Consider the following 144,179-nt stretch of genomic DNA (forward strand, 5'->3'; position numbering starts at 1 on the left):
CTTATTTCTGTCACGTGTGTCGATTTTGCTGTGTGTTTTCTATATTTGTATTTCCGGCTGTATCACTGTGAGTTTTTGTTAAGTGTTTCATGTTCGTGTTTATCTTCTTTCTCGTTGTTATTACTGCCACCTGTGTGTTTCTGTTTCGCTGCGTGTATTTATTTATTTCTATCTCACTTTGTACCTCTCCCTTACTTTAAACGCGTACTTATCCTTCTTTATCTCTGCCCCCTGCGTTTTTTGTTTCGCTGTGTTTTTCCTGTTTGTTCCACCCTGTCTTTCCCCTTCGTTCTCACTCTTTCTCTCCTTTTTTAATATTTCATGTTCTTTTTCACCCGTGTTTTCTGTTTACCTGTATTTTCCCTTTTGTCTCTCTGCTTTTCCTCTTCCTTCTCTCTGTGTCATGTTTCACCATTTTGTTTTCTTTGACACCTGTGCGTCTCTGTTTCGCTGTATTATTTCGCTTTCTGTGCATGTGTATATTTCCCCTTCTAGCTCTGTTTCTCTTGTGTTCACCTTGTTGTCTTTGTCATCTGTGTCACCGTTTGGCAAAGTCTCTGTTATAAATGGTTTAAGTCGACCTAGTATTTAAGAGGTTAGCTGCATTTCATAATGCTTGACTGTCTGACTGCTCTTTGAATATTGCTTAAAACAAGCATTTGCAATGCACTAGGTCTCGCATTTAAGCGAGTTTGAGCTATTGACATTGCACATAACAATCTTACATGTTTTTATTCGTTTTTAAAACATAAATAAAAGGCAGTCATTTACAATGCCAATAGCTTAAACTCATGGAAATGCGAGACCTATTGCATTGCAAATGCTTGTTGTTAATTGTATCCGTGTATAAGAGCTATAGTCGGGCTATGAAAGGCATGTAGTGGTTGGACAAGGAAAAGTGTGTATGTGTGGGTTGAATGATGCCAAAAAAGAGCAAGAGTGGCAGTTTGTCAGCCAACATTGAAAGCAGATGTGGTTTACTTGCAAGAGACCCACATTGAAGGCTCACGTAGAGATGTCCTAAATACCTTTGGCTATAGGTTGATTTTGGGGATCTCTCAAAGTGTTCGAATACGGGGGCTGGCGATTTTGGCCAAAGGTAATAAAATACAGTTCACGCAAGTTCCAGCTGACAAGGTAAATTGGTGATTGTTGGATGTCATATTAAAAACGGAGGCGTACTGTCATTATGATCTGTGTATGGGAGTATTTTGGACATCCCACATATTATTAACGACTTATCGAATGAATCAACTCATATAGAGGTATGTGGGGATCTGAATATCAATCTGCCCAGTGGTTGGGATAGTGGAAAATCTAAAAAGTATGTGGGTCAGAAAACAAAAGTTTCTCGTGCCATAGAAAGCATCTGTGAAGATCATGGGCTTATTGATGTCTGAAGTAGGAAGAGACCTCTAGAGCATGGGTTCACTTATTCTTCGGGCCCACATGGTGCGCTTGCGGGGCTAGACAATTTTTTTGATCTCAAATACATTGTTGACGAGCTGTAGAATTGAATGATACCCGTGTTTTTTGTCAGATCATAATACTTTAATGCTGGAAATTCAGGGTCGGGGAGACTGAAACTAAAACAAAGTGGAGTTTTGAGCGGGCCTTATTAACAAATGTGGATTATCGCAGCCATATGAGGAATTGATCCCAATATTTGTAAAGGGAAAAGTGGTAGTGCACCAATAGGGGTAGTTTGGGACACACTGAAGATGTGTTTACGTGGGGGGATGCTGGGGTTCTCGTTGGATAGAGAGAAGGAAGAAAAACAACTCATTCAGCGTAAACAAGATATGTTAGCTACTGCTGAGGAGGACCTGGTTGGAATAGTCAAGCAGGGAGGGGAGATAGGGGAGGCTCACCTAGGGGTCACCTTAGCTAGATCAGCACTTAATCAGATTTTTGCAGATAGAGCTGCAGAAAAAATGGCAGCCCGGAGGGAGGAAGTGTATGAATGTAGCGAGCAAGCCGGGCATCATCTGGCTGCAAGAGCTAGACAGAAATCTCAGCAAATGAAGTTAGAGGAATATGTGATCCCACTTTCGGGGCAGTTTCTGAGCACAGGAAGATCAGGGAGGCATTTAGGGCATATTATCAATAGCCAGCTCAGATCAGATAGCCGATACTTTGAGAGGAGTGCCGCTAAGGATATTGTCCCCGGAAGATAAAGAGTCCCTGGAAGGGGACATATGTTGGGAGGAGATTTATACGGCATTAGCTGGTATGGCTACAGGTAAGGCCGCAGGGCCTGATTCGATCCCAGTGGAATTTTATAAAACGTTTGCCCCCCCATTGAAAGTACATCTGACTGATTTATTAAATCAGATCTATAGAGGAACTCCCCCTCTAGGATCGTGGTCTACAGCAAATATGGTTGTTTTCTTAAAAAAGAATAAACCAGCCACAGTTCTTAGTTCATATCGACCAATAACTTTAATGAACGGGGATGCAAAGGTTTGTCCTAAGATTTTAGCTGCACGGTTGGCACAGGTTATGCCACAGATAGTGTCCAGCCGACAACATGGCTTTATAGCGGGCGGGACATGACAGATCAGATCAGAAGAGTGGTCACACTGCTCGATGCAGTACAAGTGTCATGGGACCCTAAGGCTCTGGTCTTATTGGATGCAGAGAAAGCCTTTGATGGGGTCTTCTGGCACTTTCTCTGGCAGATAATGCAGATTATGGGCATTGGACATTTTACAAGTGGTTAAGACCCTATATTACAAACCAGGAGCTAATATTTTTGTCTCAGGTGATTTGCCTGAAAATATAGAGATCACACAAGGGATACGGCAATGGTGTCCCTGCTCCCCCTAGCTGTTTGCACTATATATATAGTCCCTCTGAAACGTAAATTCAAGTTAAATTCAGCAATTACACCAGTGATAGTACAAGGGTGTAGGAGAGTAGGGTCTGCTATCCTATGGTCACCCCAAATTTTTGCTTTTTGCTTCACTGGTTTTTGACATATTGAGGCTGTGGGCCTGCCAATCAGACCCCCAGCCTGCTGTTCTCTCTACTAAATTTACACTATGCACCCTAGGTGCATAACCAATTGGAAGTGGATCACCCTGTGAACCCTGGTACCAGTGTACACTAGGTACCCAGGGCATTGGTGTATCTAAGGCCTGCCAGGGGCTGAAGCATGTATTATGCCACCCCAGGCTTGGCCTAACAAATTTGACACAACTGGCTGATCACTCAGCTGGGGTAAGTTGGTGTAACCACCTCTTACTTAGGTGTAGTATACCTATACCTAACCTTAAATGGGACACATGTTAACCTATTAGTCACTCCTATGGCAGGCCTTAACAATCCTGAAGGCAGAGTGCTTGGTTCCATGTGAGATGGTGCTCTGGCATGAGCTGAGCCTGTCTGCAGTGGTCGGAACAACTTCCTTCTACTGTTTCCAGATATCGTCATACCATATACTCTTAAGTGCATTATGAACCTCGCGGTTAAATGCTAACTTTGGTTTGGCTTTATCAAAACATGTCGAGTAAGGTGTCATACGAATTGGAATACTAACCCCTCGCCAATTCTGGCGACGGGGATAGCATTCCACCCTTCTAGAGGGACACGACAAGTACAGTACCTGAAACCCGGGTAAAATCAGACATAGCCTCAGCTCCACAAAATGGATGCTGCCACCACAGACACAAGTCTGCCCTCCTGCTGCTGAGAGTCCTTCCAGCTTGGGAGGTGTGGACAAAGGGTTTCCTGCCAGGGGAAGTGCGTGCACCACCCCAGACAGGATTTTGTGTATTGGTCAGGTAGGGCTTGAAAGAAACCAGACATGCCTGAGGCTCACAAGGAGCCTCGGTGCATATGCCAGTCCAAACCGGTCCTGGGGCACACCAGTCCCGGGCCTGGGGTGAGCTGGACAAAGGATTGGGGGTGTAACCACCCCCCCTTCCTGGTCCCACCCTTAGGGAGGGACCTAGCAGGTAGTCCGGCCCCTAGAATCCGCTTAAAGGTAGGAGCTGTGTCCTAAGACTTCAGACATCCTGGAATCAACTTGAAACTAAGAAGAAGACGGGAACTTCGACGCTCTGCCGCACAGAGGACTGAAGCCAATCTCCCCTGTGGTTAGGGAGTGACCACCTTGCTAACGCAAGCACCATCCAGCGAATCAACGTCTGCTTTGCCGCCGCCTCCCGCCGGAGTCCGAGCCCAGAGACTGACAAGACCTGGACCTCCAGACCTCTCACCGCCCGATCCACAGTCCCTGAGAAGAGGAGACCCGTGGAGGCACCGAGACACGTGGAGCCAGCCATCTTGAAAAGACCACAACAAGCTGCAAGTGCAACAACCGAGGCTCCCTCCAAGTTGTGCTTTGGGATCTGAGAAGCCCAACCCTCGAGCAGCATCTGCACCAAAGGTGAGCCCTCCAGCATCTCCACGATCTGCGTGGGGCCCTTCTGCATTTTGCCACTCGACGCGCCTAACCGGTTGCTGGCCCACTGGCTAGTGGCCATCTTGGCGACGAACTTCAAGAAATACACCGCTGGTCTGGTTGCTCCAGACTGGCCCTTGCTCCCCTCCAAAGGAGCAATCCCTCTGACCTTGCTGGTCAGAACCATCAGCTTATTTCATCTTCCACAACAATTGCTTTTGCCAAAGCTTGTTTGCTTTGATCAAGTCGCCGACACCGCCGACAGCGAGAGCCTGCGTGGGACAGCTCGTGACCCGACTCCTGGACGTCGTCGACCTTCAGGGACCACGTGGCTGCAGAGACAAGCTACACCTTTCTTCCTGTTTGCACCCGACATCGCCTGGTACCCACCTGGTGCCACACTGGTCACTGGCTAGTGACTGTGAACACTGTCCCCTCTGCTTACAGGTCTTCAACATCTCCGATCCACTTTTGGATCCACCGCATCTCTTCCGGGGCGACCGCCTGCAGCATCTTTATCTACAGGCTCCATTGAACAGATAGAAGAAACCCGACGCACTTCGACGCCTATGCACCCGCTTCCTGTGGGTGATGTAAAGCTGGCACTCTGGTGCCCAAGTGTAGAGTATCATCTCTAGTGTCTGTGTTTCGAATCTTGAGTTCATAGTCCATCCGGAAGATCCTCTTTGCAGTAACTTTGTACTTTTTACGCACCTATTGAAAACCTATGGGAGCTCGCGTGTGACTATTTGCTCTGCACACGCAACCCGTGGACCTCCTGGTCACTAACTGAAGTTAGCTCCTTGTAGGCCCAGCGATTCTAGAGGCCCTAGGCCTTTTCCCTTTTCTGTTCGTGGTACTTATACCACTATTTTAGTATATGGTTTGAGCGGCCACCAGGGCCTATCCATTTAAAGTGCAACTTCTGTGTATTCTACTGTAATCTTGTTTGACGATTTGTGCTCCTGTGCTCATAAAGAGACTAGGGGTTACTTTGAGAAATAAATACATATATATTTTGAATATATATCTGTGTGGTGTCCTTTCATTGGTATAAAAGGGGGTTACATTTGGTAAAACAGCCTGCTTAACACGTTTCACGAGTTTAGCCTCAAAGACTGCTTAGCCTACGCTACCACTAGTGCAGCTAGTCCGAAAAGGTTGACTTACAACCACACCATAAGGGTTGCTTGGCATGGTACAAGGTGGTCACTTTAACTAGTGAACATCATATACCAGGCCAACTTCTCACAAAGGGTATGAGAAGAAAATCTTAGCGTATGCAGACGATATAGCCGTGGTGACCCCTAAACGTGAAATGGCCCTTAAAACAATTGAAAGGGAGGCAATACTCTTTGGGGAGGTTTGCGGATACTCGTTGAATATGGATGAGACCCACATGGTGATAAATGATAAGATAACGATGGTGGATAAAAGAATGATAAAAAAGCTGTCTATATGGGTGTTAGCATCAACTCGGAGGTGGACTAAATCTGGACCCTCTCATAAGAAAGATGAAAAAATATCTAGGCAGATTAGACAATTTCCATCTTACAATTGTGGGGAGGTGTAATTTAATAAAAATGATTTTTTTTCCCTAAAATTCTTTATTTGTTTAGGTCAATCAATTGAGAATTCTCGAACCATTGGTTGAAGATGCTTGACACAGTGTTCTCAAGGTTTTTATGGGCCTACTCCAAACCAACAAAGGCATTGAAATACCTTTCACTTCCAAAAGAAAAAGGAGGGGAGGCATTACCAAACCTCAAATTGTATTATTGGCCTTTATGTTGCAATATAGCTCTACATTACTTGGACAACAGCACATTAATAAGCCTCAAGAGGCTATATCTTCAACATATGAGTTATTGATTGGCAATGACGCCTGGGGTTGCTTCTGGAGACAACTAGAGTTTAGCTATTACAAAAAAGTTAGATTCAAGTGCATTTTGGGTGCCTATAAAGTCTGGGCCGGGGTATGCAAACTGCTGAAAATAGGAAGAATGAACTTTTACAAACCGTTGCTGACTAATGAAAATCTTCCCTTAATTTTTGGGGTTTAGTGTATACAAAGATGGTCGCAATTAGGTATCAACAGTCTACGGGCTTTTTATTCCTCCACTGGGATTGTCTCATTTGAGGAGTTAAAACATAAGTTTGGTATTAACTATAGAGTCTTTTTTTAATATCTGCAAGTCAGGGACTATCTGCAGCATAAGGGGGGTGGCTCAGTGGGCTTTGGCATAATTGAGCTGGTCGAGAAATAACCGCACGATGCGAAAGCAGAATCGGGAATTTATATAATATTCTGAATTTAGAGATGAAAGGTGATCTCGTAAAGTTCTCGGCAAAATGGGAAGAGAATGTATTGATATCGGATTTGGATCTCTATAAAGCTCTTAATTTCTCGCAATCTGTTTTTACGTCAGCTAATTTGCAAGCTCACTTCTTTCAGACCTGCTTTATGTTATACCACACGCCCACTAGTATAGCAAAATGGGGCAGGGCTGAGGTGTGAACTGTCCTCGCATTTCCATGTGTGTGATGATGTAGTGCATATGTTTGCACCTTGTAGTGCCCTGAGCCCTGTAAAAGACTAAATCGCCTGTTTTCTTGAATATAAACTAGAGACAAAAGTCAGTCTGACCACACATCTTATTTTATTGGGAGTTCAAAAAGAGGGACGGTTATGAAGGCAAAACCTTTTTTGGCAGTGACAATGGCTTTTTTAAGACTCACTATAGCATCGGCCTGGCTAGATCCGAATACCCCAGTGTTCCAACACTGGTTGAGACAGCTATTGGTGAACCACAATCTGGAGAAGGCTATTTATGATAGGAAAGACAGACAAGCAAAGAAAAGGGGAAGTAAACTTTGGGCACCCCCAAGTGGTTGGGTAAACAACTAGATATGTAAAGGGCTCTTGGGGGATTTGTATTTAGTATATATGGCAGTGGGAGACCCAGGAGGTCGGGCTATAGCCTTTTTTATGTCTTTTTAAAATAGCCAAACTATCTTTAAAGGTTACATTGTGTGGCTAGCAAGACGGTTAGGAATTTGTATATGTATATAAGGATTGCTCAATTGTTTGTATATCCTGTGGGCAAATTGAATGCAAATGGGGTATGAGACCCTCAGGTTGAGGGGGGTCTGTCACTTTTATTGGTATTTTTGGAGGGATTTTATTTATTGTCAATGTTTATTCTTGCACAAAGCACTACAAAGTAGGACAGCTGACTTTGTTAGGGGTAAATCTGCCGCCCGGTTGGTCAGCTCCAACTCTATGTTGTGGTAAAATAGAAAAGATTGTATTTTTGGTTATATGGATGTTTTTTTTTATACTCTTTGTGTATAGTGATTAACTCTGAGTGTATGGGGCAGGGCATGGGGGGTGGGTATAGGGTGTTTATATTGATAGAAAATGTGCAATAAAAATATTTACAAAAAAAAACCAGACAAAAGCAAGTGGGTGGAGGGGCAAGCAGTAGAGGGGCCAGGGTGGGGCGAGGAAGCAAACAGATGTAATGAATGAAGGGAACAGGGACAGGACATGCAATAAGCGGATCTCCAGCATAAGTTTCACTGTGCAACCACGCAAAACATGCATCTGCTCGACCGATAAAGTATGCTTAACCCCCAACACATGTACACATGCACACATCTCCCTGTGAAACTGGAACACAATCAGCAAGGCTGCTATTACACTGTCCATCCACAGCTGACTCTAGAACACCTACTCTGCACTACACAATAGGATTGTATACCACATAGACGCACAAAGCAGAACTGCCCTGCAAAGCTGCGGATACACAAAACATGTAATTTGGCGAAATTATAAAGTAGCATAAAAACACTGAACCCCCTCCCCCCCATAAATGGATATCATGTCGTTTTCATCCAGATTTAGGAAAGGTTGAGCTGCTGCTGTCCATGTGGTATTGCGTTATGAAGCTTAGTATTATACTTTCCACTGCACAAAGGACAAAACTATTTATATTGCCTATGCTTGTTTTAATGCATGGTGTGAGTAAACCCTCACAAAATACATGGGCAGAATTTACTTTTGGTTTTATGTGTGAAACAAACTGATTTTAAGTTATCTAGATAAGGCCGTCATAACCTTTTGACTTCTGTGGACTCCCACTGAGTCATTACTGGAATGTGGTGGCCCGAACTGAGTCATTATTGGAAGATGGGGTCCCCCGAGCCTAAGCAATTTTCATAATTTGAATCTCAAAACAATGCACAAAAATACAAAAACAAACATATACCAAACGAATGCTCAAATATTGAAATATTTTGTTTAATTCACAATCAATATAAACTTTTACATTTTCAATTTTGCTTCCTTTTTTGTATACACTTTATGATGTTGAATGTATTTATTTTAATATTATCTCATTTTGTAACACAATCATGGACCCCTGAGTTTGACTCGCTGACCCCCAGGGGTCCTGGGACCACAGGTTAAGAACCACTGATGTAAATTGCTTTGATTTGATTTTTAAACATAGCTGACAAGTGTCTCATGGGGATGTATAAAACGCCAGGCCAATTCTGGCATTTTAGTCAGCAGCACTTTGAATGCTAGGATTATGAGCCCTTAATGAAAGTGTATAATGGAAAACTACATGGCCCGCAATGCTGTGGTCTTAAAAGCCAGGAATGGCTGATAGTATCAAATGTCATAGTGCTACTTGGCAGGCTTGTGAAATGCGAAAAGGAAAATTACATCCTAACTGACTTTTTTCTTGCAGGGCATCAACAGCCAAGTAGGTGAGAGGACAGAGATAGCCTTTCAAAGGCAAATACAAGCTACTCACTGCAAATGGGTTAACATAAACACTCATTGGAAATGAACATGCTAACAAAGGATGCTATTTATCAGAACAGTGCAGTAGTAGCGGAAGCTAGACATGTCTAAAGACACATTTGGAAAGAAAAAACAATATGCTGGCACCATTCTTCCCGAGGTTAATTTCGCGTGATTTAGATGGGGCAGCTGCATCTCCACTAGGATTGATGTAATCTGCCTTGAACAGGTGCGCCACTTGCTGCAGGTGTGCCATGACTATCTCTTGTGCTGATGACACCCCAGTGTTATACCCTCAACAGGGGTCATAGTTCACCATGGACGAGGGTGAGGCTGGTGGTCATTGGGACGCCTCTATTCTTCCTGTACAAGCACTGTCACTGTGCATGAGGCCCAGCCCATGCAGCCTTCTAGTTCAGTAGTAAAATTAGGACCAATTTAAAATGATGATTTTAGTTTTGTACTGCTCTGCTGTGCTGTCAATCATTAGGGGCCTGTGTGCCAGCTTGCATCATATCCACTCAACACCAACAGACCAGTCATCTCAATCGCCAGGTGCGGCACAGACATGCACTTGGGCTCAGCCTTGATTTGCTGAGTGAATGTTATGATGGATGGTGGCACTCGTTAGGGATGATGACAAGTGTCAATGAAGGTAAGTCACTTGTGCCTTCTGGGAAGGCTGAGGGAGCACACATTGGTGTCACATGTTATAGTGCTTGAGGAGGGTCAGCAGGAATACCTGTACTTTCCCGCCTATGTAAGCGACACCAGCAGTCATCACATGACCACCATGAATGGATGACTGTGGGTAGTGCAGTTCCAACTCTATCCAACCAGTCTGACAGCAAGGAATTGTGTATGGACAAAGCAGGTTCCACTCTTGTTGGCCAGTCAAGCAAAGTACTGAATTACTGAGTCTGAGCCCCTCTGCAAGCATGACAAATAGGACATATATCATTTTATTTAGTTATGGAAGCGCAACTAAAGTGCAGATGTGTTTATGCATTTAATAGTTTTAAAAAGCTCTTAGGTGTTGCCCTATGACTACTTTAGAGCACTGTGGAAGTAAAGAAGGTGAAAGGAATAGAATTATATGGTGATGAAAAGGAATTGAACCACCTGGATATGGTACACATAGGAGACACGTAAATGGTCATCCTACAAAAAGGTCTTGGAGGACATTTTTGCCTGGTTTTTATATTGACTATGTTTTAAAGTGTGAACATTAAATGCATCTCTGAAAAGGCAGGTTCTAAGGTGGTTTCTGAATTGAAGGCCCTTTACTAGGTTTCTCATAAAAAGGGTCCGGTTGTTACCAAAGTGAGGCCTCACACACATCAAGCACCTTCCTCATTTGTCAGTGTTCTGGGCTTTTGATGAATGAGCTGTGGAGCACTGTCCGATCATGAGGTTTTCATAGGTTGGTAAGGTGAGGCCAGATGCTTGACTGTATGATAAAGAGTGACTACTTTCATGTGAGTGCGGATGAGTGACTGAATGGATGAAAGCATAGAGATACTTTCAGTTGTAAGCCAGACTAATTGACTTAGACAATACCTTCTCATAGTGCAGACACCTCGATACAAGGTTCAGTAGTTACAACTTGATTCTAATTCATTTTTGTTTATTATACACAGGTTTCTTTTGCAGGTGCATTAGCCCACCATATCGGATTGCAACAGGTATCACTACCTTTGAATATCTAGTTTAATATAAAGCACCCAACTCGTTGGCTCTGCACATGCCCAAGGAAGTCCAGGTTCACACCTGCTCCCACCATTCTGAAATATGAGAAAGCTTTGTGCAGCATGAAAGGGTTTTCTCACTAATTCCTCTCGCATCTTGTAAATAGCTGGGCTTTGCTGCCCTGTGGACCTCTTCTATGGCCCACATGTGGAGGGGCACTTAAGATGTGACAGGAGCAAGGCTTTCCCATAGAGACTTAAGACAGAGGGGCCGATTCTGATTCCATCTGTAAAACATACCGACCGACACGGACCGGGAATGGAGACCGACCGACACGGACCGGCGCCGTACGACCCGCGCAGTACGATGCAACGCATATGAATTACAACCCACTCGCACGGAACACGAGCCGAACAACGGAAACGTACGAAAAATCAGTGATTCGCCCGTAAAATGATCGGGAATCCTACCGACCAACACGCACTAGGAATTGACAAGACCGAAACGTACCCACGATGCACGAGCCGCGCAGTATGATGCAAAACGTATGAATTGAGACCGACTCGCATGGAGCACGATCATGAAAACCGAGACGCACAGCAAATAGTGACTAGCAAACTACAGACCCCTCTGCGTCCAACGCATACGACAACATCAAAAACAGCAGAATGTCAGTGTGACAGACTCGGGTTACCCCGCGCGAGCCTCTGGCAGCGTCCGACACAGTCAAACGAACGTCTCCATCATGCACAACAAAAGCAAAGGAAAAGTCACAACAAAAAGCTCCAAAAAACAAATGACAAAGCCAATAAATAAAAAATTAAAAAGGAACCAAGACACACCCACAACTCCACCTGTATAATGGCATGATCCTTTGCAAACTACAGGCATAGGACAGCAGACACCAACACCACATTGCAGAGACACACCACAACGCACACAACAACTACACCATTTGCACCACTTAAAAACTAAATCACATATTCACTGACAAACTCACACCTACCACACTCACATACACCCCCATCAATCCCCACAACCACCCAGCACCATGCCCCCAAGAAGAATCCAAAGTTCACAGATAGTGAGTTGGAAGTCATGGTTGATGAAATACTCAGGGTAGAGCCACAGTTGTTTGGCACATTGGTCCAACAGACCCCCATGTCACAGAAAACCAAGATGTGGAAGAGGATTGTTGACAAGGTCAACGCACAAGCACCTTGTTTGCGCACAAAGGACAATATACAGAACAGGTATTATGATGTGCGCAGGAGGGACAAGAAGCTCATCGACAGGGAACACACCCTGAGCAGGCAGACTGGCGGTGGCCCTCCTGCCAAACCAATGCACTTCAGCTCCTGGGAGGAGAAGGTGCGGGCCATCCTACCACCGGAAAGCATACATGATTAACAGGAATACCAGAGCCTGGTGAGTACACATCCAATACACTCATAATTGTGTGGCAACACACATATAGCACTGTCAAGGGGACTGTGAAAAAAATTACCGCCAGCAAAGCCATAGCAACGGAAAGGCAAGTATCCTGTGTGGTGTATATCAGTTATACAAATACAATATCTGCCATCCCACAGTAAGATGGAACTACGTCCTAACATGTACAAACCTAATGACCAATACTGCAAGGCATGACCATAAATAACCAACAAACACTGTCATCCATTTTGCCACCACTGTCACACCACCTCACAGGAAAGCTGAGTCAAAATGAAGCAAGGTTGGGCTGCTGGGAATGTGCATGTAGCAGAAAGCATGATGGGAGTTGCAGTCACAGCCACCAGTCCCCCACCCACATGTCCCTGCAAGCTCACACTGAACCATGCTCACCTCACAAGGAGTGCAAAAGTACTGCCAAGATGGCTGACACTAGGCCCTGCTGTGGGGAGCACAAGGTCCTGCTGGGCCTTGGCCTCTAACTGACAACAGGACACCAATGCCAGACATCGTGAAAGGTGACCACTACTCCCTGCAATGGAAGCATGATGCATGGTGGGAGGTCTGGAGTGGGGGAGGAGGACTGCCAGCTCTGACTACAACTACCAGCAGGCACTTGCACATACACAAACACACACCCCTTAACACAAACTACACCCAAACCACCTGGTCTAATGCAATCCCTCAGAATCCCTTTGAATATCCCACAAATATTGACCACACTGGGATCTGCTGTGTGAAAGACATGGGCTTTTCAGGACCTGAGTGCAAACAAACACCAGGACACCACTGCCTGCCAAACTGTCAGCACAGGCCCACCACCACATAGGGAAAAAGATCCACAGGAAGGAAACTCAGGTATTGTGGGAAGGTGGGTGGAGCCAAACGCATGATGGGAGTTGCAGTCACAGCCACCAGTCCCCCACCCACATGTCCCTGCAGGCTCACACTGAACCATGCTCACCTCACAGGGAGTGCAAAAGTACTACCAAGATGGCTGACACTAGGCCCTGCTGTGGGGAGCACAAGACCATGCTGGGCCTTGACCTCTAACTGACAACACAACAGGACACTAAGACCAGACATCCTGAACATAAATTGTGACTCCCTGCAATGGAAGTAGGACACATGGGGGATTCGCTGGCCTCTGTGGGTGAAGGAGGTCCTGCAATACCATCAATGTCGCCTCAAAGCACACCTTCTCAGCCAGAACAAAGTGCACCCTTGGGACCAGTCACTCCAAAAGTAAATGTCTTGGCAGGATGGATGACACATGGTCATGATGTATGAATTGTCTGCAAGTCACACCTATGCACTGGCCAACTCAAACACATCTACACTCACACCCATTGGAACTGTAGGTATCCTCCCACTCTCTGGAGATACAGCGTCCCTGTGGAGTCCCCTGACCTGGCTGTGAAAATGTGTCTTGTAGATGACAATTGGGGAGATATAGACATAGTACATATCAACAAGCACACACAATGTCACCTATACATCATTGACAGTGGACACCTGACAGTGGCTAGAATGAACACACACATAGCTGACACTGTAGCATGGTGTCATTCAAAGAATGTGCAGTTGTGAGCTGCATTTCAATCCCACATCAGTCTGCATTGTACGCAATGTTCATGCAACACATTATTCACTGTCATGGAGACCCTAAACACAATGACTAACCTGGACTGTATCTGAGGAGGCATGCAACTCACAACAGCTGAACTGTAACACACACACCTCTGCCCATCACTGTCATGAGCATGGAAAAGCAAGAGAGTTTCTGTGCCCAATCCCTCTCACTATGGAGGAATTTGACAAGATAGAAGGCGTTAGCACATACAAAACTCAGCACCAACTTCATTAGCTATGCTAGCACCATGACTTGTATGAAAAGAGATGTGAACTAGGAACACAGACAACAAATTAGTGTCTCACATTGGATCTCAGGCATACCATACTGCAACCATGTTGCACAGACACACCAATGTGACACACAGAGGAAAGAGAAGAATCACACAATACATGCCCCAAGCTCGCCACATACCCCAAGTGTAATTGTACGTATGTCATTGTTAAAGCACAAATGTGGACAGTGATAATACAGCAGTGTCAGGTATGTAATGGAACCTGAGTGGCAATCTGCATCTACAGACAATTGGTCAATACATGAGCTGGTCATGCACACAGCTTGACGTGCACATCAAAATGCTCCAGGTTGCCATTACAAAGTGCTCCAACAATATCAACCTCTGTCTGTCACAACTTAGGAAAATGCAATGTACAGACTCTCATAATGATGTTCAGTGTCAAATGTCATGTGTGTGAAACATTGAGGTCTGTAAAAACATAACATACATTGTGTGTCTCCTTCAAACACAGGGGATGCTAGGGACACAGCAGGTCCTGAGGAACAGTCCCAGTCCCAGACTCTGCCGGACCCTGAGCTCCCCTGCGTGGATCACTCTCCGTCCTCTTCGGACGATGACCTTGACCGACCTGGCACCTCTGGCGTGAGTTATCGTGCAGCCCCAGCAGCAGTAACATCAGCACCCCCCTCAACCACTCCTGCCACATCGGACACCAGACAGAGTCCCCATGCCGACACGGACAGGCCCAGGCCCCAGAACAACAACCGGAACAGGTACACAGGGCCCCCCGGAAGCAAGGGACAACACAACCGGCGCTAACACTCAAGGGGGCCCAGTGTTGGTTGGGCCGGCCATGGCAGGTCCTACCCCTGTGGGTCGGGGTGGTGCGAGGGTGGCCAGGCAGAGGACACAGCCTGACGATGGAGCTGGACTGCATGATGAGCCACACCTGGAACGCATCATAGATGCGTACCAGGAAAGTACCGGAGAGTTTGGACAGGTCTTGGGGATCCTCAAGGAACTCAAAGAACAGCAGGCTGCCCATCATGCCCACTTGGACTCCCACATGGCCCGAGTGGAGTCCAAGTGGGACAAATTGGATGAACTAACAGCAGTGCATAGGGGCATACTGACATGCCTACACCAGATCAGCACCAACCTGACCACACCTCCATGTGCGCCCACAACATCTGTTGCCACAGCATCCGCAACAGTCACAGGGAGGGAGGAGGACTCTGGTGGAGAGTCCACGGCACCGCATCAGCCTACACATGAGGGTCCCCCGAGGAAGAAGAGGGGTCATACGAAGAAGGGCAATTAAGATGCTGATGGCCATGCATATCCCCCAAGCACCCAACACCTGCTCCTGTTAACATCCTTTGTGTGCAAACCAGTTGACCTTGTCGACCTACATCTAAATCACCCACTTGACATGGAGGGTTAAAGTTGTGACAATGCACCAAATGACTGTGGATTCTACTCTGGATATTTCAACTACCAAGACTACCAACTCACCTGTGAACTTTGGATTACCATCACATTGTACAACACTGCAAATTCCGTTCACCATCCTTACACATGTTTGTAAATAAATTCACAAACACAATACTTGCCTCTGTCGTGATTCCTACTTGCTTTGTGCCATGGCGATGATGAGCAGCTAAGGATCACTGTGCATGCAAACTAATACAGCAATGTGAACACAGTTATGTGAGTCATGTGAATGTGGCACATATGAGGGAGACACACCACTAGGACAACACAACACAATCTCACCAGGGCCCCTAACTCCTCGTCAACACTGATGTCAACAGGAAACACAGTGGAATGCACACACACAACACCCATCCGGGATCATTGGCAAGCAGCCCACAGGTACAGGATCCGAATTACTGTTAGATGTGTGGACACACATGGAGCACATCACAAAGTGAAGGGCAGGTTTATTAAATATTCACATTGTGAGAATTCCACAACTGATGCACGTTAACCTAACGTGACAGTGATCAGAAAATGAAACATGCGGTGAACGATGAAAGTCCAGGGGTGTGTAGCACATCATTGGTTGGGAGTTGCACTCTGGAACAAGGATCTGTGTCTTGGGGTTCAGACCGCACCACACAGCATCCAAAGTACCCTATGAAGGACAGACAGAAAACACAATCAAAAACACAGATTTACAGGAGACAACAACAATATACATGCCCAAAACAAAACACTAACTACCCAGACACATCCTAACAATCAGGTAAACACTGTTTGGGAGTACAGACTACCAGAATGGAGACATCACAGCAAGCATCCTGACAAGTAGCATACATCCACACTCAATCGGCACCAGTGCACCGCCAACATAGGTCATGCCGACACATTACTTTGACAACACATACCTGTATACTGACATTCATGAGAAGAGTTTCTGGATCAGCTGGCTTCGAACATCACCATCACCCTCATCATCACTGGCATCATGCCCCAGGCCAGGATCCTCAACGGCTGGCGGAGTTTGGTCATCGTCATCCTGGATGAGAGGCAACCGCTTGCGCACTGCCAGGTTATGTAGCATGCAGCACGCAATGATGATCCTGCACACCTTCGCAGGAGCATATGGGAGGGCCCCTCCTGTCTTGTCCAGGCAGCGGAATCTGCTTTTCAGGAGGCCAAATGACCGTTCAATCACTCTCCTGGTCCGACCATGTGCCTCATTGTAGCGCATCTCCGCTGGTGTCACAGGGTTCCTGAGGGGTGTCAGAAACCACGGCATGTTGGGGTATCCGGAGTCACCTACAGAGAGACAATTGCACATTAGTTGAGTGTGAAAATAGGGTGCGAATCTACTTTAGCAAACACACACAATGATAAGCAGTCAGTACACACCGACAAGCCAGGAACGCTGGTACTGTATCTGTGCCATTATCGTTGGGATGCGACTACTCCTCATCATGTAGGCGTCGTGCGCTGAGCCCGGGAACCTTGCACACACATGGGAAATGGTCATGTCCGCCAAACAAACGACAAGAGCATTTATAGAGTGGAAATGCTTCCTGTTCTGGTACGTCTGCTCATGTGCCTGCGGTGGTACCAAACCACATGTGTCCCATCGATAGAGCCAATGACATGTGGCATCCTGCCCAGAGCATAGAAGTCCCCCTTGATGTCAGCTAGTTGTTTTGCTTTGGGGAAATGGATGTACTGGTCGAGGAAATGCAACATTGCCTCCAACACATCCCGAAGCACACGGCTGAACATAGTCTGTGACATCCCACCAGCAGTAGCAACAGTGTGCTAGAAAGTACTGGTGGCAAAAAAGTGTAGGGCTGCCATCACCTTCACCTTGGGGGTCAGCGCTGTAGGGTATGTCCAGCCAGGTTGCAGATGTGGGGCCAACTGCTCCGCCAATTCTTCGATCAGTGGCCTGGTGAAGTGGTACCGTCGCATGCAGTCACGTTAACCCATTGTTTCCACGTCCGGGAACGGTCTGTGGACATTTGGTCTCCTGCAGTACAACAGAGAGCAAAGACAGTTTGTCATTCCCCCTATCTATGTGCCAATGTACATGACAAATAGCACATGAGACCACATTACAGGACGCAAGAACATGATGTGTGTGCTCTGGGTATGGACACACATATCAGATACATGCCCATCATCTGACATCTCAGCACTGCAGGGCCACACAACAAGGTCCCTGTTGTGCTGTGAGCAATCAATGGACTCCGTCACAGTACATCAGTACGAGTGTCACATACCAGACACACACCACAGAGACTAGTGAGGACAGATGTCTACCCCACATCACAGGATCCTGACAGACAGACACAGGGACCTTGTGTCGCAACATGGACACCATCATGATGTGGCTTCCCATATGCACAACACAAAGCACACATGACACACACATGTAGTGCCCCCTGATTTCATGCCAGCTTACACATGGATGTTTCTGACACACAGACGCAACATCAACTCACATTGACAATAGACAGGGATGTTGTGAACGTTTGACATTGAGCACATTAAATCATCTCTGCATGAAAATGCACACATACTGTGGATGAACATCACATATGTGGCACTGTGTCACCCTGTGAGGCACCTACCATTCCACTGAAGAGTCAGGGTGTGTGTCACATGACATACACAATGTACACCGGGAACTGTGTACATGCCTCATGCACTGAAATGTACTGTTGTCAAACACAGTGGTTATGTGTCCAGCCAACAATTGTATCTGTCCCCATGACAACCTGCCCTGCCTGGGAGTGGGTGCCACTAAGTTAAACATACAAAATCACATGTTTATCCACATACTCACACAGGTAATACAGCCTGACATGCACTTAGAGTTACTGTGTCACAGACTTTATTGTTGTTGTGCCCATGGGTCAATGGCAAGCTATGGTGTGTTGCACGCCTTAAACAGTTACTTCTATGGTGACTGACGCGGGTGACCAATGCGAAAGACGCGTTGGACACCTAGGGATGGAGCCACATGCACGCCTTGCACGCACGCGTTCCACAATGTCTTCAATGGGGACTGACGCAGGTGGACGGAGCCGCACGCACGCCTTGCACAATGTCTTCAATGGGGACTGACACGGGTGGACGGAGCCGCACGCACGACTTGCACGCACGCCTTGCACAATGTCTTCAATAGGAACAGATGCGGATTTGAGCCTGGTACAAATCGGTTTCTTGAAAATCCGTTGGCTGCCTGCAACAATGTTTCAGACTCGTCATTGCAATGCTTTTGAATATTTCAAATGATGCAGATGGCGTGTACGAGGCGTGCAATGCGATGGATTGGCCAGATTCATAGGATGCAAACGTGTTGGACCTATCGCTTTTGACACATGGGACTGAATCTGCCTCTGCAGCACAGATATAAGTCTGTCCGTTCACCTGGGAGCTCACTTGACTGCAGTACATGATCAAGATTGACATCTCTGCTACCACTGCTGCTGTCTCTGCATCCTCTGGCTCCAAGAATGGCACGTACTGCGGAGAGGGCCCCAGAGGAGGAGAACAAGGCCCTGCTGGACAGCCTCCTTCCACAGTACAGCAAGCTGTATGGGACACCAGGGGAGCAGGTGAGTGTGCACTCCACATCCCTTATTCATTGTGTATGTTGTCTGACTGTCACCAATGAAATTGTGTTTATACCCCCAGGGTGTGTAGGTTCCTGTAGTAGACAGGTACTGTGCATGAAAAGTGCCTTTTCACACGGTTGTAATACTCAGGCAATGTTTCCCTGTTGGAACTTCAGGACAACTGTCAATCACCATATCTGCACTACCTGTGTCCATCATATACCCTTGCGAGAGAGACATGTATATCCAACTGTGTGATGCACAAACATGTGGCATGTGTGGTAAAGGACTTTTTCTTTCCTTGTCATCCTCACAGGTTGATGCCCACCAGAATTAGGAGATCTGGCTGACCATTGCCCGGGCTGTTCGTTATGTGGGGGCCCACAGACGCCGCATCTGCTCCTGCCAGAAGAGGTGGCAGGACCTTCGTGGCTGGACCCGGAGGATTTCCAGAGTCCAGCTGAAGCTGTCGCCTCCTCGCAGAAGGGTCGGACGATGGACACTGACCCCCCCACATGCTCAAGATTCTGGCGGTGGTCTTCCCGGACCTGGATGGGCAGTTAAAGGCCACACAGCAGCAAGGAGGGGGTAAGTGCATGCATTCTCTGTGTCCAATGTCTCACATGCTCTTTGCACTCCCACATCCTGGTTTCACTTCCACAGATCTCCTGTCTGATTGTACAGGAGTCGTGTGGCAAAAATAGGTCATGTCTCATTCTCATCTGATACACAGGTGTGCCCCTTTCAGTCTGTGACTTGTGTAACTTGGGTTGTGTGTTCCTGCTGTTGTACAAATTTAACGTTGTGAACAGCATCTGCGACCGGTGGGGCTGTACCACTTGTGGGACAACCCCGCGCCGCACGGCCACCAGCTGCTGCGGGTGCCCCTCTGTCCTGCCTAGCTGCCTCGCTGCCTGTCGTGCTGCCGCTGACCGCGCCCCCTCCTCCGAGAGGCGCGGTCCGTGCCTGCCTGCCGGCTGCTCGTTCTGGTGTTGAGAGTTCCCTTGACTTTGTAACTTTGTGCTTCTCCGTTTTCCTTGTGATTGTGCCCGTGTTTTTGTGATAGTATTCTGGTAATTGTGCCCGTGTTTTGCTATCTCCTTCCTGTCTGCCTGCCTACCTCGCCGAGCCCCGCTCCCCCTCCCCGCTTCCCGCCACCGCTGCTTAGCCCCGCCCCTTTTGCCTTCTGTATCCCTCCCCGCTCCCTCCTCCCAGCTGCCCCGCCCACCCGCGCACTTCGCCTTATATGGCGACCGTGCGAACGCGCAGCGGTCACGCGCAGCGGGCGCGCCGATTGTGCGCCGAAGGCGCGCCAAAGGTAAGCCCGTCTGCGCCCGTCCGCGACCAGCGCCAGGACCCCTGGCCCACGAAGACCCCGACCTACCCGCCTGACGTACTCCGCCGCCACCCTAACCGCACTCAACACCGGCCGACCCCCAGAATGCCACCAAGCCACACCACGACTCACCCACGGACCTTTCAGCTGCCACGCCTGCAAGTTCTCCTGCATCCGGACCTGCCCCGCACCAGCAGCCGCCAAGTCGAACACCAGCAGCACCCACCTCAAGTGCATCCTGCTCAACACCCGCTCCGTCCACAGACACGCCGTGGAACTCTGGAACCTCCTAGACGCCACAGCCCCTGACGTTGCCTTCCTCACGGAGACCTGGATGAACGCCTCTTCAGCCCCCGACATCGCCATCGCTATCCCGGAGGGCTACAAGATCGTCCGGAGGGACCGCAACGCCAACCAGATGGGAGGAGGCATCGCCATCATCCACAGGAACACCATCCGTCTCACGACCAGCACCGACAACTCCCTGACCACCGCCGAACACCTGCATTTCCAGATCCACACCGACCCGAACACCACCCTCAGAGGCACCCTGATCTACCGACCCCCGGGACCACGCACACAATTCAGCGAGGACATCGCCGACTTCGTCAGCCCGCATGCTCTCCCCTCCGCCGACTACATCCTCCTGGGGGACCTCAACTTCCACCTGGAGAACAACAACGACCGCAACACCAGCACCCTGCTCGACAACCTCGCCAATCTTGGACTCAAGCAGCTGGTATCCACCCCCACCCACCTCGCCGGACACACACTCGACGCCGTCTTCTCATCCTGCAAAGACATCGACTTCAGCCACGCCACAGAGCTTCAATGGACGGACCACAGCTGCATCCACTTCACCTTCAAGAGAACGACGACCCACCACCACCAGCAACAGGCCGCCCGCAGAAGCTGGAACAAGATCACAGCAGACCAGCTCGCCACCTCCCTGAGCCAGCACCCTCCTGCCAGCTCAGCGAACCCCAGCCAGGCCGCCAACAACCTCACAAAGTGGATCAGCAACTGCGCGGACGAACTCGCCCCGCTGAGGACCCCGCCCAGCAGACCCGGCAGCAAGAAAGCCCCGTGGTTCACCGACGAACTCAAGAGCTCCAAGAAGAACTGCCGAGCCCTCGAGAAAGTCTGGAGAAGGGAACCAACACCGGACAACAGGACCACCTTCAAGCTGGCCACCCGGAAGCACCACCAGCTGATCCGCGCCGCCAAGAAAACTGCCTTCAAGGACCGGCTGGACAACAACGCACACAACTGCAAGGAACTCTTCAACATCGTGAAAGAGCTCTCCAACCCCAGCGCAGGAAACAACGACATCACCCCATCGCAAGACCTCTGCAACTCCCTCGCTTCATACTTCCACAACAAGATCGCGGACATACACAACAGCTTCAACAACCAACCAACGCACACCAAGACCGAACAACCACCCCTCACCACCACCCTCCACGCCTGGACTCCGATCAGCACCGAAGACACCATCCGCACGATGAACTCCATCCACTCCGGATCACCGACCGACCCCTGCCCTCACCACGTCTTCAACAAGGCTGACGCTGTCATCGCACCCCACCTGCGAGACATCATCAACACCTCCTTCGACACCGCCACCTTCCCTGAGAGCTGGAAGCACGCCGAACTCAGCGCTCTACTCAAGAAACCCACAGCGGACCCCACCGAACTCAAGAACTACCGCCCCATCTCGCTCCTCCCGTTTCCAGCCAAAGTCATCGAGAAGACCGTCAACAAGCAGATGGCCGCCTTCCTCGAGACGAATGGATCCCTCGACCCCTCACAGTCCGGCTTCCGAGCCAATCACAGCACCGAGACCGCCCTCATTGCCGCCACCGATGACATTCGAGCCCTGATGGACAACGGAGAAACAGCGGCCCTCATCCTCCTAGACCTCTCCGCAGCATTCGACACTGTCTGCCACCGCACCCTAGTACAGCGCCTCAGCAACGTCGGAATCCAGGACAAGGCGCTGGAATGGATCATCTCCTTCCTCGACGGAAGAACACAGAGAGTCCGTCTACCACCGTACAAGTCAGAGGCCACCGATGTCATCTGCGGCGTCCCTCAAGGATCCTCTCTGAGCCCCACCCTCTTCAACGTCTACATGAGCCCCCTCGCGGCCATCGCACGCCAACACAACCTCAACATAATCTCCTACGCCGACGACACCCAGCTGATCCTCTTCCTGACCAACGACCCCGCCGCCGCCAGAGCCAACCTACACGAAGGGATGAAAGAGGTAGCCGAGTGGATGACGACCAGCCGCCTGAAGCTGAACTCAGACAAGACGGAGGTCCTCATCCTGGGCTCCTCACCCTCCGCCTGGGACGACTCCTGGTGGCCTCCCGCCCTGGGCACCGCACCCAAACCGACAGACCATGCACGCAACCTGGGCTTCATCCTGGACTCCTCCCTCTCCATGACCAGGCAAGTCAACGCCGTCTCCTCGGCGTGCTTCAACATCCTACGCATGCTACGGAAGATCTTCTGGTGGATCCCCACCGAGACCAGGAAGACAGTCACCCAGGCCCTCGTCACCAGCCGACTGGACTACGGCAACGCCCTCTACGCCGGTACCACCGCCAAGCTCCAGAAGAGACTCCAGCGGATCCAGAACGCCTCAGCCAGACTCATCCTCGACATCCCACGAACCAGCCACATCTCCGGACATCTGAGAGACCTGCACTGGCTCCCCGTCAACAAAAGAATCACCTTCCGCCTCCTCACCCACGCACACAAAGCCCTACACGACCAAGGCCCGAGCTACCTCAACAGCCGAGTCAACTTCCACGCTCCCAAACGCCACCTCCGATCAGCCAACCTCGCCCTCGCCACCGTCCCCCGCATCCGAAGAGCGACTACAGGAGGAAGGTCCTTCTCCTACCTGGCCGCCAAGACCTGGAACTCCCTCCCGACCGACCTGCGCCTGACCCAAGACCACCTCTCCTTCAGGAAGAAGCTGAAGACATGGCTGTTCGAGCAGTAGCGGCACCCCCCCACCCCCAGCGCCTTGAGACCCTACGGGTATGTAGTGCGCTCTATAAATGTCATTGATTGATTGATTGATTGATTGTTTGGTTTTCATGAGTGAGGCACAAGATTTCCATGTGTCTGCACATTGCCAGAAAAAAAGACATGTACTCTGTGTGGGCAATTAATATGTGTTCCAGTTGATGTTTTGGCACACCATATGTGCCAGGGGTATTTGACACACAGCCATGTAGCAGCAACGCCAATTTATGGGCATCAGAAAAATGTACATCATGTGTTTCACACATGCATGGACACATGCCTGGTGTCCAGGGTAATCCCATGTTGCACATGTTCCTGGACAGGTATGCCTACTCCGGACATGAAGTACACTCTGTTCTTCTACTCCTGTGTGTCAGCCTAACATTAGTGCATTGTGAAGTGTGCTATATGGTGTCTGCATCGGTGTCATTGTGAGGTGGCCTAGCCTCTTAGACTCCTGTGGTGTTGGTCATTTTGGTTTGTGCAGCTAGCTGGGGTGTGGCCAATGGATCATCACAATGGGTTCATGCATAGGTGTGGAATCTCTTGACGGTGCATAATGTTGTATTGTACATCACAGTGCAGGCAGTCTCAATTCATTCTCATCATGCTGTGATGTCATCATGCTTACAGATTTGTGCTTGCAGTCAGTCATCTGTTGCATTTTTTATTACGTGTGATCATCAGATGCCTGAAGATGTGGCTAGCATTGGGTATACCTGTGCACTTGACATCTGCAGGGCTTAAATTCTCATACATGTTAATGGTTGTGACACAGTGCAGTGTGTTTAAATTTGGACGCACTGCCCCTGAGACAGAAGCCAGTGCTGGCTGCTTAGCCATAGTGGGCCGTAGCATGGTATCCCACTTGCTGATGTGTATCCCACAGTGATATCAGTTGTACAGCATGCACTCTATTGTGGCCTTGACCATCAAAACATGTGCACATCATGGTGTTTTGTGAGTGAAGCATATCCATTTTAGTGACAATGAATTTGGCCATCCCTTTGCATGACACATATACTGAGTCAGTGGCAGGAGAAGGCATGTGTTAGTCCTGGCAGATTAAAATCATGAGTCCTGCAGTTCTGAGATATGTCCATGTGGTGCTTGTGCACAAATATGAGAAGTGGCATACAACATGCCCCAGACAGATGGGTCCATGGAGGGGCAGGATATGAGGGGCATGGTTGACTGACAGGTGTCATTTCCCAAAAATGTCTCCACTTTTCGCAATATCTGGCACTTGATGCCAAGGCGTACTTTGTGATGTGCTGTACTGACTGTGATGTGTCAGGTGAAACAGGAGACGGATGTGGATCTGTTTATCCCGATTGACTGCGGATACATCTACGGCTACTGGAGGAGACAGTCTATTGCCCAAGGGGAGCCTCAGAGCCAGACTGGGTCAGCTTCAGAGGATTTTGAGGGACCCAGTGGCACTGAGGGTGAGGGGAGCCACACAGAGGAGACCTCAGCTACAAACACCTCTGCTGAGGAACACAGCATCTCCAGTGAGGATTCCCTTGTGGAGGCGGGTGTCAGCAGACCCCAGACAACACCTAGCGAGTCTGTCCCCACCACCACCACCACCATCTCCACCCTCCCAGATGTCCGTGGAGGCCCCCGTGTGAGTTAACATGTCTCCTTTGGTCCAGGCACCGCACTCCCTGCCCCTGTCTCCCCTGCTGCCCTGAGTGTGGAGTCTGTGGACTTACTGAAGCAGCTCCATTTAGGGCAGACTGCGATGCTGAGTGTTCTCCATTCCCACACCACTCTGTGGACTCAACTGGTGTCCTTCATGGAGGGCATCTCATCCAACATGTCTGCCCTACATCGGACCATTCAGTCCATGGCCTCCACACAGACAGCAGCAGTATCCCTCCTCCAACAGTCCCTCACCCCTCCTACCTCTGCCACACCCACAGCCCCCACTACCCTACCTGTCCAATGCACACACACACCAGCACCGGCACGCACCACAACAGACCCAGGCAGCACACAATCATGTAAGTCAAAATCAAAATCCGCAGGCACGCACACTCCAGGGACTGATGACACACACACAGGGGATGGGTCACAGACGCACAAACAGGCATCCACGAGCACTCTACAGACCTCAGATGCTTCTCCCTCCAAAAGCACTTCCTCTGAATCACCTGCACCCCCCGCTTCCAAGCAGCTCTTCCTCTGTGACCTTGGCCTCTTCCCCACCGATCCATCTGCTCAGCTGCACAAGGGGAAGAGGAAGTCACCACGCACAAGGGCGAGTTCCCCTGCCACACAGACACCCACCCCCAGGAGCCCGGACACTGAGGCCCCCATTCGCAAGTTCCCCCAGAGCAGGAAGAGCAAGACCCCCCCAATGCCGCAGCTCAAAGACACAGTCTACATCCTGCAGCCCCCAGGCCACCACTCCACAGGTCCCCCACAAAACCCTGCCCCTGGTTCCCCCACACACCGATACCGCATCCCCAAAATGCTTAGGCCATCCCCTCCTACCACATGCACTTCCACCCCCACCTCACATGCTTAGCCTGTTCCTGCCACTGATGTGGGGACCGTGTCCCCCCCTGTCCTGCCAATCTCACCTGAGCCCCATGACACTCCCTTGGAGTTTTGCACTGCAGTGGAGGCCCTGTCCCAACCATCTGACCTCCCCACTGCAGTGCTGCCAGTAACACCCCATCTGACTTGGGCCCTGCATTCGTGTCAGCACACACCCCATTGGACTTGGGCCCTGCCGTGGTGACGGCGCCAACTGTGTCAGACACCTCTGCTGCAGTTGCCAGTGACACTCCTGCACCCACCAACCTTCCCCTGCCTCATTCTGCTGTCCCCTGATCCTGTTACTGCGGGGCCTGGCCTGCCTTTGTGTATGCCCTTCCAAGGGAGATGTCCCCTGCCCGTAGCAGTACAGGCAAGCAATGGTTGACGACTTGTCACATCTCACCCTGTGAGGACTCCAGAAATGGACTGGCCATTGGCCTCTTGACATTGTGGCTAAACGGTTTCAAAGAGTTATGTTCCCAATAAAGTCAATTGTTGTTATCCAGTGTTGTTGCATCAAATGTACATGATGTTGATGATGAGTGTCATGGACTTGCTACTGTACAGGTGTTTTAAAGGTATAACAGAATATTTTTTGATGGGATGTACTCCATGTGGTCCCTGAAATCTGTGTACTTTTCAGATATGTATCCATGACATCCTCAGCTGCAATTTCAGGGTGTGATGTTGGCTACATGTTGTAGGCCAGATTTTCTCTTTGGGGTTGCAACTTCGCATCTTTAGCATACACTGTAGCACATAGGTTGTGCTTACATTTGGGCACATGGAAAGATTCCCTGACTTGGACAAGCTCCACTGGACAGGCATGTTTGTGCATCCATGTTACACAAGTCATCTGTGTCATCAGTCCAACTTGGTGTACATGTGTATTGCATATGTGCAGATGGCTGAGGGAGGACTCCCGTACACAAGCTTCTGTGACATAGCTTTTCTTGAGTTGTAATAGTTGGATCACTGTGCAAGTGTTGTGCTGGCATGACAGAAGCCTGCACAGACTACATTTGGCACAGCTGACCTTCCCCAGGAGTGCAGTACCCTCATGGCATTGTGTCATTCCATGACATTGCCTGGGCACATGGTGTGTGTTGTGTGAGCATGTCTGTATGTGTTCACTTCACGTTTTTGGATGCAGCCTGTGTTCCAGACAGATGTACCTGTTTTGTGGACTTGCAGACTTGGCCTGTGTTCATCTAACTTCTTTCCCCTGCCTTTTGTGGGATGTAGGTGCATGACAAACTACTGCTCATAAGTAAGCCTGGGCAAAGCACTACGCTATGCTCGCGTAGTTTGCGAAGTTCGCGCTACTTCGCACTACGCGAACTGCACGTAGCACAGTGCGAATACGCATAGCGTAGTGTTGCGTAGTGCTGCGGTAATTTTTTGCTTGCTCGCGGTCCTCAACGTCAAGTTGGCGACCGCGAGCAAGCAAAAGGACATCCCGATGAGACTTTTTCCTTGTTCGCGATCAGCAACCTTAAGTTGGCGATCGCGAGCATGGAAAATAAACCTCCTGGAGAGATTCCCAACGTGAGGAGGTCAGGTTTCTCATTGCAAAAGGTCGCGTATGCTCGCGACCGCTCGCGATGAGAAACTACCAGTTCGCGTTGAGAAAGCTGCCGCTCGAGTAAAAATCTACTCGAGCAGCAGGAAACTACAGCTCGCACTGTGCAAGATGCCATTTTCAATGATTGCACAGTGCCGGTTGCTTGTCCGCACTGTGCAATCATTGAAAACGACATCTGGCACAGTGCGAACAAGGTACTACGCAGTTCGCGAAGTGCTACCCGTAGCTCGCGTAGTGCGAACTGCACTTTGCGTAGCTTCGCGAAGTGCTACTTCGCGAACTACGCCCAGGGTTACTCATAAGGCTGGCATCCCTGGCTGTTTCAGTAGTAAATTCCAGGGATGTTGTCCAACGCACGTGGGACACATTCTGGATTACCATTGGCACTTATGTGTTACCAACATCATGTTGTTTTTCCTTTGTGATATCTGTCATTGACAAGCTCACTTGTGTGTGTGTGTGTGAGACTACTCCCTATCATCAGGGTCATTGCTGCTATGTTGTAAGGTGTCGACCTTTGTGTGTTGTGGCTCTCCTTTGGTTCAACATTGGTGTAGGTGTGTGGCAGGGTTACGAATTAATTGTGTAGTTTTCACGTAATGTTGATGTGCCGCATGCTGTGCAGTGTGGCAGACCTTCACAGGTGTTGTTGTCAGCCCATGTGTGAGGATTTGTGGGTACCTTGGATCCCCCCCCGGGATTGTCATGTGTGCACGAGCAATATCACTAGTCCCTGTGTGCCTAGCTGATGCACAATGGGAGTTGTTTCATGTCTAGTCAATCATGTCTAGGCCCATGACTACTTTTTGCCCATTGTTTGCAGGCCATGGCCAGTGATTTGTGTTTATGGAGGTGTGATGTGAGTTTGTGATCCCGGATACATGACGCAGGACACACATCTGACTGTTCTACACAGTATGGGGAAAAACTTGCTTTATCATAACAGTGGGATTGGCCTACAGGCTAATGTCACCACAAATTAGGGTACTAAAGGGTAGTGCTGTGTTGGGTCTGTCTCATGCTGTGTTGGTTGCTGTTCCACCCACCTTGTGTCACATGAATCCTTTGTGATCCCGCTCACCTGACAATGCCTGCTTGCCCCCCAAAGGTGTGCCCAGTCAAAGATTTACTTTTGTATGGCACTGTGTACAGATGTGTGTCATTGTAGTTCAGCTCACCGTCATGTGTTGTGCACTAGCCTGGGGACACTGTGACACACACATGTGTTGTGTATGATATGCAGTGTGTGGCTGCCTGTCTGTGTTTGTGCATCTGCGCCTCTGCATTGGTGTGGCTTTAGCGTTCCATTGGGGGGATGTTGTTTGGAGGTTTGTCCCTAGTGTCCAATGGTTCTTGTAGCTCATCATCCTGCACATTGATCATGTTTGGTATGTCCCATTGCTGCCATAGTATGTGACTTTGTCACCTAACATTGACAGTCTCCACAGGATTCCGCAGTTTGTGTGTCTGTTTGTAGAGATATGTGTGTATGCATCATGATGCTCACTTTTCACACAGTCTAATTGTACACTGTTGGTATTGTCAGGGGTCATGGCCAATGCATGTCTGCACATGAAAGTTCTTGTTATACACAGCATTCTTTGCCTCTCATATCTATGTTTGTAAGTGACACAACCACCACATTGCCACTACGTTGGTTGCAGTAGTCACAAGTGCTGGTCTGGTTATGCCGCTCTTGTTATGTCCACACTCACCTTTTGGTCACTTTAGTGATGGGGGGTTTGTACCCCATTACCACATTGATCTGACAATGCTGGTTTTCTGGACCCCACACTCACTTTTTGTGACTTTTGGGCAGGCATGTGATGTGAGTCACATTGTATGTTCACTGTCTGGATCTGGCTTGTGGCCATTTTGCACACACAAACATATGATCTTGCCAAGATGTTAAGGGGATGGTTTGCTTGATCAACCTATGAGTGGGGAGGGGAGTGGTGCAGGACATACAGCCCCCTATGTGTGGGGAGGAAAGTGGTGCAGGACATACAGCCCCCTATGAGTGGGGAGGGGAGTGGTGCAGTGCATAATCCCCCTATGAGTTGTGGGCAGTGGTGCAGGACATACAGCCCCCTATGAGTGGGGAGGGGAGTGGTGCAGGGCATAATCTCCCTATGAGTTGTGGGTAGTGGTGCAGGACATACAGCCCCCTTATGAGTGGGGAGGGGAGTGGTCCAGGATATACAGCCCCCTATGAGTGGGGAGGGGAGTGGTGCAGGACATAATCCCCCTATGAGTTGTGGGTAGTAGTGCAGGACATACAGCCCCCTAGGAGTGGGGAGGGGAGTGGTGCAGGACATACAGCCCCCTATGAGTTGTGGGTAGTGGTGCAGGACATACAGCCCCCTATGAGTGGGGAGGGGAGTGGTGCAGGACATACAGCCGCCTATGAGTGGGGAGGGGAGTGGTGCAGGACATACAGCCCCCTATGCGTGGGAAGTGGTGCAGGACATACAGCCCCCTATTAGTGGGGAGGGGAGTGGTGCAGGGCATAATCCCCCTATGAGTTGTGGGTAGTGGTACAGGACATACAGCCCCCTATGAGTGCGGAGGGAAGTGGTGCAGGGCATAATCCCCCTATGAGTTGTGGGTAGTGGTGCAGGACATACAGCCCCCTATGAGTGGGGAGGAGAGTGGTGCAGGACATACAACCCCCTATGAGTGGGGAGGGGAGTGGTGCAGGACATACAGCCCCCTATTAGTGGGGAGGGGAGTGGTGCAGGGCATAATCCCCCTATGAGTTGTGGGTAGTGGTACAGGACATACAGCCCCCTATGAGTGCGGAGGGAAGTGGTGCAGGGCATAATCCCCCTATGAGTTGTGGGTAGTGGTGCAGGACATACAGCCCCCTATGAGTGGGGAGGAGAGTGGTGCAGGACATACAGCCCTCTATGAGTTGGGAGGGGAGTGGTGCAGGACATACAGCCCCCTATGAGTGGGGAGGGGAGTGGTGCAGGACATACAGCCCCCTATGTGTGGGGAGGGGAGTGGTGATGGGCACCCCCTAGGTGTGGTGACTGCTGCTAGTGGGGACCATGCTACCCCTGTTGTTTTGCTGTTGCTGGTGGAAGGGATTTCACCCCCTATGTGTGTGTAGCATTTCGCGTGTTCGTGATGTTAATTTGTGGGGGTGTCTGACTGACCGTCTGCGTTTTGCGCGTCTGTTCCTGATCCAGTCATTGATGTACAGTACTGGGATGACCTGCGCGATGGGATTCATTGTTGGTTCAGCTCGTACTTGCTGCTCGTTGCTCCGTCTCGTACACGTTGTGAATTGGTCCGTCTCGTAGCCGTGGATCATTTTGAGACGCGAATTGGACCTGATATGCAGCTCTCCCGGATTCTGTGACGTGCTGCTAGTGACGACCCATCTGGCGCGTGGGATTTGCGCATCGTACTTGTCCGGCCGGAAACTGCTGTGGGAACTGCTTCCGGGCGTCTCGAATCAGCATTCGGAGGTACGGCTCGTACTGGAAATGCTGCTGGAATCGCAGCCTATGTGTCGGACGGAATTGTGTCAGTTATGCGCATCGTACTTCATTGCCCGGACGGACCGGCTCCCAGGACGAGTCGGTCGCAAGGTAAGGGTACGGACAGCTCTCGGAGGGCTGTCCGACCCGGATCGGAATCGACCCCAGAGAGTGAAAATCGGGGCAAACGAGTTTATCTGTGCTAGCAGGCTAGAAAGGCCCTCATTACAAGTTCATGGCTAAATGCCAATCACTTCACAAGAAACTCTGTGAGCACAACACCTAGAGCCACTAACATACTTGATAAAAAAGGAAGCTCTCTTTTTTTACTCTTTTCACACTAATCATCTAAATCATTTCCATATGATACATTTAATATGCACCTCATTTGGTTTTGTGCGGAACAGCACCTTTTCAGGAGAGCAGGAACCTGCTTGTCTCCATCCATTTCAAAACTTTAAATAAGACTCATACCGTTTAGACTGTTGTATTTGCTCTTATTTACCAGAAATTGACAGTACAGGATATAAGTTAGTATCTTATATCTTAACTTTGAAAGATACATTGCAGCAATCAAGTCTGTACACGAGGAATACATGCAATCACACATGCACTCACATTGCATGCCCACACAGATGCAAACACAAACATGAGCACAGAGAACTGCTTTGGAAGTTAAGGGCACACACACATACACTCACACAAACAAAACAAAAGCATACAGGTGCCCAAACACATGCACATCCACATAATGCATGCCCTCACAAATGCACCCACAAACATGCACACATGCAAACACACAAACTTGCCATGAAAGACAAAGCACACGCACCAAAGCTTACAGAAACAAGCAAAGGCAGGTGTTTGCAGCCCTGCCAAGTGCCACGCATCACGCGTGATCCTAATGCATTTGAAGGCAAGTCCCCGCATCACCGCATTATAAATAATCATCACGCATTATAGCGCTTCCTCAGTGTCAAGCAGGAGCACTGCAATATAGTAATTCGCAGTGTCTGTCTGAGCAAATCTCGAAGTGCTGGTTCGTGCTGCTCGCGGCTTGGGGCAGACTCAGCTGTGCTCCGCTCTGGATACATTTGACCTGGTCCCAACATTCTGATTCACGTGACCCAACGTCATGAGAATGACTGTAAGGATTTATCCAAAGACTGTGCAGCCACGAGGGGACACGTAAAGGCAGGCCATAAGCGGGCAAGCTGACGACACTGACCTGAGGAGTTCGAGGTACTCACTGTTTTATGCTCAGCCCTCTTTCCTTCAGGTCGGATGACTGTTCTGACTGAGAGCAGAGACGCAGCGGCAGCCGAGCCCGCACAACAACTAACTGTGCAGCAGGGACAGTGGTTCAGTGTAGCCCCTAAGGTAATCAATGTCAGGGACAGTTCAGTTTACATTTCACATTTAACTAAATATTGTATTACATTGAATGCGGACAGCAGCAGCTTTCACCATTCCACAAGTGTCCTGGGCTCCAGTCTGGCACTTAAATCCACATTACCTTTACACAAAAGGAGTATTCCCACCCATTCCCCAAAGCTCTAATAAATTACACTAAATTATAGAAAAGAGTAATGACAAACACCAGCAAGCATCAGTCGAGGGGAGGTGAGACGCGAGAGTTTAAATATGGGAACGAGGCTAGGGATCCTTAGTTCCTACAAGTTTATTATTTTATTTACCCCAACAAACACGAATAAAGGAACTATGAATGATGTCACTATTACACGTAAGATTGACATTTAACCAACGGGAGGGTTCTTGTTTAGGTTATCAAGGGATGCTTTGTGATAAAGTTACACCAGTGCAAAAACGACATAGCATCCATTTCCATCACTGGCAAAAAGCATGTGCACCAATGCCCTTCTGGCGCTGCCATACTGCCCTACCCAAAAGAAAAGCAAAGTATTATTCGAAGGCGGCCACAATCTTTAATATGTTACAAGTTCCGTTTGCATAACGCGCCTGCCTGTTGCAGCAAAAAATGTCTGCTTCGTGTGAGTGCATGTAAATCAGAGCCACTTCTCCCAGCTTTGGTCGTGCAGGCAGCATTTCCTCCTCCAATTATCTTCTCTCTGTAATAGAGCAGCCTCCTACAAGCAGCTCAGCTGTATAAGCTGTGAGTTCATTCTTGTCTATTTCGCATGTATCACTTGTGTTGCGCAAAATACTACTTTTGGTAAGTGGGCTGAATGTAACAATTGAGTTGACACTACTATACTGCAATATTTTTGATCGCTTACAAAGCGATGGAAACCCAATCTGAGCAAAAAATGGACTTCTTGAACTAGCGTCGGAATAGAATTTTTCATGAATTAGGTAAAAATTATTTAAAGGGCACAAAAACTGCGAGTTTGAGTAAGAATGTAAGTGAACACAGGCACAGTGAATGAGTAGAAGTGTTTAATTGTAATGCATTTAGGGTGACAGGCCATAGATCCTTTGCATAATAGCTTCCGCTCAACATTCCAAACTAAAGCTGGCATACAAATTGACCTTTTATACAACTGTGAATATTGTGTACGACTATGCTTATCACTCTGGTACTGTTTCTCATACTATACAAGTTTATAATTCCTTTTTGTTGTATGTAAGTTCTTCTTTGTGACTGTTATTTTAACCTATGCATTTTTGTGTGCATCACTATGCTACTATCCCTGAAATTGTGATAGTCGGGTATTCTCACTGGGTGTCATAATTTAATGTCTGTCAGGGGCCCGTAGAGGTTCTCGCTGCTCAAATGGGAGTAATTTCTGATATTTACATGTTTTTCATGTTTTCATTGATTGATTTTGCGTGCGAGAAAGTGCCCCTCATAGTCATTGAATTGTCACTCATAATTACAATAAAATTATGAAAATGTCACACATAGCAATCTGAAACCTTGCCAGCTATGTGCTTGAACTAAAGTAAGTAGATATACAAACATGTGTGCCCTCCACAGCTCACGATGAAAGTGGCACAAAGGCATACATGATGTTTCTCAGACACACAATACATATTAGCGCACATAAACTCGAATAACATTTCAATAAAGATTTTACTGTAAATCACTTTTTAATCGTGCTTCCTAAAAGAACTCTGCATCTGCGAACGTAATTGTTTAGCCAGCAGTTGGAAATGGCCCAGAAAAGAATTGTAATATGAGCTAATTTCAGAACCATGAATTATTTTCTCTCCTGTCTCCAAGACGTAAGGGAATCAATGGCTGTTTAAGAATCACCTAACTGCAATGCGTGCGTTTCTATCTGCAGCTCTGCTCGGCGCGCAGCTCCTTCTGCCTGCTGGAGCCGAGGTTCCTCTCTCCTGGGGTGGGCGGGGCTGCTGGGTGCTCGTCCGAGCTGCCCAATAGGCAGGACGTCCGGAGAATTCCGAAGAGCAGGGGATACCAGATCTCGAGGGGATACCAGATATTACACAAAACCGGCGGCATCAGCAGAACCGAACACGCATTGGGCGTGGCGTCGCGTACCTGACAGAGCTGCAATCATTCACAGGTCCCGGTGCTACCAGGAAGGAACAGGTGCCTTGCAAGGGGGCGGGACTTTGTGGCAGCTGAGCTCATCGCGTGCCCTCCCCAACAGCGGAAACAAGGGTAACCGCCTACCCTGTGGAGGTTGGGAAACCCTCCATGGCTTCCGCAGTGGGCAGAGCTCAAGCCGGAGATGCGCGCGTGCACTCAGTGGGACTCGGGGTTTCCCGCTCACCTTTGTTTTCGCGCAGGATGAACTCCGTTCACCAGGTTCTCATTGAGCCGCCCCGCCCAGAGGCTTGTGTCACGCCCCCTGCTTGTGAAAAGCGTGACACAATGCACTGAATGCAGCACTGTCAAGGTTTGTGTCTGGTGTTTGTTTGTTAAGGTAACAAGTACTGTTCTTGTGTTTTTTTTATAAGCTTCCACAATGTTCCTGTTTGATCTTTTAAAATTATTACAATTATCAATCTTTGCACGTATAGGCTACCTGGGATAGGAGGTTATTGTTAGAGGGCACCCCTGCAGGCAACAATATGTTCCTAACCATCTCCGGAGGAAGGGAGAGTGGGCCGGAAGCGCGGGCAAGAAGTCCTGCAGCAGCGGTTGTGTGGGCCACCATCCTCTCCTGCCCCTCCAATTGCAAATTTAGTAGTCCTCCGGGACATCGTTTGGTGCGCCCAACAATGGGGAGACCCTGCTGGTCTCCTCACCCTATGCTATTTAAGGGGTAGTTCCCCTCTACTCTCAAAGAACCAGCCCTGGCGGATGGAAGCAGTTATAGACTCAGAGGTTGGGTAACTGCATTCAGGGATGGGGCCTACAGGTCGGTCCCTGTGAATGACGTCCAGCGGCCTATGGCCAATGCAGCTCCTTTGTGTTAATTTTCTGTGTATTTGAAATGTTCCCAACACTATGCACACTGATTTTGCAAAAACGAATGTAACATGGGAGCAGTTAGTTGCACAAAGGGGACACATTTTGCGTTCACTTGCTGTGCATCTGTTGTTATGGGCACCATTACCTGATCACAAAGGTCTTTGTATATGTAAGCATGTCAATTGCATAATGAGGTTGGATGCTGCCAAGAGAGGACAGAGACAGTTCTGCTTCTTCATTCTCCCCTGTTTGCTTGGTTTCCATTACCCATCTGGTGGGGAATTCACTGCCAGAGTGCATGCCAGAGAAACCCTCTGAAGTGTGTACCTGTATGTAGATAATGGCATCATAATGCATTCAGGGAAGTGCGCAAGGTGCCCCTTCCCAAAACCCTTCTCAGTAGGGAAACCTTACTCCAGCCTGGTATTTTTTCAAGGAGATTTGTGTAGGAAAAGCAAAGATGGTCAGGAAATAACTCCAGGTAAGCAATGTGGTAATCCAAGGAAATCTTTATTCCAAGTTGTTAAGGGACAAAAGCACTTCGGTGATCGTGGCATTGAATGCTGGCAGGCACAATTCAAACCCCACAAGATGCCCCGGCCCCTGAGACAGCCGTTCACCCGCCAGTGCCATAAACAAACATGCCGCACGTAGCCCACCACCTGGCAATGCCGCTAACACAATGGGAGTGACAAGAGCAACAGAAGATTCCGCTCGTGTCACTCTCATGGCGAGAGTAAGTTGGAATGAAAAGTAAACACTATTTAAATTGTGCTCTTACATAAAATGCACACACACGCATGTAACACACCTTCCCCCTATTTTTCCTTTTTTTAACGTCAAAACAATCTTGAAACTGCACAAGAGGACGTCTCATTCTTAACTGTCTGGGTGCACACCTACCCTTAAACAAGGATATTCTATTAAGATTCCATACAGTCCCACCATTTACACGCACAGCATTAGTTTAAACTTGAATGATTCAAACAGGGTCAGACCAGATGCTGTATCCTTTTCCATCAATCCTGGGTTTTCTAATGCGGACCATTTCCCCAACTTCCACAACTTGCTTACTCGCTGTACCTCTCTTTACCTTCATGTCATACTTCATCTTGAGCTTGAATTCCTCAATTTTGCGTTGAATAACTACAAAGTCCAATTCAGTTGCCTTGTTACTCTTACCCTTTCTCTTCTTTAGCCACCAAGGAACTAACTTGGATCCTGTCTTGCGTCCCCTCAATAATTCAAACAGAGTAACTGAAGTAATAGCATTAGGAGATGTCCTATATGCCAACAGCATAGACTGTAAAGCATTTCTCCAATTGAGACCACCCCTAATAGATAATTGGACAGCTTCCTTAACAACACGGTTAAACCTTTCCACTTGACCATTGGCTTCTGGATGGAACACAGAAATCCTTCTATGTGTCACACCACACCTTATGAAGAAATCCTCCATACATTTACTAATGAATTGGGGACCATTATTGGTAATTATTTCTTGGAGAATGCCCTCTCTACGGGTTCGGGATCCGTGCACAAAGCTCTAGCTGATTTGTCACTGAGAGCACATTCACTACACTATCTCACGTGACGCTCAACACAACTGTCGGTACCAGGCCACCAGAAACCTTCCTTAATCTGTCTCCTGGTACTAGAAATACCCATGTAACCTTCATGAGCAAACTCGATAATTGCCTCTCTCAAGGCAAAAGGAGGTACACATTTGTCACCCCTAACAATAATCCAATTTTCAGTCTCCAATCTTTCTTGTTTGCTGTCTCATGTTCAGTACACGGTAAAGGGAATCTAGACATGCAGTCAGCATGAACATTGCTTTTGCCACTTACAAACTCCAACTGACACTGAAAGTTTTGTAATCTAGATGGGAATCTAGCTAACCTTGCAGACTTGGTCCGCCCACTTCCTGGTGCCATCGTGTGAATCAATGGCTTACGGTCCGTTTTAATGATAAACTTGGTGCTCCACAGGAACGTTCTAAAATGCTCAGCACCCCAAACACATGCCAGCAATTTCCTTTCAATTACTGAGTAATTCTTTTCTGCATCTTTTAAAGCCCTGGATGCTTATGCAACTATCCATTCTTTGCCATTGTCTCTCTACATAAATACACCTCACAGTCCACTATTGCAACAATTACCACACACTGTTTCCCAACAATAAAAGGTTTCAAACACGGAGCATGTACAACAAATTCTTTTAAGTGAATAAATGCAAGCGTCATCTGTTCAGTCCAACTACATTTTGCATTTTTCTTTAGTTAGCCCCTAACTACCTGCACCTTGGATGCACGATTGGGAATGAATTTAGCATAAAACTCAACTAGCCCTAAGCATGCTAACAGTTGCTCCTTAGAAATAGTACAGGAGCCTTGATGATATTATTCACTTGGGTTTTCTTTGGTTTAATACAATTTCCACTAATGTTGTGCCCCAAGTACTCTACTTCCAACCTCCTAAATGTACATTTGTCAACTTGTAAAGTGAGGCTCTTTAATGATGAAACTGAAAAGACTTTTCTCAGAATGCAGTCATGGTCTTGATGTTCCCTCCCGAAAACAAGGATATAATCTTGAAATGCCACTGCACCCGTTATGTTATGAGGATTTATAGAGCGCATGGCTACCCGAAGGCCTCCCAGCGTTACGCATGAGACATAGTGAAAGTTAGAAAGGAGGAGATTAGCCGCACTCATTAAACAGCCGTGTTTTCAGTTTTTTTCTGAAGATAGCTTTTGAAGCTATGAATCTAACCCCCGCAGAAGTGAATTCCATAGCTTGGGAGCCAGGTGGGAAAACGCTCTTCCACCCCATCTAGCCCTTTTAATTCTGGTAGTTTTTAACAGGCGCTCAGTGTATGACCTCAGGCATCTATTGGGAGGGTATAGGCCCACCACATTTCTGATCTTTTCTGAGCCTTTGTTGTTTATGGCTCTGTGGGTTAGGCACAGTGCTTTGAACTTGACTCTCGCTTCAATTGGTAGCCAATGTAAATTTCTACAATGCTTCCTTACTGATTCCTGCATTGGGATTTGACACAGAAGTCTGGCCGCTGCATTCTGGAGGACCTGTAACTTGTTAATGACATATTTGTGTCCCTCAGAAGGAGCGAGTTGCTGTAGTCCAGACGTGACGTTACCAAGGAGTGTATGACCGTTTTCCTTATCTGTATGGGAATTAGCTCGAGGATATTGCGGAGCATTCTTAAAAACTCAAAGCAAGTGCCTGCCACCTTCCTTGCTTGGGTCTCCATTTTCAGCTCCTTATCCATCCAGAAGCTGAGATTCTTGATGGCTGTGCTCGAGACTGGAGTGATCCCTAGGCAGCTTGGCCAACTGACTAGAGGCCGGGCTACCCCTGCGTTTCCAAGGACCATCAGTTCAGTTTTGTCTTCATTTAGTTTCAGACAGGTCCCTGTCATCCATTTAACCATTTATTCGCGACAAGGCGCCAACTGACCTGACTCACCATTGGTCCTGGAATCAAGTGATACTTCCAGCTGGGCGTCTTCAGCGTATGAGATCATGGAAATGCTGTATTCCTGAACTATGTCAGCCAATGGCCGCATATAAATATTAAACAACCTGGGAATTAACAACAAGTCCTGTGGCACACCGCAAGTCAGTGGCTTTATGTTTGAGAAGAGGTTGGCTTCCATAACTTGAAAGAGCCTCTCCTTCAGGAAGGACCCTAACCATTCTAGTGCTTTGCCCTGGATGCCAATTTACCGGAGTCAGTTAGCTAGCAAGCCAAAGTCGACCATATCAAATGCTGGCCTTAGATCTAGGAGTAGTATCGCAGCTGATCCACCTTGATCAAGCATAATTTTTAGTTCTTCGGATACTGCTAGTAAAACGGACTCCATGCTGTGCTGAATGCGGAACCCCGTTTGTGTAGGGTGTAGTCAAAGGTGATCTTCCAGAAATTGTGACAGGATTCTGTTAACATATTTCTTCAAAATGTTGCTTTAAATGGGAGAAGTGATATTGGTTGGAAGTTCTCTGGCCAAGCTGCATCTAGATTTGTTATTTTTAGAAAAAGTTTTATTGTTGGCTGTTTCCATGTGGTGGGAACTCTGCCTGTCTGTAAGAGATTTAAAGTGTCAACTATTGAGGGCAGAAGAGCCTCGCTGGTATTTGCAAGGTTATGTGGTGATCTAAAGGGGAGCATAATCTAATCTCCCCCATGAGCTTTTGGGCCATATCCTTGTCCAGATCAGCAAAATGGGTTAATGCAGGAGTTAAGACCACCAGTTGATCTATTTCATTGCTATTTGAGTTGTTCAACTTCGTGTGAAGGGAGCAATAGATGTCTGTGACGTTTTTGTGAAAATAGGTGGCTAATGCGTTGCATTTTTCCTTTGAGGCTTGGTAATGGGAGGTATCTTGTGTAATTGTGGTTAAAGATTTTACTACTTTGAAGAGCTCTTTAGAAGAATTCTGAGCCTGTGTGATCTTTTCCTCGATGAACCCTGTCTGAGCCTCCTTAATTTTAGTATGATAGCTTCTGATTGCCAACTTATACTCAGCTTTGAGTTGGGGGTCCTAGGTCTTTCTCCATTCCCTTTCCAACTTTTTACAACCTTTCTTCAATGATGCTAGCAGAACATTAAACCATGGTTCCTTTTGGGTGATATTGGTTAGTTTGGAATTCATTGTGGGGACTGCTTTCTCCAGTGACTGGAGAATCCACCTTTCCCTGTTAGCATACGCTTCATCAATGCTTCTGCATTTATTAAAGCCTAATGACAACAGGGATTCCACCCAGACTTCTAAATTCAGCTTAGCCCAGTTTCTCAATCAGGGGTATGAGGCAGACTTGGTGGGTTGGGAGTTGGTCTTTTACACTACCCTCTTCCCTAATGCAATAGAAATTAAATGGTGGTCGGAGCATGGTACAGGGATCTGAAAGTGTATTGAAATTTTGGGGTCACTGGTGATCACTGGATCGAGTATATGTCTTTTGATGTGTGTGGCAGACGTTATTAATTGGGATACTGCTTAGCTCTCCAGTTCCTGCTCCAACCTCATGACAATAGAGATGTTCTGATCCCCAAAGTTCAGGTTGAGATTCCAGAGGAACGTGGCGTAGGCTTTCTTCATCAAGAGACTGGAGACTGTGTCTATAAATCCATCCAAAAACTCTGCCTCTGTGTTGCGCCGACCGGTCCTCAGGAGCGGGTTGATGATTGAGGGGTCCACCTCTTGATCTAACCAAGCCTGATTGCCGTAACGGCACAGGTCAGCGGAAGGATCAAGCGAGGGAAGGAAAGGATGGGAACGCCAGGGAGGGAGATCTGTAAGGAGAAAGAACAGAACACACACCAATAAGGATCACCTCAAACATATGCAAGAATCAACACTTGTTTTCTGGACCTGTTATATCCCCTAGCCCCTATACCTGTAAAGGAAAATAACATCCATTCTTATCATGGCGATGGTAAATTAAAGTTGAGGGTTGGTTGAGAGGTGGGCGGACTTTGCTTGTGGTGGGGTTTTTTTTCTCTAGCAATGACAAATAAACAATGGTCAACCCCCACAACAGGATCCTACTCTGGATAATGTGGCCCTACAGCATGAACCAGCACATACCCTCCACTTGACTCCACCGTGCCTCACAGGGGTAGAGCGTAGCCCTCTACCACTCGTGATAACCCCTGTGAAGATCGAGTCGTAGAATACACCAGTTAGACAATACGACACGGTATTGCATCAATCACTGTATGCCCCATCAAGCATTCACCACACTCTCCCCTTTGGGTGCTATTGACACTGGTAGCGTAAAGTTATGTATATCATTTCATGCAAACAAGGTATGGCCCTGCGCAAATGAGCTTCCTTGTTCTGTGCTCTCCGGTCGCACTGGACCGTGCAATATTTCTATGGTCTTTTCAGGCTATGCGCCCCCACCCCGCCGGCTGACAAAGCAGGCCGAACACATCCAAAGCGAGAGCCTCGCTCTCCCCGCCTGCCGACAAATGCAGGTCGATTAAATCCGCAATGGTTCTTTCGCCAGCCTCCGTATGAGCACCCGCTCATACACGGAGGTTCCAAAGACTGTTGGTGCAAGCACCCTTACCGTACTCAAGGTAACGGACCTGGAACAAGGATCGGATGAAGAAGACGTCTCCACGAACGAATTTCCGACATCGGGAGGCCGGGGACTTCCTGCTTTATGTGTCTGGGGTGCGTAGTCTCGCGAGACGCGCTAAGCCCCATGGGAGATGTAGTTCGGGCGGCGCGGTGAGCGAACAACGTTGTTTCGCTACCAGCGCTCGCCAGGGGGGTCCTGACAGTACATCCCTCCCGCACCGAGAGCGCACCTAAGGGCCGGGCTTCGATGGATGTGCGCGATGAAAGGCCGCCACCAACCGTGGAGCATGAATGCCCAACGCCGGTTCCCATGAGTTTTTCTCCGGACCGTAACCCTTCCATGCCACCAAATACCACACCTTCACGTGGCGTATTTTCGAGTCCAATACCCTCAGGACTTCGTATTCCAGTTCGGTCTCCACCAGAACAGGCTGAGGCGGCCTCCGGAGTACTGCAGTAGATGGCTTCAAGAGGGAAACGTGGAACACCGGATGGATGCGCATGTGCGCCGGCAGTCTTAGTTTCACTGCCACCGGGCTGATTCTTTTCACGATCCTGTACGGCCCAATGTATCTGGGGTTAAACACACTACGTCTTTGGAAGTGGATGTTTCTTGTGGACAACCAAACGGTATCCCCGGTACAATACAAGGGCCCTTGCCGACGGTGTTTGTCAGCTGCTGCCTTGTAGCGCTCTTTCACTGCTCGGAGATGTACCTGTGCCTGAGTTAAAGTCTCCCTATATGTGCCACCCGTGCGGACACTTCCGGCAGGGCGTGCTTCATCACCGGATTAACGAAAGGGAGAAACCGCGGATGGTGGCCATAGTTACAATAGAAGGGGGAAGCTCCAGTTGAGCTGTGCTTGGCATTGTTATAGGCTATCTCCGCCAACCATAGCTGTTCCAGCCACTTGTTCGAACTGACGTCCACATAACAGCGGAGATATTGCTTGAGAGATTGATTCAGACGCTCCGTCTGACCGTCAGTTTGTGGGTGGAAGCTGGTGGACAAGGCTGTGCTGATATGCAGGGCAGAGCACCATTTCCTCCAAAACTGCGCCGTAAATTGCGACCCCGTGTCCGACACAATCACACTAGGCAGTCCGTGCAGACGTACCACGTTTTCCAACAGCAATCCTGCCAACTGGCCCGCCGTGGGCACCTCTTTACAGGCTATGAAGTGCCCCATCTTTGTCAAAAAGTCGATAACCACCATTATGGTCGTGCACCCCTGATCCAAGGGCAACCCGACTATGAAATCCACTGAAATGCGGTCCCATGGCTTCGTAGGCGTGGGTAGCGGCTGTAGCAACCCCTGTGGGCGTCTAAGGTCTGTTTTCATGGTGGCGCATGTAGCACAGGAGGACACCCACTTCTGTACATCCCCTCTTATCGAGGGCCACCAAAACTGTCGCAAGATGTGGTCTCTGGTCTTGTCCACCCCAAGGTGCCCCGCACTGGGGGACGCGTGGCACCACAAGAATACTTGTTTTCTCAACCGTACCGAAGGAAGCAACAGACGGTTATTACGTATGGGGAACCCCCCATGGAGATGCCATTCTGGATGGAAGCGAAGCCAGGTCCTCCATTTGGCAGAAGCCACCCCTCTTTGGACCCCGAGAAGGAAGGTGTCCGGTTGTATGGCTCCTATCACCTGTCCCTTGGCAATGATGCTATCCATAGGAGCCCCCTCCGGTCTCACGGTGGACGTTTGCCGTGTGAGGGCATCCGCCTTCCGGTTCTCTGCTCCTAGTCGGTAGGTGATGATGAAATTGAAGCCGGCAAAAAACAACGTCCAACGTAGCTGTCGGGGGGTCAGATGTCTAGCGGCGGTCATGAACTGTAAGTTCCGGTGGTCGGTATAGACCGTCACCACGTGTCTGGCTCCCATAAGGAAATGTCTCCACTCCCCGAAGGCCACCTTGATGGCCAGTAGCTCCTTTTCGGCTATCGGATAATTCCTCTCCGCAGCGTTCAGCTTCTTGGACATGTAAGCCACCGGGTGAAGTTGCCCTGTGGTGGCATGTCTCTGTGACAAGACGGCGCCCACCGTGTCATCAGAGGCGTCAGCCTCCACCACGTATGGTTTGTCAGGGTCCGGGTGCGACAGGATGGGAGCCGAAACGAAGGCTGTTTTCAATGCCTCAAATGCCCTGTGGGCAGCCTCGTCCCAAACAAATCGTTGAGATTTCCTCAACAACTGAGTGAGAGGGGCCACCAGCTTGGAGAATTGATGGATAAATCTCCGATAAAAGTTGGCAAAGCCAATGGAACATTGTACGTCACGTACATTCCGAGGAGGCGGCCACTCCTTCACCGCTGCGACTTTTCGGTCAGCCATCTCCTGGCCGGCGGGACTCAGCATAACCCCCAGGAACTCCACTGTCCGAACGTGGAAATCGCATTTGCTTAGCTTACAGAAGAGGTTATGCTCCTGTAAGATTCCGAGCACTGTCTTTACGTGTTGTATGTGGGAGACTTCATCGGTTGAATACACCAGAATGTCATCGATATACACCACAACATAGTGGTCCAAAATGTGCCGCAGAACGTCATTGAGGAAATATTGGAATGCCGCCGGGGCGTTACACAGCCCGAACGGCATTACCAAATATTCAAATAGCCCGTAGCGGGTCTTAAAGGCGGTCTTCCACTCGTCTCCGTGTCTCATGCGGACCAAGTGATATGCCCCCTTGAGGTCTAGATTGGTGAATATTGTTGCCTTTTTGACTTGTTCAAACAATACGCTTATTAGAGGCAGCGGGTACCAATTTTTTACGGTAATAGCATTCAACGCCCTGTAGTGCACACAGGCCCGTAACTCGCCGTTGGCCTTCGGGATGAAAAAGTGTGAGGAAGCTGCCGGGGATTTGGACGGGCGAATAAAGCCCAATTCCAGGAGTTTGTCCAGATAGTCGCGTAGATGTTGTGTTTCGAGTTCCGTCAGGGCGTAGATACGACCGGTAGGAACCACAGCCCCAGGAACCAGGTCTATCTGACAATCGTATAGTCTGTGTGGCGGTAACGCCTCGGCCTGGACTTCACTAAACACTCGTTGGTATTGCTGAAAGACCTCGGGTAACTGGACATCCTTTTCGGCGGCGGTGGCGATTACGGAAACCTGGTTTAACGCCAGGGCGGGTTCCACCGACTTGTCAAGGCAATTCTTCAAACAATACCAGATTGTGTCGCTGTAACCAGGGCAACCCAAATATAATCCCGTATTGTGGGGCTTGTATGATGCTAAAGATCACCTGTTCTTTATGGGAGTCCCCGTAGAAGACCTCTAGGCTTTCCGTGTTATACCCCACCGGACCAGTACTCAATTGTCGGCCGTCCACGGCGTATACCACCTCAGGCTTGTCTTTAGGCACTAATTGAATACCTGTCCTTTGTGCCACCCCTAAGTCCATAAACATGCCCGTAGCCCCAGAGTCCACCATGGCTGACATTCGGATTCTCTCTGAAGCTATGCTCAAATCCACCTGAATCAACAAATGTCCCTTGGCTACCGTCTCTTCTCCCGCCACAGAAGGGATAAACGCTGGACTCCAAGAAACCCCTTAGTCTTTCTTTGAGCCCGCTAGTTTTCCGACATCGCTTCTGCACTCGCGGTGGCTAAGCGTGGGTTGCGAAAACGGCTTGGTTTTGGCTTCACAGGACACTCTCTAACAAAGTGCCCTCTTTTGCCGCAATAGAGACAAAGACCCTGCTTGCGGCGAGTCTCTTTTTCGGTAAAGGTCAACGCCGTTCTTACCGCCCCAATGTCCATAGGTTCACTGGAAGAAGAAGGACTAGTATGCGTGACCTGTTTCTCGTGCGGGTATCTATCCTTCCGTCCTCCTTTCCTTTCGCTCAGCCGATGGTCTAACCTGAGCACCAAATTGATCAAGTCCTCACATGAGGAAGGCTGTGGGTTTATCTGGGCTATGACCTCCTTAAGGTCTTCCCGCAACCCCTGATGAAATAGGGCAGCCCGTTTGCTTTCTGGCCACTTGGTTTCGGCCACCAGCCGTCAAGGAATTCAGATAGACGACCAGTTCCTTATCTCCCTGTCTGAGCTCAAGCAACTCCCTGTCCGCGGTATAGGAGTCCGCTCTCCTATCAAACACTCTCAGGAACTCTTGCCATGAAGGCTTCCCAATCGTGCAAAAGAGACGATGTGAAGGACGGAACATATGGGCGTGAAGAATTGAAGAAGTGGCTGGGAAAGAACATCCATTGCACATACAATATTGAGGAGGGGACACACACATATTGCACAGGCTTTACCGACATGCATACTCGTGAAGCTCACACTGCACATACACACAGTGCAGGGACACGCACAGGCACACTTTGTTCTGTAAATATAAACCTTGCACACACACGTAAACTTGTTGCACAGACAAATGCCTACAGGAATTGCGCAAGCAAGTCCGCACACACACATGCTTGATGCGCCTATACACACGGAGACGGGCACATAATATGACCGTGGTTTTCGAGATTAAAGAACGAGCTGGAAATTAAATCGACTCTGTGGTGTGTTAGCCGACTGGGAAATAGAAAGAGTTCATGGGCATGTCGATCCGCTTCCATTGATAAGGTCTTGGGCAATGTTTTGTGTAGACAGCTGCTTTCTTGTAGGAATTTACCAATGAAAGGTTGCAGAATGTGCGGTTGTGTAAACAAGATCTCTTCAAGGTGCTTTGCATTTGAGGGCAACCGAGAGTGCAGTAAACGAGCACTGAGCACCGCAAAAGTGAAAGTGATCGTGAGTGTGCACGAGAGCGATGCTGCCGCGCGGTGAAAGTGTAAGTGATCACGAGGGTGCCCGCGAGCGATGCGCTTGAGCGAGGCCCTTAATGAGGAAAAGATAGGAATGCCAGATGGCGGCTGGGCGCGTGCACGCACGCGTGAACGCAAGCGCTATGCCAGCAAAAGCCTTTGGGAGCACTTCCAAAAAGCCCCTTACTAAATGTCTCGCAGAGACAGCAGATGCGCTGGCTTAGGTGAGACCTAAAAAACATGACTAACATTTAGTGGTATAACGATAATTGAGGGACTGCCTTGCAAGGTGCGTGAAGGGCCCCCCTTCGGACTCTATCAGGAGCTCTCAGGCCGAAGTGCTGTGCTGAGGAGGCCCTCTGGAGCTTGGGAGTTGCCCCACACTGCAGGGGCCTGTGTTACGCCCCCTGCAAACATTGTGTCTCGTTGAACAATGAGAATTAAAAAAAAAAAACACAATGTAAGGGTCACAAATTGGTGAAACTGAGAGATTTACGACAGAGAGAAAATCTACTAATGTGTTTTGATAATAATTTCAAAAGTAATAATGCAGTTGGTGGTTTTCTAGGAGAATATGATTTGAAAGGATTTCTCTATTGAAATGTGTTTTTCTGTGTTTTCTCCAAAAAATGTATATCTGAAACTGTAAAGAGAAACTGTCAGTTTATCAATGAAATACGATTAGACTATGCTTATGAAAATAGTGAAATGGTAGATATGTTAGATTCTTTTACGTTTATGTTATCTTCAAGTGTTTTAAAGTTAGCACCTTTTTAGGTTTTCCATGTAGGCCTAAACATGTATTATGTCTTTCCATTGCAGGCCTTAAAGAAATGCATTTTGTCCTTCATTAGTTCCTTCGAAATAGAATAAAATGCTGACTTGATTGCTCTCGATACAAGTATTATCACTGAAGTTTCTTTCTTACAGTCTGAATATCCTCTCTCTATGAATAAATGTGCCAACTTTGTTGCAAGCCAACTCGGAAGCAAGCACGTGGACATTTTGAGTTGCAAGTGTGCTTCCTATTTCCGAGGTGAAAATGAATATTGTGCATTCCTAGAAAACTATGGACAGAGAACAAAGGTATTATATGAAGGTTCTGGACGATTTGGGCTGAAGAATGATCATTCTATGATCACACCATGGATTCCAACCAATAGAATCATGTAAAATTGTGAAGAAGCTAGTTTGTGGGCTAGAATTTTGAACATTTTGAGGTATAAACATGTCATGGGAAAAGGATGTGTGCCGCTATTTTCCTTGTTATTCTTGGGCGTGACGTGCTGTTGGTCCAAACTCTGACTATACTGAATTGAAACCTCCTGATTTTCCCTGCACTTCCTCAGTTGGTGAAGTTGAGCAGGCTAAACCTTTCAGCTAAGTGTTAATTATTCCAGACTATTGCACACTGTGCATTAGTTCACCTTTGCATCTTGGTTCTGATAATCTACAACTGAATTTTGGTTTGTATTAGTTCTGAAATTGCATACTGAATTTGCAGTGCGTGTTTATTCTTTCTCTCTCTCTCTCTCCTTACGCCAGTTATTTGATCTATGATGTATTTTGCTTTAGACTGTGATTATGCTGTGAGTTTACTTGTATTCAATTGAATAACCATGAATTGAAAATCTAATGTGTTTATGTGTATTGACCATTCATCTTGAAGATTAGATAAAGGTGCCTTGATAACTATACTGAGTTTTGTTTTACTTATTGATTAATATTATTGACAAGTTACAGTTATTGATTATTGTTGTTAGACATTTCTTCATTACAGTCCCTCATAAAGGAATGGCTTCCGTCTCTAAATATCTGAGACCCTATTAGCTCTTACAAAGATCTATCGGAGGACCTCATGATTTGTAAGTGGAAGTTGAGTTTCTATGGGCCCAAACTCTGTGTTGTTGTGAATTACATTACAAAGGTTTGAGTTTATGGTGTGTTGGGTAACTTACATCTGTGCCCACCACATTTACACCGCTTCTGCTGGATCACCAGTGTCATGGGGCCTGTCTGTTGGGCCTTGACCCACATTCTGGCTGCCTCATGACCTCCTGAAACAGCGTTGCCACAGAGCACTTGTAACCATTATCTTAAATGTGTATTTCCAAATTCATGCATATCATGAGACGATGAAGCCCAGTGTCAAACTTGCAGTTTAATTGATTGCGCAGGATCCAATCGGAACTGTCAGCTAATTAAGAGTATGACGCTGGTCTTTGCAACCACCCCTCTCCCAGTTGCGAGATATAATGCACATCATTCACAGCAGCTAAGCACAACGCTTCATAGACAAAGTGGCACACTGAACACGCTCCTCTGTCAAAGCCTCAACATCAGCAGCACTTGCACTAGACGTACCAATACAGCCGAGACTGTCCGGCTGCCAGTATCGGGTACCGGTTCTTTCCTGTGCCAAGGAGAAGTTCAGGTACTCAAGAGGAGAAAAGGAAGAAGTACTTAGTACCGGCCTATTTGAAGTACAGCATTTGCCTAATGTGAAAAGGATTTGCATCATTCTTTTACATCGTGTTCTATGTCCCCCTTTCCCCATTGTATCTGCATTGAACCCTTTATGAAGTACTGCATCTGTAATGGACCGTTTGGAAGGCCATCTGCTTCGGTCAGGTCTGTTTGGGAGTGATTTAAATCAGAAGGGATAACAGTTGCTCATTGTCAGTAACTATAACTCTGTCCAAGTCTCCATCTGCTCGATGTCGGAGTATCTGTGTATTTTCAAAGTCCCACCCAGGGCAATGCTGGAATCTGAAGTCAGAGAGAGTGTTTTTCTGTAATCATCTTACTCAGGTCTTAAGAGCAGCCTTGAATAATTGAAGGTAGTTGCTGCACACTTGTCTTCCTCTGGCTATCAGGGTAGATAAGATTCTTACTTCTAATGTGTTCACATGTTCCCCTGTTTTTTATTTGTCCACGTTAGCAAACCACCTGATAACAGTAGGGCAATGTCCCTTTTTGCGTGGTCACCCTCCCTTTTTGCTAGATTTTATTGCTGGTGTTTGGACTCTGCCCAGTGCTGGGTTAAGGGCGGTGCCACCGGTGCTGTCACATTGAGTGGCAAGTTCAAGGAGATGCCCTCTGTATGTTGGGCTGGACTGAGATCAGAACAGCCTGCAGAGATTTGTGTGTGTGGCATTTTCAGGGTATCATTACAATGGCATGATAAATCTGGTGGTTAATACATTTGAGAGAGAGATTTGAGATCTTTCTTGTGTTTATTTTACATAGTTATATTTTTGACTCATATAGTAGCCTGGAGGATTGTTGTTCCTACTCAAACACAACACGGGACATGCAGATTATAGATAACTTTTTTATGTAGACAGCATAGTGGTTTATTGCTTTTGTCACATAGTTCCTCTTGTTCCATGGAGTTCATAAGTAACCCTCCTTTTAATATAGCACATTGAGATATGAACTGGCAACACAGTGCTGCATTTGAATTGAAAGGCAGAGGTTTAGAACCTTATTTTGTTTTTCATTCAATTTTTCATCTTTCTAAGGTTGCTAAAATGGTTTCTCTGGGTGGTAAAACAATTTTAGTGGTTTGACACCCCAAACATTGTGTTGCATATGGGGTGGATTTACTAATAGTTTACCCAGGGTTTACATTACAAAAAGTATGCAAACCTGGTGCAAAGTATTATCATGGTTTTACTTTCCAGCGCAAATCCTGAATTGCATTGGACAGTAGCCCTAAAGTAACCCAAAGTAGCACTGTGCACTACTTTATTTCAAGAAGACATACCATGGCTGGTACATGCAGGTTCTCATGAACTCACCCATGATTTTGACTCTAATCCCTATCTACTAATTCTGGTAAAAAGGGATTGATATAAAAAAATGGCACCTCCTCGATGTACGCGTAAAGTTTCAGAAATTACTTATTTTCTCCAAAACTTTGAATTTTGCATGTGTGCTCCACTGTACAACACGTATACAAAGTGGTAAAGAATTAAACTTTGTCAAAGCATAGAATTTCATACTGGAAGGGTACCCTTCCAGCATAAAACCTAAGCTTGACATCACTCAAAGCCCCTTGCAATATGGTGCAAGGGTGTGTGCAATGGCGCTAAGCAGCCTCAGGTACACCAGCACTAGAGGAGAAAGCAACTGAACCATATCTAAATAGATATGGCACTGTTGTGCTCTTATCATTTTCATGCAGCGCAGCACAGCAACTTTGATCACTGCGTAACATAAAAACTTTGTTAACCTAATGCTTAGTTTCTTCAAACCAAGCACTCTTAGCATATAATGCCTACTATTATGGAAGACCTCTTACTTCTAAGACTTGCAGTCCTCATTATCTTAAGTAACATTTCCTATTCATTGACACACTTGTATGACTCATTGTCTCTTTATAATATGTTTGTGATTTAAAGTGCTCAAAGTCTACATTGGGTTCAGGAGAGCTATGAAATAAAAAGATGTGAGAGAGGGGCTAAGGATAAATGTGGGGCACCACATGAGAATAGCAGTAAGGGAATCCCTAAAGAAGGAGGCAACTGACGGGGCGCCAACGAAGATTGTAACACCTGGCGCCACCAACGTTAAAGCTAGCCCTTACCCTGCCTGTCGGGAAACTGCTACCCAGTGCCCAGTGTATGTACTCTGCCCCCTAAAACATGGCAAACTGGCTATGCTCCTAATTGACATGTTCAAATTACCAGTAAGTCCCTGGTAAATGATACAAAGCGTACCCAGGGCCGGTAAGGTAAATGTCTCTACTTGACTGCTGCACACATTATACCACCCCTAAAGCAACAAACAATGCAAAACATGACTGCAGGCTACACGACTTACAGAGTGGAAACAACCCCCCCCAAAAATGGGCAGAGCCAGTGGGGGTAGAGAATTTTCATGAGAAATAAATACTGTAGCTTGCAAATATAAACAGCTGACAATAAAATCTCAAGATATATTGGGGATCCAGTTTACCTTTCCAACAGGTTTAAACCTAACCATATTGAATATCTATGCTAGGTCTGAATTTTATAATAACGAGTCCGCAATATTAACACAGCTGGATGATCTGGTGGGGGCATGCCAAAGCAAGTCTAAGATCATAGTTGCAGGGGACTTTAATGCCATTTTTTAACACTCCCCCTTACTATGTATCTTATTGGAAGAGGAGAATGAGATCTGGGGTATACCCAATTTTGCAAAAAATCGTTATCGATCATCAGCCGTGTCCCTGCAGATTGCATCATTGGTTGTAGGAAGGAGCTTCAGGACATGCAATGGGAGGACCGTATCAGACATGAGTAGGCAAACCACTTTTAAATGGAGTGCCAGTACAAGCGTCATTGATTACATCCTTGTTCTCGTTAGAATTTGGGCATTAGTTGAGGACATGCTAATTGCCCTAAGATTTGGCAGCAATCACAACCCCTTGCTGCTAAAAATGCAGGGCCCTGCATTGGTCAGGCAGCTACCCAGCTGTCTATGCAGGGGGGGGACAAACCTCTCGTAACTAACAACCGCAGAAGAGTCACCTGGCACAAAGCACCTGCAGATTCGCACTTATATGCTAGGATCTATGAATTATTTGCACACTTCCTGTTTGGTTTGTGCAGCAGCCTGGATTGTGTATACCACCGGGGCCAACCTCGATATTATCTGTGCAAAATGAATTCTATTCGCCAAAAATAGCTCTGGTTGCAGGCCCGCTAGCAAAATGGACAACAGATAGTTTAATCGTGAATACAAATCAGCAAAGGCAGCAGATGCAGCTAGCAATTCAGGACCGTAGTCAGTCTGGGGTAGGGCAGGCAAGCAATAAAAATAAAACTGCAGTCAGAAAAAAAAAAACGTGATTTTGCAAACAAAAACTGGCAGGACCTGGTACTAGCAGCCAGATGTAAAGATACTCGCTTGTTCTGGCACATCCTTGCAAAGGGTAATATGGAGAACACAAATACCCCTAGCTATCACATCCAGCCGGAGGTCTGGGTTGAGCATTTTACCACACTTTACTCTAGGAACCCAGGTGCTGATTGCACACACAACATAAGAACCAAACAAATCACTTTTACCACTCTTTCTGTAATACCCACGACAGTTAGAGCATTAGTTTTTAGCCTGTAGCAGACCATGTCCGCTATAAACAGACTCAAGGCAGGAAAGGCCCCTGGTCCTGACAAGATACCAGGAGATGTATATAAATCGGAACCAAAGGTATGGGCTCCATATATAAACCTCCTAACAAACTGTATATCGGCCGGTGGGGCTATTCCACTAACCTGGGGGGAGCCGACATATTCACCATACACAAGAAGGGTGATGCTTCTGTACCCTCCATTTATAGACCCATCAGCTTGATAGATAACTTGCAAAAGATCTTTGCATGTCACGTCTTGGATGAACTCCAAAGCTGGATGAATGAGAAGGCGATACTGTCCTCTCATCAAGCAGGGTTCCATTCCAAAATGAGTACGTGCAATCAGGCTTTCAGATTCATCCTGTTAACCTGGAAATATGTGCTACTGAAAAAACAAAAAACCTATCTGTAGCATTTGTTGATCTAAGAGCTGCATTCGACCTAGTGCCACCCGAAATGCTGTGGAAAATAATGCTTGACTTGGGGACCCCCATAGACCTGGTGACGTTGAAAGCTAGACTCCAGGAGGACAACTATGACCAGGTTAGATGGGGTAACAAGTGGCAAATTAACTGACAAAATACCCATACAGTGTGGGGTGTGTCAGGGGTGCGTACTTGCTCCAACACTATTTTCTTTGTTTATTAACGATGTGGCGATTAACGATGTGGCGAGTAGCCTATTGGATTGCAGGAATGACTCTCCTGTCATGAACGTCAAGAAAGTCCCAATCTTGCTCTTTGCAGACGATTCTTTACCTATTTCCACAACCGCAATGGGCTTGCAAATTTTAGTGGATACGTTTTTAGACTTTTGTAAGAGCAGGAGTTTGGAACTTAACTTTGCCAAAACCAAATTCATGGTGTTTGGGAAAGCTAAGAGCATATCATGAGAGGTCAGGATTGCACTGGAACCTTTAGAGCGCATGAAAAACTTTGATTACCTGGGGATAAGACTAAGCGACACACTTAGCTGGGAGCAACAACTGGAAAAGAGCCACTTAACCCTCTGTCACAGGTCAAAATCAGTACTGAGATACCACAGGTGGTCTTATACTCGATCACTAACTCCAGCACTAGAAGTGTACCGAGCAAAAGCTCAGAGTGGAGCTCTGTATGGAGCAGAGCAAGGGGGGTACATTAACACCCAAATTGACGATATCTGAAAACATCTTTGCTAGATCACTTTTCTCAGTACCTATTACTACCCCTCTAATTCCATTGTTCTTTGACCTAGGGACAAAAAGAATCGGTGACATGGCCTCATTGAAACCTTTAACAATATGCCTGTGCTTGTGGACAACACCGCAGCTTTCCAATTACTGTAATTCCCTGAGGGAGGTTTTGATGATCAGTGGCACCAAAAGTCTACCCTGGTTTAAACATGTTGCAAGTTGGGTTAAAACACTTGGTATGTCAAAAATATGGTAACATCCAGAGATGGCTATAGAGAAGATCGATTACAGCTCAAGTCTAGGTACTGGGTGGCTGTGGGAGAATGCTATGCCACCGGGACAGTAAACAGCCAACTAACATCACAATTTGTATGTGCCAAGCCACGCCCTTGCTTTGAACCCTTTCTGGACCAAATGACACCACCACTTGCCAAAAGTCTATACATTAGATTCAGGTATGGCAATACTTTATTAAGATTTCCTAGCGATCAGGCTGCAGGTTTATTGGTAGAACTATGCCCTGCCTGTGTTAGAACAAAAGAGACTGAAGAACACATGCTCTTTTTTTGCACTAAATATTAAACGATCCGCAGGAGGTGGATTCAACAGATTTGCTTAAACATTGGAGTTAGGCAATTCCAGGCTGCCTACAGAATCCTGAAAACTGATACTACAAGACCAATAGTCTTTGCAGTCAGTCGCTTCTTATTCTCGTTCTGAATCAATCACCAGAAGTTCCTGACGTACTTGGTGCCGATTGCTACCACTAGAATTAATTTTATCAATCATGAAAGCTTGGTTATCAGCGCAAATGGACTGGGTGTTTTACACAAGATTTCATTCCAAGCTTCCCAAGTGCTGTGTTCTCTAAATGCATGATAGTTAATAGGGCGATTGCGTGTTTTAACAATTTTTATGTTTTATCCATGCTCTTTTTAGTACATATTTTAGATGCAACTTAAGAATTTATCTTGTTTTAATTGTTGTGTAACTTGTAAAATCCTGGATGTATTTGCATACTTTGATGGTTTCAAGTTAACAACCAAATATAGTTATCTTTGATTTGAATTGACTGCAGGTTTAAGACTGCAGTTTTCACTATTGTCTATTTTTAAAACCTTAAGATTTAAAAATAACCTGGTCTGACATGTCTTAACCCCATCTTTTAAACATGATAAACATAATTAACTCACCCTTAAGAAGGCCCTAGTGCTTAATATGGCAGGGTGCACGGTATTTAAAATTAGGACATGTAAAACATCAATCAATCAATCAATTTATATAGCGCGCTACTCACCCGCTAGGGTCTCAAGGCGCTGGGGGGAGGGGTCCGTTACTGCTCGAAAAGCCAGGTCTTGAGTTGCTTTCTGAAGGAGAGATGGTCCTGGGTCAGCCGTAGGTGGATGGGGAGGGAGTTCCATGTCTTGGCCGCCAGGTAGGAGAAGGATCTTCCTCCGGCGGTGGCTCTACGAATGCGTGGTACGGTAGCGAGGGCGAGGCTGGTCGATCGCAGCTGGCGGGTGGGCGTGTAGAAAGTGAGGCGGTTGTTGAGGTACTTGGGGCCCAGGTCGTGGAGAGCCTTGTGTGCGTGGGTGAGGAGTCTGAACGTGATCCTCTTGCTGACGGAGAGCCAGTGCAGGTCTCTCAGGTGGGCGGAGATGTGGTTGTGGCGGGGGATGTCCAGGACGAGTCGTGCGGAGGTGTTCTGTAAACATGTCCATATAGTGACAGGGCCCCAAAAACTATTTGCACTGAAGCACGATTAGTTGTTCCATAGGAAAGCTCTAGGATATATTTTTAAAATTTAAAAAATGCTTTGTCCACATAGGAACCAGCTAGAACGTTCATTCGTAGACTTTTACAAATATTTATTACGAACCCAATTCATTGATGAGGTCAGATTTGTACAGCATGTTTTAAAAATTGCACTTTTTAAAATGACACCTATTACCAGCTTACAGCCTCTAGAAGCCTATTCTCATAATTAGACACCGACGACCACTTGTGTAAACGCTCTCTGTTGGTCTCTCATCCTGTAAGATACTTGTTTGGGAAATCCTGAATGCGCTTTTTTAGCCACTTTATTCGTGCTGCTAATTCTTTTGGGCTGGTTGTATTGCTGTCTGTGTTTTGAAAATTTGGAGGAACCGCGCTGTTTTTAAAGTTTTAATAGCGTATCTTTGCCATACTACTTTACTGTGTTGTGTGTTTCACCTTCCACTCACCTGTATTCGAATCGCCAAACACTTCCCCCTTGCGCCGCTTTCCGGTCCACCACAGCTTGTGCTGATTGCGTGGAGAAAGCTTTGGCTCTGCCCCGCCCCCTCAGGGTTAGCGCTTGAGCTTCCCTCGTGTCTACATAATTCATGCTGCAATGGACGCGCAGCGGATGCGCGCAGCGAGCGCGCCAAAGACGCGCCTAAGGCAAGCCCGTCTGCGCCCGACCGACCCAGGGGCCAGGATCCCTGGCCAGTTAATGTACCATTCTAAGTGGGACCTGTTGCAGCTGAGACCTCTATCTTTGGGGACTGCCCTTTCAGCCCAGATGGGCAAGTCGCTGGCAGATGAGAATTGATTGCGGTCAATAGACGATAAGTCGGATCAGGTGCAACCAGCTGCCCCGCTGGGCTTGAAGACTGTCCTTTTAAACACGAGATCTCTCACTAAACACAGCCTTGAGGTCTTCACTCTGTTGCAAGACTCTGATGTGGACATCCTTGCACTCTCTGAGACTTGGCTGAATGACTCAACGCTACCTGATTTAGTGGCTTCTCTCCCCCCTGAGTTTACCGTCCTGACGTGTAACCGCCGGGGTAGCAAAAGGGGTGGAGGGGTCGCATTGTTCAGCTGTGGTACCCTTGCCTCGGAGGACATTGTGGAGGAATGTTTGGATGGGGCGGAAGTGCTGGGAATTAAGCTTAATTTGACCTCGTACTGCCTGATAGTGGTGTACCGCTCCCTCCAACCTTCACTTTTGTTCAATGAATTATTCTTTGAAATTATGAGTGATCTCCGGACCAGATACCAACATATCTTGGTCCTTGGAGACTTTAATTATCACTGGGATGTATTGCCAAGAGAAGGTGCGGCCAGTAGACTGGACGATGACATGTTGACCTTAGGACTGCAGCAAGTTGTGAAGTCCCCCACACATGAGAAGGGCCACATCTTAGATCTCATCTGGACTACGTTGGTGGCCGATTTGCAGGCCGATTATACTCCCTGCAGTTGGTCCGATCATTTTCTGGTTAGCCTTCTGCTCCCTCTCGAGAACCGCCCTAAGCAAGCGCCAGTGGGGTGGAAGTCATTTCGGAATTGGAGGGCCTTAGATCCTACTACCTTAGAAGACGCCCTGAGGATGACGTCAGCACTCAGGCCTGGGTCCTTGGACCCAGATTTAGCATCTGCAGAGCTCTCTACTTGGTTGAAGACAGCCATAGACGCAGTCATCCCCATCCAGAGGACCAAGTCTCTGTACAATACTACTAGAGTTCCATGGTACACATGTGATCTTAGAGGAGAAAAACAGGTCCTCCGCCGGGCTGAACGACTTTGGCGGAAATCATTAGCCCCAGGCGACAAGGAGAGTTTTAAATTCAAATTTGCCCACTATAAGGACTCCCTTATCAAAACTAAATAAGCCTTTTATGAAGCCAGGTTTTGCAAGGCTAGTGATACGCAAAAAGAGACTTTCATTATTCTTAGGGAACTGAGTAGGTTGCCCGAACAGAAACCAACTTCCACTCAAGCCGATTGTGACAAAATCCAGAACTACTTATTAACCAAAGTTCAAGATATTATTCTGGCTATAAAAAACACGCGTGTCACCCCGTGCTCATTACCAGTGGAGGAGGAGCCCTTCGACCCACCAAACACCCCCTTCTTTCATCTTCCGCTGCTTGAACCAGGGGTCCTTGCCCGGATAGTGTCCAAGGTGAAATCCGGGTCCCCGGAGGACATCTGCCCCCCCGAGGGTGTTCAAAACGTTCTTCCCTCTGGTTGAGACTGAGGTCTTGGCAGTTTTGAACCTATCCCTCAGGTCCGGACTGGTTCCTCAGAAGTTCAAGGAAGCAATAGTACTCCCACTGCTGAAGAAAGCAGGTGCTGATGCTAAAAATTTGAAGAATTTTCGCCCTATTTCTCAACTTCCGTTCCTGGCTAAAGTCCTTGAACAGCATGTGCTCAGAGCTCTGACATCTTATACCGAGCAACACCACTTATTGCATCATCGGCAAGCAGGGTTCCGCGCACATAACAGCACCGAGCTGGTTATGCTCTCAGTTTTGGACAACCTGCGGCTTGCAACTGACAGACTCATTCTGCTCTGATCCTGCTTGATCTCTCAGCCGCCTTTGATACGGTGAATCATGGGCGACTACTTTCCCGTATGCAGTGGCTGGGAGTCACAGGGACGGCTTTTCAGTGGTTCACTTCCTTTTTGGAAGACCGCCAGCAGAAGTTCCAGCTAGGGGCTCTTACGTCCAAGCAGGGCTCCCTTCTTTGGGGGGTCCCGCAGGGTTCGGCGCTGTCCCCCCTGCTCTTTAACATCTATCTCCAACCCTTGATTGAGGCCCTAGCCAGGCTAGACTGTCAGGTGTTTAACTATGCGGACGATACTCAGCTAATAGTTTGCATCAACCACTCTTGTGACTCACAACGGAATGTTCAGAACATCCTCAGGTACACCATGAATTGGATGACTCTGAATTCGTTAAAAGTAAACCCTGACAAAACTGAAGTCTTGGTACTCTTCCCAGACTCCTCCCCTTGGTCTGACCTGTTTTGGCCTCAAGAGCTTGGCCCCACCCCCACTCCAGTATCTACCGTGAAGAGCCTAGGCATCATACTAGATTCCGGAGTGACCATGAAGAACCAGGTTTCCGCCGTGGTGGGAAGCTGTGTCGGATTACTGCGTCCGCTCCGGAAACTATCGGCCCTTTTGTCATTCACTACCATGCAAACGGTGGTAACTGCCTTGGTATTGTCTCGGCTTGATTACGGAAATACAGTCTATATTGGGCTCCCTGGATCACTCCTGAGGAAACTCCAGGTAGTCATGAATGATTCAGCTAGATTGATATTTAAGCTGCCTCGTAAAACGCATGCCACCCCTTTGCTGCGGCATCTGCATTGGCTTCCTATTAAACAAAGGGTAAGCTTCAAGGGATGGTGTATTGCACACAAGTCCCTGTTTGGCGAAGCCCCTAACTATATCAAAGATCGTCTGAAGCCCTACATCCCCGGTCGTCACCTTCGTTCTTCGCAGGCCAGTCTTCCTACTTGCCCCCGCTTTAACTTGTCGACACCTGGGGGTCGTGCCTTTTCCGTCTTTGTCCCGCAGCTGTGGAATAAACTCCCTTAGGATTTACGAAAGGACACATATCTACTTTCATTTCGGAGGAGGCTGAAGACCATGCTATTCTCGGAGGCCTTTGCGTAGGCTTAAGGGGACTGGGCCATCGTCGGCGTGCTACCTTGTTTGTCTGTTGTCTAAAAGAAAGCGCTTAGAGAACTTTGGTGATTAGCGCTATACAAATTACAACAAACATAAACATAATCTTTCAACTGTCACCCTTTAGCTGAATAGCCCTATTGGTGAGGTGTAAACTTCCTCTTTGACCTAACGCAAAAGGCTTGGCTGTGGGGAGATGTTCTGGTCATCTGAGAAGATGACAAACTAGGAAGTGCCCTGGAACCAAATTAACTTCAAGGAGGCCTACTCTGTCACAGGCAGATATAGCTAACACTTAAGCTTTTCCCCTTCTTTGTCCCTCTAGTCCACCAGGCACCAGTCTCAATGGGAAAGGAGCTGCCCTCAGAACCAGCATCGTGGCTAGTCCACAGAGGAGGGCTTGTTCATTTCCTTAGCTACACCTATAGGAAGGGCAGAGGAGCTCTACACAGGGAAAGAAAGGTTCTGTAATGTTGAATTTAGGTAGAGTGGGGTATTGTGGAATTGTTTACAGTGGAGCACACAGGAATTGATGCAAACATAAGTAGGGTTACCACTGTGATATGTTACACTTTAGGTTAGAGCAGGACTAAGAGTCACCCTCACCCACAGGCTAGTACCAGGCATAAATGTGGCACCCCTTAATTCCCTCTTCAGAATACTATTGAATGAATTGACACTTGTAGAGTGCATGGCTACCAGAAGGCCTCCCAGCGCTTAGCAACAGAGCCTACACAGCTGACCAGCTTTAGGCGACCGGGAACAAGAACGTTTTCAGCTGTCTGCGGAAGGACATTTAATCGTCCTCAAGATGAATAGAATTTGGAAGAGCATTCCAGCTCTTGGAGGCAATGTAGGAGAATCGTCTTCCCCCACTCCTGGACCTATATATTCTTGGAGCTACTGCCATGCATTTATTTCCAGAGCGCAAGGCTCTACTGAAACGCAGCAGCAAGATGATGGAATGTAGTATAGGTGGACACTTGGAAGAAAGAATCTTGTGGACCGTACATAGGGAATTAAACTAGATCCTTTCCGCAACTGGGAGCCAGTGTAGAGGCTATCGCTGCTCGCGCAGATTCTCTGTGGGTGGTCTGTAAAAGGAGTCAAGCTGCACAGTTCTACACAGTCTGAAGCTTCTTTATCATTGAATGCGGAGAGCCTAGATAAAGGGCATTTGCACACTCCAGACGAGAAAGTATTAAGGCTTGAACCAGCAATTTCCTAGCATTGAACGGCAGCAGTGGAAGGATTTTCCTCCACATCTTAAGTATTCCGTAACAGGTTCCTGCTACCTTCTGCGAATGCTCCTTCATGTCTAGATTATGATCAAGCCAGTCTCCGAGACTTTTTATTTGTTCTTTTGGAGAGGGCATACTGTCCAGGCATTTAGGCCATAGAGAGCTAGGACCTAGTGGAGAAGGTTTACCCAAAAACATTAGATCAGTTTTTGCTCCATTCAATTGTAGGTAAGAGCCCCCCATCCATGCTGACACTTTTTCCAAACAGTCGGCCAAATTGTTTTCCCTGTTCCCAGATTGGTTAAGGGAAACAATCAGTTGAGTATCGTCCGCATATGTGAAGATCTGTATGCCAAAGGGTTTGACAATCTCGGCCAGCGGGCCCATATAAATGTTAGAGGGTGGGGCTCAGGGATGAGCCCTGAGGAACTCCACAACTCAACAACATACTCTCGGAAATGGAATTGTCCTGAAATTAGCGGTCGTCTAGAAAAGACTCCAGCCACATTAGTGCAGTTCCAGACACCCCTGCATCCCAAATTCTGGAGATCAGCAGTTGATGGTTAATGGATTTTCCTTGCTTCCTCAACAACTACAATCAGAGCTATATCTGTACCCTGATGGGGTCTAAACCCTGTTTGAGATGGATGGAGGCAGTCATTTTCCTCCAAAAAGGTGGACAGTATGGAGTTGACGTGCTTTTCCGCAATTTTTGCGATCCCTGGAAGCAACGAGATTGGCCGTTAATTAGCAAAGATTTCGGGGTCCGCACCTAATTTCTTAAGCAATGCCCTCACCAAGGCTCGTTTCCATAAAAAGGGGACTTTCCCAGAGGCCAAAGAGTGATTGATAAGTTCTAGGACAGTAGGAGTGACTGTGTCGAAAACTTGGTTCAGAACGGTGGGGGTGGGCCGTGTCCCTAGGAGAACCGGATTTTAGTTTATTAAAATAGATTTTTAGGGATTTTATGTCCAAGGGAGGGAGGACCGCCAACGGAGTAACAGGTGATTTTGACTTATTTTCAACTGGGAAGTCCTTCAAAGGGGTAGTTCCTGGCGGAAATGCTAAATAAATAGATTACATTTAAAAAAAAATAAAAAAATCTTCTATGTTTTTGCAGCGTCCTAAGGTATCACCAGCGGGTCTTATTGGTTGTCCATTTCTTCTGAGCCACCAAGTCCAGAGATGCTTCGATTCATTGATTGAATTCATGAATGGCTGATTCTGGATCGGCTTCCAATACCGGACGGGTATTGTTAAGAGTAAGTGCCCAAGCCTCAATGGGAAGCTTGGACCAATTAAGGCTAAGTTTCTTTCCCGACTCCAGCTGAGGGTCACTAATCGGAGGAGACCATGAAAATGGTATCAGATAGTGATCAGTCCAAGGTAGTGCAGTGTGATTCTCCACTATTAAGTTATTGATGTTGGTGAAGATGGGATCGAGTAGATGACCTTTTAGGTGGTTGGGACTGTTCACTTTCAAATTAAGTGAGAGGGCACCTAAACTATCGATCAATTCCTCCGCGTTAGGTGAGGAAATGTCATAAACGTGAACATTCAGTCCCCCAGTACCGAAAAATTGGGCAGGGAGCTCACTGAGTTGGCTATTATTTCCGGTAGGTTGCTGTTAAAATGCCCAATTACTCCTGGGGGTTGATAAACTAGGACCCCGGAGAAGGTGCAGGTATGTGAAAAACAAATGGCAAACGAGACACTTTCACAATCGAAAATCAGACCCGCTTTGATCCGGCAGTAAAAGATGTCTCTATAGATAATGGCCAGGTCCCCTCCTCTACTTAATGTCTGATCTTGTCTTTGGATTACATAGCACGGTGGAAGAGCCTGGACCACTACCGGGTCTAGTGAACTGGTGAGCCAAGTTTCCGTAAGAAACATCACATCCGGATTTTCTTCATCCAAAATTAGCCGGATTTCAATGGCGTGTTTGGGAAGCGAGCGGCAATTCAGCATGCACATTTTGTAGGTTGTATTGTGATGGGGAATCTTGCCTACTGAAAGTTGGGGAGCGAGTTGGGCAGCAAGTACTAGGGTGCAGTGGGGGCATTTATTACTAGCAAAGGGTGGCCCAAAGCTATGTTAGCACACCTGTGCCTTCGTTCCTCTGAGGTTATACAGCTGATCTGCTGAGTAAGAGCAGGGCGTCCTCTTGGGAGAACCAGGGGTCGTGGCCCCTGGACCCGTTCGGGCGTGGACGGGTGCAGACGGGCTTGCCTTAGGCATGCCTTCGGCGTGCCAGGGTCGCGCCCGCTGCGCGCGTCCACTGCGCGCGTCCACTGCACGGTTGCGTCATCCGCCCCTTTTCAATCGGGGGTGAGCGTGAGGACCGTGGCAGCTAGAGCGCTAACCTGTTACTACCCCAAAATGTCTGACCCCACCCGGAGCATTGAACACAGCTCCTTGTCCAACAACAAAATTCAGGAAGGTTCAGGTCAACAAGTTAAATTCTAAAAACAGATTGTGCAAATTCGCAATTCAATTTTTTTTAAATTCACAAGCGTTCTGTGCGCCACAGCCGAGAATCGGACTGCATGCGTCACCTGTTAGGCTCAGTTTCTATTGGACCTGTAGAAGACAGAAGAATGACTGCACCTGCTGTTAAAACCTATGAGGAGACCACCTAAGGGCTAGGCCTGCTCCCACTTGGACCTAGGACAAAGAAGTGGACTCCAATGGTCAGTTTTCTGACCTCCTGTAAAGCTACAGTGGCACAACAAGCTGATAGAAGCCCTTTTCCTGATGAGCCAGCTAACCACTTCCATCTGGAACAGCCCTGGACCCTGATGGTGGTTTCTGCTGGAATGAGTCTTTTAAAAAAAAAAAGTCTTTATTGAATTTTTAGGTGCAGCACAAAATTATATTTAACATTGCACAGTATTAGTTGGTCATGTCATTCAATAACAAAAGATGGTATTGTCACATGGTATTCGAAACATCCTGGGCAATCCCATAATAACAGATCACTTTGAGTGTAGATTCTATTGATCTGGGAGTCGATATAAAGAGAAACTGTTTGATAGTGAGTGAAGTGGGGGGGGAGTCAGTCATCGGTGCTGTGCTCTAGGGTGCGAAGATACATGTGAAAGGGTAACAAAATACCTTTAGGACAGGGCATAGGGGGTTGTAGGTTGGTATAGTCTTCTCTTATACTCCCTCTTACCCAGTAGAAGTGCCATTGAGACATGGCGACAAAGTGCATGGGGTACATTTTGCACATATCCCAACAGGGCAACCACGGGGTCCGGGGTCATCGCATTGTCAATCATGGCAGAGTTGTGTGTGTATATATAGTTTCCCAGTAGCTAGCTACCACTGGACATGTCAAAGTTAGATGTGCAAAGTCCGCTCCAGGGGCTTGGTATTTTAAGCATCTGTCGGATCTAGTGTGGTTGAACTTGGCGATGTCAGATGGGGAGAGGTAATACCGGTGTAGTTATTTAAAATGTATCAGTTTGTGTCTTCGGTTAATGGAAATGCGCTTTGTCTGTGCGCAACAATAACTCCATATCTGATTCATGAATGGGATCCCCAACTCCATCTCCCAGACCTCCTGCAGCCGTGTAGTTGTGTCCAGTTTCAGGGCGATGCACAAATGATAAAGTCTAGATGTCATGTGTCTGCCGTCTGTAGCTGTAATTACGAGGGTCAGGAGCTGGAAATTGTCGGATGGGAGCTGATAAGAGGGTATGAGGGACCTTAGGGTGTTCTGGAGTATCCTGAAAATAAAGAGGTCCATATAGGGGATGTGTTGTACCTGTGCGTTGTCTGGCAGGTGCAGAATATGGCCATCAGGAAATAAGCTATCCATAGTGGATAAGTAATGTCTCTCAAGTGTGCGTTTGACGAGCGTTTCTCATGTAAGCGGAAGCCATGGGCTATCTTGCAGAGGGATAGTGGTAGAGTAGAGGAGTCCTCCACCCAGCATGCATCATAGCCTACGCCACGCCCAGCAAGTTGTGGAGAGTGTTGGATATCTCCAATCTCCAGTGGCGTGCCCCTTGGTAAGAGCTGTAAGTGCGATAGTCCGTCCATCTGGGCACACTCAGGGCAAAAATATGGACTGCGGGCGTCTAGGTGATACCAGTGGTAGGGGTAATGGCATCGAGCTGCCAGATAGTAAAGGCAGAAATCTGGGACTCCGAGACCTCTGTATTAGCAGGGGAGAGGTAAAGTTCCCCAGCGAACCCACGGGCCTCTCCCAGCCCAAACTAGGTGCAGGAGGACACCGCAAAAGCTACGGAAAAAGGTGTGCAGGAGCCGAATGAGAATGTTGGTGAAAAGATATAAAGATCGTGGTAACTCCACCATCTTAATGATGGTCACTCGTCCTGCCATAGAGAGGGGTAATCTTATCCATCTCTCCACCTGTGCCATAAGGGCTGCCACTGCCAGGCCATAGTTGCGCTGGACAATCTGATCTCTATTTCTGTGCAGGTGGATTCCCAGGTACTTGGTGCCATCATCTGCACATCTAAGGGGATGATCACAGACAGTGATTTTGTGGCATCTGTGAGTGGGAAAAGCTCAGACTTAGCCCAGTTAATACGGAGTCCTGAGAGGTCCCCCTACCTAGCTATCTCCTGCATAAGTGGTAATAAATTGCCCTGTGGGTGCCTGATGAATAGCAGGCTGTCATCTGCGTACAGAGACGACAGCAGAGGGCCATGTGTGAGTTGCAGTCTACGGTGAGACTGCGTGTCTTGTAGTGCCCTAACCAACGGGTCCATCGCAATTCTGAAAAGGAGAGGGGATAGCTCCCACACCTGCCTGGTGCCCCATAGCACAGGGAATGCATCTGTGAGCATACCGTTTACCTGGAGGCTGCCTGTTGGTTTGGTATACAAGAGCATAATTAATGCAAGGAACAAGGGAGGTATTCACAGCTTTTCGAGGACTGCTTTCAAGAATAGCCATTCGAGTGAATTGAATGCCTTCACTGCATCCTGGTGTATCGGGGGCATCTTTATTAAGCACCGCAAATATGGTACGTGGATGAAGAGAGGCCGAACGATGGGGAACAAAGCCGGACTGGGCCGGTGAGGTACCCCCCCTCCATCAGTAGGGCCAGTCTAGTGGCAAGTACTTTGGCTAGTATTTTATTATCTAAGTTAAGCAAAGATAGGGGGCGGTTAGAAGCACATTGACTGGGATCTTTACTCTGTTTCAGCAATATAGGCAGGACTGCCTCCCAGAGTTTGGGTGGTAACTCTTTAGTGGTTAGCGATTCATTATAGAGGTTGAGGATTAGTGGAGCCAACTGTTGCTTGAATGCTTCATAGAAAGCTCCAGTCAGGCCATCTAGGCCCGGTGCCTTAGATCCATCCAGTGCAGCGATTGCCTGCATCACCCTCTCTAATGTTAGAGGTTCACTAAGAAACTCCCGTTGAGCATTCGATAGCCAGACCATTGTGATTTCCTCAAGATATGCGGTGATCTCTGAGGGTGTTTTGGTGATGGTGGAGGTATATAATTCCCAATAGTATCGCAGAAATTCCAGCAGGATATTTTTGCCTCCTGTGACGGTGGCTCCTGAATCAGAGCATAGACTAGCAATGTAGGTTTAATGTCTGTTCAGGCATAACCAACGAGTCAGGTTGCCACCAGGTCATTCCCCTCCTCATAACGACGGGCCCTACCATGTTTGCCCAAGTATGCAATCTCTCTGTCTGCTAAGTCATGGAATTCTGCCAGAGGGGTCGTCTGTTGGTGTATCCGGTCTACTCAATCACCCACGGCCTCCTTTTCCAGGTCTCGTGATGTATTTTTAATTTGTTGCAATTGGGTGCAGATATCGCAAAGTATGCCTGCCTGTTCGGAGATACATACTGTGCGAATGGATGCCTTAAAGGACTCCCATAGGGTGGCCTGGGTGGGCACCCTGCCTGTATTCAGTGAGAAATATCCGGTGATGGAGGTTAGCAGTTCATTGTGGAACACAGGGTCTTGTAAAGTTTCTCCTCGGAACCTCCAGCTGTAGGCAGTGGGGCACGTATATGGTATTGTTCATTGATGCAGAACTGGGCTGCGGTCGGATAATGTTCAGGGGAGGACCATATTTTCAGATAGCCATTGGTGGACATTTGCCGATAGGGACCAATAGTCCAGGCTGGTCCAAATTCAGTGCGAGGAGGAATAAAAGCGTGAACCCTGGGATGTGCAGGTAGCGAGTACGCCATGCATCTAGCAAAGGATATGTCAGTCATTTATCAGAAAACTGCCCGTAGCCCGAGATTTGTCAGTGGATTGTATACTAGTGGTATCTGTCTGGAGGCATTGTAGCATGTTAAGGTCACCTTCCATTATCAAATGATTTACCTCGAGGCCATCAAGGCACGCATATGAATATTGAAAGAAATCGGGATTATCTATATTGGGTGCATAAATGTTTACCAATAGGATAATTTTGTCCGCTAGTGTGCCCTGCAGTAGCTGATATCGGCCATTCGGGTCTGAGTAATGGGTCTGTGGGACGAACGGGACACTTTTATGGATCAATATGCAGGTGCACCCGGAATATGAGCTATAACATGAGAAGTATCTATGGGAGCCCCATTGTTTGGCGAAGGCTGGATCATTATGAGGAGATAAGTGGGTCTCTTGTAAAAAGGCGACCTTAATGTTGTGCCTGTTCAGATGATAGAGTACTCGTTTTCCTTTTTGCAGATTGTTAATGCTGCGTATATTCCATAATATGATAGAGGGATTTGCTTTTCTGGGCATCGTGTGAGCTGTTTGTATCTGGAGATGCAAGAGGCTCGCGTGGTGGAAATTATGTGACCCAGTAGCAATTGGAGACATGTTTTGTAGCATAAGACAATCGAACTTCTAACAGAAATTAACAGGTCCCAATGTACCCATCCCCCTCCTACACCAGATTCAACATCATTCAGCGGAACCCATATAAACTAATAGAACACATTGAAAAAAGAGAGAATAGTCCCAGTGCAGAACATATGGAGTTCACCATGGGGGCGCATCAGCAACTCCGCCTCGGCGGCCCGTCTGGAGTTAGGTTGATGATGCAATGTATGAACAACTGCTAATAGAAAAGAGTTATGTGAGCCAAGCATTGAGTCATTGGTACTATCATCATGAAGTGGATCCTTCGGCTAGTTTGCTGTGGAGAAACCCACGAACCCTCCAGGGTGGTGCACATCAAATCGTAGTGTTATGGGTCAAGAGAGGCGGAAGGCTGGAATGTTCTGGCCCTGAATGCACAGTCAGAGACGGCTGAGGCGAAGGTGACCGAACGTGGATCTTCCTGCAGAAGGCAGCCACTTCTGTGGGAGTGTCCATAATTTTGGTGCGACCTTTTATATTCCACTCACAGACATGCCGGGTATAACATGGCGTATTTAATTCCTAGATTGCGGAGAGTATTTTTAACATCACTGAATATCCGTCTGGTTTCCTTTACCATAGGTGTGAATTCGGTGAATACCAATATATTGGTGCCCTGATGCGTAAGAGGGCCTTTCTCGCACGCCAGCCGGAGGGCAGTGTCTCTGTCTCTATAGTTGATTAGCTGCACTATTATGTACTGTGGTGGAGTGCCCTCCAGCAGACAGGGGCCCAGTGACCAATGTGCCCATTCCACCACAAATGTAGCAGAGAAACTGGTGCGTTCAAACAGTTCTGCTAATAGCTGTTTGACGAAACCCTCTGCGCATCCCATGTTTGTGGTCTCTGCTAATCTTGAGCTATGTATGTTGTTGTGTCATGACCTAGCTTCAAGGTCTTTATTTTTTATGGCCACCTGCTTCAGAACACACTCCATCTTGTATACCCGCTCCAGCGTCGTGGTGGAGGCATCCTCTAGGTCGGAGACCCTCTTCTCCAGTCCCACAAGGCAGGCCCCCCTGCCTGTCGGTCGCACCCCTAAGCTATCAATACGGCCCGCAAGTGTGTCCAAGCAGGCATCCATTGTACTGAAGCCCATCTTGAGCTCAGCAATGATGGTCGTCATATTGCTGGTCATGGTAGCGTTTAGGCCCCTATCCATGGGCTCGTCAGTGTCAGAATGGGAACTGCGGCCCTCCATGGGTTTTGTACGGTTAAACGTGATCCTCTCATGTTGAGGTCTGTTCTTCCCATAGTGAAGTTTTCACCACACTCTGCTGGCCTGGGGGTTCGGTGGTTGGAGATCTGCTATCACCTTCCAGGGGAGTTCTGGGCCCAGGTCTCGACAATTCCCACATTTTTCTGGCTACTAGTAGAAGTATGGCATCCTGCGGGGATGAGCGGGTTGTCCGCTGAAGCTTATGGGTCTGTTAGCTGCAGTGGTGGCAGAAGACCTTGCTTTCTTCTCCTGCGCATAGCATTCAGGGCAATTTGGTCAGTAAAGGGGTCCCACCAGTGATTCACAAAGAAGGGAATTTCTTGGGGTTCTGCAGCTGCAGTGGGCCCCCGGGGTGCCCGGCCCCCACCCAGTTGAGTAGGTCTTGAAATTGGCCCTCTGGGTATCTATGGACGCGTTGGTGCTTGCTGATTACTAGTAGATATATAATAGGCTGATGGGAGATAATGCAGGGCATTGCACTCATCTCTGTGGGCCCATCTCAGGCAGTGCCAGCGAGTCCCCAGTGGGCTCCGTTACTCTGCAACACCTGTTCAGGCCCTCCCAACGCCACAAGCCTTGCTCCTCCTGTAGACCCTCTTGGCCAACTGTCGTCTCCCTCGGGGGGCAAGCCCCATGCAGCGATGGACTCTGGCTGTTCCTGCCAGCCCACAGGTCTCTGGGCCATGTCTTGAATGATGGGGAAGTGTGGGGAGCTAATGCACGGGTCGAGTGGACCAGACGGTCCTGGTCTCAGGCACACCCGTGGCCCCTGCCGCCACTTGGCCGCCAAGGCAGTTTCGGCCATTCCTCACTCCTCCGCCATTCTAGTGCCATTGATGCCTCCAGACAGTTAAAACACAGGTCTGCAGTTTCCCCAGGATGTTCAATAGTGCGGTGAGTTACAGGCGATTTCTGCCACGGTTGGTGTCTGATACGGACCGCCGGTGCTGGAGCTTCACAAGACTGCAGGCATCTTGGTGGCAGTCACAGCTACATCCCCCCACCCCAGGAGAACCAGGGCAAATCTGCCAAATCAATCCAATGAAGGTATGTTACAGCTAGACAAAAAGTTCAGGTAATTTCCACACAGAGCTTTCTTGCAGCAGTAAATTTATTTCAGCAGGACATCACAGAGAGCATATCAAGAGTGACTCTTGAGCCCTGTTCACCTACAACTTGCATCCTTGCCCTGCTAGAGAAATATGAACTCCAAAAAAGTGGTTAAGTCAGTATATAGAAATCTTCACTGGGTGGAGGCGCCCAAAGTATGTGGCCTGCGAGGGAACTTCCTTGGATGCAAATTTTGAATTTCTCCTGTTCTAAGATTTCTGACCAAAAGTCAACAGCCTCACCATGACTGCACTGTCAGCTATCTGGCCCCATAGAGCCCATGTCAGCCACATCCTGCTGCCTTGCCCTGCTAAGGTTTTTTGACTTCCATTTCAGAAACTAAGTTTGAAGGTAAAACATCCGACCAGGACAAACCTGATTTCCGAATCTGACCGTCACTCCATCATGACCAGCCTTAATTTACCACTATGTTCCAGTTAAGGACAACCAGATGACCACAGTTGCTGCTTAACCATTTTTTGATTTATTTTCATTTAAAACTTTAAAAAATCATGGGCCAGATGTACGATCATGTCATTCTGTGAGTTGCAAATTGCACTGAATTGCGAGTCGCAAAATGACATGTACAACAGTGTCAGAGACACTGTTAGCGATTCTCAATGGGGTCTCAAATTGCATGCCTCATCATTATTCATGAGGCACTCGCAATTTGCGACCCCATTAAGAATGGCTGGCCCTCCCAGGTATGGTGGACTGCTGGCCTCAGCAGACCTCCATGTCTGGGGCTGCTTTTAAATGAAGCAGTTTTTTTAAATGCAGCCCGTTTTCCTTAAAGGAAAATGGGATGCATTTATTAAAATGAAACGTTTTCATTTAATTTTTAAGGGCAGGTAGTGGTCCCTTCCACCCTTCCTCTCCGAACCCACAGAGATCAACTGCGGAGTACTCCAGGGATCGTCTCTCAATCCCACGCTCTTCAGCATTCACATGGCCCCCCTCACCGCCATCGTCGGGCAGCATGAACTCCGCATAATATCCTACGCCGACAACACCCAGCTCCTCCTCTCCCTCACCAAGGACCCCCTCACCATCAGACTCAGTTTCTAGGAAGGAATGAAGGACGTTGCATCCTGGATGAGCAGCAGCTGCCTGAAGCTTCTCTCGGAGAAGAGAGAAGTCCTCAGACACCCCCTGCAAGGGACAACACCTGGTGGCCCACCACCCTCCGCAGCCTCCCTACCTCCACAGACTACGCCCAGAACCTCTGCATCATACTCGACTCCTCCCTCACCATGACCCGACAGATCAACGCCGTCACCTCCACCTGCTTCAACACCCTACACATCCTTCGCAGGACATTCAAATGGATCTCCCCCCCCGAATAAAGAAAGACCATCACCCACGCACTCATAACCAACAGATTGGACTACGGAAATGCCTTCTACGCCGATATCAACAAATCTCTACTCTGCAAGCTCCGGACAATGCAGATCACCGCAGCTAGACTCGTCCTTGGCATCCCCTGACACGAATACATAAACCAACACCTGAGAGACCTCAACTGGCTCCTCGTCCAGAAGAGAGTGACCTTCAAGGGACTCACCAATGCCTACAAATGCCTCGACAACAGGACCCCAATATCTCAACATAAGAATCTCCTTCCACGTACCCAAGAGAAACCTCCGTTCTGCCAACCTTGCCCTCGCTGAAACCCCACGCATCCGCAGAGCCACAACGGGTGGAAGAGCCTTCTCCTACATCGCGGCAAAGACCTAGGATGAGCTCTAAATCAACATCAGACGCGCCCCCACTCTGCACATCTTCAGGAAGACCCTTAAGACTTTGTCAGTGGGACTGGTCTGTATCCTGTAGCCAGCCTTCCCTCAATGCGGTCTGCCTGAACTTTGGATTTACCCAGTCTAGCATGACCTCAAGTAACCTTTCAGCACTTTTGACTTCTAATCAACATTTTTGGTTTATTCTTTAAAAATTCATAACTCCTGCTCTACTAATTGGAATTTTATTGTCCTGCTCTTTATTTTCTCGTACAAATATTTGCTATTTTTCTAACCCTGTGTGGTCTTTTTGTAGTGTTTTCATTGTGTTACTGTGTGTGTATGTCTGTTGCACAAACACTTTACACATTGCCTCTTAAGGTAAGCCTGCCTGTTCTGTGCCAAGCTACCAGAGGGTAAGCACAGGTTAATTTAAAATGTCTAGGTAACTTACCCTAACTAGGATTGAGGAGTCTAGTTGGCAGAGGTGGAAAAAGTGCAACTAGATACCCCATTTTAACAAGTATTAGTCATGAAAAGCTTTTTCAAGCATCCAGAAATGCTGAGTAATTCTAAAGAATGGGATTGTTAGAGTCCACCAAAGGAGTGGGCCAAGTGACAGCATTGCCACCAAGGTATGATAATGTAAAATCTATTTGAGGGGAGTCATCAGGAAAAACATGAAATGCAACTGGAACTGATTTAGGAATGCAGGATATTTCTTCAAATTTCCATAGAACCACTCAGGCAAGACTAGAGGTATTGGAGGAGGTGCAATGACCGTTACAGCCACCAGAACAGAATTTAGTGAAGCTGCAGTTGATACATAAGTTGTTTCTGAAGTTTGTATAGTATTAAGAGGATTCTGAAATCTTGTGGGATGAATGATGCAACAGGGATGAGCCTCTGTAGACGGGTAGAACACATGTATCTCCTGGTTCTAAATTCTGTATCTAATTAACGTCCGTTCTTCCGTCAAACTACACGTAGTTCAAATTAGATGTTGTTCGAAAGTGGATTATTAGTTGGTGTGGATGGTAGTCCAACAAATGTCACTATTCTTGTTAAGTCTGGTAAAGGTTTCAGTAATTTAAGCCGGAGCCCAACCACTAATAGCTAGGACATAGAGGCTTACCTTAAGAAATGTGTAAAGCATTTAGAAGTACCAAAACAGTTACGAAGCAAAAAACATAATAAAAACCGCATTCCAACAAATCCAATGAGGGAACCCGGAGATATGAAACCTTTAAATGAAAATACTTCCAAAAAGCGTTAAGCACCACCTGCGGTCATCTGCATGTGTTCAAGTGGTCCTAGGTACTATTTAGGGTCAACCACAATGGAGCACAGCTTGAATTTGGAAAACAGGTTTAGCCCCGTCAGAAGTTTTATCTTTCAACTAGGGGGGTAATTTATATCATGGTGGGTGGAGTTTACTCTTCCAGGGCAGTGGAGTACGTTACTTCATTGCTCCAATGGAATTACCACCAGACTAATTTAGAATTGACTTCCAAGCCGGTGGTCATTTCTAAAGCATTGGCAGCAACCACCTTCATGGCAGTTTCTGTCAATGCTTTAAGTTTTACACATGGCTCCATCAACATGACGGGCGTCCATCAAAAGTTCTTATTTTTAGTTTAAAAAAGAAAATACCGAAACAGCATTTCCTTTTGAGAAAACAATGCCCCCTCATTAGGAGGGTTATCTCTCATGCCTGTAGTGTCCTCCCCAGCCTGGGTACTCGCCAAAACCTATGCCACACACAGAGCTTAGTAGTAAACGTTTATATTTGTTTGGATGTAACTGCTAACTCAACACACTAAACCAGCCTCTATTACTTGCCTTTCTAACTTGCACAGATCTATGGAGTCCATCTGGAGGTAGAGGGGTTCCATCATTTTTTAACTCCCACAATACTACATCTCCCCCTCTGGTAAACGCAAAAATTTAAATTTTTTTACAAAATGTATATAGATAGACATATACAAACACATCTCTTCAATCCATCTTTTTGACGCTTTATTTGTTCGTCCTGATCTTGTTCTGGGAAAATGTCCAGGATCTGTGTCAACGATGTAGAGGCAACAGTAGTTATTGGTATTTCAGACCCAATCTCTCCTTCAACAGTTTGATCTGATGAACGATTAGTTAAGTGCCTAAAATGAGAAACATTTCTGGTAATAGACTTCCGAGCAGTTGAAAAGGATCTGCATCAAAGGGACCATCAGATTTTCTTCTCTGCATTTCTTGTGTAAGCAATGGATTTCCTTTCTTAAAGACAATAATTTTCGCATGTCAACTTTTGTCAGCATATGCTTTCATCTTTTGTTTGTTAACCAAGTCCTTCTCATAAGTAGCTGTCTCATCTTTCATTATCTGATTGCTCCATTAAGGTAACTTGATGTGTTCATTGTTCTAGCGATCATCAATGTCACAGGAGTTTTACTTGTGATCAAGTGGGCTGGTGAATGATAAGCTCAAGGTAGATTTCAACACAGTTTTTTTAATCGAGCTTCTCAAAAGTAGCATGCTGCATTGCTTTCTTTAACATACTCATAAAACGGTCAGCAAGTCCAGTTGTCTGTGGCCACAGCGGCATGGTCTTCTGATGCTTTATATTCAAATGCTCCATGAAATCCTTGAACTCTCGACTATTGAAAGGTGAGCCATTATCCGACTTTACTGTGGCTGGAACACCTTATGTTGCAAAGACGCAATCTAGTCTTTCACTGACTTGTTCTTGCATAGTAGATGAAAGATCTTCAATTAATGCAAACCGTGAGTATTCATTCATAATCTCCAGGAATGTCTGACAGACTATCGACGTAAAAAATATCGACATCAAAAATGTCGGAGGCGGAATATCGATGACAAAAATATCGAAGTCCTATCTACATTATGGTAAGTACAAAAATATCGAAAAAAGAAAATATCGTCAAAAATATTATTGTTAAAAATATTGTTTTTTTTAATGTTTAAAAATAATGTAAAATTAAATAAATAATACATATAATTACAATAAACATAGTTAAAAATATGTTTAAAATTATAAGTAATACATATAGGTGCCGATTCCGATCCTGTAAAACCCGGGTACGAATCGTCGTACGGAGCGTTTTCTCCGTACGACTCGTATCCGGGGAATGCACCTTACAAACCAGCAAGTACGATTCGTACAGAAATACCATTTCCGTACGAATCGTAAAAAACACTGTGCGACTAAAAAATACATACAAGTCCGATCCGGGGCAGCGTTTTACGGACCAGCAAGTACAATTCGTACCCACAGCACTTCGCACAGGAATATTTTTACGGGAGCCAAAAAGTGCCGGAAAAACTAAGTACGCCGCAATGCACGAGGAAAACGGGGCCCAGTATGCACCGTACCCCATCCCTACATGTCTGCACCGTACCCCCAGCCCCCCCCCGCATGTACGCACCGTACCCCCACCCCCGTATGTATGGTGTGTACCCCACCCACGTATGTATGGCGCGTACAGTGCATACATGCGGGGGTGGGGTACGCGCCGTACATACGGGGTGGGGTACACACCGTACATACGGCGGTGGGGTACACGCCGTACATACGGCGGTGGGGTACGCGCCGTACATACGGGGGTGGGGTACGCGCCATACATATGGGGGTGGGGTACGCGCCGTACATACGGGGGTGGGGTACGTGCCGTACATGTGGGGATGGGGGTACGCGCCGTACATGCGGGGGTGGAGTGGGAGGCTGGGGGGGCCGTACCACTCGTACCCCTTGCCCAGGTGTACCCGGGGTAGGGGTGGTACACAGTTCACGCCGTACGGGATGTTTTACATACGAATGTGTATTCGGAACGCCGGTACGGACCGTACTTGTGCGCTCGGACTTCAGTTTTACGAATCGTACGTAAAACTGTCCGGGGACGTGTCGTAGACTTTTCCCGAGGTCATTTGTATGTATTTTCCACGTACGAATCGTACTTGGCCGTTTGTACGGGACTTGTACGATTAGTACGTAAAAAAATACAGATACGAGTTGTACAGGATTTTTTTTTAACGGATCGGAATCGGCACCATAATGTAAAATAAAATTAAACATATAAAATATAATATATATACTTAATAATATTTACAATTAATTATTATAATAACTTATACATTGTTAAAACATTTTATAAATTATAAACACATACAACAATAATATAAATAAAACTATAAAAACGACATATAACAAATTGTAAACAAAAAAATGTAAATAAATTACACAATACATTAACTAAAACAGAAAATATTAGATAGCGTAGGGGTAAAAATTACTATTCCAACTCCAGAGAGTGCAACAGTAGGGAAAGTGTTGGATAGCATAGGGGTTAAAATTACTATTCCAACTCCAGAGGGTGCAACAGTAGGGAAAGTGTTGGATAGCGTAGGGGTACAAAATACTATTGCAACTCCAGAGAGTGCAACAGTAGGGAAAGTGTTGGATAGCGTAGGGGTTAAAATTACTATTCCAACTACAGAGGGAGCAACAGTAGGGAAAGTGTTGGATAGCATAGGGGTTAAAGTTACTATTCAAACTCCAGAGGGTGCAATATTTGGGAAAGTGTTGGATAGTGTAGGGGTAAAAATTACTATTCCAACTCCAGAGGGTGCAACAGTAGAGAAAGTGTTTGATAGCGTAGAGATTAAAATTACTTATCCAACTCCAGGGGGTGCAACAGTAGGGAAAGTGTTGGATAGCGTTGGAGTTAAAATTACTATTCCAACTCCAGAGAGTGCAACAGTAGGGAAAGTGTTGGATAGCCTAGGGGTTAAAATAACTTACTAATAATTAAAATATGTTTAACAAAATAATAATTATTAAATTACAATAAATTAATTAACACTACCAATAAATAATTACTTAATTTTTTTACCAATTAAAAATTAATTAACAATTACATTGATGATGACAAATACAATTCATTAATAATTATGAAAAATGTATTACCAAATAATAATGAAATAAAAAATAATTAATTTTCAATACAAAAAAAGAATAATTAATAAAAACCATTTTGCAATTAATAATTAACAATTAATTTTTGATAAATACCAATAAATCTTAATCAAATTAAATTACCAATTATTAATTAATGAACAATAAATTAGAGGGTCATTAGAATGGCGGGTGAACGTTGTCCGCCCTCCATCCTCTTGGAGAATGGGACCCCCCGCCATCGGTGCGGGGGTCCCATTGCAGACATTGGGATGCACCCGCCAAACTGGCAGGCGCATCCTGCATACTTGATATTGTGGCACCGCCCGCCACAATGCCAAGAAGGCATGTCGTGCACTTCCATGCACAACATGGCAGGCACCGCGCGGTGCCTGCCATGTTTTGCATGGAACTGCAGGGGGTTACCATAGGTACCCCCCATGTGCACCCCCCACCCCCCAGGATCCCTGGGGGACCGCTATGGGCCCCCAATAGCAAAAACCGATTGCCTTTCCGTGGCGGCAACTCCTGCATACTAATATGGATGGCGGTGTATACCAGACACCGCCACCATATAAAATTGCCTAGGATTGCCTACCAGCGGAAAACCGGCGGACGGTCTTCCCGTCCGCCGGGGTCCCCCCCCGCCATGGTAATGTGGAGGGGGGACATTTGCAGCGGATGGAGGATTTTAGTGGGCGGATCATCCACCCTAATGGACCCCTTAATTTCCCCAAAAAAATAATTATTAAAAAGTTATTACCAATCAATAATTAACAATAAATTAGTTATCAATACTCAACCTTAAAATAAATAATTACTTAATTACAATTAAATTACTTCCCACCCTATTGCCCTATAACCTCTCAACACACTTCAATAATACATTAATGCACTTAATATAATTACCAATTAATCAATTTATACAAATTAAATACCTATTAATTAAAATTAATTACCAATTAATTATTTAAAATAAAACTAATTATCAATACCAATAAATAAAAATTAAATAATTACTTAATTACAATTAAATTACTTCCCACCCTATTCCCCTATAAACCCACAAGCCGCTAAAGAACTAAAACACAAAATTTATTTAAAAATAATGACTAATTCCTAAAAAAAAAAATTAATTTACTATAATTAAATTACTTTCCACCCTAATCCCCTATAAAGCCACAACCCGCTACGGTACTAAAACGCACAATTTACTTGAAAAAATTATTACTAACTTCTAGAAATGTAATACATATATTCTAAAACTAGTACAATAACGAACAAAAAATATAAAAACAAACATATAAAATAAATAATAGAAGACATAACTTAATATTAATATCGATATTAGTAACATCGATATTTTTGCTATCGATATTACTAACTTCGATATTAACAAAAACGATATTTCTTACCTTCAGGTCGATATTCTAGTCGTCGATATTCTTGACTTCGATATTATGTCCCTACGATATTTCCAACTCGATATTCTTATAGGTTGAAATAAAAAACTCGATATTTAGACTGTTTACCAATCATCAGCAGGTGATGTGCATTATAGAGCGGACCGAAAATTATTCGCTCCCATGCATGCTTTGGAGTATTGGCGTGTTCAAGGTGTGGTGATTAGTTTTTGGAATAAGGCACCTGCATAGATGACCGGTGTTTAATTCCGTTTCAACCCTGATATCAAGATAAAGATACGAGACTCCGTCTCTGAGAGCTTATTTAGTGGCAACAGTTCCACGATGTCCTACAAGGGCCACTTAAATTATTTTCTGTTGCAGACTCTCGGGAATCAAAATGCTTGACCCTTGTAGTATAACTCCTTCCTGAGTTATGGATAGTTCATCCTTGACATTTTTATATTTTTGATATTCACCATCACTGGTGAGTGGCTGAGGGTGTTGGTTCCATGACTGATTGTAATTATATCCTTCGATTTTAACATGTTGCTATAATGACTGGTAGCAGTGATAATCAGGGCTAACAAAATAACAGCTGGTGTGTTTTATTTTACAATGAGATTGATATAGGCATCAACCATTTTAGATAGAGTACTGTGGTCTTGTATAGGCACTCTGGAAAAGTATTCAGCAGGGTTCTGATCCTTCCCTAGATGATGCACAATGGTATGATTATACTCTCATAATCATAGTTCCAATTGTTCATTGCAAGGAGGTATTTTGTCCTTTGGATTTTCAAATATAGTCCGTAAAGCTTGATGATAAGTTGCCAACCTAAAAGGTTTACAGTACAGGAATTCATGGAAATTTTCACAAGCCTATACGACAGCTAGGAGTTTTTGTTCAGGCTGTGAGTAAGCATGTTCTGTTTGGTACAAACATCTACTTGCATATGCCACAATATGCCTTAGAGCATTTGGGTGTCCCCTGTGGTGTGCAAGGATAGTGCCTAACCCAACTGGGCTAGGGTCAACGACAACCTCTGTCTGAAGCTTTAGATTAAAGTATGCCATTTAAGTAGCCTTCTCAAACAATCATGTGACTAATGAAATTAAGCATTCTTTTTCATCAAGTCTCTCAATGGAGTACTTACTGTGGCAAAGTCTTGAATGTATCTGGAACAGTACCTGGCCATGCCAAGAAATTAACGCACCATAGAAGCATCTTCTGGGGGACCAGCATTTGACAGTGCTTGCACTTTATCAGGATCTAGTGTCCTACTCCGATCAGAAAATATATGGCCAAATAATTTTGTCTTTGTCTATGGAACTCACACTTGTCTGCATTCAAAGTCAAACCTTCTTCAGCAAGTAAATGACATACTTGTGTAAGAGCTTTATTGTGTACTTTTTGGATAGCTCCGAAAACCAATATGCCATCATCGTGAGTGAACGCATTCATGACAGGCTGTATGACATGTCTAATGAGGTCTTGAAACAGTTCTGCAATGGATGACACACCAAAACGTAGTCGCTCTCGCTCAATTGCCTTGTTTGCCTGACGCATGCAAACGCATGTACGTACAGCTCCTTCAATGTCCTTTTTAAACACTACTTCTATAGGAGAAATCCATAGCGTTGGACCAGAAGAAAGCTCAATAATATCATGCCTAAGTAATGATTCAAGTTCTTTCTCAAAAGCTTCTTGCAAATGAAAAGCAATATGTCTATGTCTTTGAGATTTCCCAAACCATGAAACGACAAAGGGAACTGACTTACTATTTCATGGTGAGCATTCAAGTTGTAATTCATAGAAATCAACCCCATATGTGTGCTGAAACGGAGTAGACACTGTTCCCTGAAGCACATGTGTGGCTACTTGCACCTTCGATTTCTTGTGTTTCGTTGTCTGTACAAATTAACCTTGACTTTTCAATGGCATCCATGCAGCTCATGTATACACTTTGGTTTTCAATGACGTAAGATGCAGCAATGGAGATTATCAATGTACCACTGTTGATAATGGAAGGTATTGAACATCCATTTATTTTCAGTGAAATATTTGGACAATGTTTGAATGTCTTTGATGCTTTGGCATGTTGATCTTCCTTTGACTGACATTTTTCTTCACAAGCAGTCACACCAACATTCATATGCTTTTCTGAGATAATCATCAACATGGCACAATCATTTTCTACTTTTTCACTTGATACTGATACAGAAGAACTATTTGACGATGATTTAGATGATGATTGACTTCCTCCAGTGTCAATTTGTCTTAACTGATGTCGCCCCTTGGGCTTATGGGTGTCCATCAAACGTTGCTTCTGGAACGGCCTGGTGGCCATTTAGTCTTCACGTTGTGACGTACCTACCTTTTCCTTCACTTTGCAAACCATCGCAAATTGTTTTTCCTTCCCACAGCCTTTGCAGATCTGTCGAAGAGTGGGATATTTACCTTTGTGTGGAAATGAAAATCGCACATAAAAAACACAGGTTCTTTTCATGTGTTGACATCACTTTGTGTCCTTTAGTCTTTGGGTTTGGCTTACTTTTCACAGTCGTGACAAATGTATTCTGGGCCCCTCTGTCCTCCACAGTACTGCACATAGTCAACAATGTGATGATATGTCAATTGTGCAGTGTACAAAAAGTGAATGACACACAGCTAACACAAAGCTTGCCGGGTGCACTGCAATGACCATTTCACCTCTGACCCACAGGTGACCAAGAACTCACTGCAGAGGACAACACCAGCAACCTGCAGAGCCTGTCTCCACCCCCGGTACAAGGACTCTCAGATGTTGACTCCCAGGATTCCATGGAAGATGAGCTCGAGGCCGGCCCATCTGGTGTGCCAGGAAACAACAGGTCCCAGGACCCCATCGTCCCCCCACTACAGCTGTGCCAACAACAACTCCACACCAGACCCCTGCTGTCACGGTCTGTTCGGTCACCTCCACCACCACCACCATCACCACCAGTGCTGCCTGCAACACCCTCCCTGTCCCAGAGGATGACCTGCACACACCACCAACGGAGGAGGGCAGGGAGAGGATGCGGGTGCCCACAGTGGTGGAGGCAACAGGTCCGTGGCAGCAGGGCAGGTGGGAGGGGCAGTGTCACCCAGGGACACCAGGAGGCTGGTACCCACTCCCAGGAACACATCACCAGAGTCCTGGGTGCATACGAACGGACCCAGGGACAAACGGGCCGGTCGGACCAACTGTTGCACAAGCTCATCCTGCTGATGAGGTCCATCGACACCCGCATGGGACAAATCGTGGACCTCTTGAGCAGTACTGAGGGACAGGCATGCACCACAGACAACACCTCCACCTCCCTCTGGTGGGCCGCATGATGACAGTTCACCATCCTCCCCTGCGCCCATAGAGAGGGGTGAGTCCTCAGACCCCACTGGCCCTGCAGCAGGGCCCCCCTGCCAAAGATGAAGGGGCCGTCCTAAGAAGACCCTGGGAGTATCTGGAGGCCAAGCACCTGCCAGACGCCCGTCATGGAGCCAGCCATGATGGCAACCCTCTCCACCACTGCACTTACTTTTTGGACTGTCCTTCCCCACACTGCCTTGTGAATGGCATCTGTCTGTTGGACTGGGTCACCACATGACTATCTCATCTACCACAACTGTCATCTCACTGCTCCACCCCACCCCCAATGGAAATGTAACCCCCCCTCGCATCTCACCATTGTAAATAAAATATCCTCACAAACATGTTGGCGTGTCAGCTCCGTCTTTATTGCAGGATGTACAGTCTTCAACATGATCACAATGTACCAGGAGCATGGGCTGTATGTAGGCAAGGATAAGTCGAAGGCACCTAGGGAAACATAACCGAACAAACGTCACTGGTCTGGGTGTGACATCACAGACATCACACAACACCTACCATCAGGATAACCCAACATGCACATGTCACAATGGCCAACAAGTGTCAACATACACGTCCTGTAGATGTCCCCGAATGACATGTCCCAGAAACATTTCCAACCACCACTGAGTCTACAACTGGCTGATGCTACAATTTTCACATCCCAGTTAATGACAACAGCAATATCATCAAACAATGGGTATGTTGCACATTCACACCCACCGTCAAGTGAAGTAGTGGGTGATGAGCTGTTCACGCAGGTCAACACCTTCCTCCTCTCCACTGTCCTCATCACTGGACATGGCTTGGTTTGCAGGCTGGGGCCTTGGGTCCTCCTCATCATCCAGGAGCAGGGGAATCCCCTTGCGAATGGCTAGGTTGTGGAGCATGCAGCATGCCACAACAATCTGATACACCTTCCCGGGCAAGTATGCCAGTGCACCTCCGGTCTTGTCCAGGCAGCGGAAACGTGACTTGAGCAAACCAAAAGTACGCTCCACCACACGACTTGTCCTCCCATGGTGCTAATTGTAGCGGACTTCAGCTGGGGACCTGGGATTCCATTGTGGGCTCAGCAACCAGGGACGTTTGGGATATGCAGAGTCACCTAGGTATGACAAACACAAATAGACATTGCAACCTTGCTGAGGCTCTGGGCAGCAGGTCACACACACAGCACGCCACACGACTAGGCATACTCACCCACAATCCATGCACGCTCAGGAAGAAGATTAGCCATCAGCTGGGGCACTATGCTGTTCTGCAGGATGTAGGATTCATGGGCTGAGCCTGGTAATTTGGCACACACCTGCAAGATGGTCATATCTGCCAGGCACACCACCTGCACATTGATGGAGTGGTAATGCTTGCGATTGCGGTATATGTGCTCACTTGCCTGTGGTGGCACAAGACCGACATGGGTGCAATCAATGGCCCCAACAACATTGGGGATGTGTCCAAGGGGATAGAACTCTCCCTTCACAGCTGGCAATTCAGCACCCCTGGGGAAATGGATGTATCTGTCCTTCTATAGCATCATGGTGGACAGTACATCACGCAGCACCTTGCTGAACATCGGTTGTGACATCCCACCAGTGCTGGACACAGTCTCCTGGAATGATCCAGTGGCAAAAAAATGCAGGGCTGCCATCACCTTATAAGTAGGGGTGAAAGCTGTTAGATATGCCCTGCGGGGCTGCAGGTGGGGCTCCAACAGATCACAAAGGGTTTTCAGGGTGGCTCTGTCCAGGTGGCATTTCCGTATGATCGCAACATTCTCCATGTCCTCCAGCAGCGTCAAGTGACGAGTCAAATTTGGCCTCCTCCTATTTGAGATGATAGTGGACACATGTCAATGCAATACTTCATGAGATGTGCACAGCATATCATGTTCTGGATGACACAACCACAACAATGACTGACATCTATAGTGACTAACAGACCAGCTGACATGGAGTGACACCTTCAGCTACACAAAGGGCACACGTGTCAACTTACACAAGACAAGTACCTCAAACACCACCTTTGTCAATGTGAATGCACATAGGGATATGGCCACAGTTCACATGGGCACGCCTGGGAGTATAGGATCCAGCATCTGTGTAACTAATCAAAACCACTGTCTCATACCTAGCTGCTGTACCTGTCACACTTTAATGCGTCATTGCAACCTGGCACACATCCACCACACAATGACCACATTCGGCGCTGGAATGATGAATGTGTTCATGAGCAGACATGAGAGGGAATGCTAAATAGATCATCATTCATTGATACGAGCATCGCTGTGATTGTCACTGGACCTCAACACATTGACATGTGTACATATTGTACAGTCCAGAACAACACTGTCCTGCCTACACCAACATCAAATACATAAGTGACATGTGAGTGAGTACAGGCAAATCTACGTTACACACACACAAACATGGCATGTGTAGCCATCAGTGGAGTGAATTGAGCATTGGCATTGTGTGCACAATGATGTGCCATTGAACATGTTGGCACTGTACACTGTTGATGCATTGTATGGCACCCAAATCGCGGTAGCTACCGCCTGGCCCCAGCGGTGTGTCACCAGCACCCCCATTCACACAAGTGCGGTAGTGATAGGCATGGAGACATGGGGAAATGGAGGTTGGCATGCTCTGCCACCTGAATGGTGGAGCCTCGTGTCAATGTATGGCACCCAAATCGCAGTAGCTACCGCCTGGCCTCGGCAGTTTGTCACCAGCACCCCCATTCACACAAGTGCGGTAGTGATAGGCATGGAGACATGGGGAAATGGCGGCTGGCATGCTCCGCCGCCAAAATTGTGGTAGCGCACCTCGGGCCGCTGGGTTGTGTCACCGCCATGGAGCATGCCCATACAGCCAATGGGAACCATGACTGCGGTGGCATGATGCAATTTTGATGATCGCGGTAGGCGTGCTCCGCCACCGCGGAGGCGGTCATTGGATGCATTTGAAAGATGCACCATCGCGGTAGTGCACCCCGGGCCCCTGCGTTGTCACCGCCATGGAGCATGCCCATACAGCCAATGGGAGCCATGATTGCGGTGGCATGATGCAATTTTGAAGATCGCAGTAGGTGTGCTCTGCCACCGCGGAGGCGGTCATTGGCTGCATTTGAAAGAGGAAGACCTGGACCACCAATTGCTGCAGCTTTGCACCTTTGAAACGACCCCAGAGAAGATCCGTGCCAGTCCCTTCACGAGCGATGAGCTGGAGGTACTGGTGGACGAGGTGCTCACACAGAACCCAAAGCTATATTGTGCCCCAACTGTCGTGGTAAGTCTTCCAACAGTGGTGGTCTAGGGCAGGGGGGCCACACCTGTAGTTGGACTGATGCAGTATGTGCCTGGGAGTATGGGGTAGTGTCATGCACTGCCTGACATGCTGTCTCCAGTGGGAGGGTGTGTGTACCCAATGCCCAAGCTTTCCCTCCCTGCACATGTATGTATGAGTGACCTGTGTTGTGTTGTCAGCCATACAGTGACACAGAACCTTGTTCATGCTGTAGTCAGGACAGTGATTGCTTGGCTGGATGGCTGTGTGTGCCCCTGTAGTCCTTCTCAGTGTGAGCCCAGCCGGCCTGCACAGTACCCGCCTACAAAGACAAGGACACCTCAGTCAACTTACAGAGTATGACATCCGTCTTTTCACATTGCACTCCAGCTATGGGTCATCTCAGCACTGTATTTTGCACATAACTGCCCTTGTGAATAGCATTTTGTATTTGTGTGATCATGTCCCTCAATGTGACCAACATGACACATTCAACTATTCACAGGACAGGGACATTGCTGGCTGCACAGTCTTGGACACAGTGAGTCCACCCCCAAACACAGGTTGACATGTGATGTATGTGTTGCTCAAGCCAAAAATGGACTGAAGTGTGGGCATGCTTCATGGGTGTTTCAGTGCTGACATCCACCATGTGCGTGAGATGTGCAGGGACTGTGTTCCCCCTCAAACCTGCATGCTTTAACATTAGCTTTTCCCATGCAGGTGTCCCATGTGAGCTGTACTATAGTCTCTGATTGACAATTTCGTTTGATATGTGCTGATGTTGTATCTTGCTGCTATAATGATAGATGTCGGTACATGGCACTGTGTCACTGATCATTTCCCACTCTTGTCTCCCATGCCTGCAGCTCAAGGTACACCAGCGTAAGGCCGTGTGGAGGGCCATTGGAGCGAAGGTGCGAGCCCTGGGGATCTCAAACCGACGGCGCACCCACTGCCACAAGAGATGGGACGACATCAGCCAGCTGGCAAAGAATGTAGCGGAGATGACCTTGGGGCTGCTTCCTCGCACTGGGCGTCTGGCACGGTGCAGTATGACACCACTAATGGGGCACATCTTGGCGGTGACACAGCCTGAGCTGGATGCACGTTTGAAGGAGCATCAGCAGCAAGCCAGGGGTGAGCATTTGGGAAGTCTGAATTTGGCTGGGAGTGGCTACATGTGTACAGAGCCTGTGCCAGCGCTGGCCTCTGTGATGTTGGTAGTGTGATGCTGTGGCATGTAAGTGGCTGCTGGCCCGGGTGCCTGTGGCATGCATTTGCTCTACCTGTACTTACAAATGCGATTTGGATGCTGTGCCTTCACATTACATTCTGAGTTGTGCTCTTCAGGTTTCTTCTGCATTGGTGTAGTCTTGCGAATCCCATGGGAGGGAACGGCAGTGTGGCCAATCTGACAGTGCGTACATCAATGCGTCCATTGCATGCACCTATATTGGGGAGGCCTACACATCTTACAGCAATGTGCAGCATTATATTGTCCCCAAGGTACGACATGGTGGGTGGCATGGGCTAATGTCCATTGTGGACTGTCATGTTGTAGTCTGGGTCTGTAATGTCCCCTCCTGTTCCATCCAGTTCTGTCATTGGCAACAAGTAGTGTGCCCCCATCATGTCCCTAGGTGTGCTCAGAACTAGTTGTGTGTCTGTTTGAACAGAGCCACAAGCAGGGTGTTGTGCTGTGTGGTCATCACATGGCTCACTCATGCCTGAGTATCCTGTTTCCACGCACTGCTTGAGTCAATGTAGTGAGTTTGCATGATGTGATTGCACAGGGTGGTGTGCAACATGTAGATTTGGTCAACTTTTGTCATGCATTGCTTGCATATGTTTGTTCTGTTGCTGCCACTGACCTGACCCTACATCGCTCTCTCCCATGCAGCATCACCTGTGGTTACGGAGGGACAGGAGACGGACACCAGTGGGGGTGAAACTGGCACCACAGCTGCCCAGGAGCCCAGTGACACATATGTCACCAGCGCCTCGGAGGGGGACAGGAGTCTGCTGGAGGAGTCCCAGCCTGAGACGCAAAGCACCACATCATCCGAAGCCAGCGGGGATGCATCCATGTTTGAGGGCACAGGGAACGGGGACTCTGCATCGACTTCCACCACTCAGCGGCCATTGCCCACCCTCCCAGCCACTTCCTCTGGTGCTGCCCATGTCCACCTCAGTAAGAGGGGGAGAGCGTCCTTCACCCCTGGCACTGCTGCCCCTGTCCCCCCTGCTGCCATCCGTGCTGAGTCTGTGGACCTTTTGCGCCAGCTGTGTGTAGGCCAGACAGCTCTCCTCAATGCCTTCATTGACTACGACAAGAAATTGGCCCAGGTGGTTGCTTTCATGCAGGGCATACATTCTGACGTGGGTGGGCTGCACCGGACAGTCCAGGCTTTGTCAACAGTGACGTCTGCCCTGCAACAGACACATACTCACAGTCCAGCTCCAGTCCCTTTGTCCACCGCCCTGGCAGTGGCCACGTCTGACGATAGTGATCATGGTACACATACATCAAAGTCACGATACAGCGCGCGGAGCACACAGCAGCAGCAACCCAAGTGGTCCCGGGCACAGACACCATCCCCACAGAAGACCAGAGGCACACCAGAGCACAGGGAGAAAAGCCCGTCAGGCGATACCAGTGGACAAATAGCAAAGCAGCAGACCTCAGGCACACATGCCTCAGTAGCATCCCCATCCAAGGACTCTCCTGCCCCTAAAGCATCACGCAAAGATAATCGTACAGAGGCTGTGCCCACCAAGGAGGTGGTGCATGCCAAGGGTACACCTAGGAAGGGCTCCAAGGCAGTATCACCAACCACCTCGACTCCCATTTCAAGCCCAGTGAAGTAGGGGCCGGAGGGCACTGTAGGGGTAACACCTAGTAAACAGGGGAAGGGGGGAGCAGAGACAAAGCAAGGCAAAGCGTTCTGCTGGCTCCACCACATCACCAGAGTGGCTGCCAGCATTTGCACCTGCTGCAGCAGTGGTGGTGAGTGTGCCTGTTGTGCCACACCACTTCCCATTGATCCAAAGTCAGGCAAGCCATTTAGGATCCCCAAGAAGTGGAAGGGCACCCCTCCACAATCTCCCAGCCACACCGTGACTCCCGTCTGCATGATTTCGCCTCCACGTGCCACTACACCACCTGGTCCAAGCAGCCCTCCGGCTTGCCAAGCCACTGATAGCGCTACCTCAGCTGTTCCGCTCTCTCCCCCGTCAAGCGCCCCGACAGTCCCCGAGACACAGCCAGCTCCCAGTCCGCCTGACAGCCAAGTCTGAGTGTTAGTCACCTTCACACACCTGTCTCTCACACAGGTGGGCCTGTACTGCACAATGTTGCCCCCTGACTGTGCTACTTCTCATGGACTCAGTCTGCACTTTGTTCTGCCCACTGGCCTTGTCGTTCATTGCTGTGTTAGACCCTTCCCTGAGCAGCTTCTCATGGACTCAGTCTGCACCCTGGACTGCCCACTGGCCCTGTTGCCCTTCGCTGTGTTGGACCCTTCCCTGTGCAGCTTCTCATGAACTCAGTCTGCACCCTGGACTGGCCACTGGCCCTGTTGCTCTTCGCTGTGTTGGACCCTTCCCTGTGCAGCTTCTCATGGACTCAGTCTGCACTTTGTCCTGCCCACTGGCCTTGTTGTTCACTGCTGTGTTGGACCCTGCTGTGTGCCCCCTGCCTGTGTGTGCAGCTTCTCATGGACTCAGTCTGCACTTTGTCCTGCTCACTGGCCTTGTCGTTCACTGCTGTGTGCCCCCTGCCTGTGCAGCTTCTCATGGACATGCGCTCCATCTTGTGCCTTGCTCTTCTCTTCTCTTCTCATGGTACTTATCTGTGCACTGTGTGAATAAAGACAGTTTCTCCTGTTGTCTATTTTGTCAGTGTCCTTACTGAATAAAGTTAATTTGCTGTTTGTAAATGGTTTACTGTGCCACATGGTCTGTGTGGCACTTCAACATGGTCAATGTTTGGGCTCACTTACTCTCTTTTTTTCAGGGCTGACAGGTTCTTCATTTCTTCTTGACCCAGATACTTGTGGTGGCAATGGTGTAAATTTCGAATGGTTAGCAGTAGTCATTTACTTGATTAGTTCATGTTGGCTCTATTGTACACATGTCGGGGGGGGGGGGGGGTGACTGCCAGCACAGAGTGGGTTTCTGCACACAGTATTGCAGGCAGGCTGTCCAGGGTCATCATGTATGTGTGTTCTTCCTTTATGTGTGCCCAGTGGTGTATGTGTGTGGTCATCTTGTGATGGCCAGTCATCCTAGTCCCATGGCTTACTTTCCATTTGTGCTCTTGGATGGGCAGGTAGTGTGCAGTGTGAAGGGAGTGAGTTTGTGGGGAGTGTTGATGTGCACATGTCTCTGCAATGTCAACTACACACGTGTCACCCAGGAGTTGTGTGCCTGTTGTTTTGATTGTTCATCCCTGTGGATGTGGTTGTATGCCCATGTGTGAGTTGTGTGTTGTGCACTGTGTTGGTGTGTCCTTACAGTTCTGTGTGACTCCTACTTGTTGTTTTTGTCACTTGCGAGTATGCAGAGTGTTACTGGCAAGTCGGTGTTGTGGTTTGTTGCATATCCATGTGTCTGGCTGTTTGTGGGGACTGTGCAGACCTGCTGCTCCACACTGCCATTGTGGTTGTGTTTTCTCACGCCTTGCTGTCACATGGTGCCTTCTTGCCTCCAGTGTGGCATGTTGTGTGTGCTGTCATGCCATCCCCTATCTGTGCTTCAGCCGCCTACCCATTGTGGGTCTGCACTCCCTCTCTTTGTGTATGGTACACTCCTGCAAAGTCCCCTACTGACATGCAATATACTTCACTTTGGTGTGAGCTTTCCCCTTGCTTTGTATGTGTGCGTGCCTCCCCATGACTTAATTTGTGCCACTGTGCTTTGTGGTGCAGTTCTTTGTCCAGGGTCAATGTGTCACTCAGGGCATTTCCCCAATGGGTAATGTGTGATGTTCTGGTGCTGTAGGTCAGTCATGGTTGCTCCTATGCAGTTCAACTGTGTGTGCTGCCCAGTCCTGTGGTCAAGTTGTTTCCACCTTTGTGTCCCAGACTTGTGCATCTATTGGGTGATGTGTTGTATGTATGTGTGTTGTTTGTGTTTTTGCTTCACTTCCTGGGTGTGCTGTTGTCTTTGTGCTGTGGTGTTGTGTGGGTTGCTGTTCTGTCACTGATGCCTGTGTGTGTCAGGTATGCTTGGTGTGCACACACTGCTTGTTGTCCATGGAGGGCTGTGTGTGTATGTTGCCTGCTGTGCATCCCCTGATGTCGTGCTGTGTTTGCTATGTGTTTGTACGGCCTGTGCATCTGTTATTTGTTTGCTGTGGCTGTGTTGTTCTGTGATGGTGCACTTATTGTGTATGTTGTGGTATGTTGTCTGTGCATTGTTCCTTGGTGATGGGGTTGTGCACTCATGTTGTGTCTGTGCTCCCATTGCCTTTCCCCAGTTTAGCTGCACAGGGCATGTTTGTTGTTGTTGTTGTGGCTCTGTGTGAGTTTCTGTTGGGCTATGTGTTTGTCTGTTGTACTTGTTTCCACATTTGTGGTGGCATCCCTGTGTGTGTGCGTGTTATGTCTGTGGCTGAGCCCAGGGTGTGTGGTTGTTTGTGTGTGTATTGTCTGTCAAGTATTGCCAGCCTTCAGTGTGTTTGGCACTGGTGAGTGCCGAACATTGCATGTTGTTTTAAAAGACTGAATATATTAGTGACAGGCAACTTTTTGAAGACATTGTGAAATTTGGAATCTCAAATTTTGTTGATATCTTGTGACCGCAAGGGTTTGCATATAGTGTGAAACACATTTCCCAAACTTCGGTGCAACGTGATCATTCATCTGATATACAGCTGTAGCTAGTAGAATCACATGGCCCTAAAGAAGTTCACGTGTCGGACAAAACGTGTTGGCTTAGTGTGTTTGTCTGTTGTTGAGAAGAAAGAAAAGAAATTGCAAAAATGAACCGACGTATTGCATATTTCAGCAGGAAAATGTTTTGCGGACATGACTGTCACTTACAATTGCCTCTCATATTTTGTGTTTTAACATTAGCTGTGGAAAATCTGCATTAGTGCTGCAGAAAGAAAAACTAGGACACATTTTAAGTGAAATCTCAAATATCTTCCTCTTTTATTTCATTAAAACATTCTGACATGCAGACTAAAAAATGCAATTTCAAAACCAGCAGCAGACAGCCAGTTAACTCCCTGGTGTTCATCAGCTGTATTACAGTGTTAGAATTAGCAACTAGAGTGCCAACATTCTGAATTTATGCCAAACGTGTGGCACATCTGAACGCCATCTTGATAGAATCAAAGTAAAAACCTGAAAGCATGTTCTACTGAGGATATTGCAGTAAATGAGGAAATTGGAGAGCTTCATAACAAACAAGTCTCCAAAGATGGCCACCAGAGAAACAAAAGCCCAAATATAGCACCAATATCTCTCAAATGTAGCCCAATTATAGCCCAAAGACAGCAGTTTGCAAAACACTTAAATGTTTTGTTTTTTTGTAGTTTTAGATAGCAAAGACGTGACCCAAATGTATAGGAGTGCTTTACATGAGTGTCAGTTACATTACACAAGGACACATTCATTTTGATTTTAGGCATCAGGAGATTAAGTAATTGCCAAAAATCACATGATATCAAGCTGATGCCGAAACTCAAACCTGGTTCCCCAGTTACAAAGTCTACAGCTCTAGCCGTAACACCACATCCTCTCCCTTATGTATAACATATAATCAAGTGATCAACTGAATAAAAAAAACACACAGATAGCAGATGATTAAAAAGTGCTTTGTTAATATTTGGGAACTATGTCCTAATTTTAGCTGTTTAGAGCACTAACCATCATTCTATGGGAATAAGGCCCTCAAACGGAGGAAGGTGCAGAGCCAACAAGTTGACCACGCCGTGCAGGTGGGAGGAGCAGTGGCAGCACAATGGACCATGGAGGGCAAGGGAAAGGGTGGCAGGGGAAATAAACCAACCATGCAGTACAGGAAAGAGAGGCTGTGATGATAAGAAAGACCATTGAGGGCAGAAGGAAAAGACACTGGCAGTCGAACTGTACATGCCAACAGACTAGATTCAGGCAGGAGACGTCCGATGTTTTAATTGTATGTGCCTCCTGCCTAAAATCTCCTCTTATTCAATGTATAGTAATTGGAAAATCAATTCCCCAGTTTTTCTGTTTACAAAATCTCCCTCTTACCAAGTTACAAATGTTGGCAAGTAATGTACATTGGATCCCTCGGGGCAGAAGGAATGGGGTAGGAACATGGAAATGGATAATAGAGTGCAGGAGAGAGATAGGCAGGGGCACCAAACTGACCTTACATGGCAGGTGTCAGGGTATGCAGCAACACCATACAACACACATGGCAAACGGAATGGAATTGCAGCACAACAAGCCATGGAAAGCACAGGTCCATGCACATGGACAACAGAGAACAGAGGGGAAAGAGGCAAGGGTAGCAGGCTGACCATACCAGACAGACAGGAGAGGCAGTTGTAGGATAACTGACCATGCAGGGCAGGAGGGAGGGGGCAGGGCAGACCAGACCAGACCAGGCAGGAGGGAGGGGATAGGGGTCTGCACATGGAAAATGAAGGGCAGGGGGCAAGGGGGCACAGCAGGAGCAGTAAGCTGACCATGGAGGGCAACCGGGATGGGCACTGGAAACACAACACACCATGGAGGGCAACAGTGAGACTATAATGTCATGCACACAGACTATAGAGAGAAGGTGGGAGGTGTCAGGGCCAGCAAACTGACCACATAGGGCAGGTGAGAGGGGCTGTGGCATTACAGAAGACCATGCATTGCAAGCAGGAGGGTAAGTGAGTGGATGTGTAAGTGGTGTATAGACGAGAGACTGGGTATATAAGAGACTTTTACATGAGATAGTGGGTGTTAAAGATTTTGTATAGGTAAGCGAGTGGGTTAGTCTGTGCATGTATGAATACGTGAGTTGCTGTGTGGGTATCTTTATAGTTGACTGAGTTGGTGTACCAATGATTGTAAATGGTGAGTCAGAAGGTGCATATGTGGCTGAATGAGTGATTGAGCAGATATATATATGTCTATATGAGAGAGTGACAGGGTATATGAGGGGCTGTTTCGGTGCATCAATGTGTGTGCATGAGGGTGTATGGGTAAGTAAATGGGTGTATGAGTGGCTGTATGTGTGAGCAAATGGGTGTTTGAGTGGTTGTATCGGTGAGTAAATGAGTGAGAGACAGGTTGAATGGGAAAGTATGTGGTTATCTCAGTAACTGTATAGATGTATGAGTGGGTGTGTAAGAGTGTCTATGTCTCTATAACTGAATCTGTGACTGGCTGTATTGGTAAGTGAGTGAGTACATTAGTGGCTGTATATGTGAGTTAGTGGTCCTTTTAGTGGCTCAATTGGTGAGTTGATGTTTTACTGGCTGTATAGATGTGTGATGAGATGTGTGAGTGTTTGTATGGGTTCTGTGAATTAATTTGTCAGTAATTGTGTGGGAGTGGGTATTATGGGGGTGTAAGTGGGTGTGTCAATTGTTTCTTTGGATTATGTCATGAGTGATGTCGTTTGAGATGTCATGAGTGATGTCACTGACCATGTCATTAGTGATGTAATATGTGAGGTCATGAGCAGTGCATTGCACTGGTATGAGTTATAGTTAGCTCAGGTAACAATAACTGTTGAATTTTTCTGGTTTTGTACAAGTGAAATGTCAGCCTAACTATAATGTCCCTGTAACCTGTGTGTTTTCAGTGAATTTCTAAGGTTTTTTAAATGCTAATTCCTAACTCTAACGTGCCTTTAACCTTTGTTTTTTTTGTTAATTTAAATATTTTTTAAATTCAACTTCATAACTATGATGTACCTGTATGTTATTCTATAATTAGATATTAAACATTTCATCTGCATGGTGCACCACTTATTGCCGTATTTGTCATCTATATATTTAAAAAACTACATTAATCATATTATTTCAAGATATTTTTGATTTTCACAATGATGTCCTGATTGCCGAGGACACACCTCAAATACCGCATGTTTTTGACAACGCCTATATAGACATATTTCACATAAAGGTAAGTGTAGCTATTTAGTAGTGTAACGCCCTGAACGTCTCAGGATCGTTTAACAGACACGACAATGAGGACGCAACCACTTGTGAAGGGTTAGTTCTTTTAATGAAGGCAAATAAAATACAAAGAACAAACAAAAGTTATAGTCACTGGAATCTTCCAGGCTAAGTACGTTACCAGCCCACAGCACGGATGGTCCTAACCGTCCTCTGCATATACGCCGATCCCGGCGTATGCCAACAGAGGGCAGAAATGAAATGGCCGACAATGCCAATCGGTAGGCTGTGAGGGGCACGAAGAGTGTTGGGGAGAATCGAGGAGTCAGGGAAACACCCAGCCGGGGTCTCTACCTGAAGGGAGCAGCCGCTCAACCTCTTCCTCAGACTGCACCGGGACGCGGAGTCACCTCCTGGTGATGCGTCACCGATACCCCAATCACAAGCAAGAAGACTGAACCGAGAGCAGCCGCTCGATCGATCCTGTGGACTTCCGAGTCTGTAACGCGGCAAACACCTCCTGGTGTGCGTTACAGCTGGCAGTCCCTGTGTCTCTGGTCGGGCTGGGAGTTACGACTCCAACCAGCAAAAGCGCCACTGCGCTTGGACTCAGCCGAGTCAAAAAGCGAAGCTCAATGGTTGACCGGTAGAGCTTCCGGGTCCTTCACAGGTGACGATGGGGCAAGACACGGCCCAGGGAGTAACGACTCGACCTACCTCCGTTCTTGCCTTACTGGAGCACCACTCCGGAACACTGCTCTTCACGAAGCAGGTACGTCGGTGTAAACACAATATCCGACAGCCTTGTACCTCCCGGTTCCTCCCTTTATAGGGCGTGTTTTCCTTGAGTTATGTAACAGCTCTCCTGTTTACATAAGGGCGTGTTTCCCTTGAGTTATGTAACAGCTCTCCTGTTTACATAAGGGCGTGTTTCCCTTGAGTTATGTAACAGCTCTCCTGTTTACATAAGGGCGTGTTTCCCTTGAGTTATGTAACAGCTCTCCTGTTTACATAAGGGCGTGTTTCCCTTGTATGACAGGAATTCTTGACAGTACATCCTCCCTCTCAGCGGCTCCCCACGGGTCCAGCGCTGGCAGGAAAACGCCGATGGAACAAGGAGACCAAGCGCGGAGCATGAACCCCTTCAGCCGGTTCCCATGAATGCTCCTCCGGGCCATAGCCTTTCCACGCAACCAGGTACCACAGCTTCCCCCTGCGCCATTTGGACGCCCGTATGCCCGACACTTCATACTCCACCTCCGACTCTACGCATACCGGCCTAGGTGTCCCAGACGGCTTGGAGGGTGCTGGTTTGAGCAATGATACATGAAAGACAGGGTGTATCCGCAATGACTGGGGCAAGCACACCTTCACGTTCACGGGACCCATACACTTGGTAATTCGATAGGGGCCCATGTACTTGGGATGGAACACACTGTTCTTTCGAAACCTCATGTTTCTTGTGGATATCCAGACGTAGTCTCCAGTGCGGTACAGTGGCCCGGGCCTTCTCTTCCTGTCTGCCGCAGCCTTGTATCTTCTCTTGGCCTCTATTAGGACAGCCCTTGAGCGCATCAACGTGTCTTTTATGTGTGCCACCCTGTCCGCTGTGGCGGGAATCCTGTCCTCTCTGAACGGATGTAGAAATGGCAAGAACCTGGGATGTTGGCCATAGTTGCTATAGAACGGAGATGACTGTGTGGAGCTGTGAGTGGCGTTGTTATAGGCTATCTCTGCAACCCATAGCAAGTCGACCCATTCTTCCCTGCCCTGGTCCACAAAACATCGCAGATACTGTTTGAGCGTTTGGTTCAGGCGCTCGGTTTGGCCGTCCGTTTGAGGGTGGTAGCTGGTGGACAGGGCAGTCTTAACATGCAGCGCAGTGCACCAAGTCTTCCAGAATTGCGCAGTAAACTGCGACCCCCGGTCCGACACGATCACCCCAGGTAATCCATGCAGTCGTACCACATTCTTTAGGAGTAGTGACGCCAATTCCCCGGCCGTAGGGACTCTCTTGCAGGGGATGAAGTGCCCCATTTTCGTCAAGTAATCCACCTCCACCAGTATTGCCGTCATCCCCTGGTCTACCGGTAGGCCCACCACGAAGTCCAGTGATATGCTATCCCATGGTCTATCCGGGGTCGGAAGTGGATGTAAGAGCCCTTGGGTTCGGCCATGGTCGGCCTTCATGGTAGCACACGTAGGACACTCCTGTCCCCACCTCCTGACATCCACACTCATGGTTGGCCACCAGAAATGCCGTCCCATGCTAGCCACCGTTTTTTCAAAGCCCAGATGACCTGCGCATGGAGAGTCATGGCACCAGATGAATGCTTGTTTCCTTAGCCTAGGCGTGGGTATCAATAGGCACCTGCCCTTCAGGGGTATCCCGTCCTTCAGCTGCCATTCTCTGTGACTGAGGAGCCACCTCCGCCATGCGAATGACCTGATCCCTCTCTTTATTCCCCTCAGGAAAGTATCCGGTTGGATTAACCCCCAATACCATCCTCGGGGAAATGATGGAACGCTCGGTTGCCGGCAATGGTTCCTTAACTGCAGATTGACGGGACAGGGCGTCCGCCTTCCGGTTTTCCGTCCCCGGCTGATATGTGATGCGGAAGTTGAACCCCGCAAAGAAGATCATCCACCGCAGCTGCCTGGGAGAAAGGTGTCTAGTGGCCGTCATGAACTGTAGGTTCCGATGGTCCGTGTACACCGATACCACATGTCTTGCCCCCATCAACCAATGCCTCCATTCGGTGAAGGCGTCCTTGATTGCGAGAAGCTCCTTCTCCGCAATATGGTAGTTGCGTTCGGCGTCGTTGAGTTTGCGGGACATGTACGCAACGGGATGAAGCACCCCTGTGTCGTGGTTGCGTTGGGACAAGATAGCCCCCAGCGCCACATCCGACGCGTCCGCTTCCACCACGTAGGGGAGATCCGGATCGGGGTGAGCCAACACCGGCGCCTTACCAAAGGCGCTTTTGAGGGCCTCAAAGGCTTTGTTCGCTTCAGGGGACCAGACAAACTCCTTGGACTTCCTCAGTAGCTGTGTGATTGGGGCCACCACTCCTGAAAATCCATCTATAAACCGCCTGTAAAAGTTGGCGAAGCCAATGAAACTTTGGACGTCCTTCACGCTTTGGGGCACCGGCCATTCTTTCACCGCCTTGATCTTTCGTTCTGCCATCTCCTGTCCCTCTGGACTCAGCATCACTCCGAGGAATTCCACGGATGTGACGTGGAAGTCACACTTGCTGAGTTTACAAAACAGCATGTTTTCCCTCAGCTTTTGGAGCACAGCTTTGACGTGGTGTACGTGCTCCTCCACACTGGACGAATAGATGAGGATGTCGTCGATATATACGACCACGTAGATATCCAACTCCTCTCTGAATACCTCATTCAAAAAGTACTGAAAGGCTGCCGGGGCGTTGCACAGACCGAACGGCATGACGAGGTACTCAAAAAGGCCGAACCTGGTCTTAAAGGCGGTCTTCCACTCGTCTCCGTCCCTCATGCGCACCAGATGGTATGCCCCTTTCAAATCCAACTTGGTGTAGATACGAGCTTTCTTGACCTGTTCCAGAAGTACACTGATGAGAGGCAAGGGGTACCGATTTTTTATGGTTATCGCATTCAATGCCCTAAAGTCCACACAGGCTCTCAGCTCCCCATTAGCCTTCGGGATGAAGAAGAGTGGCGAGGCGGCCGGAGACTTGGACGGGCGGATGAATCCTAGCTTGAGGAGTTTATCCAGGTACCCCCGGAGATGCACGTTTTCAGGCTCCGTCAGGGCATACAGCCTGCCGCTGGGAACGCTGGCCCCTGGCACCAGGTCGATCTGGCAGTCAAACTGTCTATGTGGTGGTAGCACTTCCGCCTTCACCTCATCAAATACATCCTCAAAACTGTGATAAGCCTGGGGGAGAGCCACATCTTTTTCTGCCGCTGTAGCCACCGTCTGACTCCCGCTCTCATCTGCGTCAAGGGATTCCGTTCTTATTCCACAATGCAGGATGCAATACGGTGACGTCATTTCGATGCGATGTGTTGGCCAATCCACAAAGGGGTTGTGTTTCTGTAGCCACGGCAATCCCAATATGACGCCATATTGGGGCGCTCGGATGATGTTAAAATCGATTTGTTCCAAATGGTTCCTCCCATATCTCATCGGAAGGACCCCCGTGTGCTGTCCGATGGGCCCCGTCACCAATCGCCTTCCGTCTACCGCATAGACGTCTTCGGGTACTGCTTTGGGAAGAAGCACTAGCCCTAGCCTGCATGCCTCGTTGTGGTCCATAAACATGCCAGTGGCCCCTGAATCCACCATGGCCACAACGGGTATCCACTGGTCATGCACTCCCACGTGCACCGTGATAAACAGGTGTCGTTGTCCCTTAGTGACCGAGTTGGAAAGTGAAGGGATGGATGAGTGACTCCGAGATGCCCCTTCTCTGGTCTTGGAGTCCTCTAGTTTTCCGCCGGTATGTCCACCACGGCTGTTACCGACCGGTTGGCCCGATAACGTGACGTCTTCGGTTTGGCAGGGCATTCACGTACGTAGTGGCCTTTTTTGCCACAATATAGGCACAATCCTTGTTTACGGCGTGACTCTTTCTCCATGGCTGTGAGGCTCGCTCGTATTGCGCTGATGTCCATGGGTTCTCCCTTGGATGCGGTGGAAGTTTCAGGACTTCCCACCGTCTCATAGGATGGAAGGGATTTTCCTTTTCTCCCATGATCCCCCTTTCTTTCACTTAGCCTATGTTCCAGCCGTAATACCAGGTTGATAAGGCCCTCACATGTCTTGGGTTGAGGGTCAATATGAGCCACGGCGTCCTTGAGCTCATCGCACAGCCCTTGATGGAAGAGCGCCGTCTGTTTAGCAACAGGCCACTTGGTTTCCGCAACCAGCCTTCGGAACGCGTTGAGATACTGCACCAGGTCGTTGGATCCCTGTCTCAACTCAAGCATTTCACGGTCCGCCGTGTACGAGTCAGCCCTTCTGTCGAATACCTTCAGGAATTCCTCGCGAAAAGCACCCCAATCACATAAGAGGGGGTCGTCCCTGCTCACCAGAGGTACGGCCCATTGTGCCGCGTTTCCAGCCAAATAGGATATAAGGAAAGCCACACGAGCCTGACTCGTGGGGAACGCCTTTGGTTTGCACGATAAATGTAGCGCCACTTGTGTGAGGAATACCTGCACTGTGTTAGGATCCCCACTGTACCTCTCTGGTGTTGCCAAGGGGATGGCTACCGGCATTTCCACTACTACCGCAGGGGTCTGGTTCGTGAGGGAGGTGCTGGGCGTGAGCGGGTCCAATTGGATAGCATCCAGTCTGGCTTTTACATCGGCTGTTTCTTGCCTAGAGGCAGCCACTTCAACTTGCATGGCCGCTAAAGCAGCCAGCACATCATCAAGTGTTGCCATGTCTGTTATCGACCGGGAGACAGTTAGTGTTATTAAGGTCGGATATTTTGTAACGCCCTGAACGTCTCAGGATCGTTTAACAGACACGACAATGAGGACGCAACCACTTGTGAAGGGTTAGTTCTTTTAATGAAGGCAAATAAAATACAAAGAACAAACAAAAGTTATAGTCACTGGAATCTTCCAGGCTAAGTACGTTACCAGCCCACAGCACGGATGGTCCTAACCGTCCTCTGCATATACGCCGATCCCGGCGTATGCCAACAGAGGGCAGAAATGAAATGGCCGACAATGCCAATCGGTAGGCTGTGAGGGGCACGAAGAGTGTTGGGGAGAATCGAGGAGTCAGGGAAACACCCAGCCGGGGTCTCTACCTGAAGGGAGCAGCCGCTCAACCTCTTCCTCAGACTGCACCGGGACGCGGAGTCACCTCCTGGTGATGCGTCACCGATACCCCAATCACAAGCAAGAAGACTGAACCGAGAGCAGCCGCTCGATCGATCCTGTGGACTTCCGAGTCTGTAACGCGGCAAACACCTCCTGGTGTGCGTTACAGCTGGCAGTCCCTGTGTCTCTGGTCGGGCTGGGAGTTACGACTCCAACCAGCAAAAGCGCCACTGCGCTTGGACTCAGCCGAGTCAAAAAGCGAAGCTCAAGGGTTGACCGGTAGAGCTTCCGGGTCCTTCACAGGTGACGATGGGGCAAGACACGGCCCAGGGAGTAACGACTCGACCTACCTCCGTTCTTGCCTTACTGGAGCACCACTCCGGAACACTGCTCTTCACGAAGCAGGTACGTCGGTGTAAACACAATATCCGACAGCCTTGTACCTCCCGGTTCCTCCCTTTATAGGGCGTGTTTTCCTTGAGTTATGTAACAGCTCTCCTGTTTACATAAGGGCGTGTTTTCCTTGAGTTATGTAACAGCTCTCCTGTTTACATAAGGGCGTGTTTCCCTTGAGTTATGTAACAGCTCTCCTGTTTACATAAGGGCGTGTTTCCCTTGAGTTATGTAACAGCTCTCCTGTTTACATAAGGGCGTGTTTCCCTTGTATGACAGGAATTCTTGACAAGTAGATACTAATTTAACTTTCCCCTTTGTATTCAATTGTTGAAAAAGCTACATCAAAAAAGCATTTCCTTCTTCACAGCAACACCAGAGGTCGCGATGATGTCAGTAGTCACAAATACAAATAACAAAGTGTAAAGCAATTATATAGACATATTTTATACAAAGTTTGAGTCTAGCTTTTTAGTAACATATTAGTTTGACTTTATTTTCACAACACATTTATCAAAAACAACAGTTTAAAAAATAATTTTTTACATCGGAACTCGCGAATAGAAAATGACTATCAAGCAAAGAAATTTCATTGGTTTGCACAGTTTTCTTTATGAAAGGAAGTAAACACCAATTTCTCCTTCCTTAAACTTTCCAGGTATTGGTTAGTTTCTTATAGAAGCAGTCTCAAACTGATTTAGAAAATTGTGCTGGTTTTTACCTTTTTTGGGCTACATCTGCAAAAATAAACTTGTATCAGAAGAACTAGAGGAAGACCAACAACTGGTTGAAGTTGCTGAAGACCAGAAGGACTCCGCTTCATACGAACAGTCTTCTGATGAAGAGCCGCCAATGAAAAAAACAAAGTATAGCTTTGTTTCTTTTTCACTATTCCATCGGAATAGATGACAGGTTGAACGAGCTGTAAATCTCTCAAATTTCACTGTGCTCGGTGACCTAAATATCCATTTAGACGACTCCTCTAACCCTGCCGCATTAGAGCTATCTACTGGCCTCTCTGCCCTACAAATTACTCAAAAACATCTCTGTCCAACCCCTGATAAAGGCCACCTCCTTGACCCCGTTTTTAGTAACATACATAACCTTTCTGTGGCCACTCCTATCCCACTCCCTTGGACTGACCACTTCCTAGTTTCCATGGCCTGGGAGACTGTGAACTCTATTCCCGTCCAGCTACCGATAATCACATTGGAGAGAAAATGGGCAAAGCTCTTGGCCACTACCTGGTCCACTAAACTAGGCATTAGCAGACCCATCCACGACCCCAATCCTGAGCTGGCGAACAATAACTTCAACTCATGGATCTGTAACTTGCTAGACTCGCTCCTGCCCAAGGTACCAGCCCACAAAAAATTCAGGGAGAAATCGGCGCCCTGGTACACTCCTAGCCTGAGGAAAATCAAGCAATCATGCAGACGTCTAGAGAGAAGATGGAGACAAAACTATGAGGAAGATAGGAAACACGAATACAATGAAGCATTAAAATCTTACAAAGCTGAGATCAAATCTACCCAAACACGCTTCTACGAGGACAAGATCAATGCCGCCGCCTCTGCCCCCAAGGAAATTTTCAGAATTGCCAAATCCCTCTCGGCCCTTCCCACAGAACCTCCCAAAATCGAGGACCCCTCCCACCACTGTAATAAGCTGGCAGAATACTTTAATCAAAAAATCCAACTAATTTGTCAGTCGTTCTCGCCTTATGTGCCCGACCCTTCAGACTCCAGTTCTAGCACCAAATTGACGAAGTCCTTAGAGAACTTTCCTCTGCTTGACGCAAAAGCTCTGGACACTCTCTGTACCAGGGTTACTTCTGGCTCTCCTACCGACCCTGCCCCCCCCCCAACAACTATCCCCGGTTCAGCACATGGTAGGCCCGGTAATTATGAATATACTGAACTCTTCCATCATCTCTGGTAGAGTTCCCCGGGCGTGGAAATGCGCCCAGGTCAGAGCGCTCATAAAAAAAACTAATCTGGATCGCTCTAACCTGGCCAATTATCGGCCCATCTCCCTTCTTCCTTGGCTGAGTAAATTGATCGAATGCCACATCAATTCTACTCTAGTCAATTACCTCGAATCAAATAACCTACTACACGTCTCCCAAACAGGCTTCCGTCCTCAGCTAGGCACTGAGACTGCGCTGCTTGCTGTTACGGAAGAAGACAGGAAACTCCTAGATCAGGGCAGATCAGCAGCCATTATTCTACATGACCTCAGTGCCGCCTTTGACACTGTCAACCATAACATCCTTCTTGAGCGGCTGACCAACCTGGGGATTGGAAAAACTGTACTTACCTGGTTTCAATCCTTCTTAGAGGACCGCTTTTATCAGGTATTTGAGGGGACAGCCACGTCCAAGCAATGGCCTCTTAACTGTGGGGTCCCACAGGGATCCTCTCTAAGTCCCACCCTCTTTAATTCCTACATGGCCCCACTAGCCGAGATAGTGCTTCCCTTCGGCATTAAAATAATCACCTACGCTGACGACACCCAGCTAGTGGTGGCACTCAACCACCCTGAGGGTTCATCTGACACTCTTGGCCTCTGTTTAGAGGCAGTCGCCCATTGGATGCACCACTCGCACCTCAAATTAAATGGGGAAAAATCTAAACTCATGTTCCTAGGAAAGTCCCCGTCGCCTTCCTCTTACTTCATCTGGCCACCATGCATGGGACCTCTGCCATCCCCAAAGCACCAAATTAAAAGTCTCGGCATCTGGCTCGATAATGCCCTCTGCTTTAATTATCAGACCACGAAGCTTTCGGCCATATGCTTCGGTCTTCTACGTCTGATCAGAAAAATGTTGCCCCTACTTCCCTTCCAAGCCAGGAGAATCATGGTCCAAGCATTGATTTTATCCCGTCTAGACTACGGGAACGCACTCTACCTAGGCGCCCCTCAATCTACCTTAAACAAACTACAGGTGATTCAAAACTGTGCGGCGCGTCACCTGGCACAGATCCCCCAAAGACAGCTAAACCTGCTTTGAGGTCCTTACACTGGCTGCCCATCCGCGCCAGGATCCAGTTCAAAGCCATGTGCCTAGCACACAAAGCCTTCTGGAAACACGGCCCCCAAATCCTACAATCTTTGGTTGTGCCTTATCAACCGACCAGGACTCTCCGGTCCAGTGACACTTTCCTAACCGCGCCCCCAAAAGTCCGTAGAGCGAGATGGGGCGGACGGTCCTTCTCTCTGAATGCCTCCAACCTCTGGAACACCCTCCCACTCACGCTCCGTGGCGAACCCAATATTTCACTCTTCCGCAAACACCTCAAGACCCACCTCTTTCTCTCAGCTTTTTAGTAACCTTCTTCCTTTCTCTCCTCTCCGCTGTCCATAAGCGCTAGGAGGCCTCCGGGTAGCTACGCGCTATATAAATATAATTTCATTCATTCATTCATTCATCTGGTGAATCGAACCACACAACTAAATTGGTGACTTGCAGCATATGTCAGAAGACATTATCTCCACTTGAAAACATACTACAAGTAGCAACTTAAAATACCACAGAGAAAAAAAGGAGAGGGAATTTCAGCCTTCAGACATCAGCCCCTGCTCCTGGTGACAAAGTTCCAGCTGAAGTGGGCAGAAAATGCAGTGAAATGTGAACAGAACTAAACATTTTTGCTACCTTCTGCATGGACTGTAACACCATTGTATCAGCTGGGGAGCAATCTGTGAATGTAATTTGGTCAAAAGTGAAAAATCATACTTGCTAATTATGTTTCTTTTTTTATTGCTGCAGTGTGTCTCCCATCCTCATCGCTAATGTTGAACAGATGGATTGTAGTCACAAGGTAAACCAAAGTAGAGGTTTATTAGGCAAGTTACAGGATGGTAGTTACAAGTAGGTAAGATGGTAAAGTTAGTTCATGGCTAATTTAAGACTAGTTCAAGACCCCGGAGCTGCATCTTTGCTGCTCAGCCCACTCTCTCTAACTGTCATTCCTCCAGTCCAATAGGCACACCAACATTCCACATAGTCATCAGGCATTCCAACATTCCAAACACACACTCATGCATACTGGCTGAGCAGCAGGAAATGTAAGTACAACACAGTGCAACCACTGTGAAAAAATATAAACAAAGAAAAATGTATTAGGATTTCATTTTGAACATTGGGCAACCGATACAAGATACAATGGTGAAGTAGCGAAGAGACTTCTTAGATGCAACTAAATGCTGCTGGCATTATAGTTCCTCCATTTAGTTTTTATCTGTAGTAACAGAATGTAGTCCTGTAATGTTTTATAAATTCCTTTCCTGCAGTTAGAGTCTTTCATTCCTACCAGTATTTGTACACAATACCCCTAATGGACTGGATAATGTCTCAGAAACATATCATTCATATATATGTCAACACAAGACCTGATTTTTTTTATCCTAAATTGTACTTAGAACTTTGGTTCTACAAATAGCAGATATGAATTTGGTAACTTTTTAGGAACTATTGATTTGAACGTCATGTCTATGCCATTGCATTCTGTGCATCCTCTTTGACATCTTAGATATATTGTGTAGTGCATAGAGGTTATATTAATTAACTCCTTCATGAAATATATTTGCTAGAGTTGTGAAAGTTCTTTTGAAATGGAAATTTAGCAAGCTACAAAGTTTGTCATTTCACTTTCTAATTTAGTACCATCCTCTCAGCATCGGTAAAGCATGACTATGACATTTTTCCATACCTTTGTCGTAACAACATAGACCTAAGTTCCGAACTGCAGTTTGGACGAGTCATATCTTGATGGCATTTTTGCTTACATTTTCAAATGACACAGCTTCACAATCCGGTAACATCAAGTAGAGGAATCATTCTAAATTGATTTCAGTACTAGAGGTAAATTCACAATGTTCACAGTTATGGTTCCATTTATAAGTTAAACTAAATAATGCATTGATATTCATATCCTCATCCAGTAATAGTCCTACCATTACCATTAAAACTTCTAGAGCATCCTGCTGAACAGTTTGAGAAAACACTACTAATCCAGTATAGTACTTTACCTTTTACACCTTTTAGCAGCTCTGTTGGTGGTAACTTGCCTGTCTGGGGCTCCAAACGGACTATAGCCTGAAATGGATGCAATCTTTTCATAAGAATTGACTCATATTCATTTAAAACCTTGAAGTGGTTCTGAAATGGGAACCAGTGCTAACTTGCTGTGCACAGCTCTAGCTGGCATTTTATTGTCCTCTAATTTATTGTAACAGTACTTACATATAGCTTGCTGTGTGCACAAGTCAAAGTGTTACTCTATAAATAAGTACACGGCACACTTTTGCCAGTTATCATTATTTTCTTTTTCACTTTTTAAATACAAGGTAACAGTCAATGTTATTAATTCCTTCTAAACATAAAGCAGGAATTTTCACATAGTACGGCCTTCTAACTAAAGTGTGCATTGTTAAGTGGTGTACAGCTAACATCTTGAAATGATGAAAGGTGCTTTGCCACATTTTCTTCGATAAACAAGCAGGTGAGTGTCCCTCAAAATGTGTTTGCTTTCAAACCTTGCAAAGATCCAATCCTTGTAAACAACTTATTTTGTGTTTTAAACTTTGCCTTGGAAAGATACGTAGAAATGTTCTTAATATATCAGTGGATAGACGAATACTACAAACACTACTACAATTTCATTTGTACACAGGGCCTGACTAATCCTTCCTTTATCTCCTCTGCAATAACTTGTTCTACATTTCTAGATGCCATAAGCTATTTTACTATAGTAGTGCCAGTCTTCATCTCAGAACATTGCCCTCCTTCATTAATAGCATGAACTAATGTGTTATCCTGGAGATACCTTTCTTCATTAAAGAAAGGCTCAGTAGCAGAAATATGCATCCATTTTCCATTAAAAACTGTAAAAAAACTACTTCTATTCACTAATCATTTCTTTTGGTTTTGTCTCCTCATGTATAATGCCATTTTGTCAAGAGTCTTCATTTTATGTATAATCAAAATGAAAAACGTCCTCTTCAAAGCACAGGCCTTATCAACTACTCCTCAACTCGTTCTTTTGGTTTCAGTGCCTCTCTGCTTCTTCTAAACTTCTTCATATTTCTCAGTGGATAAACAACCACTCTACTACGTAACATCCTGGCTCTGATTTCCTTAAACTGCTTCTGTCGCCTGGTTAATGTGTGTCCATCTTTGTTACATTCTTTCCTGTTCTTGTAATATAAAGTTTGTCCACTCTTATTCTTTCCCATAGTTTGCTTTTTATTTCCATTATTTTCTAATCTTTGCAGGTGTCTACATATATTTTTAAGAAATTACTTTGTCCTCTTCCCAGTAGCTCTTTTTTCTTTCACCTTTTCGGCATTTTTCCCCTTTTGTGTCTTAGTTCTGCAAAGATGCTGTAGTTGCTTCTTTTGCTTTTTCCTCCAAGCTTTTGTTGGCATTCTTACTGGCTGTATTTTTTAATTTTTACTCTAGCCAATTACCAACTACTTTACTACTAACATATACATAAGACAAAAAGAGTTTTTATGTTATGATGCAGTTTTAAATCTACAGTTGAACATAGCTATATACCTACATGTACTTACTTTAATATACCAAACTCAAAGCAAAACAAAAAACATTATTTATAATTTACCTTTTAACATTATAGCACCCTCTGCTACAACACAGCAGCACCATATATCAGTTCTCACTTTTGCATGGTAAAAAAACAGTTTATCCCTTCTGTTGTAAATTTTAAAATGAATATCAACCAAAATGTAGAAGTACATACAGTGCTTCAATCCTGTCAATCCGATAACACAACATAGGAGCTATTTATATGCCTCTCTACTACTGTGTCACTGGTGGATTTAGTATCTTAGTACTTTTCTTCATAAATGCATCAGATAAAAAATGTCCTATAAAAATCTGCACATTAATCTTTATCAGAGCATATAGCTCACTAATTCTTATGAGTACATGCAAAGAGTGTGTGACAGGTTGCATATATAAGTCACCAGATGGTTCTAAATGACAACATATTCCTCAATAAAACTTGTAAATACATGGGTTTATGGTTGAGTACATCAATAATTAATCAACTAGTCACCGCCCCCACGCACCCAGCGGAAATCACACTCGACCCCGTCTCCACCATAGGAAACAACATCTCCTACAGCCCCACCATGGAACTCCTCTGGTCAGATCACCACTGCATCCACTTCTCCTTCAAAAAACCCACCTTACACAAGCACGCACACGCCTTCCCTGCAGAAGCTGGAACAAAGTAATCAAAGACCAGCGAACCTCCACCCTCATCAGCACCCCACCATCGACTATGTCAGATGCAAACACCACAGCACATAACCTCCACCGCTGGATTACGAACTGCACCAACACACTCGCCCCCTCAAGAAGGCCGCACGAAGACACATCAAGAAAGCAACCTGGTTTACCCCTGCACTCAATAATCCAGACGGTCCTGCAGATGACTCAAAAAGACATGGAGGAACAACAAAACCTCAGAAACATACGCTGCCTAAAAAGCCACCACCCCACGCCACCATCTCATCAAATTCACAAGGAAGAAATCCCTCCAAGACAGAACCCACAATAACGCTCACAACACCAAAGAGCTCTTCTCCATCATAAAGGAATTCGCCAAATATTGCAGCAAAACAGACGTCCCACTCTCTCAAGACCTCTGCAACCGACTCAGTACCTTCTTCCACCATAAGATTAAGATGATCTACAACAACTTTGACAACCTCACTGCTCCAGCGCCCTCTTCATGCGACACCACCCAACAGACCCTGCTCTAATGGACCCCACTCACGACAGAAAACACCTTGAAGACCATAAAAAGCATATACTCTGGAAATCTCTCAGACCCCTGCCCCACCACATCTTCCTTAGTGCTGCCTCTGCCATCACACCCAAAGTACGCTGGATTATCAACTGCTCCTTCGAGACCGCCACCTTCCCCAATGACTGGAAACATACCGAAGACAACCCCCTACAAAAGAAACCACAGCCCACAAGAAGTTCAGGCCCATCTCCGAGCTTCCATTCGAAGTCAAGCTAATCGAAAAGGCCGTCGCCAGCCAGCTAGCAAACTTCATCGAAGCTAACAACATCCTAGACATCTACCAATACAGATTCCATAGCATCCACAGGACTGAGACCGCCCTTCTCACTGCCACTGACTACATACTCAACCAGAGCGAAATGGCAGCCCGCATCCTCCTAGACCTCTCAGCTGCTTTCAACACCATCTCCCACCGCACCCTAGCCACCAGACTCCATGACGCCGGCACTGACTGCAAGACCCTCGTCTGGATACTCTCCTTCCTGACTATCAGAACTCATTGGGTCAGACTCCCTCCCCAATTCTTGGAACTGACAAAGACTAACTGTGGAGTTCCCCAGGGCTCCTTACTCAGCTCCACTCTCTTCAAAGTCTACATGGTCCCCTTGCAACCATTGTCAGGAACCATGAGCTCAACTTCGTCTCTTACGCAGACGACTCTCCTTCACCAACGCACCCAGCATCACCAAACACAACTTCCAAGAGGGGATGAAAGCCGTCGCCATCTAAATGAAGAACAGCTGCCTGGAACATAACTCTGAGAAAAAACAGAAGTCCTCACCCTTAGCTCCACCCCCTCTGCATGGAATGACTCCTGGTAGTCCCCCGCCGTCGGAAATTCCCCCACCCTAATGGACAATGCATGAAACCTCAGCATCATACTAGACTCATTGCACACAATGAACCACCAGATCAATGCCGTATCCTCGACCTGCTACAACACCCTCCGCATGCTTCGAAAGATGTTCAGATGGATCCCAACTGAATCCAGAATAACTGTCATGCATGCACTCATCAGCAGCAGACTGGACTACGGCAATGCTCTCTACACCAGAATCAAGAACAAACTCCTTCATAAACTCCAGACTGTCTAGAAGGCCATGGCCAGACTGACCCTCAACATCCACCGTCGCAGTCACATCACCCAACACCTCTGTGATCTCCACTGGCTCCCAGTCGAAAGAAGAATAACCTTCAAACTCCACACCCACGTTTACAAGGCCCTTCACATAACACCGGACCCACATACCTAAACAACGACCTCTCCGTCGATGCACCCAAAAGACACCTCCGATCAGCCCTGCTCTCTCTGGCCACCTTACTAAATATCAACAAGACCAGATTGTGAGGAAAGTCCTTCTCCTACCTCACAGCCAATGCCTGAAATGACCTCCCCCTCCACATCTGGCAATCTCCCACAGTGCCCCATTTACAGAAGGACCTCAAGACCTGGCTCTTCGGATGACCCCAGCACTCAACGGAGCCGCCCCCAGTGTCTTGAGACCGTCACGGAAGAGTAGTTGGCCTTTACCAACCCTGATTGATTGAATACTCCCTGGATGATTGAATGAGTGCATAGGTAGTGCCTAGGTGATTCCATGAGGATACAGAAAGTGCCTGGATGATTCCCTGGGAATAGTTAATGCCTGAGTGTTTGCATGAGTATCTCACTGCTATCTGGGTGTTTTAATGAGTGCATGAGTAGTTCCTGAATGATTCGATAAGGGTATGGCTAATGCCTCAATAATTCAATACAGGCATTGATAGTGGTTGGATGATTAAATGAGTTCAACGCTAGTGCCTGGATGATTGCAGGAGTGATTGCATTGTATACAGGTGATTTATAGAGTGCACAGATAGTGTGTCTGTGATTGTTTAGGTGCATGCATAGCACCTGGCAGATTGGATGAGTAGTGTGTCAGTGATTGCTGTCCATGTGTTTTTGGTTGCATGAACAGATAGTGCCTGGGTGGGGTGATTAGATAAGTACATGGGTAGTGCCTGGATAATTAAATGAGTGCATCAGTAGCACCTCGCTGATTGGATGAATGCATGAGTAGTGTCTGAGTGATTGCATAAATCCATTGTTAAAGCCTGAGAGATTGGGTGAAAGCAATTGTATTACTGGGGTGATTGTGTTAGCGCAACAGTATTGCCTCAGTAATTGAACAAGTGCACAGGTACTGGATAGGTGATAGGTTCACTGGAATGGTACTGCCTGCGTAATTTGATGATGGGTGGTGCCTCAGTATTTCGATGAGTACATTAGTTGTAGATTTGGCTGAGTTCATAGGTTTTGCCTGGGTGTTTGAAAGACTGCATAGGTACAGCCTTGGTGATTGTATAGGTGAATGTTTAGTGCCTGGGTGATTGGATGAATGCATGGGTAGTGCCTGAATAGTTCAATGAGTATATATTGAGTGTCTGTGTGATTGCAAGGTTGCATGTGTAGTGCCTGGATGATTGAATAAGTGCATGGATAGTGCATGTGTGATTTGATGACTGCTTGAGTAGTGGTTGGGTAATTGAATGAGTGCCTGAGTAGTGTCTGACCGACTGTGAAAGTGCCTCCTTTCCTGTTAGACACATAACAGTTGTGACTATATCTGTGGCTCATTGTTTAAGTCATTTTGTCAGTATCAAACTATTTTAGTGTACCTATCATTTTCTACTGAGCTGCGTGTGAGTGAAGTCTACCTATCACCCTTAATATATAATTGCATACATGGCTGTCTAGGAGCATACATTACTCTATTATTAAGCGTGCACATGCATCAGTTACTTTCTAAAACCTAAAACAACAAATCTCACTTTTTCAAAGCACAGAACCTTTTCTTAATGGTATACCTCAAACCAAAGTTACGCAACAAGTGAAGCTAGCACAAGCACTCTCAACAGACATTCTGCACTATTAACTCTCCTCAATTTTAAACATAGCATGTTTAAGGAAATGGATCACCCTCAGCATACATACATGAAACTTTCAACAGCCTTTGAGAACATATAAAGGTATATGTGATTTCATAATAGATATGCACCTTCAGGCCATCTCTCGAAAAATAAATCTTTAAGTAAACTCTAGAGTCTCACCGTGCATATAACTATCTGCACCCAGAAAAATCATATCTCACCTTCTAAACGTATGCAAACCGGTCATATAAGTTAAAAACCACATTGACAAAGACTTCCTAATACATACCTAAAAAGTATTACTGCTTTATAATTCTCATACTGGCGCAGCACATTTTCTTATCTTTTATTCATGACTTAACTACTCCTGTTTAATAATGTGACTAAAAGTACTACAATTTGCAGATTGCAAATAACATAGGTCTGTCTCTTCTGCACATGAGGCTTAGACATTTAAAACATTGTTATTTTTAAAGGCATTGCTCATTGCAATTTTGAACAGTACTAACATCTTAAACACATACCCTCTACGAGATACAGTTCATCTGATATATTTTTTTGATATCACTGGGATGCTCTCTTTAATCAAACTTACATATACATCTTCATTTCTAATGTAAATGTTTTACTTAATTGAAAAGTTAGGTACATACTGAAATGAAGATATAACAAGTAAGTCCGATTATCAGGTTCACTTTAATACTCCTGACACAACATCCATAGACTTGTCAACTGCCTTTGGACCAACTAAAACACAACGGGCAGTTAGGGTAGAACATTGCTAATGGGCAAAAGAGTGGAAGGTTAGTTTGAGGGTAGAAAGGGCCAAATCATTTAAGAAAGAAGTAGCCGGGGAAAAAAGGGAAAATACAATTTGGTAAATACAACACATCTCCTATCCACAGTGATGTGAACATTAAAATTTTACAGAATGATTGTAAATATTGTGGACAGATGCGAGTCAAAATGTCAAAGGTACATAACATAGCAGACATGGTAAAAATGGAAAACCATAGTAATTGATATGTTTAGAACTAGACAGATTAATATATAACATAATCTCTTTGCCAGGGAGATTTCTGGACCTGGCTACACCTGGAATCACCCATATACTTAGGGACAATGACCGTTCCACAATCCCTCTCCCCACTGTTACCTTCTGACAACTTTGCAGAATTGTCAAGAACAATTCTATTCATGCGCAAAGATAGTCCATTGTCTATTACCACTACATACCTCAATACTCTGTGAATTGTTCTGGGATTAGAAAATTTAGAAACACCAGAACACACTTTCCTAGGAAGCTTAATTTTTTTCTTCATCTCTGACTATCCACATTGCCTGTGGCTTTTTTACCTTATCTTGTAAGTACACACATACTTTATTGGGTGAGCACAGATTTTCTCCATGATCTTCTCCCTATCTATTTCTACCACACTGTTGCCTACCAGCCAGTGCGGACTGGGTTTGGTACCAGGATTCCTACCTCTTAAAGACAGGAATGGTGAAATACCCATGACAAAATGGGGAGTAACATGGTAAGACCAAAACATTTCTTCAAGGGCTCTCTTCAGATTAGAACCACTACTAACATTAAGTTGAAGACACTCTTTTATTGAACGGTTTACTCATTCAACGATGCCATTTGCCCTTGGGCAATAGAGCGCAGTTTGGAAATGACCCACAAACAGAGTAGCTAAAAACTCTTTTATCTGTGTGGAAGTAAATTGTACTCTGTTGTCTGTTACTAATGTTTGTGGAATGCCCTCCTTCAAAAATACTTCTTGTAAAAATGTTATCACTGTGCCAGTGTTGATATTTTCTACAACCTTAAATTCCACCTACTTTGAATGGTAATCAACCATAGCTAAGATAAATCTCCCACACAACCGCTTGTAATTTAGTGGACTAATGATGTCCAAAGCCACTTTATTTCAAGGGATGGGAGGTACTTCAACTGCAGAAATGACATTTTTTACTACTCGTTTGCTTTTGTCACTACTAGCACAACTTCTACATGCTCTTATGCTGTTCTCTATCATGCTATCCATAGCAGGCCACCAATAGTGAAGTCTTGCCTTATTTTTTGTCTAACTACAACCTAAATGTCCTTCATGTGCTCATGCTACGAGTTTCTCCCGTAGACCTTCCAGAGGAACTAACTTACAACCGCTGTATAAGTTCCCATCCTTTATAAACAGCTAATTTTTCTCCTCCCAAAAACTTTTTTCTGGGCCCACCAACTCTGCCCTCTTTTTTGGACAACTATCTAAAACCCTTCCTTTAATGCTGTTTTTTTCCCAAATTTTCATTCCACTCCACTTTGCTAATTCCATCAGTAATAGCTGCAACTATAAACTCCTCCACCTTAAAATCTTCGTTCACATCAATAGGTAATGGAACCCTTGATAAACAATCTGCAATGAAATTCTCTTTGCCAGGAATGAACAGCATTCTGAAATTGAATCCCTCTAGTCCTAAAAACCAACATGAAATTCTCGGGGAAGCCCTCTCCATATTTTTTGCAGAAAATGCTGACAACAAAGGTTTATGGCCCGTTCTTAACATGAAAGGAATGCCCCACAAAAAAAACTTCAAATGTTGCACTGCCCAGAAACATGCCACTGCTTTCCTTTCAACCACTGAGTACCTTGATTCAGCTTCAGACAGAGCTCTAAATGCAAAGGCAATAATTCTTTCTTCGCTTTCAACTACCTGACTCAGCGTGGCACCTAAACCTTTAGTACTGGTGTCCGTTGTGAGTATGGTATGCCACTTTGTGTCAAATTAAATTAAATGCAGAGCATTAACAATTCCTTCCTTCAGTTTCCTAAATGCAACATCACATCATGATCCAAATGAATGCCATGTGTTTTTTAAACACATTTCTTAATGGAAACACTACTTATGAAAAATGTCTTACAAATTTTGAATAATATTTTGAAAGTCTTATAAATTATTTTAATTCATCTTAGTTCTGCGGGGTGGGTGCCAACCTAATGGCTTCAACTAAATCATGTTTGGGTTTAATACCATCCTTTGATAATAAATGGCCTAGGTAAGTGACTGATTTCACCCCTATTTGACACTTCTCCTTTCCCAGTGTGATCCCTGCACTTTTCAATTTCCCTAAAATAATCCTATGAGTGTTGTTGTGCCCATCATCTGTGCTCCCAAACAATAATAAGTCATCCTGAAAGCACAGGACGTTGTCAACACCCTCCAGAACTTGCTGCATAATCCTTTGAAAGACGGTTGTAGTGGAGGCAAGTCAGAAAAGCATTCTGCGGTATCTAAATACCACATAAGATGTGATGAATGACGTCAATGACCTGCTCTTGGGGTGCAGTTCTATCTGGTGATATGCAGAGGATAAGTCAATCACCGAATAAAACTCAGCTCTTCCCACTTCACTCAACATTTCATTAAAGTTTGGTAGAGGATAACGGTCCATCCAAATGTTAGCGATAAGCTCTACCAAATCAATACATAATCTTATTGATTTTCCATCTGATTTAGATATGATGACTATGGGTGCAACCCACTCAGAACTCTTGATTGGCTCAATCACACCCAGATCAGTCAATTTCATTAATTCTTGTTTTAGAGGTTTCCTCATCATGAGTGGAATGCTCCTACATTTGAGCACAACTGGCCTTGCATTCTTCTTAAGTTTTATTTTATGCTGAAATTTCTGTAGACTACCCACCTTGTCTGAGAAAACCTCAGAAAACTCATTCAGAACCTCCATACCACACACAGATCTTTCCACCAACATGACAGGCTCTTAAGCTGTAAGATCCAATTGAATTCCAAGATCTCTTTGATGGGCCCTTCCTAAAAGATTCGAACCTTGCTTTGCAATATAAATTTTTCCAATCGTACTCCTTCCTTTGAAATCAACTCTCACGGTTGCCATACCTGCTAAAAGTATGAGATCTCTGTGTACCCCACTGGCATAATTGTCAGCCTCCAGCAGTGGCACATCATTGGTGTTAAAGTGTTCGTAAAATGTATCACTGTTGAGATTAGAGAAGAGTGAGCAAGAGTCCACAAATACTAGAATCTTTTGACCCTCCAACTCGATTTCACACTTTGGCAATTCACTTTTCTTTCCTCCTTCTATAACCTGAAGAACATATTTTCCACTTTCTGCAGATAGAGCAGCAATATTGTTTACTGATCTGTTATTTATGTCTTTCCATAAACTTGCAAAAGGACCTCTGTGATTACATTTCCTGCACAGTGCAGACCAGGCTAAACAATTAAGATTGTTAGCCAAATGACCTGTACTTCCGCACCGGAAACACTTCAAGCTCTGATCCTGGTTAAACATTTTCTTCCCTGAATTTTTAGCTTGTTCAACATTTCTCTTGATTGCAGACATATCCCTTTGTTCACCCACAGCTTAATTCACAGGTTCTTCACTGGCACCCTCATCTCTTTAATGTACTAAGCCATGAGCACAATACTTTTGTGATATCTATGGCATTCTTGAGATTTGGATTACTTATCAGCAATTGTTCCTGAATTTTAGGATTATTAGTGAATAGCACCAATTGTTATCTTATGAACGAATCAGTAAACTCCTCAAACTCACATGTCTCAGCTAACCCACCTAAGATAGTAATGTAATGTCCCACCTTCTCATTTCTTCCCTGAACATTTTCAAAAAACGTATGCCTCTTGCGAACTGCATTAGTTTTTTCCCAAACTGTAATTCCAATATTTTAATTGTGCACAAATAAACATCCAGCTCCTCAAAAACATCTTCTCCATCTTCCAAATCAGGCAAACTCTAATATACTTTCTTACCATCTGTGCCCAGATTGTGTAGTAAAATATGTTGCTTCCTCACCGCTGAGAACCCACTTCCCCCAGTTGCAATCAAATATGTATTCATCGCTTCCATGTCAACATGGGCTCAACTACATTGGATAAAAATTGGGGGTGGCTGGGTCATACTAGCCACTGCTGTGTTGTAAATTTAAATACTGCATAACAGTCTATTACATCGTCCTGAATTGGAAATTAAAGTTTGTCATTACTTAAATTGTGTCATAACTTTTTTTAAATGTTGTCTCTTTAACACCCTTCCCCCAATACACTCTTATTGCAGTGTCTGTAGCAACTCAGTAGAACCAGTAGCTCACAAGTTCACAGCACATTATAGAAGGAACATGCTACTTCTAATGAAATACATCAGTTGTGGTTTACTCCAAGATTCAAAAGCATATCCATGTCCGTGTTACATTTCTTTTTTTAACAACAGCCAATAATGGGACTTCTTTCTAATGCATCGAACACACTACCTAATTTTACTCACTTTCATGCTGACAGTATCCAATGACATATATATATATTTAAAAAAAAAAAGAAAACACCTCCATTTTAACTGCTTTTTATTCGGAAACTAACTCATTCAGCTCCAGCCTTCTCCTGCCTGCTATTGCTCCTTAATGTCAAAATGATTTGAGTGTGGGTTGTTGGCCACAGCTATGCCTAATGGGCTAAAGAGGCTGCAAAAAAGAGAGGTATTGACAGGGACTTAGGTTTGCCAAATGTAGAGATTAATTTGTTTGGCCAGAGAGGGTTAAAGTTTAATCAGTTGCTGGCTTTGGTTAAAATCATTGTGGATTGTCGAGCTCCTAACCTCATGATAGTGCACTGTGATGGAAGTCACTTAGGCACACTAACTGGGGTAATGCTGGAAATCCTAATGAAGGATGAACATTTCCCTCACACTGTCTTGTTGTAGTCTAATATATGTCAAAGACAGAAATGGAAGTTTTCAAATCAGTTCTGTCACAGATTGACAAAGTCAGGAAACATTTTTAATAAAACTGCTTCTATATTCCTCCGAGACCATTCCATGGACTGTATCTATAACAATAATCTGTAGAAATTATGGAGTGCACTTTATGGACGATGGCAACAGGGTGTTTCTGAGTAACTCAAACTGATAGAACCAGCGCAGACTGTATAGACTGCACCCCAATCACAGGTGCACCAATTCCAATGTAATTTTCAAAGTATCTCCTTTATTCTTTTTCTCCAACATAGAAACGTTAAAATCCAGCCAACTCGTTTCATTCCATATACACCTGGAACTTCATCAGGGCTGAAATCAATCACATAAAAATAACAACACGCCACAAATTTATGTAAATGCACTGACATTACATATGACTAATACACATATCAGTATATAGACAATTAATAACAACTAAAATATGTTTTTCATAAACAAGGTTCTTGTCCTAGAAATACAGCATATTGCCTAGGCTGGCACATAAATAAGGACAGATTCTCTATCCACAACTATAGCCTTCAAAGGACAACTGTATGTAATTCTCATGACACAGAAACAAATATGCGAGACAGACATAAAAAACTCAGTGAACAAAACATTTGTACACACGCACAATACACATTTCATATAAATGATACATAAGAGCTTCATAGAAAAACCACACAATTTCATTCCAATATTTGGATCCCACCAAAAACGAAGTACATATAGTTACAATACCAACAGAATTCTCATTTATATGTCTACATTCTCTTTGGAGGAAAAATATTTTTTCTCACCTTTGAGCTGTATGTAGAGATATATTTGTAATAACTATGTGGCTTGATGTTCCATTAATATAATGTTACATTGAAGTTTCTCTTCATTAACTCATCAAATTGTATAGTGACATATAGTTATTTGCCGGACAAGTTCATCAACTCCCATGTTTGCTACCTATACAGAGAAAAACACACTATCGTTGTACTCAATTGTAACCTGCCGACCAATATCAAAGGAGTATTATCCAAGGCTTGGCGGATAGAAGTCACCCCAGACTCTCTGTCTCATGATGAATTATGTAGGTTAAGCAATAGTCCCACCGCGGCAGGGCCCATCCCCACAGCAGGAAAGTACCATCTCTCATGGGTACACATGTAGTGCATCTCCTCAAATTGAGCATCAGGGAGAACACCCCAATGAAAGCACCACACACCCATCAATGGGAAAAAGAATCTGTGTCCACTAACATACCGACAATCCCGGACAACTCGACAGCAAGAATGCAAGTCAAATGGCACAGTTAATGCAGAAGACACAGTGAAGCGAAGAGAAATCTGGACGTCTCTCATTGAGTCCCGCCTACTTTTTCAAACAACCAAGGGGGCACCATATGTAGCAAATGCCTCCACATCTGGGAATTCCCCAGATCACCGTGCGAGCAATTTGCTCACCTTGATAAGTATCCATGTTTCAATTGATCTGCAGTCTGGTTTCTGAAATGCCGCGCCGTACTCCTGTTGTTTCAACTTTCTTTCCCATGGCCAAAGGTCAGTTGCTACAACCCAGAAGGAGTGCTACTACGATATAATCTTAAATGCTCAAGTATGCCCTGGTGGCCATCTTTGAATGACTATCATATGCTATTATAAATGAGAAAAGAGAACGTTTTCCTCATAATAAATGTAGTGAAAACAATTCGTAATTAATAAAAAGATTAAAAAGAAAAATACATACCCAAATCAATAACTATATGTACATTGAATCAAAACACTACACTAGATTACAAAATCAATATAAAATTAAGTATAAAAAGTGGGTCTGTGAGTTGGTGCGTGAGGGTCTGAGTGGGTCTGTGACTGGGTGAATGAGTTTCTGAGTGGGCGTGTGAGTGGGTGTATAAGTCTCTGACAGTGTATGTGAATAGGCACATGTGTTGAGCGTGATTAAAAAAATAAATTTCGGGTACATAACTTGTGTCACTAACACCCCCATTTTTCAAACATGGGGTCAGAGTATCTCCACCCTGACCCATTATGCTAGCTTTGACACACATTTTCAGCCCCGCAACCCAATCCCGATCGATAAAATGGCAGACACAACTTTCTGTTCAGGTTGAGCCCAGCCAATCACAGCATTCCCGTTGTCGCGAGTAATCGCGAAATCATCACAAAATATCAGGGGCAAGAGATATCGCTATCATTTTCAACTTACATTTCTTGGACACTACTGAACGGATTTGCAGCAAATAACAAAAGGCACAAACTGTGTAAAACATTTACCTTTCTGACAAATATGGTGTAATTCTGTCCAGCAGTTTGAACTGTAGGTTAGACAATATGTACCTATGGGAATTACCATTACAAATGCACCCTTATTTTGAGCCTCTATTTCTTAGTCTACACTGCACGGATCACTCGCAAACTTTCCATAACACACAGAACCTATCTTGACCCTTTTTTAGAAAAAGTTCATGATGATTGGTCAAACAACGCCGAAGTTATAGGGAAGTCAATACTAATACATACATATATACATACATACAAAGAAGTCCTGGGACCGGGGACTGCATGATGCGGCAGACCTAGTCGGGCTCCAGAAGCCAAAATGTCATCACCCATGTCACAGCTAATAAGGAAACATCAGGACAACTCCACAATGCTTGTATCATTTATTTGTTGCCTCATCAACGTGTTTTAGCCGTAGCCTTGTTCACCCAAGGCTGCGACTGAAATGCATTGGTGAGGTGCAGTGGGGACATAGGTGTTGTTTTATACATATATATATATATATTCCAAACGAAGAAAGCTCCCACTTGAAGCACCACACCCAGCGTGTTTTTCACCTTTTATTTCAGCAGGCGTGCGGGTGATACAGCACAACATTTCCAGCATTCGTGAGTGCCATACGCGTTTCGGGCTTCCTAGCCCTTGCTCACTGGCATCTTGCAGGGGAAACAGCAGTCAAGGTTTTCACCGTTCTCACAGCGATTCTTTTAAGTCTTGCCTTTAGTGGGCGTGACTAGATGGCATTATGGTCTTTGAAGTCCTTGTGATGCCGTATTGTCCCAAATTTTCTTATATCCCCCAGTGGGTTACCAGAATTAGTCTAGCTGGTCCTCTGCCTTAGTCACCTTACTGAACGGCCACGTTGGTCCTCTTCGCCACACAGTCATCAGCGAACGGCGATCAGGAGCTGCGATATCCGCAGCGGGGTGCTTCGCGACCGGGATGGCCGCAATATATTCCAAACGAAGAAAGCTCCCACTTGAAGCACCACACCCAGCGTGTTTTTCACCTTTTATTTCAGCAGGCGTGCGGGTGATACAGCACAACATTTCCAGCATTCGTGAGTGCCATACGCGTTTCGGGCTTCCTAGCCCTTGCTCACTGGCATCTTGCAGGGGAAACAGCAGTCAAGGTTTTCACCGTTCTCACAGCGATTCTTTTAAGTCTTGCCTTTAGTGGGCGTGACTAGATGGCATTATGGTCTTTGAAGTCCTTGTGATGCCGTATTGTCCCAAATTTTCTTATATCCCCCAGTGGGTTACCAGAATTAGTCTAGCTGGTCCTCCGCCTTAGTCACCTTACTGAACGGCCACGTTGGTCCTCTTCGCCACACAGTCATCAGCGAACGGCGATCAGGAGCTGCGATATCCGCAGCGGGGTGCTTCGCGACCGGGATGGCCGCAATATATTCCAAACGAAGAAAGCTCCCACTTGAAGCACCACACCCAGCGTGTTTTTCACCTTTTATTTCAGCAGGCGTGCGGGTGATACAGCACAACATTTCCAGCATTCGTGAGTGCCATACGCGTTTCGGGCTTCCTAGCCCTTGCTCACTGGCATCTTGCAGGGGAAACAGCAGTCAAGGTTTTCACCGTTCTCACAGCGATTCTTTTAAGTCTTGCCTTTAGTGGGCGTGACTAGATGGCATTATGGTCTTTGAAGTCCTTGTGATGCCGTATTGTCCCAAATTTTCTTATATCCCCCAGTGGGTTACCAGAATTAGTCTAGCTGGTCCTCTGCCTTAGTCACCTTACTGAACGGCCACGTTGGTCCTCTTCGCCACACAGTCATCAGCGAACGGCGATCAGGAGCTGCGATATCCGCAGCGGGGTGCTTCGCGACCGGGATGGCCGCAATATATTCCAAACGAAGAAAGCTCCCACTTGAAGCACCACACCCAGCGTGTTTTTCACCTTTTATTTCAGCAGGCGTGCGGGTGATACAGCACAACATTTCCAGCATTCGTGAGTGCCATACGCGTTTCGGGCTTCCTAGCCCTTGCTCACTGGCATCTTGCAGGGGAAACAGCAGTCAAGGTTTTCACCGTTCTCACAGCGATTCTTTTAAGTCTTGCCTTTAGTGGGCGTGACTAGATGGCATTATGGTCTTTGAAGTCCTTGTGATGCCGTATTGTCCCAAATTTTCTTATATCCCCCAGTGGGTTACCAGAATTAGTCTAGCTGGTCCTCCGCCTTAGTCACCTTACTGAACGGCCACGTTGGTCCTCTTCGCCACACAGTCATCAGCGAACGGCGATCAGGAGCTGCGATATCCGCAGCGGGGTGCTTCGCGACCGGGATGGCCGCAATATATTCCAAACGAAGAAAGCTCCCACTTGAAGCACCACACCCAGCGTGTTTTTCACCTTTTATTTCAGCAGGCGTGCGGGTGATACAGCACAACATTTCCAGCATTCGTGAGTGCCATACGCGTTTCGGGCTTCCTAGCCCTTGCTCACTGGCATCTTGCAGGGGAAACAGCAGTCAAGGTTTTCACCGTTCTCACAGCGATTCTTTTAAGTCTTGCCTTTAGTGGGCGTGACTAGATGGCATTATGGTCTTTGAAGTCCTTGTGATGCCGTATTGTCCCAAATTTTCTTATATCCCCCAGTGGGTTACCAGAATTAGTCTAGCTGGTCCTCCGCCTTAGTCACCTTACTGAACGGCCACGTTGGTCCTCTTCGCCACACAGTCATCAGCGAACGGCGATCAGGAGCTGCGATATCCGCAGCGGGGTGCTTCGCGACCGGGATGGCCGCAATATATTCCAAACGAAGAAAGCTCCCACTTGAAGCACCACACCCAGCGTGTTTTTCACCTTTTATTTCAGCAGGCGTGCGGGTGATACAGCACAACATTTCCAGCATTCGTGAGTGCCATACGCGTTTCGGGCTTCCTAGCCCTTGCTCACTGGCATCTTGCAGGGGAAACAGCAGTCAAGGTTTTCACCGTTCTCACAGCGATTCTTTTAAGTCTTGCCTTTAGTGGGCGTGACTAGATGGCATTATGGTCTTTGAAGTCCTTGTGATGCCGTATTGTCCCAAATTTTCTTATATCCCCCAGTGGGTTACCAGAATTAGTCTAGCTGGTCCTCCGCCTTAGTCACCTTACTGAACGGCCACGTTGGTCCTCTTCGCCACACAGTCATCAGCGAACGGCGATCAGGAGCTGCGATATCCGCAGCGGGGTGCTTCGCGACCGGGATGGCCGCAATATATTCCAAACGAAGAAAGCTCCCACTTGAAGCACCACACCCAGCGTGTTTTTCACCTTTTATTTCAGCAGGCGTGCGGGTGATACAGCACAACATTTCCAGCATTCGTGAGTGCCATACGCGTTTCGGGCTTCCTAGCCCTTGCTCACTGGCATCTTGCAGGGGAAACAGCAGTCAAGGTTTTCACCGTTCTCACAGCGATTCTTTTAAGTCTTGCCTTTAGTGGGCGTGACTAGATGGCATTATGGTCTTTGAAGTCCTTGTGATGCCGTATTGTCCCAAATTTTCTTATATCCCCCAGTGGGTTACCAGAATTAGTCTAGCTGGTCCTCCGCCTTAGTCACCTTACTGAACGGCCACGTTGGTCCTCTTCGCCACACAGTCATCAGCGAACGGCGATCAGGAGCTGCGATATCCGCAGCGGGGTGCTTCGCGACCGGGATGGCCGCAATATATTCCAAACGAAGAAAGCTCCCACTTGAAGCACCACACCCAGCGTGTTTTTCACCTTTTATTTCAGCAGGCGTGCGGGTGATACAGCACAACATTTCCAGCATTCGTGAGTGCCATACGCGTTTCGGGCTTCCTAGCCCTTGCTCACTGGCATCTTGCAGGGGAAACAGCAGTCAAGGTTTTCACCGTTCTCACAGCGATTCTTTTAAGTCTTGCCTTTAGTGGGCGTGACTAGATGGCATTATGGTCTTTGAAGTCCTTGTGATGCCGTATTGTCCCAAATTTTCTTATATCCCCCAGTGGGTTACCAGAATTAGTCTAGCTGGTCCTCCGCCTTAGTCACCTTACTGAACGGCCACGTTGGTCCTCTTCGCCACACAGTCATCAGCGAACGGCGATCAGGAGCTGCGATATCCGCAGCGGGGTGCTTCGCGACCGGGATGGCCGCAATATATTCCAAACGAAGAAAGCTCCCACTTGAAGCACCACACCCAGCGTGTTTTTCACCTTTTATTTCAGCAGGCGTGCGGGTGATACAGCACAACATTTCCAGCATTCGTGAGTGCCATACGCGTTTCGGGCTTCCTAGCCCTTGCTCACTGGCATCTTGCAGGGGAAACAGCAGTCAAGGTTTTCACCGTTCTCACAGCGATTCTTTTAAGTCTTGCCTTTAGTGGGCGTGACTAGATGGCATTATGGTCTTTGAAGTCCTTGTGATGCCGTATTGTCCCAAATTTTCTTATATCCCCCAGTGGGTTACCAGAATTAGTCTAGCTGGTCCTCCGCCTTAGTCACCTTACTGAACGGCCACGTTGGTCCTCTTCGCCACACAGTCATCAGCGAACGGCGATCAGGAGCTGCGATATCCGCAGCGGGGTGCTTCGCGACCGGGATGGCCGCAATATATTCCAAACGAAGAAAGCTCCCACTTGAAGCACCACACCCAGCGTGTTTTTCACCTTTTATTTCAGCAGGCGTGCGGGTGATACAGCACAACATTTCCAGCATTCGTGAGTGCCATACGCGTTTCGGGCTTCCTAGCCCTTGCTCACTGGCATCTTGCAGGGGAAACAGCAGTCAAGGTTTTCACCGTTCTCACAGCGATTCTTTTAAGTCTTGCCTTTAGTGGGCGTGACTAGATGGCATTATGGTCTTTGAAGTCCTTGTGATGCCGTATTGTCCCAAATTTTCTTATATCCCCCAGTGGGTTACCAGAATTAGTCTAGCTGGTCCTCCGCCTTAGTCACCTTACTGAACGGCCACGTTGGTCCTCTTCGCCACACAGTCATCAGCGAACGGCGATCAGGAGCTGCGATATCCGCAGCGGGGTGCTTCGCGACCGGGATGGCCGCAATATATTCCAAACGAAGAAAGCTCCCACTTGAAGCACCACACCCAGCGTGTTTTTCACCTTTTATTTCAGCAGGCGTGCGGGTGATACAGCACAACATTTCCAGCATTCGTGAGTGCCATACGCGTTTCGGGCTTCCTAGCCCTTGCTCACTGGCATCTTGCAGGGGAAACAGCAGTCAAGGTTTTCACCGTTCTCACAGCGATTCTTTTAAGTCTTGCCTTTAGTGGGCGTGACTAGATGGCATTATGGTCTTTCTAATTCTGGTAACCCACTGGGGGATATAAGAAAATTTGGGACAATACGGCATCACAAGGACTTCAAAGACCATAATGCCATCTAGTCACGCCCACTAAAGGCAAGACTTAAAAGAATCGCTGTGAGAACGGTGAAAACCTTGACTGCTGTTTCCCCTGCAAGATGCCAGTGAGCAAGGGCTAGGAAGCCCGAAACGCGTATGGCACTCACGAATGCTGGAAATGTTGTGCTGTATCACCCGCACGCCTGCTGAAATAAAAGGTGAAAAACACGCTGGGTGTGGTGCTTCAAGTGGGAGCTTTCTTCGTTTGGAATATATTGCGGCCATCCCGGTCGCGAAGCACCCCGCTGCGGATATCGCAGCTCCTGATCGCCGTTCGCTGATGACTGTGTGGCGAAGAGGACCAACGTGGCCGTTCAGTAAGGTGACTAAGGCGGAGGACCAGCTAGACTAATTCTGGTAACCCACTGGGGGATATAAGAAAATTTGGGACAATACGGCATCACAAGGACTTCAAAGACCATAATGCCATCTAGTCACGCCCACTAAAGGCAAGACTTAAAAGAATCGCTGTGAGAACGGTGAAAACCTTGACTGCTGTTTCCCCTGCAAGATGCCAGTGAGCAAGGGCTAGGAAGCCCGAAACGCGTATGGCACTCACGAATGCTGGAAATGTTGTGCTGTATCACCCGCACGCCTGCTGAAATAAAAGGTGAAAAACACGCTGGGTGTGGTGCTTCAAGTGGGAGCTTTCTTCGTTTGGAATATATTGCGGCCATCCCGGTCGCGAAGCACCCCGCTGCGGATATCGCAGCTCCTGATCGCCGTTCGCTGATGACTGTGTGGCGAAGAGGACCAACGTGGCCGTTCAGTAAGGTGACTAAGGCGGAGGACCAGCTAGACTAATTCTGGTAACCCACTGGGGGATATAAGAAAATTTGGGACAATACGGCATCACAAGGACTTCAAAGACCATAATGCCATCTAGTCACGCCCACTAAAGGCAAGACTTAAAAGAATCGCTGTGAGAACGGTGAAAACCTTGACTGCTGTTTCCCCTGCAAGATGCCAGTGAGCAAGGGCTAGGAAGCCCGAAACGCGTATGGCACTCACGAATGCTGGAAATGTTGTGCTGTATCACCCGCACGCCTGCTGAAATAAAAGGTGAAAAACACGCTGGGTGTGGTGCTTCAAGTGGGAGCTTTCTTCGTTTGGAATATATTGCGGCCATCCCGGTCGCGAAGCACCCCGCTGCGGATATCGCAGCTCCTGATCGCCGTTCGCTGATGACTGTGTGGCGAAGAGGACCAACGTGGCCGTTCAGTAAGGTGACTAAGGCGGAGGACCAGCTAGACTAATTCTGGTAACCCACTGGGGGATATAAGAAAATTTGGGACAATACGGCATCACAAGGACTTCAAAGACCATAATGCCATCTAGTCACGCCCACTAAAGGCAAGACTTAAAAGAATCGCTGTGAGAACGGTGAAAACCTTGACTGCTGTTTCCCCTGCAAGATGCCAGTGAGCAAGGGCTAGGAAGCCCGAAACGCGTATGGCACTCACGAATGCTGGAAATGTTGTGCTGTATCACCCGCACGCCTGCTGAAATAAAAGGTGAAAAACACGCTGGGTGTGGTGCTTCAAGTGGGAGCTTTCTTCGTTTGGAATATATTGCGGCCATCCCGGTCGCGAAGCACCCCGCTGCGGATATCGCAGCTCCTGATCGCCGTTCGCTGATGACTGTGTGGCGAAGAGGACCAACGTGGCCGTTCAGTAAGGTGACTAAGGCGGAGGACCAGCTAGACTAATTCTGGTAACCCACTGGGGGATATAAGAAAATTTGGGACAATACGGCATCACAAGGACTTCAAAGACCATAATGCCATCTAGTCACGCCCACTAAAGGCAAGACTTAAAAGAATCGCTGTGAGAACGGTGAAAACCTTGACTGCTGTTTCCCCTGCAAGATGCCAGTGAGCAAGGGCTAGGAAGCCCGAAACGCGTATGGCACTCACGAATGCTGGAAATGTTGTGCTGTATCACCCGCACGCCTGCTGAAATAAAAGGTGAAAAACACGCTGGGTGTGGTGCTTCAAGTGGGAGCTTTCTTCGTTTGGAATATATATATATATATATATATATATATATATATATATATTACCTACTGGCGGTCGCCAGTAGGTAGTTATAGTTAGGACCCTGTTTCCATAGGAAATCTGCAACATTCTATTTGGAATAACTTTGGCGCCGGTCGACGAATCCTCGCGAATTTCTCAAAATAGGTGGGGCGCTACGCTCCGCTCCTACCCTGAAAGTCTCGGGGGGATTCGTCAAGCGGGGGCTGAGATAAAAGGGGGGTCCCAAAACGCGTTTTTCCCATGCATTTTTCCATAGGACCTTTAGACAGGGCTACAGCCCGAACGGCTGAACAGAATTACTAGAAATTTGGCAGAGAGGTAGTCCTCAGGTCAAGGAAGTGCCTTTTGTAGGTTTGGTGTAAATCTGTTCAGTAGATTCTGAGAAAATAGCCTTTAAATCAATATATATATCTGAGCCAGCTTACGGTACGCTTACCGTAAGCTTACCGTACGCGTACGGTGGCGTGCGCGAGCGCGATTCTGATTGGCTGTTAGATCTTAGTAAACATTCGAATCGGCCGAAACCAGGAAGCGGCGGCCGCCATTTTGTGTATTTCACTCAGGTAAAAAAGAGTGATATCTTGAAAAGGGGGCAAGGGAGAGAGTTACAGACCCCCTAACATTTGTAAGGGGGTCAAAGAAGGACAGAAAAGTACAAAGGAAACATTTATTGATTTTAAAAAAAAATCGCGGGGTACGCGTACGGTAAGCTTACGGTAAGCGTACGGTAAAAAAAAAAACAAAAAAAGAAATGAAATTCAGATTTAAGTGTTTAGATATTAGGGGGCTCTAAAAAGAGCCGTTGTGTTTATTAAGTGATTTTTTTGTGGTACCTACAAGTAAGTACTGATGCAGAGTCTAAGGTTCAAGAGGAAGACTCTGTTCCCTTCATCATTGAAGTGCACACCATCTCCTCTATAAATGTCTTGCATGTCGTAACGCAAGTTGTTGTGGTAAATGGAACCCATACCATAGTCACGGAGGAAAGCAGAAACAGATTTGTTGACGTGCTTTCTTGCTTTGTCAATCTGCGGACAGAAATGATTGGACCAGTTCCATTTTTGCCTTTGGCATATGTTAGAAAACACAAAGGCAGTTTTAGGGAAAAGTGAAAACAGTTGTGCAAAGGTGTCCTTCATAAGCATTTCAAGACCTACCCCAGTCAAAGTGCCTAGGTCATTGCCACCACAGTGCACTATTATGAGGTCAGGGTGTTGGATTTGCATGAAGGATTTCACCAATGGCATCAATTGGTGCCACTTTAACCCTCTCTGACCAATCCATTTAATGTCTACATTTGGCAAAGCAAGGTCTCTCACCATACCTGTTTTCTCTGCAAACTTTTCACTCCAGAAGACATAGCTGTGCCCTACAATCCACACTGTGAACATCTTCAAAGGAGAACTGGATGCACTCAGGAGGTGTCTTTCAGTAGAATGGCAATATGAAAAGAAAGACAGTTTGGAAATGGAGGCATACATATTTTTTTCAAAACAAAAAGAACTGATTGGCTGTTTCATACCATTCTAGAATAAAAACTAGGCTGTATGTGTAAATTAATAGAAGCATGTTTTGTATTGGTACAGAAAAATGTGTTACCAAAGAACAGTACTATGGATTTGCTGTTAGGTTTGAAAAGTCAAGCACTCTTGCTCTGTGGAATTGAAACATTGTGTGGCGAACTTCTGACCTAACTCCACACAGCAGTGTTCCATGAGCTGTTGCTATGGTAGCAGGCAGAAGTCAAGTTGGGGGAAGGGTACTAGGCAGAAGTCAAGTTGGGGGCAGGGTACTTTTGGAAAAGGGTTGGTTTTCAACCAATAGAAATGTGTGATTACATTTGAAAAAAAGGGGGAAGCACTGAGATTTGAAACTTACATGTATATGTGTGGAAAAATAGAGGGAAAGTTTGCCATTATCTGGTTCTGCTGAGAGGAGAGAGGTGTAGAGAACAGAGATCCTGGCTCTGATAATCTGCTGTTTGAGTGCCACATTTCTTTCACAACTAACTAATTTAAAAGGTGAGGTTAGAGTTTGAGAGGGGATGTATATGGTAAATTAAGAAATGAAAAATAGAAATGTAATTCTTTTTGTTGAAGTTGCGTTTATTATTTTCTGTTTTGGGAGAAATTTAAATGTGAGGAACATGTAAAATAATATGGACTATGTTTTCACGATAAATTAAGGTGTATTGGTATAAAAAATGAATAGTTTAAGGGTTTGAGGTTGGACTCAGTAATGCAAATACATTCAGCATCACTAAGGCTGGTTGCCCTTGGTGGAATGTAGGCAGTCACCCAGGTTACACATGTTGGGAAATATAGGCAGAGATTTATTGTGTACAACTCTGGTAATTTTATATTTGCATTAGTAGGAAAAAGGGGGAGCGATTTTTTGGTGCAGAAGCAGACTCTTAGCACACACCCAGCTCCTTTCCATGTATAATCATGCACAGTATTTACAAGCGAGTGGGTTTTGAGGTTTCAGTCTGTAATGCAAAGACATTCAGCATCACTAAGGCTGGTTGCCCTTGCTGGAGTGTAGGCAGTCACCCAGGATACACATGGTGGTGGTCTGAAAAAGCAGTCTGGACATGGGCTTTTAAAAAAATCTGAAAAGTGGATTCATAATGTGTCAGTCTGTAAAAGTGATTATCACTTGCCAAAAAAAAAGAGCAGTAAGTGTGCATTCAAATTGGCAAAGAAATTTCGTTTTGTGACTAATGTGAAAACATGACTCTGTGTGCAAATAGGAATTACAGGCAGAGATTTATTGCGTTTTGCTCTGGTGATTTCACAGTTGCATTAGTAGGAAAAAGGGGGAGCAATTTTTTGGTGCAGAAGCAGACTCTTAGCACACACCCAGCTCCTTTCCATGTATAATCATGCACGGTATTTACAAGCGAGTGGGTTTTGAGGTTTCAGTCTGTAATGCAAAGACATTCAGCATCACTAAGGCTGGTTGCCCTTGCTGGAGTGTAGGCAGTCACCCAGGATACACATGGTGGTGGTCTGAAAAAGCAGTTTGGACATGTGCATTTAAAAAAATCTGAAAAGTGGATTCATAATGTGTCAGTCTGTAAAAGTGATTATCACTTGCCAAAAAAAAAGAGCAGTAAGTGTGCATTCAAATTGGCAAAGAAATTTCGTTTTGTGACTAATGTGAAAACATGACTCTGTGTGCAAATAGGAATTACAGGCAGAGATTTATTGCGTTTTGCTCTGGTGATTTCACAGTTGCATTAGTAGGAAAAAGGGGGAGCGATTTTTTGGTGCAGAAGCAGACTCTTAGCACACACCCAGCTCCTTTCCATGTATAATCATGCACAGTATTTATAAGCGAGTGGGTTTTGAGGTTTCAGTCTGTAATGCAAAGACATTCAGCATCACTAAGGCTGGTTGCCCTTGCTGGAGTGTAGGCAGTCACCCAGGATACACATGGTGGTGGTCTGAAAAAGCAGTTTGGACATGTGCATTTAAAAAAATCTGAAAAGTGGATTCATAATGTGTCAGTCTGTAAAAGTGATTATCACTTGCCAAAAAAAAAGAGCAGTAAGTGTGCATTCACATTGGCAAAGAAATTTCGTTTTGTGACTAATGTGAAAACATGACTCTGTGTGCAAATAGGAATTACAGGCAGAGATTTATTGCGTTTTGCTCTGGTGATTTCACAGTTGCATTAGTAGGAAAAAGGGGGAGCGATTTTTTGGTGCAGAAGCAGACTCTTAGCACACACCCAGCTCCTTTCCATGTATAATCATGCACAGTATTTACAAGCGAGTGGGTTTTGAGGTTTCAGTCTGTAATGCAAAGACATTCAGCATCACTAAGGCTGGTTGCCCTTGCTGGAGTGTAGGCAGTCACCCAGGATACACATGGTGGTGGTCTGAAAAAGCAGTCTGGACATGGGCTTTTTTAAAAATCTGAAAAGTGGATTCATAATGTGTCAGTCTGTAAAAGTGATTATCACTTGCCAAAAAAAAAGAGCAGTAAGTGTGCATTCAAATTGGCAAAGAAATTTCGTTTTGTGACTAATGTGAAAACATGACTCTGTGTGCAAATAGGAATTACAGGCAGAGATTTATTGCGTTTTGCTCTGGTGATTTCACAGTTGCATTAGTAGGAAAAAGGGGGAGCGATTTTTTGGTGCAGAAGCAGACTCTTGGCACACACCCAGCTCCTTTCCATGTATAATCATGCACAGTATTTACAAGCGAGTGGGTTTTGAGGTTTCAGTCTGTAATGCAAAGACATTCAGCATCACTAAGGCTGGTTGCCCTTGCTGGAGTGTAGGCAGTCACCCAGGATACACATGGTGGTGGTCTGAAAAAGCAGTCTGGACATGGGCTTTTTTAAAAATCTGAAAAGTGGATTCATAATGTGTCAGTCTGTAAAAGTGATTATCACTTGCCAAAAAAAAAGAGCAGTAAGTGTGCATTCAAATTGGCAAAGAAATTTCGTTTTGTGACTAATGTGAAAACATGACTCTGTGTGCAAATAGGAATTACAGGCAGAGATTTATTGCGTTTTGCTCTGGTGATTTCACAGTTGCATTAGTAGGAAAAAGGGGGAGCGATTTTTTGGTGCAGAAGCAGACTCTTAGCACACACCCAGCTCCTTTCCATGTATAATCATGCACAGTATTTACAAGCGAGTGGGGTTTGAGGTTTCAGTCTGTAATGCAAATACATTCAGCATCACTAAGGCTGGTTGCCCTTGCTGGAGTGTAGGCAGTCACCCAGGATACACATGGTGGTGGTCTGAAAAAGCAGTCTGGACATGGGCATTTAAAAAAATCTTACAAGTGGATTCATAATGTGTCAGTCTGTAAAAGTGATTATCACTTGCCAAAAAAAAAAGAGCAGTAAGTGTGCATTCAAATTGGCAAAGAAATTTCGTTTTGTGACTAATGTGAAAACATGACTCTGTGTGCAAATAGGAATTACAGGCAGAGATTTATTGCGTTTTGCTCTGGTGATTTCACAGTTGCATTAGTAGGAAAAAGGGGGAGCGATTTTTTGGTGCAGAAGCAGACTCTTAGCACACACCCAGCTCCTTTCCATGTATAATCATGCACAGTATTTACAAGCGAGTGGGTTTTGAGGTTTCAGTCTGTAATGCAAAGACATTCAGCATCACTAAGGCTGGTTGCCCTTGCTGGAGTGTAGGCAGTCACCCAGGATACACATGGTGGTGGTCTGAAAAAGCAGTTTGGACATGTGCATTTAAAAAAATCTGACAAGTGGATTCATAATGTGTCAGTCTGTAAAAGTGATTATCACTTGCCAAAAAAAGAGAGCAGTAAGTGTGCATTCACATTGGCAAAGAAATTTCGTTTTGTGACTAATGTGAAAACATGACTCTGTGTGCAAATAGGAATTACAGGCAGAGATTTATTGCGTTTTGCTCTGGTGATTTCACAGTTGCATTAGTAGGAAAAAGGGGGAGCGATTTTTTGGTGCAGAAGCAGACTCTTAGCACACACCCAGCTCCTTTCCATGTATAATCATGCACAGTATTTACAAGCGAGTGGGTTTTGAGGTTTCAGTCTGTAATGCAAAGACATTCAGCATCAGTAAGGCTGGTTGCCCTTGCTGGAGTGTAGGCAGTCACCCAGGATACACATGGTGGTGGTCTGAAAAAGCAGTCTGGACATGTGCATTTAAAAAAATCTGAAAAGTGGATTCATAATGTGTCAGTCTGTAAAAGTGATTATCACTTGCCAAAAAAAAGAGCAGTAAGTGTGCATTCAAATTGGCAAAGAAATTTCGTTTTGTGACTATTGTGAAAAGAAATGTAGTAATATATTTAAATAAAATAAAGGAATTTTTTTTTAGTTTTTTTCAGGTATTGCTGAAGAGCAGTGAACAAAATTTAAGATGCCTACAAAATCCAGAGTTCAAAAAACTCACAAAAAAAACCTATATTTGAAGACAACTGGAGGACCAAAGTTAGTAGAAGATGCTCATGTTGGGAAAAAGAAAAAATCTTCTGGTAAGCAGAAAAAACAATTTCTAAAAAATATATTCAAAAGAATGAAAAATGTACAAAATGTCTGTACTGGAAAGCATGTTTTGAAAAGAAAAGGACAGGAAAAAATTGAGAATTTAGTTAATGCAAATATACCTTCTGCAACTGAAAAGATTTACATAAATAGAAAAACAGCGTTTAAAGAGATACGTAGAAAAATGTTTCAGAGAAGAGTTATGTCCAATTTGATAAAGGATGTGAAGAAATATAAGCAAAAGAGTAAGTTTTATAAAAGAAAAAAAGAAATTGAAGCCATTGCAGCAAAGGCATTAGAATTAAAAAGGAAACTATTCATTTTAATTTTGAATAGGATGCGTACATTAGACAAAATGGTTAATGTACTGAAATCACATAGCAAAAGGAAAAGAGTAGTGAACAGAACAAACTTTTGTAAAGTGTTTTTAGGAAAGTGGATGCATAGTTCAAGTAGTGAACCTTTTTTTAATGAAGAGAGCTATTTTCAAAGTAATAGTTTGCTGCATGCAGTTGACACCAGAGGTCGTGCTTACGAAGTAAAAAATGGTTGCATAATGGAGAAGGAGATAATGGTTCCAAGAGATGAGGTACAAGTGATGGCAGATGAGGCTATGGGGAGACGTCCTAAAGCCCCAGTGTACACTTGGAATTGTAGTAGTATTTGCACTGTGCGTCAGGAATCTATTGACAAATTTCGTGAGTTTCTAAGAGAATTTAGTAAAAAAAAGTATAAAACAGAAGATTAAGGTGCTTCAAAGTCTAGATCCATGCAGAGTGAGAGAGAATACTGGTTTGCAGGGTCATTCTCTGGCTTGTCTATCTAGGAAAGTGTGTAATAGTGTTTTCCATCATTTTAGGATGTTGGCTGTTCATCATACTGAAATGAGAAAGTTTGTGAGACGGTTGTATTTTGCTAAAAGTCCAGCAATAAAGTTAGATGAATTGAATAGGGCTCTGTTCCGTGGAACGGTATCAGATGTAGAGAAGGTTGTTGATGAAATTCAGTTTTGTTACTTTGGTCCTGAACAAAACAGTGCAGAGAAGGACACAGTAAATGAGGAAGAAGTGGAAGAGAATGTAGAACCCTCTGTAAGTAAGACATTTAATAATCACATAACAAAATTTGCAATAATCTCTAATGAAAGACCAAATATTACTTGTATTTGTTGCCGCAGAACTCATTATAGAAAACAAACCAGGTATGTTGATCTCTACAGAAAGAGTGAAAATGAAGATAATTATAAGTGGAAGGATTTTGCCACATATATATTTCTTGAAAATTGTTTTGAATTGGGTGAAGTACAGCGTATTTGTAAATACTGTTACAACAAGTTAGAGGAAAATAGAATGCCGACCAGAGCAGTACATAATAATTTAGAATTGGATGCTATTCCTGCTGAACTTTCTGAATTAAATACATATGAGTCTATACTCATTCAATGTGTTCATCCGTTCCAGACCATAGTACGTATGGAGCCCAAAACTGGTAAATTACCTCCTTCTGATTTACTGAGAGGTTTAAAAGGTAGAGTGGTGTATTTGCCCTTGGATTTGAAAAAAAATATGGAAACTATTGATGCGGATACTTTGGAAACTGAACCATTAATTATTCTGGTTAATGGTGTACCTACAAAGAATAAGAAGATTTGGCAGGAGCTGGTAGATGTACGGAAAGTACAAAGAGCAAATTTGTATTTGAAAAGGAATAACAAATGGTATGAATCAATTTATATAGAAGAAGAAGAAGATTTACAAGAAGACACAGAAACACCAACTGGACAAATTGAAAAAGTGGACAAGTCAAAGGAAGAAGAAATTTATGAACATTTTAGCATACATCCTCTTCATTCAAAAGAAGTTATGGGAGACAATATTGATCTCTTTCAGATGAAGAAAGCAAAAGGAAGTCCCGTGAGTGTATGGGAGGAGAGCTTGGAAGCTCGATGTTTTCCCCAGCTGTTTCCTAAAGGAAAAGGAGGACGATACGATGAACGTCCGGAACAGATTCCAGCTTCTGAGTATCGGACTACAAGACTTTATGCTGAAGATCCCAGATTTCGACAAAGTATTCCTTATTTGTTCCATCTTTTATTTGAAAGCGACTTGTCTGCACTGTCTTATGCAGTAAATCACATTTTAAAAAGTGGAGTACATTTACAAAATGTGTCTGCTAAGGATTTTATGGAGAAAGTGCAGCACCGAGATGATCATTTGGAAACACAACTGATCAATCTGATGGCTTGTCAGCGTGGGACAAATGAATATTGGTACCGACGCCATGGTGAATTAAAATGCATGTTACGGAATTTAGGAACACCAACATGGTTCGTTACCCTAAGCTGTGCGGAGTACGCTTGGGATGATTTACTGGATTTTCTACGAGAGGCAAATTCAAACATTAAAAACATCGAATACAAGACAGCAGGAGAACTGTGCTCATTGGATCCGGTTAATGTTTGCAGATATTTCAATCATAGATTTGAGGCTATGATGTCCTTCATCTGCAATAAAAAAAATCCACCTCTTGGAGAAGTAGTAGATTTCTTTTGGAGAAAAGAGTACCAGGCAAGAGGTGCTCCTCATATTCATATGCTGTTGTGGATCAAGGATGCCCCAAAGTTTGGAACAGATACTGATGAAGCAGTGTTATCTTACATTGAAGAATATGCAACATGTGCTATACCAAAAAGCACAGAAGAGAAAAAGTTAAAGGAGCAAGTTTTACGTTTCCAAAGTCATCGGTGTGGAAAATACTGTCGACGGAAATACAAGAGCAAAGATAAATACTACACTAAATGTCGATTTGGATTTCCTAGACCTGTTCTTTCAAATGGAAGAGTAAACAGTTTTATGTCAGCTGTGAGACATACTATCACAAGAAAATCACCTAAGAATACCTACAACCTTAAAAGAAAAGAAGAATCAAAAAATATAAATGACTACAACCCAGTCATTTTATCCATGTGGAACGCTAACATGGATATACAGTATGTAGCTGACAATTCCATTGCTGTTGCTCGATATGTAACGTCTTACATTACTAAATCAGAAAAAACAGAATTGAAGGAAATGTGGGAAGAGATTTCTCACGAGAAGACTGTCAGTAAGAAGCTGTACAGTTTCAGTTTGAAGATGTTCTCGCATCGAGAAATTGGATCCTACGAATGTTCAGATAGGTTATCTTCTGCAAGTCTCTACTCGAAGTCAAGAAGAATAATTTGGGCAAGTTTAGGCCTTGCAGCAATGAGAAATCGGGTACTAAAATCTGTTGGAGAAATTGAATATTTGGCCGAGAATGACCCAGAAAGTACAGATATTTTGAAATCAAACATGTTGGACACATATTATCCCAAGAGAAGTCAACATCTGGAGAACATGTGTCTCTATGAAGTGCTGCAGAACTACATTTATTCGCGGAAAGCCGCAGAAGACATCAACAATGGAAAATATAAAGTCATTGGTGAGGAAGGATGTTTGGTGAAGCAAACAAAAGGAAGTTTGATAAATCACAGGAAGCTGAGTTGCAACACTACTGACAAGAAGGAATTTTACTACTTGGCTCTTTTACAGTTGTTTAAACCATGGCGTACAGAGGATGAACTACTGGGAGAATTTCAAAGCTATGAAGATTCTTTTAATGCTTGCAAAGACAGCATACAATGCAGTACATTCTCAAGTTATCTGCAAATGTTAAATGAAGAAATTGAACAGGAAACTACAATTGCAGCAGAAATAGCTAGAGACAGTTCTCAGGACAGCCAAAGTTCAGAAACACTCAGTCAAGATCCCCTAGGACAACCAATCGTTGAAAATGAAGCATCAATAGCCATGAATGAAGTGGAAACGGCTATGAATCAAGCTCAAGAAGAATTTATAGACTTACAAAATTTGGAAAGACAACTGAACGAAGAGCAGCAACAAATTTATGAAGAGATCAGAAACAAAATTGATCACGGATTTCTACATGAAAAAAAAGAGTGCTCATGCACATCATTTCATCCAATCAGGATGTATGTAAGCGGACAAGCTGGAACTGGAAAAAGTTTCCTAATTAAAGTCATCAGAAGCTACCTACAGCAAAAAACGGATTCTACTTTGTCTTGTGTGGTTACTGCTCCAACTGGGTTAGCAGCATATAACATAAAAGGAATCACTTTACATCGTTTGCTAATGTTACCAGTGGAGCATGAGAACAAAATACAATACAACAAGCTAACTGGAGAAGCATCCTTGGAAGTTTCAAGAGTCTTGAAGAAGATGCAAGTTCTCATTATTGATGAGGTGAGCATGGTTTCAAACTTAATGCTTGCCTTTGTGCATTTAAGAATGCAGCAAATTCTGAAGACAGACTATGACATGTTATTTGGTGGAAAACACGTCATAGTTTTTGGAGATCTTTTGCAACTTACTCCAGTTAAAGGACAACCAGTCTTTAATACTGTGACACATGAAGACACAAAGAAGTCATTGGGAAGCATCGGAAATACAAATATTTGGTCCTTCTTTGAGTACAAGGAACTTACTACTAATATGAGGCAAGCAAGCGGTGAAGAATATGGAAGTATTCTGAAAGATATCAGAATTGGACTACTCACAGAAGTTGGCAAAAAAGCATTACAGAGTCGGCTGCTACATAATTTATTTCCAAAGGAAGAAATAGTTGCAGAGAAGATATACAAGAACATTGCAGAAAAGAAAAGTATCATCTGCTTAATGCCAACTCTACGTGAATGCTCAATATTCAATGAGGAGCTTTTGAAATTGGAAAAGGAAGAGATCAGGAAATTAGAAGCAGTGGACAAAATTGAGGATGGAAGAATTACTGTCACAGTAACAGGCACACTGAAAAATAAATTGGATTCACTAGAGAAGAACATTTCCAAAACAGCTGGATTAGAAAAAAATCTATATGTTTGCATGAACTGTAGAGTATTTTTAAGGAGAAATTTGGATGTTGAAAAAGGTTTAGTTAATGGAGCTATGGGAAGAGTTGTGGGTTTTATTAATTATCAGAAAAAAGATGGAATTGAATGTTTAAAAATAAAATTTGATCAGCTAGAAGAAGTTAAAGACATTTGTCGTTGTTCAGTTCGTTTCATGCTTGTGAAAGACTTATATGTACATAGGAAGCAGTTTCCGTTTTCGCTAGCATATGCTGTAACTATTCACAAGTCTCAAGGATTGACTGTAGATTGTGCATTTGTGAACATTGGTTCAACTGTGTTCAAAGAAGGCATGGCATATGTTGCTTTGCCACGAGTGAAAACATTATCAGGTTTATTCATGATAGACTTTGATGACTCAAAAGTTAGTGCTGATACAAATTGTGTAAAGGAGTATAATAGATTAAGAAGAAGCTATGCTCCTCATTTAGGTCAGTATCCTGTGTTGGAGAAACGTGTAGTTTCTCGTAAAAGGAGAAATGAGAATATCTGTGATGAAGATGTACAGAGGAGGAAAAAAAAGAGGAGTGATGTAATTGCAAGCAAAAAGAGTAAGGAAAAAGAAGAACAGGTTGTAGGATGTCATTTTGAAAATAGCTCTGGTGTCAACTGCTACGCAAATGTAGTGCTGAATGTTGCATTTTATCTGGAAAGTTTGCAAGAGCAGATAATAGTAAATCAGGGAAAAAGATTCTGTTCAGAGCTGAGTCTCCTTTTTCAAAAGCTGGGTAATGATAAAACTCAAATAGAAAGTGCTACTGAAATTAGAAAACTTTTAGATGTATGTTCAGGACGAACACAGTTTTCTCAAAATGAACAACAAGATGCACACGAATTTTTGATGTTTTTTCTTCAGGTACTGGAAGAAGAAGAAGTTGCAATTGATAATTTATTTGGTCTCTCTTATAAATGGGAACATAGTTGTGAAAACTGTTATAATATATGTGGCTCTAATGTTGATAATGAAAGGTTTATTTTTTTGACATTGCCAGAGACTAAAACAGTCACTTTTGCTAAATTAGTTAAAGATGCTAATCATAGCATGCAATGCGGTGAGTGTCAATCTGACATGTTTTCAACATTAATTTTAAAGGAATACGGACAGTATGTAATTTTAATGATGCAACGATGTAGAGCTGATGGTTCAAAATTGGATACTTTAATAAAGAAGTTTACAGGACAGCAATTATCAATTTCAGGAAAAACTTTTGTAACTGTTGCAATAATTTTCCATGAAGGACCTACTGTTACTTCTGGACATTACACAGTTTATCTTAAATGTGAAAAAGGCTGGACACTGTGTAATGATTCCCAATTGGTTTTTAAGCAACGTTTGCCTTTTGATTTAGCAAATTCCTATCTAATCTTCCTGAAACCTAAATTTTAGAGAGACTTGGCAAGATCTGGACAAAACAATTTTACCATTTGATTGGATTACCATTGGAATTTTCAAAAATAAAGATTTTTTAAATTATCATTTGGCCTAATGGAAAGATAACCAATTGTAATGTGGACTTTTTTAATTTTTAATGAAACTTTCGAAAACCAAAAATTTAGAGAAAATCGGTAACATCTGCACAATTTAAATTTTGGAATGTTATTGGAGTGCCATTGGAAATTTATTCAAAAAAGATTTTTTGAATTACTATTTGGCCATGTGGAAAGGTAACCAATTCTATTGTGGACTTAATATATTATTAATAAATCTTTTGGGAACCAATATGTTACAGAGAATCGGTGAGATCTGTACAAATAAAACTTTAGAATTTTATTGGATTACCATTGGAAATTTAATCAAAAAAGAATTTTAAAATTACTATTTGGCCTAAAGGTAATGGAACCAGATGTAATGTGGAGTTATTTGAGATATAATATTGTGATTATACTTCTGAAACAAACATATCAGACGGTATTTTAAAAAAATAAGTATTGGTATTAGATGATATTTTTTTAGAATATTATGCATTTCTATAATGTTAAGTTTAAGTAAAAAGAGATTCTGGGCTTTTTTAATACAATCTTTGAGATTGTTATTTTTTTTTGCCCGCTGTAAAATGATGAATGCAATTGCTTTCACAATTTATAGTGAAATGCAATATATTCTGAAAACAGCAAAAATAAGGCAAAAATATTTTTTGATAAATATGTAAATATGTGTACTGTATTATAAAATGTTTTAAAAATATTAATACTTTTTTCTTTTTTTTCAGATTGATATAGAAAATTTTCGAAAACTAGAACCATTTTTAAAGCAATTTTTTTTAAAAACAAATGAATAAATATTTTTTTGAGTGGGTATGGTAAGTCAATAATAATAATTGTAGTCTCTCAAGGACCTTGTAATGTGATAATTGATTTTTAGTGTTTTTTAAAAAAAAAAAAAAAATTACGCGCACCGTACGCGTACGGTAAAAAAAAAAAGATAAAAAAAGTTTTTAAAAACATATATAAAAAAAAGATGAAAGATAAGGTTGGCTCTTAAAAGAGCCGTTGTGTTCATGCAGGGACAGAGGAAAGAAAGATTGGGAAAATTAGTCTCTGCGACAAGTGTGCTGATCTATTTTGTTGTTCACTAGGGAAACACTGGTCTCCCTATGACAAATTAGATCATGACAAGAGGCGCATCGAATATCAACCCTCAGAAATCGAGGGTTAATTTCCTGAGGGTCAGCAAAAGGAGATGCTCCCCCCACAGATGAAGGGCTCACCTGACCTGCAGAAGAAGGACTCAGCCCTGCAGATGATGGTCCAGGCTGAGCTGCTGTGGATGTGCTTGGTTGACTTAATGAAGGGTTACCTCCAAAAAGTCGAGCATGTGTCCTTTTGTGTACATCCTTGAGGTGCCTCATCATGGTATGATTCCCAAAGGAATACTTCCTGTCAGGATTACCTCTTGAAAGTACACGCTGACACAGCTTGCAAGTCACTAAGGGTGCATTTACCTTTAGCTGGCCTTCAGGAAAAGTAAAATAATCCCATACATAAGAGGTCTTTTGTTTCCTCGCTCTCTGCCTCAAGGTAGTGCTGCTAGTGCTAGCCTCACTCTCAGAAGGGCTCTGCTGTTCTGCCATCGTATCACAAAGACAACCCAGCTCCTTCTCCTAAGGGATCACAAGCAGAAATGAGGGGAATGGGTGTGGTGTAGGAGAGTTCTAGAACTGAAAGTAGTTTCATCCAATCAAAAGTTGTGTTTCATGATCACATGACCTACCGTACGCTTACGGTACGCTTACGGTGCGCTTACGGCAAAAGTACGCATGCGCGTAAAAAAGACACGCGCTTGCGCGCATGCGCATAACAGTCACTACCCGACACTTCCGCGTAACGTGCGCGTGTAGCGTACACGCGTACGCGTCCCACGCGGAGTACGCGCGGCTACGCAAATTGCGTAACTATACGCAAACAGCGTAGAAAAATTACAGACGTTGCGTAAACCGTACGCTTACCGTAAGCTTACGGTACGCGTACCAAAAAAAAAAAAAAAAAAAAAATGTATTGCTAATAAATTTTACATGTTTATTTTATAAAATATATTAAAAAAAACATATTATAGAATTTTAAAAATTTAACCATAGTCTTTAAAAAAGGATAGAAAATTCAAATAAAAATATGTAAAAAAAAAAAAAAGAAAGAAAAAAAAATTAGCATTTAAAAAACCTTGCAAATTCACTGAAAAAACCATGGGTTAAACACACGTTATAGTTAGGAATTAGCATTTAAAAAACCTTGCAAATTCACTGAAAAAAACATGGGTTTCACACACGTTATAATTAGGAATTAGCATTTAAAAAACCTTAGAAATTCAATGAAAAAACCAAAGGTTTCACACATGTTATAGTTAGCTGGACATTTCACTCGTAAAAAACCAATGAAATTCCCCCGTTATAGTTAGTTCAGCTAACTATAACTCGCGCGCCCGCAATGTACTACTAATGACGTCACATATTACATCACTCATGACATGGTCAGTGACATCACTCATGACATCACTGATGACATCTCAAATGACATCACTGATGACATCATCCTTGTGACAGAGTGGTAGACCTCCTCTCACCCTAATATAACCTTTGATACAAACATTCAAAAATAGATACTAAAATTATCAAAACAATGGACATACCAATAACAGTAACAACAACCTATTCAGTATTTCTAAGATCCACATAAACATCCACTCATCCACCAACAATCCTATACAGTCACTCATACATGTACTCACACATCATATGTACTCATACACCTAAACATCCTGTAACACAATTCCACTCATCCATAGAGTTACTCACACACATAGTCACTCATGCTAATAAAGAAACAAACATCAATTTACTTGCATATACAGTTATACACACACCAGCACTCTTACTTTAACAGAAACTTACACATACTTAGTCTTTTTAACAATCACTTATAGAAACACATACTTATTCATACAGGAACTCTTTCAATCTCTCACTCTCACATATACTCACTTATATACACCAATAGTCACATATACTAGTTTAAAACATATGTAGTTACTCATAAAGACACTATTGAGACAGTCATTCACTCACTAACACATCCATGCATACAGTCATCCACCCATACAGTCCTGCACACATGCTGTCTTCAACACATACAAAGAGTGAGTCACTCATTCATGCACCTATGCACTACATAATACCCCCCACCGAACCATACAGACACTCAGACACTCATAGTGATACTCAAAAAACCAACTAATAACCTCTATAGACACTCATGTAGCTACTCACCAACCCATGCAGCCACTTATACACAAAGTGAGAGACTGATACAGATATTTACATATTTAAACATTACTCAGTAAGCCATGTATTCAATAAGATACACTTAATCAGTCAGTAATACAATCAATTTTTCAAAAACAAATCATCCACTTAGACACTTATATACCCATTGATTCTTCCATCGACCTTGAGATATACATATATAAAACATATTTAATTTTCAGAAAAACACACATTCACTGGATGATGTCATCAGTGATGTCATTTGAGATGTCATCAGTGATGTCATGAGTGATGTCACTGACCATGTCATGAGTGATGTAATATGTGACGTCATCAGTAGTACATTGCGGGCGCGCGAGTTATAGTTAGCTGAACTAACTATAACGGGGGAATTTCATTGGTTTTTTACGAGTGAAATGTCCAGCTAACTATAACATGTGTGAAACCTTTGGTTTTTTCATTGAATTTCTAAGGTTTTTTAAATGCTAATGCCTAACTATAACGTGTGTGAAACCCATGGTTTTTTCAGTGAATATATATATATATATATATATACATATATGTATATATATTCACTGAAAAAACCATAGGTTTCACACACGTTATAGTTAGGAATTAGCATTTAAAAAACCTTGCAAATTCACTTAAAAAACCATAGGTTTCACACATGTTATAGTTAGGTGGACATTTCACTCGTAAAAAACCAATGAAATTCCCCCGTTATAGTTAGTTCAGATAACTATAACTCGCGCACCCGCAATCCTCTGCTCATGACGTCACATATTACATCACTCATGACATGATCAGTGGCATCACTCATGACATCACTGATGATATCATCCTTGTGATAGAGTGGTATATATATGTATATACACACACACACACATATATATTATCTACTGGCGGTCGCCAGTAGATAGTTATAGTTAGGACCGTGTTTCCATAGGAAATCCGTAACATTCTATTTGGAATAACTTTGGCGCCGGTTGACGAATCCTCGCGAAATTTTCAAAATAGGTGGGGCGCTCCGCTCCTACCCTGAAAGTCTCGGGGGGATTCGTCAAGCGGGGGCTGAGAAAAAAGGGGGGTCCCAAAACGCGTTTTCCCCATGCAATTTTCCATAGGGACCTTTAGTCCAAGGTACAGCCCGAACGGCTGAACAGAATTACTTGAAATTTGGCAGAGAGGTAGTCCTCAGGTCAGGGATGTGCCTTTTGCAGGTCTGGTGTCAATCTGTTCAGTAGTTCCTGAGAAAATCAAAAGTAAAATCATATATATATGTGGGCGGAGCCTAACCACACATCTCATCCTGAGATCTGATTGGCTGTCAGCACTTCATCCAAGAAGTGTTGGCAGCCATCTTGGGACCAATATACATGATAGCACCTCATTAAAAAGCATTGCAGTTAATAGAAGGTTTTAAGACTTTAGTTACATTATAAATCATTTGTTGATGGTACCATACTCATTTTAGGAATTGTGGTATGTTCTAAGGTGATTTCACCATGTGAAAAAGCCTTCTGCTGGGATATCATGATTGAGAGAAAAATATTTTCTCATGCTTTTCCCACAGAGGTTTGGAAGGTGATCTATAAGCTAAACTGAGAGCTTATTTTCTGTAAATTCACATTATCTTTCTCAGTCATGTGAGAATGAAGTCTGACATTCTCAGTAAAACATGTACATCCAACAAGGGCAGAGACTGTCAGTTGATTCCTTTGTGTTCTACTGCAGCTTCCCAGAGTGTTCCAAAGAACAACTAGAGCGCTAACAGTCCTACTTATGATAAACGTATGGCACACCTGAAGCCATCTTGCTTGGATTAAAGTGGTAACTCTTAAAACATTTAATTTAAAAAGGAACAAAATGAGGGGTTTCATTTTTCCATAAAAAGTATGATTAGTGCTGCAGAAAGAAAAATTAGGGCACATTTTGAGTGACTTCTCAAATCCTCTTCTATTTCATTAAAAAATTCTGACATGCAGACTGAAACATGCACTTTCAATACCAGCAGCAGTTTTCCCTGGTGAGCAGTAGCTTTACTACAGTGATCTAATGAGCAAAAAGAGTGCTAACATTCTGAATTGATGGCAAATGTGTGACACATCTGAATGCCTTTGGAATCAAAGTAAAAAACTGAAAGTATTTCCTACTGAGGAGACTACAGCAAATGAGGAAATTAGGAAACTTCATAACAAATAAGTCTGCCAAGATGGCCACCAGAGACAAAAGAGCCCAAATGTAGCCCAAATATCACCCAGATGTAGCCCAAGTATAGCCCAATGACAGAACATCCCAGAGTGTTCTTAAAAACAACTAGAGCGCTTACTGTCTTCATTATGACAAAGTATGGCACACCTGAAGCCAT

General features: G+C 45.6%; 1 protein-coding gene across 1 annotated transcript; it reads left to right on the forward strand.

Annotated features, from left to right (window-relative positions):
* Window positions 1-19,813: 19,813 nt before the first annotated feature.
* LOC146780074 (uncharacterized) lies at window positions 19,814-88,412 on the forward strand. The gene is made up of 3 exons (XM_085637708.1): window positions 19,814-19,911; window positions 85,402-85,672; window positions 86,436-88,412. The coding sequence occupies exons 2-3, from the start codon at window positions 85,540-85,542 to the stop codon at window positions 87,401-87,403; spliced, it is 1,101 nt and encodes a 366-aa protein (XP_085493834.1). The 5' UTR covers window positions 19,814-19,911; window positions 85,402-85,539; the 3' UTR covers window positions 87,404-88,412.
* Window positions 88,413-144,179: the final 55,767 nt, after the last annotated feature.

This window comes from Triturus cristatus, chromosome 12 (assembly GCF_964204655.1).
Source record: "Triturus cristatus chromosome 12, aTriCri1.1, whole genome shotgun sequence".
NCBI classification, from domain to species: Eukaryota; Metazoa; Chordata; class Amphibia; order Caudata; family Salamandridae; genus Triturus; species Triturus cristatus.

What these genes read in the sequence shown, in the direction of transcription:
- LOC146780074 (XM_085637708.1), top strand. Translation starts at nt 85,540, where the DNA reads ATGACCTTGGGGCTGCTTCCTCGCACTGGGCGTCTGGCACGGTGCAGT. An exon ending in GCATCAGCAGCAAGCCAGGG is followed by an intron (nt 85,673 to 86,435) that starts GTGAGCATTTGG and finishes TCTCCCATGCAG; the next exon opens with CATCACCTGTGGTTACGGAG.